The 144,179-nt window shown below is 36.3% G+C and overlaps 5 protein-coding genes, 2 non-coding genes and 3 pseudogenes across 7 annotated transcripts; 3 read left to right on the forward strand and 7 right to left on the reverse strand.

The window, feature by feature from the left end:
• Nucleotides 1–3,074: 3,074 nt before the first annotated feature.
• On the reverse strand, nucleotides 3,075–17,656 carry LOC116420484 (annotated as a pseudogene).
• A 31,570-nt stretch (nucleotides 17,657–49,226) lies between these two features.
• Nucleotides 49,227–50,684, forward strand: LOC105749530 (E3 ubiquitin-protein ligase TRIM39-like). Its single transcript, XM_012543147.2, has 2 exons — nucleotides 49,227–49,524; nucleotides 50,131–50,684. Exons 1-2 carry the CDS (start codon nucleotides 49,227–49,229, stop codon nucleotides 50,682–50,684), a joined length of 852 nt encoding a protein of 283 aa, XP_012398601.1.
• Nucleotides 50,685–59,992: 9,308 nt separating this feature from the next.
• Nucleotides 59,993–63,391, reverse strand: LOC116420488 (annotated as a pseudogene).
• Nucleotides 63,392–72,686: 9,295 nt separating this feature from the next.
• LOC105749755 (E3 ubiquitin-protein ligase TRIM39-like) lies at nucleotides 72,687–75,952 on the reverse strand. The gene is made up of 2 exons (XM_031949691.1): nucleotides 75,652–75,952; nucleotides 72,687–73,282 (listed from the first exon to the last, which is right to left on the reverse strand). The coding sequence occupies exons 1-2, from the start codon at nucleotides 75,950–75,952 to the stop codon at nucleotides 72,702–72,704; spliced, it is 882 nt and encodes a 293-aa protein (XP_031805551.1). The 3' UTR covers nucleotides 72,687–72,701.
• A 1,985-nt stretch (nucleotides 75,953–77,937) lies between these two features.
• Nucleotides 77,938–78,010, forward strand: TRNAA-AGC. Its single transcript has one exon. It is a non-coding gene; the product is annotated as a tRNA-Ala (tRNA).
• Nucleotides 78,011–85,553: 7,543 nt separating this feature from the next.
• On the forward strand, nucleotides 85,554–85,626 carry TRNAF-GAA. The gene has a single exon. It is a non-coding gene; the product is annotated as a tRNA-Phe (tRNA).
• Nucleotides 85,627–95,566: 9,940 nt separating this feature from the next.
• LOC100934499 lies at nucleotides 95,567–102,314 on the reverse strand (annotated as a pseudogene).
• Nucleotides 102,315–108,613: 6,299 nt separating this feature from the next.
• Nucleotides 108,614–116,418, reverse strand: LOC105748984 (E3 ubiquitin-protein ligase TRIM39-like). Its single transcript, XM_012543128.2, has 2 exons — nucleotides 116,382–116,418; nucleotides 108,614–109,752 (listed from the first exon to the last, which is right to left on the reverse strand). The coding sequence occupies exons 1-2, from the start codon at nucleotides 116,416–116,418 to the stop codon at nucleotides 109,151–109,153; spliced, it is 639 nt and encodes a 212-aa protein (XP_012398582.2). The 3' UTR covers nucleotides 108,614–109,150.
• Nucleotides 116,419–126,892: 10,474 nt separating this feature from the next.
• Nucleotides 126,893–128,341, reverse strand: LOC105749754 (E3 ubiquitin-protein ligase TRIM39-like). Its single transcript, XM_012544240.2, has 2 exons — nucleotides 128,044–128,341; nucleotides 126,893–127,443 (listed from the first exon to the last, which is right to left on the reverse strand). Exons 1-2 carry the CDS (start codon nucleotides 128,339–128,341, stop codon nucleotides 126,893–126,895), a joined length of 849 nt encoding a protein of 282 aa, XP_012399694.2.
• An 8,315-nt stretch (nucleotides 128,342–136,656) lies between these two features.
• Nucleotides 136,657–140,046, reverse strand: LOC100934764 (E3 ubiquitin-protein ligase TRIM39-like). The gene is made up of 2 exons (XM_003761916.2): nucleotides 139,746–140,046; nucleotides 136,657–137,394 (listed from the first exon to the last, which is right to left on the reverse strand). The coding sequence occupies exons 1-2, from the start codon at nucleotides 140,044–140,046 to the stop codon at nucleotides 136,793–136,795; spliced, it is 903 nt and encodes a 300-aa protein (XP_003761964.2). The 3' UTR covers nucleotides 136,657–136,792.
• Between the last annotated feature and the right edge of the window lie 4,133 nt (nucleotides 140,047–144,179).

Raw genomic sequence — 144,179 nt, forward strand, 5'->3', positions numbered from 1 at the left:
TACTGACTAAATAAATTAATTTAGATAATATTTCCATTTTTATTCTGTTGACTCAACCCACTTATGACCAATAAATATTTCTTCAATTATTTAGGCCCAATCCCATTTCAATAAAAAATAGATTCATATTATTCCTAGATATGTCTTGATCGACTCTCAAATAGTTTTTATCTTCTGTACTTAAATGGAATTTCTCTTTCTAGTTCTTCCTGCTAGGCTTTGTTGGTAGTATACAGAAAGAATGTTGATATTTTATAATTTTATTGTTTCAACTAATTATTTAGTTGACCTTAGTGTTTTCTAACTAAATTATCATCTCCTCTGCAAAACACACACACACACACACACACACACACACACACACACACACACCAGCAGCAGCAGCAGCAGCAGCAACAACAACAAGACAAACCTTTATCCTTTTTCTTTATGCCTTGATTAATTCCCTTGATTAATCTCTCTTGTCTTCTTACAAGAGCTAGGACTTGTAGTATTGGGTTAAATAATAGTGGTGGTGATAACTATCCTTACTTTATTGCTAAGGTTACTGGAATGTATTCTAGCTTTTCTTTATTAGATGCTTATTCTTGATTTTAAATGGTATTTATTATATTAAAGAAAGGTCCATTTATTCCTATGTTTCCTAGTGATTTTTTAAAAAACATAAGTGGGTATTGAATTATGTCAAAAAAATTTAAGTGTATATTGTTATATTCATTTGGTTTTTTATTTATATTACAAACATGAATTATTACATTTGTAGCTTTCCTTACATTGAATGAACTCTGAATTCCTGATATAAATCTAACTTGGTCATACTTTATAATCTTTCTGATACGTTGTAACCAATTTACTAATATTATGTTTTTAAATTTGCATCAGTTTTCATTAAAATATTAGTCTATAATTTTCTTTCTCTATTTTGTATTTCCTTGGTTTGTAAATTAAGACCATATTTATATTATACAAAAACATTTGAAGGGTGGCTTCATTTCCTATTATTACAAGCAATTTATGTGATACTGGAATTATGTGTTCTTTAAATATTTTATAGAATTTACTTGTAAATCCATCTATTCTTGGGAGATCATTTATGATTGGTTCAAAAAAGATTTTGAATATTGTTTTATAACGATCAGAGGTATCAAATATGAAACCCACAAATGGTTTTCAAAACTCCAGTGTGTCCCAGAACCAGATTAAAACATAATTGGGAAATGGTTAACAAAATAAATAAAAATACAAAACAACACAGATAACGTTAATTTGTAGCTTTTTTCCTTTAATATTTTTCCAATTACACTTAAAAACAATTTTTTTACCTTTTTAAAAACAATTTTGACTTCTACATTCTCTCCTACCTTCTACCCTTCCTTGAGAAGGCAAGAAATTTTTTAAAGATTATATATATGTAATCATTCAAAACATAATTCCTTATTATTCGAGTTGTGAGAGAAAACAGACCCAAAAAACTCCAAGCAAAATAAAGGGCTTTTTTTTTTTTAAAGTATACTTTGATTTTCCTTCAGAATGCATCATGTCTTTCTCTGGACGTGGATAGTATTTTTTAAAATCTTAAATTCTTCAGAATTATTAGATTTGTATTGCTGAGATTTTTGTATTGCTGAGAATAACTAAGTCAATTCTCAGTTGATCATTGTGCACAATGTTGCTATTACTGCATATAATGTTCTACTAGTTTTGCTCACTTTGTGTCAGTTCAAGTCATTTCAACTTTTTCTGAGAGCATTCTGCCCATCATTTCTTATATCAAAATAGAATTTCATCACCCATATGCCACAATTTGTTCAGCAATTCCCCAACTGATGAACACCCCATCAATTTCCTATTCTTTGCCACCACACAAAGATTTATAAGGATATTTGTATATATATTCTTTTCCTTTATTTAAATCTCGTTAGAATACAAATTTAGTTTGTATTCTATGTTGGAACCATAGTACCTTTGGGAGTAGCTCCAAATTGCTCTCCAGAATTGTTGGGACTATTCACAATTACCCCAGCACTACACCCCCTCCAATATTTGTAATTTTCATTTTTGTTCATATTAGTCAATCTGATAGGTGTAAAATGGTACCTCAGAATTATTGTAATTTGGATTTTTTAATCAGTAGTGATTTAGAGTATTTTTATATGACTATAAATAGATTTGATTTCTTTGTCTGAAAACTCTCTGTTCATATCATCTGACCATTTATCAATGGGGAGTAATTTGTATTCTTATAAATTTGACTCACTGATCTATATATTTGAGAAATATTAACTGCATGTTAATGTCCATCCTATTTCCTCTTCATGTTTCTCTCTCTCCTTTTATCCTGTCCCTTCTCAAAAGTGTTTTGCTTCTGACCATCACCTCCCTGAATCTGCCCTCCTTTCTAACAGCTCCTCTTCTCTTAACAGCCTTCTTTCTTACTTCCTTGTAAGTCAAGATAGATTTTTATAACCAACTGACATGTATGTTTTTCTCTCTTTGAGCCAATTCCAAATGAGAATAAGGGTCAAGAGTTGTTCCCCACCCCCCCACCAATTTTTCTTATACTGTAAAAGCTCTTTCTTTAGTACCTCTTTTATGTGAGAAATTTTCCCCATTTTACCCTGCCCCCTTATCTTATTCCTTAATTTTATTTTTTTTATATCATCCCATCATATCATAGTAATCATAGTCATCCCATCATAGTCAAGTCACCCCCATGCCTGCTGCTCCTCATACTCCTTCTAACTACCCTAATGATGGTAAAGTTCTTAGGAATTACAAGTATTGGGAACAGAGCCAAGATGGTGAAGAGAAGTCAGGAAGTCACCTACGTTTTCCCCAGTTTCTCTCCAAAACAATGTTATGTCAACATTTCAATGGATTCTGTAGTGATAGAATCTACAAAAAGGCAGAATGAAACAGTTTTCTAGCTTAAAATAATTTAAAAAGATTTCAAGAAATGTGTGTCTCATCTAGGGAAAAAGGAATAAAGCCCAGCACAGATGGTGTCCAGGCAAGCCAGCAGGAGGTTCTTAGTCACAGCGAGGAATAACAGATGAGACCTCCTCAGTCCTGGCTCAGCAGCCCAATTGTGAGACCTCTAGATCCCTGGCATCTGGCAGATTATCAGCCCCAGAAACCAGGCAACAGCAGGTGCACCTGGACCAGGCTACCCCAGTACAGTGAGCAAGTTTCCAGAACCTTAGGCTCCAGCACACAAACTCAGTGACCAGGTCCATGGTGCCCAACATAAGAACTTTAGGACAGTGTCCCCAGTCCCCTGGGAGCAGAGTTCAACTTTAAAGCCATGAAATAGACCAAAAAATGAGCAAGACACAAAAAAGAACTTTGACCATAGAAAACTACTATGGTAACAGGAAAAATCAAAAACCAACCCAGAAGACAACGTTATCAAAATACCAAATGTAAAACCTCAAAGGAGAATATGAATTTGTCTTGAGTCCAAAAAGCCTTCTTGGAAGAGCTCAAAAAGTAATAGTCAAATAAGAGAGGCAGAAGAAAAGTTGGCCCAAAAATGAGATACCTCTCGTATAAGAGAGAGTCAAGAGCTTAGAAAATAAGGACAAAAATTGACTGAAGAAAACAATTCCTTTAAAAAAACTACAATTGGACAAATGGAAAAGGAGGGAAAAAGGTAACTGAAGAAAACCATTAAAAAATAAAATTGGCTAAGTGGAAGCTAATGACTCTATGAAAGATCGAGAAATAGTGACATAAAATCAAAACAATGAAAAAACAGAAAAAATTTAAAATACCTCATTGGAAAAGTAACTCACTTGGAAAATAGATCCGGGAGAGAGAATTTAAGAATTATTGGAATACCTAAAAGCCATTATCAAAAAAAAAAAAAAAAAAAAAAAAGAGCTTGGATAGCATCTTTCAAGAAATTATCAAGGAAAACTGATTTTCTAGAATCACAGGATAAAATAATCGATAGCTTCTAGTGAATTGCCTCTTGAAATAGATTCGAAGGATTAAAAATTCCAAGGAATATTGTACTCAAATTCCAGAATTAGAGATAGCTGGGCACTAGGACTGAATACTACCTGGAATAGCTGGTCAGCTTTGGGCAAGTCCCTTCTCTTCTCTGAATCTTAGCTTGTCCACCCCTGAAACAAGGAAGTTTACTCTATAATCTCTATAGTCATTTCTAGCCATAAGTCAGCAAAGCAGCTGTAGTCAGCCTGTTGAATGAAGTCTGTTGCTACTGGGGCCTCTGTATCTTCTTGCTTTTGCAAGTACAGAGAGCTTTTGACTTTCCCCAAAAAACTCATTTCTGTTCCTTGTTTTCTGCAGCAGTTGTTATGCAGATGTAAGAGGCTTTGTTATCTTTTGCAGCATCCATAATGACTTAATAAAGTCTCAGGGCTTATTTTGTTCTCTTGCTGCTACTGGGGAACCTGATCTCAGTGGTTGTACCACCCTTGACATGAGTATTATCACCTCAGTATGGAGTGAGATTAGGTAAAGATTCAAGCCAAGCCCTCAATTTTAGCAGAGTGAAGAGGAAGGGGCTGTACAGTGTCCCACTATCAGCTTTGGCAGGTATGTCTGCTAATGTGTGAGTGTGCTGGAAACAAGCAGAGCTGCCGTCCTACTGAGTTTTGCTCATTATTCAAACTTTTTATTCTTCCTGTTATATCTCCTGCCTAGGGTTAAGAAGTGGATAGAAAGTACATATCTCCTCCTCTTTTAAAAGAAAAGAGGGAACCCACTGAAAAGTCTTCTATGTTTATTGGAGTAGTAGTGAAGGGTAAGAAATGCCAAGGAGAAAGCCAAAAGAGTCTTTGAATGTCTGTCTATCTCTGTCTCTCTTTGTGTGTCTCTTTATTGCTCTCTGTCTTTGTCTTTCTCTCTTTTTCTGTCTCTGTCTTCTGCCACTTAAGAAATTGTAGCATGGAAGTAGCTGTTGCACATGTATTTGATTTAATAGCTAATTGTAGCCCTGGATTTTAAGTTAAGGACTCCCTGGAAGATTATTTCTTACTTGTAGAAACCCAAGAGACACATAGACATTACTTTTAATTTTTTAATCCCTCACTTAATTTTGCTAGGGAAATTTTTTTTTAATTTTTTAAAAATTTTATCATTCTATACATGCTGAATTCCAAGTTGGCTCTCTCTCTCCTTCCAACTCCACATCAGAGAAAAACAACATTCACACACACACACACACACACACACACTCAAAGAGATAAGAAATATATAAACAATAAAATACATGCATCCATATATCAGTTCTTTTTCTGGAGGCAGATGGCATTTTTCTTCATCTTTTCCAGTTGATTTGAATGATCATATTACTCAAAATAGCTTAGTCATTCACAATTACTTGAGAACAATATTGCTATTCTTCTTCTCTAATAATTGCTATTATTTCACTCTGCTTCATTTCATGCAAGTCTTTTCAAGTTTTTCTAAACAAACCTATTCATCTTTTCTTAAAGCACAGAAGTCTTCCATTACAATCATGTGCCACAACTTAGTCAGCCATTTCTCAATTGACAGGCATTTCCTTACTTCCCTATTCTGTGCCATTACAAAGAGAGTTTGATGTGGATGTGGTCCCTTTAAGATTCCTTTCTTTCTGATTCCCAACGCTTCTTAGTTAACCTTTTGATTCACAAACCCTGGTCCCTTTGAATTCCAATAGAAGATCTAGGTCTGTCCCAGCCCCCATCCTAATCTGAGCCAACTCAGGGGGCTACACCCAAAGATCCCTCTAGATAAATCTCCCATTATAAAAGGGCCATGCTGGGACTCCCTCTTTGCAGAGGTCCCAAACATGGCAGCCTTACTCCTGGTATGTCAGGACTTTCTGTCCACTAGACCCTCTGTCCAGTGCCCTTCTTATCTCCACTTTCGCCTAGTTCCTTAACTATACTTTAACCTTCGTCCAAACCCAATAATAAACCTCTTTTATCAATCTAACTTTTCGGGCCAATAAATGCTTTTATTGGGGACTTGCGCTGCCACTAGACTTCATTTAATTCAGTATCCTTGTGCCGAATACAAAGGGGTTGCAGGGAAACTCTGTTTGACTCCTTGTACCCCAAACCTGCCACTAGACCTCAATTAAACCCTAATTTCATTTAGGTACTCCATATCTAGACCTCATCAAGCTTTTATAAATATTTTAGAACATATAGGTTCTTTTCCTTTTTCCTTGATCAAATTGGGAAATAGACTTAATAGTGATATCGCTGAGTCAAATGTTGTATTATTCTAGGTTTGCTAGGGGCCCATAAGCTTTCAGTAATCTCAAACTGGACTAATTCTTGGCAAATTCTGATTACTGCCTCCTGTTCTAAACCCTGCAAGTTCATCTCTGATTGGAGTTTGGATTTACATAAAAGTAGACTGCTGCTGGACTCAACCCTTCTCAGCCACTGGGAAACTTTTGTTCAAAGTGGGAAAACTGCAGGCTTCCATTTGATCTAGGATTCCCACCCCCATTATGTTTCTGCAAATAGGGATAGATGTGGGAAATAAAACCCTGCTTTGTGCTAGAGGTCTCAACCATGCTACTGCTATTGCTATCTTCTGAACTTCCTTCTTTTTTGATATAATGCCCAGAATTTCCATATCTAATAATGCCATTTCTCTTCACAGATTTCCTCAGTCTGCTGAGGATTTGTGACTTGGAATTGAGTAGTGGGCAACAAAACAACTGGTTTGTACCTATCCCCATTGCTCCTATGGGGTTCTGATACCTTCTCTTATCTTGCTGAACAGCCTATGACATGGTTCCGGTCCAACCATGTCCTGGTGTGCTCTTTGTCTTTCTTGCTAGGCTCAACTGGGCTAAACAGTTACTGTTGACTTTTTCTGTCTTTTCACATCAGAATTTGATTTGGTGCATCTGCTAGATTTGTTTAAAGGGGTTTGTGGAGGGAAGCTCACTGCCCTGTTTCCTATTTCTCCATCAACTTGACTTACTTTATTATTATTATTATTATCATCATCATCATCATCACTTCTGAAGTGAATAAATTCATACAGATTCGAAATGATAGGCTGATAACTTCCTGTCAGAAAAGGAATTGACTCAAATTGGGAACAACATAAACACTTTCAGAAACTGCCAATGTGAAAAATCTGTTTTGCTTGACTGTACATATTTTTTAAAATTAGATCTTTTTATTTTCAAAACATGCATGGAAAAATTTACAACATTATCTCTTGCAAAACCTTGACTTCCAATTTTTCTCCCCCTTCTCCCCATCCCCTTCCCTAGATGGCAAGTAATCCTATATATGTTAAACATGTTAAATTCAATATATGTGTATATATTTATACAAATATCTTGCCGCACAAGAAAAATCAGATCAAAAAGAAAAAAATGAGAAAGAAAACAAAATACAAGGAAACAACAACAAAAAGAGTAAAAATACTATGTTATAATCCACACTCAGTTCCCACAATCCTCTCTTTGGGTGTAGATGGCCCTCTTCAATAAAAGATCATTGGAACTGGCCTGAATCATCTCATTATTGGAAAGAGCCATGTCCATAAGAATTAATCTTTGTATAATCTTGTTTTTGCCATGTATAATAATCTCCTGGTTCTGCACATTTTGCTAAGCATCATTCATGTAAGTCTCTCCAGGCCTCTCTGAAATCATCCTGCTGATCGTTTCTTATAGAATAATAATATTCCATAACATTCATATACCATAACTTATTCAGCCATTCTCTAATTGATGAGCATCCATTCAATTTCCAGTTTCTAGCCACTACAAAAAGGGCTGCCACAAACATTTTTGCACATGTGGGTCCTTTTCCCCTTTTTATGATCTCTTTAGGATATAAGCCCAGTAGAAACACTGATGGATCAAAGGGTATGCACAGTTTGATAGCCCTTTGGGCATAGTTCCAAATGGTTCTCCAGAATGGTTGGATCACTTCACGATTCCACCAACAATGTATTAGTGTCCCAGTTTTCCTATACCTTCCAATATTCATCATTATCTTTTCCTTTGACTGTGCAATTTTACCACAAGGATTTTTCTTTTTCTTTCTGTTTTGCAGTGATTGGAATAAAGGATATCAGTAATATCAGACACAGATAGAGAACATCATTTTTAGGCTACATTCCTGACTCTTCATAAAATTTCCTTTGCCACAGAACCTCTTTACTCCAGCAGCTATAATTCTATCCCTGGAATTCACATTTTGGGAGTACCCTTGATTCCTAGAGTTTCCCTCTCTCTGGCTCCTAGAATCTTCATTTTAAGGAGAAAAGTCAGGCCAGCCATGTCTTTATTACACTTCAGCCTGCACTTCTAACACTCTAGACTTTTTTTGTAATAGCCAGTACAGAATCCTTTCATATCTTACTTCTTCTTCCCAGCTTTTCAAATTCCTTTTATATGTTATCATCCCCAATAGAATATAAACTCCTTTAGAAAAGGGACTATCTTTCTGTTTGCATTTATATTTCCAGTATTTAGCAGAGTGTGTGGTACCTAGTGAGTCCAAAAGACATGTTTAATCGTTTCATCATTGAAGCATTTTTAAAATACACCTAAGGGAACAGTAAGAAAGTCAGAAACATAGAAAAACAGACAAGTATAAAGTCAATTGTTGAATTTAAAAAGAAAATCAAGTTATGATTAATAAATATTTGAAATTTCATGAAAAACCCTTTTTTACTGTTTTACTTTCTGTAAGGAATTGTCCATTTGTGGGGTCAGAATCAAACTGGATGATCAAAGGAAGAACTGAGGCAGAGCTCCAAACCAAAAACAAACTTTATTAGAAGAGTCTGGCTCCCCTCCAACCAAGTGGACCCCAAACCTTCTTCTCACAGATGGTCACAAATGGGCAAGATCGACAATGCAGGAAATATTTCTGACTAGATGGTCATAAGATCTATGATTTGCCCTTTGGGCTATATTTGCAGAGATGGAGCATTCTGCTGATCATGAGATGGAAAACAATCCCTTAGATTGGAAAAGTGGACAGTGCATCCCCAAGAAAACTTCAATGGAAGGACTTAGGGGCTTTCCATCATGCAATATAGAATGTGGGCAAAGCAGGATAAAGATACTTAGTGTCAACATTCTATTGCTACTGTAGTTATAGAGTAGACCTCATGTCTGAGACACAATTCCTATAATATAAGCATGAGGTCTGCAAAAAGCTTCTCTATCAGAATCTGTATTTTTATACAAATTATGAATCACTTAGTCTTATACTTACTGTTGGATGATTGACTAGATAAGTGTTACTAAATGAATAATTACTAACAATTATTGCTCCCCATAAAATCATAATGGACTGATTAACACTGATTGAGTTTGAGTAGGGGTCTCCAATAAATCAGCTTTCTCACATTTTATTTGGTATTTGTTAAGGTCAGAATAGATATATTTTTAAAATGAAAAGTTAGAATAATATCTATCATGCTTTACAAAATGTTTTTTCCCCCAGCTCTGTAAAGTAGCCCTTTGTTAGTTAAATTGGTACAACAATAAAAGAATAATTTTAGTAGGATTGTCATTTTTATTCTCTAATTATTTAAATATGTTTCTACAAAAACTGCTTTGTACTTGGATTGTACAGCTTCTGGGTGTATTTTGTTGATATTAAATTTCAGTAGTTTTTTTTTTTTTAACAACTTCAGTAGTTATTTTCAACATATTTTTTTTCTTTTTGGCTTTTCCTGCTGGATTTTGTTGGTAACAGACAGGATTACCAACAGACAGATGGTTTATGTGTATTTATTTTATGTTCCACATTTTTGCCAAAGTTATTTCCATTGATTTTTCTTTATTTCTTAGGGTTTTCTAGGTAAATAAAAATATCAACTACAAAAATGTTAATTTTGCAACTCTTGGCATGTTTACTTAGTTTCTTTTCTTACTATTATAGCTAGGCATCATGTTTAATAATGTTGTTGATAATTGGCATCCTTTCTTTACATTGTTCTTATTGGAAAGGATTTTAATTTCTCCATTACATTTTTGCTCTTGTATTGAAATATATATTTTTAGCATATTAAGGAAAACTGCACTTATTCTTATGATTTCTAGAATTTTTAGGAGAAATGTTATTGGGTTCTGGATTTTGTCAAAAGAGTTCAGCATTTATTAACATAATCATATGGTTTCATTGAATGTTAGTAATGTGATTTACTACATTCATAATATCCTTATGTTGAACTAGACTTTCACACTTTCACAGAATAAACACAGCTTGATAAGTGTGTGATCTTTCTTAATATATAATTGCAGGGTTCTAGCTAATTTTTTTTTTTTGCCTTGTTACTTACTAGGCATATTGGTGAATAGTTTTCTTTTTCTTGCCTCTCCCAGTTTCAGATATTTAAAAAAAAAACTGTATCATAGCAAAACATTGGATTTTTTCTTATTGAAAAAAGCCATTATGAAATATGGGAATTAATTTTTCTTCCAAAGTTTGATAGAATTTACTTATAAATTCATATGGCCTTGAAGTTTTTTTCTTCATAGGTTCATTTATGACTTGTTCAATTTCTTTTTGGGGGTGGTGGTGAGGCAATTGGGATTAAATGACTTTAGCAGGGTCACACAACTAGTGTCAAGAGTCTAAGTCTGGATTTGAAGTCAGGTCTTCCTGAATTTAGGGTCAGTGCTCTATCTACTGTGCCACCCAGCAGCTCCACAATTTCTTTTTATAGTAGGGTATTATTTAAAATATATATATATATATATATTTATATTTATGTGTTGGAATCCTAGTGTTAACTTGAAACAAGGTACTAAGTGGAACTGAGAAACAATGCTTGTGTTCACACCTGTACTCACTGGAGTTCACATGTTTAGGAGATTTCAGGGTTTAGTATGAGATATCAGAATTCACACCTCCCTTGAAGCTCTCAGGGCCAGAGAGCACTCTGGGAGAAACGCATAATCCCTCTCTCTCAGAAGAGATCCTATATAAGAGACAAAGGCTATCTCGGGGAGTTGAGCTGAAAACACTGAGAGAAGAGTTCAGCTGAATTAGATTGGAGAAGGTAGCATCAATTCAGTTGAGGAGAAACTCTCTCCAAGGCACAACCAGATTCAGCACTCTGGGAGATTGAGAGCCAGAAGCCCTCTCTCCGAGGCAAGAGAGATTCATTCCATCTGGAAGCTGAAGAAAGCAGAAGCAAAGGACAAAGCTGCAAAAGCTTTTAGAATCAAGGAGAGAGAGAGGCCTCCATGAAACTAACCGGGCTATTTTTTTTTAAATTAGTAATATACTGAATTTTATTTCTTTGTATATCTAACAAAATATATTTTACATATACATATAAAGATGTGTAATATGTACAATTTTTATGTATTTATTTGCATAAAAATATACTTCAATATATCATGAATTCCATGGAATATAAGAAGCATTTATTTTCTCTACATTGTATAAAGGAAAACAGTATCTTGCAATTAGTAGTCTAATATGCATGTGCCTATATTTCATCTGTAAAAATTTTCCCAATACTCTACACAATTTATTGATTTCACATAAAATAAGCATGAGAAATAAAATCATCATGCCCATAATTTTTCATTTTTAATAACATGATATTCTGCTTTATGGAGTTAATAAAATAAAATTAATATTTTAAAATATATATTAATTACATAGTTGCCAGCTATAAAATAAAGGAAAATATTAATATGATTTGCTTTCTCTAAGAAGAGGTTATCTGAATTGCTGTTTATGCTATATTTTCCATAAATCATTTTTTTTATTTTTTCTAACCCTGGGAATTATTTTCTAACCGGGCTATTTTGAAGGAAGCAATAAAAGATCTGAACTTTTAACACCTGGCTGCATTTGGGTAATTATTATTTTCAACTGAAATTAAGGCTGCCTCCAGAAAACCTCCCCAAGAAACCTCTCTCCCAGAGAGAACTTTTATATTTTAAAGAAGAAAAACACTAACATTTATGGATACATATTTCATGACAAATTCTTTGGGATTGTTTTGGATCCCTCTATTGCTAAGAATATCTAAGTCATTCACAATTCTTCATTTTACAATATTGTTATCATATACAATGTTCTCTGGTTCTTTTCATTTCAATTGACATCAGTTTATATGTCTTTCCAGTTTTTTCTGAAATCATTCTGCTTGTCATTTTTTATACAACAATAATATTCCATCACAATCATATAGCCCAACTTGTTTAGCCATTCTCCAGTTGATCGACATCTCCTTCAACTTCCAAGTATTTGCTAAAACAAAAAGCTACTGTAACTATTTAAGTACACATAACTCTGTTTTTTCTTTGATAGTTTTGGAATATGGACTTAACAATGGTATTGCTGAATCAAAAAGTATGCCTTTTGAGTATAATTCCAAATTGTTCTCCAGTATAGGACCAGTTTCCAATTCCAACATTGCATCAGTGTTCTATTTTTTCCACATTCCCTTCAGCATTTGTCATTTTCCTTTTCTGTCTGATAAATGGTATTAGAGTTGTTTTAATTTTTATTTCTCTAGTGAAAAGTGATTTAGAACATTTTTATGTGATTGTTGATTGCTTTTGATTTCTTCTCCTGAAAACATTCTGTTCATATCCTTTGACCATTTATCAACCGAGGAATGGCTGTACTTTTATAAATTTAGTTGAATTCTCTGTGTTTTAAGAAATGAGGCCTTTTTCAGAGAAATTAATATAAAAACATCCCACTTTCTTGTTTTCCTTTTAATTTTGAGTGCATTATTTTGTTTGTGCAAAACTTTTAATTTCATAAAATCAAAATTATCCATTTTACTTCTGTCTCTTATTGTTTATAAACTTTTCTCTTATCTATAGATACAACAACTAAAGTTTTTCCAAGTTCTAATTTATTTTTATCATCCTTTATATCTAAATAATTTATCTATTTTGACCTTATTTTGGTATAAAATGTGAAATGTTGGTCTATGTCCAATTATTTTTTAATTCTTTAAAAGCTCTTTACTAAATATCACTATATTACATTTTGATCAGCAAATGATAAATTTCATATTTTTACAGTATTACAGTTTTGCTGTCTTTATGATCTAATACAAAAGGGCCTTGTACAACTGAGCAGTATGTCATTTTTTTCTATTGTCATTCAATAATCAGAGATCTAGGAAATTTAATTATTCTAAAGCTCCCAACAATATTTGTTAGAGTGAGTTCTTGCGGCAATAGATGGGATGTTTGGGTTTATCAAATATTAAGTTACTGTACTATATTATTTCTGTATGCTGTGCTTAATATATTCCTTTGATCAATCTCTTTCTTCCTTATCAAATTTTTTCATAATTACAGCTTTGAAGTATAGTTTAAGGTAAAGTATAATGCTAATAGACTCTTACTATTTTTACATTGATTCTTGAACTTTTATTGGTCTAGATAAATAATTTTTCCCCTTAGATTTTATTTAGGATCATTATATAAGTAGAGAGTGGAGTGATTTGTTTTCCAAATTTATCAGTGAAACTTAAAAAAAGATCACTAGAGATAAGGGAAGTCAAGTAAAGTCATTATGAGATCCTGGATTCCTTTTTATTCTTTTAAGAGTAATTTTTCTTATTTATGAAATGAGATGGGGGAATTGGTGACATAAACTCTCAACTCTTCGGCTTTGAGATTTTATAAACAGAAACCTCATTTTTTAGCCCCTTAGGACACAGAGAGGGCATAAGAAAAGAAAAAAAAATTGAGTTTTTTAAGTTTCCCATTAAATATTATCAGCATTGAACTCCAGATCTAATATTAGATTACTAAAATGCAGAAAATCTTTTAAAAGACTTAAGAAGGTTATCTGTATTTATTTGAAAAAAAATTAGGAAATGGTTTCCTTGTATACATTACAAAGATGTTGGATTTTATGTTCTCTAAGATCCCTTCAGTCCTGAATCCTATAGCCTATACTCAATACAATCTTTAAAATTTTAATAGAACCAAGGCTCTGGCAAGGAAAATTGTTTTATTGGTTTTCATCACTACAATACAGTTTGTGAGTATACATTGTGATTCTCAAAAATTGAAATTTTATTCTGGAAATTTTTTTTTTCCCTTTGAAGTTCTAGTAAGATCTCAAAGTGAATTTTTATGACTGATTTTGGCTCCCCTGAACCATCTCAAAAGAATGAAAAATATGCCAAATTTAAAAAAGGGAACAATTATCAAAAAAAGCTATATGGAATGGGAAATAGAAATCAAAGAAGCAGGAATTCTGTCATAGAAATATAGATTAAGAGGTAAAAGAATTCATCTAGTTCAATACTATTTTTCAGATATGAAGATTTCTGAAGATGCAGAGCAATAAAACCAAAGGAACAATATAAGTAACATTCTTTTGAAACTTACTACTCCAGTTCCTCCTACAATGGCAGGAAGAGTCCCTAGAAAAATGATTAGGACAACTTTCTAAATTCTCAAGAGTACCCCTGAAAAGAATACCCCTCAAGAGTACCTCTTTGAGCTCCCACCAGTATGCTTTGCAATAATTCAGACAATAGACTCAGTTCTTAGCAAATGGAATTACTCAAATAGATGGTGAGAAGAATAACAAATCATTCACTAGTTATATTCATCCCAAACCTAAAGTACACTTTTTTTTTTTTTTTTTTTTTTTTTTTAACAAATACAGCAAGTGCATGAAGATAGAGGGGGCACAGATTTAAAAGAACAATGGTAGTGAGTACATCAACAAAGCAGCTCATGTCTGGAATTTCAGGATGAATTCAATTTAGAGCATGGTGTCAATGATTGATGAGTAATTTTAATATTTAAAGTTGGGATGACTCTTTGCAGTGACAGTCATAGAATTTAATGGAGATGCCTTTTTTTTTTTTAAACAAGTGAGGAAACTGAGGGCAATGGGAATTAAGAGAGTCATTGTCCTACTGTTCCCTGGACAGATTCTAGTTTCTACATATTTTAAAGTCAGTTGTTTTTTGGAGTGTTGCTATTGTTCATCTGGTTATGCTCATGAGATTTTTAATCAGATTAAAATCTACAAATTTGTTTATGTTATGACATCGATGTGGTATAAATTAGTTTTTTGGTTGTCCTTACTTAACAGTACACTTGTTTATATATCTCTCATTTTTAAAAAAAAATCAGTTTCCTCAAAGATAATGATAAATGCTTGAGAGTATGTGGTTGAACTGAGACACTAATACATTTGTGATGGAGTTGTGAACTGATCCAACCATTCTGTAGAGCAATTTGGAACTTTGTCCAAAAGGCTATGAAATTGTGCATACCCTTTGATTCAGCTGTGTCTCTACTGCGTCTCAATACCAAAGAGATCATAAAAAGAGGAATAGGACCTATATGTGCAAAAATGTTTGTAGTAGCCCTTTTTGAGATGGCAAGGAACTAGAAACGTAGTGGATGCCCATCAATTGGGGGAATGGCTGGATAAATTATGGTAGATGAATGGTATGGAATATTATTGAGTATTTAGGAAATGCAGCAAGCTGATTTCAGGAAGGTTTGGACAGACTTATATGAACTAATGTTATGTGAAGGGAGTAGAACCAAGAGAAAATTGTACACAGCAATAAGATTATGTAATGAGCAACTCTGATGAACTTGGCTCTTTTCAACAATGAGGTGATTCAGGCCAGTTGTAATAGACTTCTGATGGAAAGTCATCTGCATCCAGAGAGAGGACTATGGTGTCTGAATGTGTATTACAACATAGTATTTGCACCTTTCTTATTGTTATTGTTATTTGGTTGCTTGTTTTTTTCTCTCATTTTTTCCCCCTTTTCATCTGATTTTTCTTGTACAGTATGATAAATGTGGAAAAATGTTTGAAAGAATTGCACATGTTTAACCTATATTGGATTACTTATAGTCTAGGAGAGGTTGAAGGTGGGGAGATAGGGAAAAAGCGTTTTACAAGAGTAGATGTTGAAAACTAGCTGTGCATGTATTTTGAAAAATAAAAAGCTATTATTAAAAAATCAACACCCTCATTTTGTTTACCAAAATACAATTTGATCATATAGTTTATTAAATCAACATTGGACCATTAACATTTCTTTTGCTGACTTCCCCCTCATGTGCAGTACATTGTCTGAATATTTCAAAATAAGTCAAACTTCTCCCTGCTCCCAAAGTGAGATAAAAGTACCAAAAAATGATCTTACATTTGAATCGGGGACTAAGTTTCTTTCTAAAAGAAATCTCCAAGCAAGTCTTATGGTCATGGTTGTGCATGTTCTGGGGTTTCTGCAGCCTCATCTGATACTGGGTCAATGGTCAGAACATTTTCATTCTTGAAGTTGAGGCCAATGGAAAATATAGGGAAGAGAGGCTCTGAAAACAAGCTGGTGAATGTATAGATGAGGCATCTAGTGTCTACATCATAAAACATTATGTTTCCTGCCTCATAATCCAAAAAGATCCCCACTTTATAGAGCTTCCTTGGTATGGGAATGCTTATCCTAGGCATGGTACATACAATATATGTTTTTGTCTTAGGCTCAAAAGCCAATGTCCAGTAGAAGGAGATGGTGAAACTTTTCCCTTTCTTTTTATAGACTTCTTACAAAGACCAACATCCCAAGCAGAACTGTTTCCAACTGTCACCTCCCAATAATGTCTCCCAGACACGAAGCTCTGAGCTGCTAGAATAGCACCACATGGATTAGATTTCTTCCAAAGCAACTTCTTCCATTTATCTTTTCTTCTTATTGTTTTCATATCTGTGGACACAACTATTCCAGGACAGGCAGTTTCAGGATCCAGAAAGATTTCCTCTAGAGAAACAGAAATATCAGCAGTTATAGGGAGTTGGTGTATAAAATCCCAAACTACAACAACCCAGTTCAATAAAAAAAAAAAAGAGTGGTTGAGATTTTTATGGATATTTAGAAAGCAATGAGTAAGAGAAACCCAACACCTCATATCAATTTAAGAACTCAGGGAGCCATTGTCCATGCACAACATTGTTTAGGAAGGTCACTGTAAAGCTGAGATATTCTGAAGGTTCAGAGATCCATCAAATAGATGGAACTAGTCCACATTCTACCGAAAGATTTTAGATTCCATGGAGTTTGGAATTTTATCTAATGTTTTAGTGCATTCAGGCTTCCTTTCTATAAAGGGCTCTTTCTGTTGGCTGAAGATGGCTTTATTGATATTAGGCACCAAAATAATGCTTTAAGGTAAAAATTTCATGTGTTTCATTGCTGTCAGTGTTCTGCAAATCCAAATAACCATTGCCTTTACTTTTGATAGCACCCTGCAGATTCTAGAAACCAAGAAATTTGAGCTGGGGAGGGGAGGAAGTACCAAGTGATTGTATTTCTAGATGACCAGATATAAACTTATTCTCCAAGTATCAGTGTCACACAGGTCACTACACTTACCAAAGAATTTTCTCCTGATCACATCTCTCAGCTTCCAGTTCCTAGTCATGTGAAGTGTGAGCAGTTTGAAGGATTGTGCTATTGTCCCCAGTTGTCGATTAGGCCGGGTATTCTTCATACACTTCTTGTGACACTTAGGACATCAAAATCTGGACTTCGAAGTCTTGATCATGAGTGCATGGATACATCCTGCACAAAAATTGTGACCACATTCTATAGATGTGGGGCATGTGAAGAAATCTAGCCAGATGGGGCACTTCAGCTCTTCCCAGAGGTTTGAAATGAGATATGAAGCCATGACTTTACAAAAAAAAAAAAAAAAAAAAAAAAAAAAAGAATCAGTCATTTCATAATATTAACTTAATACAATGATCATACTGTCTAGGGAAATCCATTTTATGAGTATAGGTGAGGATTACAAACCTAAGATTTTTCTCAGCAAACGTGAGCATAATCTTTTAGAAGGAAAATGAAAATTTAATGAAATAGAAGACTTTAAAGGATTCTTGATGAAAAGACCAGAGCTGAATAGCATAGCATCTAAATTATTGAAGGAAAAGCCAGAAAGGAAAAGGAATTATAAGTCAAACTCCAAAACTGGGAAAACTTATGACAAATAGAAAATAGAAAGCTTAGGGCTGAGGTAGAGAGTGTGGGAAAAGGTTGGCCCTAAAGTAGTCTCTCTCTCTCTCCTTCTGTCTCTCTAACTTTGTTTCTATTTCTGTTTCTCTCTTTCCTTCTTTCCCACAATAGAAGATCTCATTCACTCTGTTATCTTGTCTCATATATTCTCCCATCTGTTGCTCTCTTATTTCTATTTCCTTTTGCTTTAAACAAATGAGTTTATGCAGTGCTTCCTATGCTTGTTTATTATGTTTATTATGTCCCTGGTATTTGGTGGGAAAGGTATACCTGGTGGTATATCTATCCTTAGATATATTGTTTGGGGCATTCTTTCCTGAAGGGATAATAATTAGAAACTTAGCTTAAATCTAGAAATTATTTCCACCAGACTAACAATATATAAATGGCACAAAAGCATAATTCTATTTTGGTAACTTTTCTTTGTAAAGAGCAGAATGGCCAACCTTTGGCAGTAACCTTCTACCTCTTCTACTGGTAAGAATCATATATCTCTAGGAAAAGATTGAGCAAAGAGAGTTTGCGATATTTATTTACATCTTCCTCAAAGCCATAGTTAGATAGAATCCCGTTGGCACATATCTTTGTGGGTAACACACACAGAGTCCATACGACCTCTTCTTGTTATGTAGAGGAGGGTAAGGGTGCCCTTTAGGGCTCTATTCATATTTTCTTATGGAAGATACCTACAGGCAAACTCACTAATAAGAAAATCTATTCAGACATAATCATGAAGACCTCACTGATCCTTTTCTAGAGAAGAAAAATATGAGCAACACTCACGATTTAGAAGAACAAAAGACTTGGATTTTGTCCTCTGGACTTCACCCTCAGTTATTCAAATAACTCGGGTTAATAGGAAGGTTACCTTTGTTTTAAATTTCCTTGCAAATTGTTATTTTTTTTCCTCAATAGTATTTTGTCACTCCAAATATATGTAAAGACAGTCTTCTATTTACCTTTGTGAGACTCTGTGTTTCAAGTTTTTCTCCCTGACTTCCTTACCCCTCCACCAAGACATCAATGAGGACATATTCACAAAGTATGAACTGATTGGATCATTGAGGTTCGAGATTATTGATGAGATTAGAGGTTATTGAGGTTGTACTGATTCCTAGACCTTAGTACAATGTCTGATATTTATAAAGTATTTGATAAATACTTATTGGTTAATTGGTTCATTTTGAATCCTAAGTTTACTTACACAGTAAGTTCCAGGGGTTCTCAATTACCTCTAGTATCAATTATAAATTTCTCTTTTTGCTATTTAAAGTCCTTTATAACATGTTTCTCAATATCCCTTTGTGGATCATTTCCCACCCAGAACCACATGATTCTAAAGAAAAAGATCTTTTTTCAATTCCCCTATCCTGTAATCCATTTCTTTCTCATCTCTTAAAATGACTAATTTTTAGTCAGTTACTCTGGAGAATAATTTGGAACTACATCCAAAGGGCCATAAAACTGTATATACCCTTGAACCAGCAATACCACTACTAGGTCTGAATCTTAAAGGGATCAAAGAGAAGAGAAAAGGACCTATATGTATAAAAATATTTATAGCAGTTTTTTTTTTGTATGGTAATAAAGAACTGGAAATTGAGGGGATGCCCATCAATTGGGGAATGGCTAAACAAGTTATGGTATATGATTGTGATAGAATACTATCATGCTTTAAGAAATAAAGGAGATGGTTTCACAAAAACCTGGGAAGCCTTACATGAGTTGAGGTAAAATGAAGTGAGCAGAATGAGAAAAGCATTGTACAATACTGTAATAATGATCAACTATGAGAGTTAGCTACTGTGATGAAGAAAATGATCCAAAAACATTCCAAAACACCCATGATAAAAATGCTATTCATCTCCAAAGAGATATTTGATGAACTCTGAGTAGAGATTAAAGCATATTTTTCCTTCTTTTTTTCAAGAATAATATATTTTGGAAAACGTCAAGTGTATAATGGATACATATTGCTTGCCTTCTTAGTGGATGAAGGAGGAACAAGTGGGAAAGAATTTGAAGCTCAGTTTTAAAAAAATGAATGTTAAAAATAAAGTTGTATTACTTGTTTATCATTATGTTATTTATCATTTTGTTTTCAAAACTCTTCTAAAAGACCAATCTCTTCGTGATGGTTTTGCTGATTTTCACCAACTGTCACCTCCTTATTCACCTCTAGTGGTTCCTTAATCCTTTCAAGATAAACTAGGAATTTCTTTGTTAGATATACAGCCCTTCACAGTCTACACACACACACATACACACACAGCCATAAACACCCCTTTCCAGTCTTTTTACACTTTATACCATTCCCCCAACACATGCTCTTTTGATTCAATGGTACCCTCTTCCTCACACTAGACATGACATTTTCTGATTCCAGAAGACTGTCCTCTAAACCTGTAAGGATCTCTCACCCTGTCATCTCCTAAGGTTCCCTAACTTCCTTCCTGTACCAGCTAAATATCATGTTCTGTAGGAAGCCTTTTCCCATCTCATTTAATACTTGTCTCAATTGATTATCTCCCATTTATCTTACACAGACTTCCCTTATATGTAGTTGTTAGATAGGGAGGTCCTTGAGAGCAGGTACCCTTTTTCCTTTCTTTGTAATGCTAGGTTCTTACCAAGGTACTTAGTAGTAAGTAGCTACTTAGTAAACATTAGGGAACTGACCACCTGTCAGACAAAATTATCTTGTATTTGTTTTTCTTCTTCTTTTTGATTTAGACAGAAATACTATAATATTCTTAATAATAACCATTAAATGAGTTAATTTTTTTCTTTGTTTTCTTTTTATCTCCTAAGGAATATTTTTAACAAGAATGTGATTCAAAGTTTTCCAAATGTATCTTTTCTAATGTGTCTCAGCTTGCACTAGTAGACCTTGTGTTTATTTTTTATTGATATTTTATATACTTAAATGGGAAACTATTGATTCCCCTAAAAAAGAGTAAGTTCCTTGATAACAGGGACTGTTTTATTTGTCTTTGTATTATCATTGCCTAATTTATCATATACATATATGTATCATATATTGTTATTGAAAGATTGACGATTGTTGGATTCACCTGCTGGAGGAGAGGCGGGGAAACAGAGAATAATTGAAAGATTGACGATTGTTGGATTCACCTGCTGGAGGAGAAGGGGGAAAGATAGAGAAAAGGGTAAAGCAAAGGTGTTGTGCTTGGTGAGCAGCTCCCCATGTTCAGAGACTTGAGTGAAAGATAATGGGGGATGTCAAGAAGCTTTAAGATGTAAAATAAGAGAGAAGATGAAGCTCATATAAGGGCCTGTGTTTCATGAGTAAAATATGAAGTAAGGTTCTCTGAAGAGAGAGAGTGAAGGAAAGCTTGTGTAAACAAGAGAAGTTTAGGAACAGTCTAGGTGGAAAATGAAAAGAAAGATTGCCTTGTTGGTCCCAGGAGATAGTAGTTTTAATCAAAGTTTTGATTTCATCAAAATAGGGAGGTCTTGGTGAAGGACTTCTACAAATGAACCTTTTCAATAATTGAATCTGAGAGCTGACTAAGGGAAAGGGAGTATAAGGGTTTTGCCTTGCATCAAACAGTCAGTACAAGGAAGAGTTAGGACTTGATCAGAGAGTTCTACACTCAAAGGAGAACCCCTCTATCCACTTATTCACAATAATTCCATATTTTCTCATATTATCCCAATTGTTTTCTTTTGTTTTATAATCTTAGATTATAAATTCTTTCAAGCCAAGGTTAAGATCATAAACCAGTTCTGTCTGCTACCTCATGGATCTTTTCATGATAAGATAACAGATTTGTAGTGGGCCCAGGCAACAGGGTTGCACAGCTTCCTCCAGAAGCAAACATATGAGTTGAAACAGAGGAAGTAGAGAAGTGGTCTGGGGTTGGAGTCTGTCAGGGCGCTCTTTTAGAGGGAAAGTCCCTTTCAGGATTTAGCCTGTTAACTAAGGGCATGCCCCAAACTAGGAGGGGTCCTCCTTTTCTCTGGGTAACCCTGAGTTCCACTGAGGAACTTGTCTTTCATGTGCTCCCACAACTCTATTCCATGTTTACCATTTCTAGTGTCTTATGTATCCCTTCATTTTGTCTGTAACCTATTCCCCTAAATACTTTTTTGCCAAAGAGAATGGCCATTGGGAATTTTTCACCTGACTGAACCCTACTTTTTGGTGCCTACCATCATCTGGTGTCTACATCACTCACATCACAGTGATCCAAGACAATTGGATGGGCTTGGGATAGAAAATACCATCCCCACCCAGAGAGAAAACTATGCTAGCTGAATGAAGATGGAAGCACAGTATTTTCACCTTTTGTTCTTTTTTTTTTTCCCTGTGGTTTTCCCCTTTTGGTTTTAATTTTCCTGCACAACATGTACATATTGGGAAAGGGGATGGTAAGGGAGGGAGAGAGAAAAAACTTGGAACTCAAAATCTTACAAAAATGAATGTTGAAAACCATCTTTACATATATTTGCAAAAATAAAATACTATTGAGAAAGAAAAGAAATGGCACTGATATCTTGCTCCACCTAGGATTGCCCCAAATCTTCAGTTTTTTTTTTTTTTTAAAACAAAACAAAACAAAAAACAATCGACAATATCTATGAAGAATAATAAAAAAAGGGCAATAAAATGAGGTTTGCCTGTATAATATAGTGGAGAGAGTGCTGGACTTTCCTTACTTATGAAATGAGGGCGTTGGATTTGGTGACCTTTAAGATCCTTTCCAGCTATAAATCTAGAATCCAATGAATTAGCCTGGTGACTGACTGGACTGGAAGTCCCCAGCAGGGAAAGCCTGGGGCTTGAGTAAAAATCTTCTTGTTCTTAATTAAAAGGAATCTTTTCTCATTATTGAAGATGCCTCATAATCTTTTCTATCCCCATATTGTCACAGAATATCTCCTTGGATTCCCAAGTCTATCTGACAGAAGTGACATGACAATAATAATGCTTCCATTTAGCACCTTAAGAATCCCAAAATAATCTAGATATTTTGATCCACTAAAAAAACATTTAGGGCCACCTTCCTCTCTCTGGCCTTCTTCCTCTGGGCTCAGCTCAGCAAGAAAACAGCTTTGCCTGGTTTTTATCAAGGTCTCAAGTAGCTCCACCTCCCATTAACCCTTCTTAAGTGGTTTAACCTCTCAGAAAATGATTCCTTTTTTTCTTGATTACATCCCTAACCTGTAGGTGGCCCTTACCGGCAAACTGGGGAAATATTAGGCGTTTCCCTTGGACTTTAGACAATAAAACCTAATTCATACAAGAATGGTCTTTTTTAAAATACTGCAGAAAAACCATAGTTCTCCCTCAGGCTTATATTCCTGGGCTATAAATATAAACACCTTGGTTTTTTAACACTTCTACCTAAAATTCCCAGATTTAAAACCCTTTCCGCCCTCTTAGTAGGTACTTCTAAGGTATGGATCTAAATGGTCCTGCCAAGACTAGTTCAATTGTTTCCCCTTACTTAGCACAGTCACCAGTCATAACATTTAATAAATTTAGTAATCATTCAAAAAAGGTCTCAGTAAATTCACACCAAGTAATTGAAAAAAAGCTGTTTTTTCTTTTTTGAAACCAACGCTGGTCTAATCTTACTTTGAAAATGGATTTAAATGAAAAAATTATAAAATCATCAGTCTTATTCTTTCTTCCAAATATTGGTCAGTGAAAGTCAAAAATCGGACTCTGATGGGTCTTATCATGGACAATCCAGTTTTCAGTGTCTACCAAAGCTTTTCCTCTTCAGCTGCCTTTACAATCATTGAAACAAATTGTTTTAGAGAGAGAGAGAGAGACAAAGAGAGAGAGAGAGACGGAGAGAGAAAGAGAGAGAAAAAGAGGAAAGAAAGGAAGGAAGTTGAAAGAAAGGAATCATTTAGAGGCTTTTGTGATCAGCTAAGCATGAGGAAACATTGTTGAGTAATAATGCAGTGGGAATAAAAGATAAAAGACAAATGTGGATTCTGTTACATCCCATCTAGAACAATCTCTTCCTTTGCATAGAAAAGGAAGACTCACAGATATAAAATAACTTGACTAAGATCACACAGGTGACAAGTGAAAGAGCTAGGATTTAAACTCACACCCCACATCTACAATTCAGCACTACTCACATTCAAGATTTCTTTCTACCACCCCACAATATCTCTAAATCAGAAAAAGAGAAGTGATGAGACTTTCAGTAACTCAATGGGCATGGAGGATATTGAAGAGCTCAACCATGGTTGGCTTTCCAATTTATGCTAATTTGAAAATAAAGCCCCTCAGTCCTGGATCTACTATAATCACACAAACATGTCCAATGCATTTCATCAATCCATTTACCCAGGGAATTTGTTTTTATGTTTTTTTTAAAGGCAAACATTTATTGATGCTTAAGTCATAAAGGACATTATTTTTAATTCACTAAAAGAAACAAAAACTTAACCAACTAAATTTTTCTAATTAATGAATAAATTTTATTTAAAGAAATGAAAAAAAAAAAAAAAGAAAAAGAAAAAAGAAACAAATTGTTTTTATCTTCCCATTCTGCCAGGATGTTTGGGGTAGACATCCCTCTAATTCACCCACAGCTTTGAGACTTACCGATTATCCTCATCCTAGTTTAATCTGTGTGATGAGATAGTTTTACCAGAGTGTAGCTAATGTATTGCTACAGTTTCTTGGGGCCACGTGTGAGATGAAGGAAGCTAGACATTTAACAAAGGGGAATTTGTTATGGACAATTTAAATGAATGGACAAATAAGGTCAAGGGAGGATTCAGTGTATGTGAGGATTAGTTGAAAGGGAGGGGGGAAATACCACTTTAACCTCCCTTAATCAGCAATGACTGAGGAAAGATCAATTCTGAATATATTAAGAAATGCATGCCAATTGTCTCAAAAATAAGGACCAAAACTTCTTAAATACCTTATATGGGGTCATGTAACTGAAAATGGGGGTCAAGAAAAACTTGGCAACAATAAAAGTTATTAAATATTCTGCCAAGCTTTAATTCTTTGTGTAAAAACAAATATATACATCTTATTAATATGCAATTTTTTTTTGTCTTTAACAAATGATAAAAGCATATGTATACCAAAGAATTGTTCTAAAACAAATTTCTTTGATTTATTATCACTCACAAGTGAACAAAAAGTATATATATAAAGGGGTTAGGGATTGTACCCCAGGAACTAATTGAAGCCGGGGTGATGAATTCTAGCTATATAGTGGGGAAATAAGTCCACTGGGAGTCATGAGTAGCAGAGACATGCCATCTGGAGGTAATAATGGCAAGGGAGAGATAGTTGAGGAGCCAAACCAGTTATCAGTTACCAGTGGGGCCAGCAAGAAGACTGGAGATGCAGGAAGCTTAAAATGGAACCAGAGAAAAAAACTGCTTAGTTCCTCTGTTGCAGTGGGTCCAAAACTTTCCTTCTGCCTAGTCAATCAGTCTACTTGGCAGCTTGATGGTGAAGGTTTTATTCTGTCTTTAACAGACATAACCCCTCATCTGCCTAGGGATTCAATCCTCTGCTTATTTGCAGACATAAACTGGGGATGTGGAGTGATTAGGGGATAGTTAATCTGGAAGAGGAGGCTGAAGAAGCCATCACAGAGTTCTTCATTTCCCTTTTGACTTTGTCTGGAGCCTGCTAACCTGGAACCTCCTTAGCCTCTTTAAGGGCTACTCTCTGAGCAAAATTTGTCTCAAGGCCCTTTGACTTGAGTATGTGCTCCATAGCTTCCCTCTTATTGGGAAGTGTCAAGCAGAGTTTCCATTCTTAAGAACCCAAATGATTCTTTTAAGAATAGATCCTTGTGACAGCAATAGTTTCAAGAGACATTCTCTTCTATGGCCATGGCTCTTTTGAGGATGAAGTCACCCTACCATCCCCAGGCTTGCTCCAAGATCCATGTGGACAATCCATGGTAATGGTCTTTGTACTTCAGTCACTGAGGAAAAAAATTGCACTCCTCCCAGAAGCCCCCAAATGGTCAGAGCCACTCTAAGAGCCAGGAGTCCCTCCGCAGTCATCTCCTTGAATCAACTTCCAAAAGAAAGATTCTTCCCTGGTTCTCATTTAAGATCTTATCTAGCTCCACCTACTCAATTAACCTCATTTTAACTAGCTACTACACTGAGGAAAAGTTCTTGATTGCATCTCTAAGCTGGGGGAGTTGTCTCTTCACTGAGTTTGGCAAACCTGAAGTCCCACAAGACAATTTTCTCCGAGACTGAAACCAGTAAAACCTATTTCATATAAGAATTGCACTTCACACTGAGTATGCTGAAGGGAAAAACCAAGGTCCCTGTCCTCAGGGGAGTTTCCACCCTGGAGAGTACCACCAACTCATAAGAAATGACAAACTTCCATTTCACCTGTCCATTTTCTACCTCTGGCCCAACTGTCAAGGGGATTGACTGTCTCTGACTCTATGAACCTGCTACTACTCCACCTTCCAATATAAATTTTCAGATAATATGCCCAGAAAGTTGTAAGCCATTTATCTGAGCTCAGCATTCCTGGGGATCAAGTACCCTCTTCTGTCCTCTCTCCCATTTCCTCACTTTTAGCTAAGGGAAGTGTAATTTCACCAATATTATTTTTTGGGGAAACCCATTACATTGGAGATCTCAAGTCAAGCCTTCTTTCCTGGATTGGTCTCTCTGCATGTCAGTTGTACTTTCACTAACAAGGTTTTTTCTTTTTAGGGTTTGTTTGATTTTTTTTCCCTTGGAGGAGTGAGAACAGCTAAGATAGAGAGCACAGTACTGTATACTAAATTTTTACATAGGTAATTTTTTTTTTGAATTGAGGATTTCCTTCAGAATTATTTATATAAAGCAGAAATTGCATAAGCAAATTGTTGTCATGTGAGAATTGTCTGTCTTCAATGGGGAAATTGCCAGCTGTTTGTGTGATGCTTTATAATAAAATTTAGCAATGTACACTTTGGATAATATGTGTTTTTATCACTAAAAATGTAAGTTAAAGAACAAAATAATCCTTTCACTGTTAGTCATGATAGCTGCCATAGTTTTGTTTATCTTATTTGAAAAGTTCAGGATTTTAAAAGTTTTATTCTTATTTAATTTTGACATTACATTTAACTTATTTCTATTTATAACAAAAGTAAAACAGTGAAGTAAAATAGTGATGTTACATGAAAAGAGAATCAATATTTCTCAATATTCTATAACTATTTTTTTTTAAATTAAGAGAAATCAGTTTTCTCACTTATCCTCACTACTTTGGAGAAAAATTTTATTGTAACAAATATGCATAATAAATTACTACTACATGTAATGGTTGAATTTTTTTAAAGTATGTCTCATTCAATATTCTGAGTTTTTCATAGATGGATAGCATGTTTTACCACCAGTCCTTTAGGATCACAGATAGTCATTTTATTGATCAGAGTTCATTTAGCTTTCAAAGTTGCTATCTCCCATCTCATTTATATAATGTTGATGAAAGGGAATAAAGTTTTTTTCTGATTCTGCTTATTTCTCTCTACATTAATTTAAGAAACACTTTCCTCTTAAACAATAACAATTTTTATTGATTCTTTCTGTTTCTTACATGACCATAGTCTTCCATGTATGGTATTCCCAACTCCCAACTCTCCTCCAGAGTCATTCCATAAAACAAATAATGGTTTATTTGGCTTTTAGAGAGAGGGGAAATGAGCATAATTGATCAGTAGATTGAGAAAACCCCAAAATATGTGCAGCATAAAACATCTGTAGATCTCCCACTGCCACCAAGTTGTAGATTGGAAATGTCTTCTCAAATGTCTTCACTTGAGTCTTCCTTGATCTTTATAATTTTGTTATGTTTACTTTTGATTCTTTGGTGGGTCATGGTTCTTTACATCTGTCTTTTGGAAATAAACTTCCTCATTCTTGAATTTTCTAAACTCACATAGTTTATGGAGCAAATTCTGTCTCTCGAGTATTGACCTTCAATCTATCTTACACTGACTTCCCTCTTGTATGCAGTTCATTGCATGAATATTACAAAATAAGACAACTTCTCTCTACTCCCAAAATGAAGTTCATCATAGTACAGGAGGGGAAATGTTATGTGTGGTGGTCACAGGCTGGGTTCCTCTCTGAAGGAAGTTTCCAGGCAAATGTCATACTCATCCTCTAGGGTTTCTTCAGCCTCATTTGATACTGGGTCTATAGACAAAATATTTTCATTCTTGGAGTTGAGGTCGATAGAAAATATAGGGAAGAGAGGCTCTAAAAAGGAGCTGGTGAATGTATAGATATGGCATCTCTTGTCTACATCATAAAACACTGTATCTCCCATCTCATAATCCAGAAAGATCCCCACTTTTTAGAGTTTCTCTGTTAAGGGAATTTAAAAAGATTCCTTTTAATTAAGAATAAGATTTTTGCTCAAGCCCCAGTCTTTCCCTGCTGGGGACTTCCAGTCCAGTCAGTCACCAGGCTAGTTCATTGGATACTAGATTTATAGCTGGAAAGGATCTTAGAGGTCACCAAATTCAACCCCCTCGTTTCATAAGTAAGGAAACTGAGACTTAGAGTGGATAAGTGGCTTTCCTGACTCCAAGTCTGGCACTCTCTCCACTATACTATACAGGCAAACCTCATTTTATTACCTCTCTTTATTGTGCTTCATAGATATTGTGGATTGTTTTTTGTTTGTTTTCTTTAAAAATAAAAACAAAACTGAAGGTTTGGGGCAATCCTGGATAGAGCAAGTTATCAGTGCCATTTCTTTTCTTTCTCAATAGTATTTTATTTTTGCAAATATATGTAAAGATAGTTTTCAACATTCATTTTTGTAAGATTTTAAGTTCCAAGTTTTTTCTCTCTCCCTATCCTTTCCCAATATGTACATGTTGTGAAGGAAAATTAAAACTAAAATTTAATATCAGCTCATGTAAGGCTTCCCAGGATTTTGTGAAACCATTCCCCTTGTCATTTCCACAGGGAAAAAAAAAAAACCAAAGAATAAAAGGTGAAAATACTGTGCTTCCATCTGCATTCAGCTTGCATAGTTTTCTCTCTGGGTGGGGAATGGTATTTTCTATCCCAAGTCTATCCTATTGTCTTGGATCACTGTAAAGTGATTGATGTAGACACCAGATGATGGTAAGTACCAAAAAGTAGGGTTCAGTCAGGTGAAACATTCCCAATGACCATTCTCTTTGGAAAAGATAGATTTATTTTGGGGAATAGCTTACAGACAAAATGAAGGGACACATAAGACACCAGAAATGGTAAACATGGAACAGAGTTCTGGGAGCACATGAAAGACAAATTCCTCAGTGGAAGTCACCATTACCCAATAGAAAGGGAGCACCCCTCCTACTTTGGGGCATTAGTTAGCAGGCTAAATCCTGAAAAGGACTTTCCCTCTAAAAGAGTGCCCTGACAGACTCCAATCCCAGACTACCTCCTCTGTTTCAACTCATATGTTTGCTTCTGGAGGAAGCGGTGCAACCCTGTTGCCTGGGCCCACTACAAATCTGTTATTTTATCATGAAAAGATCCATGAGGTAGCAGACAGAACTGGTTTACCATCTTAACCTTGGCTTGAAAGAATTTATAATCCAACTGAGATGATAATAACCCAAAGAAAGCAATTGGAATAATATGAAAAAACATGGAATTCATGGAATTGAATGAGTGGATAGAGGGGTTCTCCTTTGAGTCTAGAATTCTCTGATCAAGTCCTAACTCTACCTTGTACTGACTGTCTGATCCAGGGCAAAACCCTTAACTTCCCCGTCTCTTAGTCAGCTCTCAGATTAAATGATTGAAAAGGTTCACTTCTAGAAGTCCTTCACCAAGAGCTCCCAATTTGATGAAATCAAAAATTGATTAAAACTATTATCTCCTGGGACCAACAAGGTAAGCTTTCTTTTCACTTTCCACCTAGACTGTTCTAAGCTTCTCTTGTTTACACAAGCTTTCCTTTACTCTCTCTCTTCAGAGAACCTTACTTCATATTTTACTCATGAAACACAGGCTTTTATATGAGCTTCATCTTCTCTCTTATTTTACATTATCTTTCAATCAAGTCTCTGAAGTTGGGGAATCTCCTCACCAAGCACACTTTTGCTTTACCCTTTTCTCTATCTTCTCCCCCTCCCCCTTCCAGCCGGTGAATCCAACAATCATCAATCTTTCAATAGCAGGAAGTTTCAAATGTACGATAAATTAGGCTAGGCAATGATAATACAAAGACAAATAAAACAGTCCCTGTTCTCAAAGAACTTACTCTTTTTTAGAGGCATCAATGGTTTCACATTTAAGTAAAAAATTTCAATAAAAAATAAATACAAGATTTATGGATGCAAGGTGAGATACATTAGAAAAGTAACATTTGAAAAACTTTGAATCACATACTAGTTAAAAGTATTCCTTAGGAGACAAAAAGAAAACAAACAAACAAAAATTAAACCCATATAATGGTTATTATTAAGGATATTAAAATATTTCTGTCTAAATGTAAAAGGAAAACAAATACAAGATAATTTTGTCTGGACAGGTGGTCAGTTACCTAGTGTTTTCTAAGTAGCTACTACTAAGTACCATGGTAAGAACTAGCATTACAAAGAAAGGAAAAAGGGTTCCTGCTCTCAAGGACCTTCCAATCTAACAACTACATATAATGGAAGTCTATGTAAGATAAATTGGAGATAACCAATTGAGGCAAGTCATTAGCATTAAATGAGATAGGAAAAGGCTTCCTATAGAACATGATATTTAACTGGTACAGGAAGGAAGTTAGGGAACCTAAGAGATGACAGGGTGGGAGATACTTACAAGTTTAGAGGACAGTCTTTTGGAATCAGAAGATGGTGTGTCTAGTGTGAGGAAGAGGATGCCATTGCATCAAAGAGCATATGTGTGTGTGGGATGGTATAAAGTGTAAAAAGACTGGAAAGGGATGGTTATGGCTCTGTGTGTGTGTGTGTGTGTGTGTGTGTGTGTGTGTGTAGACTGTGAAGGGCTTAGTATGGCTAACAAAGAAATTCCTAGTTTATCTTGAAAGGATTAAGGAGCCACTAGAAGTGATTCACTAGAGGTGAATAGGGAGGTGACAATTGAGGAAAATCTGCAAAACCATCAGGAAGAGATTGGTCTTTTAGAAGAGTTTTGAAAACAAAGTGATAAATAACATAATGATAAACAAGTAATAAAACTTTATTTTAAACACTTTTTAAAAACTGAGCTTCAAATTCTTTCCCTCTTATTTCTTCTTTACTCACTAAGAAGGCAAGCAATATGTACCCATTATACAAGTGAAGTTTTCTAAAATATATTATTCTGGAAAAAAAGAAGGAAAAATATGCTTTAATCTCCACTCAGAGTTCATCAGATATCTCTCTGGAGATGAATAGCATTTTTATCATGGGTGCTTTGGAATGGTTTGGGATCATTTTCTTCACCACACTAGCTAACTCTCATAGTTGATCATTATTATAGTATTGTTGTACAATGTTTTTCTGGTTCTGCTCACTTCATTTTGCATCAGCTCATGGAAGGCTTCCCAAGATTTTGTGAAACTATCCCCCTTGTCATTTCTTAAAGCATGATAGTATTCTGTCACAATCATATATCACAACTTGTTTAGCCATTCCCCAATTGATGGGTATCCCCTCAATTTCCAATTTTTTACCACCACCAAAAAAAAAAAAAAAAAAAAAAAAAAAAAAAAACTTGCTAAAAATAGTTTTGTACATACAGGTTCTTTTCTCTTCTCTTTGATCCCTTTGAGATACAGACCTAGTATTGCTGGTTCAAGTCTATATACAGTTTTTATAGCCCTTTGGATGTAGTTCTCCACAGTAGCTGAGTAAAAATTAGTCATTTTAAGAGGTGAGAGAGAAATGGATTACAGGATAAGGAAACTGAAAAAAAGAAGATCTTTTTGTTTGGACCATGTGGTGCTGGGTGGGAAATAACCTACAAAGGGATATTGGAAACATGTTGTAAAGAGCTTTAAATATCAAAAAGAGAAATTTGTAATTGATACTAGAAGTAATTGAGAACTCCTGGAACTTATTGTGTAAGTGAACTAGGATTCAAAGTGAACCAATTAACTAATAAGTATTTATCAAATACTTTATAAATATCAGACATTGTACTAAGGTCTGGGAATCAGTACAACCTCAATAACCTTTAATCTCATCAATATTCTCGAACCTCAATGATCCAGTCAGTTCATACTCTGTGAATATGTCTTCATTGATGTCTTGGGTGTAGGGGTAAGGAATTTGGGGAGAAAAACTTTGAACACAGGGTCTCACAAAAGGTGAATAGAAGACTTTCTTTACATATATTTGGAGTGACAAAATACTATTGAGGAAAAAAAAATTCACAAGGTAATTTAAAACAAAATTATCTTTCCTATTGACCTGAGTTATCTGAATAACTGAGGGTGAAGTCTTTTGTTCTTCCAAATCGTGAGTGTTGCTCATGGTTTTCTTCTCTAGAAAAGGACCAATGAGGTCTTCATGAGTATGTCTGAGTAAATTTTCTTATTAATGCGTTTGCCAGTAGATATCTTCCATAAGAAAATTTGAATAGCGCCCTAAAGGGCACCCCTGATCCTCCTCTATATAACAAGAAGAGGTGTTATGGACTGTGTATATGTTACTCACAAAGATGTGTCTACAGTAAAAGAAGATGAAAATAAATATCACAAACTCTCTTTGCTCAATCTTTTCTTAGAGATATATGATTCTTACCAGTAGAAGAGGTAAAAGGTTAGTGCCAAAGGCTGGCCATTCTGCTCTTTACCAAGAAAAGTTACCAAAATAGAATTATGCTTCTGTGCCATTATATATTGTTAGTCTGGTGGAAATAATTTTTAGATTCAAGCTAAGTTTCTAATTATTATCCCTTAAGGAAAGAATGCATCAAATAATATATCTAAGGATTGATGCCTTTCCCACTAAATACCAGGAACATAATAAACATACATATATATAGGAAGCATTGCATAAACTCATTTGTTTAAAGCAAAAGGAAATAGAAATAAGAGAGCAACAGATGTGAGAATGTATGAGACAACATAACAGAGTGAATGAGATTTTCTATTGTGGGAAAGAAGGGAAGAGAGAAACAGGGACAAAATGAGAGAGAGAGAGAGAGAGAGAGAGAGAGAGAGACTATTTTAGGGCCAACCTTTTCCCACACTCTCTCTTTCCCTCAAACTTAAGGTTTTTTGTTTTTTTTTCTATTTGTCATCACTTTCCCAGTTTTGGAGTTTGACTTATAATTCCTTTTCCTTTCTTGCTTTTCCTCCAATAATTTAGATGCTATGCTACTCAGCTCTGATCTTTTCACCAAGAATGCATGGAAGTCCTCTATTTCATTAAATATCCATTTTCCTTCTAAAAGATTATATTCAAATTTCAAACCTCTTCCTATTCAAAGGAAAACTGGATACACCAGGGTGGATAGAATAGTGGCCCTTAACAAGTGAAAATATTCAGGCCTTATTAGATATAGTACAGGAACAACTTGACCAAGAACACTTACAACCTTCTCTAAGTCCTTGGAATTCCCCTATATTTGTTGTAAAAAAGTAATCTGGAAAATGGAGGATGTTAACTGATTTAAGAAAAGTAAATGAATAGATGGGAAACTATGGGAACTCTTCAGCCTGGACTTCCATCTCCTATTCAATTGCCTAGAGAATGGCCTCTTTGTTTTTATTTTATACCTCTAGAGTAGGAGGATATGAAAAGATTTGCCTTTTCAGTATCTAGTGTTAATTTAGCTGAACCTTATAAAAGATATAAATGGGCAGTTTGCCACAGGAAATGAAAAATAGCCCTACTATATGTCAAATATATGTTTGCTGCTGCTCTTACTCCAGTAGAATTTCCAAAAGTTATGTTGTTACATTACATGGGTGATATCTTGGGGTGTGCACCTGAGGAGCAAATGTTTGAAGAATGTTTACAAAAAACCATAAAAAAACTAAGGAACTACAAATTGCATATAGCTCCAGAAAAAAATTTAAAGACACACTCCTTTTCAATATTTAGGATATGAAGTATATCCTAAGGTGCTTATAGTACAAAATCTTTCTTTAAAAACAGAGAAGTTGAATGCCTTAAATGACTTTCAGAAATTGATAGGAGATATCCAATGGATATATCCAGTTTTAGGCTTAACTACTATCAATTACAACCACTATATGACATTTTAAGAGGAGACAGTGCTTTAAACTCACCATGTCACCTTACAAAAGAAGCTCAAGAGACTGTGAAAGAAGTTGAACTGGTTTTATCCAATGTAGTTGAAAGAGTCACTCAAAAACCCTTGGAAATATCAATTTTTGCAACAAAAGAGGCACCCAAAGCAGTCCTTCATCAAGGACACTGTGTGATAGAGTGGGTGAACCTCCCAGCACAACCAGAACAAAGCCTTACACCCTACCCAGTGCTTGTGGCTAGAATTTTATTAAAGGCCACTAAGCGAGCAGTACAATTATCTGGGACAAGACCTGACGAGATATACATCTTTTATACCAATACACAAATTAATGTGTGTTGTGAGACTATCCCAGAGTGGCAAATTTTATTAGCCATGGCTCCAAATTTTATACATGGGTCTCCATTAAAGATAACCAGACTATTACATAATTGGCGATGGATTCTTGAAGAAAAAGTTTCTAAAGTTCCTCTTAAGGACCAACTATCGTCACGGATGCATCCAAACATAATATTTGTGCTGTATACTCTCATGATCTAACTATAAAGAGAGTAGTCAGAATTCCTTTTCAGTCCACTCAGCAGAATGAATTGTACGCGATCATTCTAGCTCTTACTTATTATCAGGAGACATAAATATAATATCTGATTCGGCCTATTCAGTAGGTGTGGTACAAAGAATTGCCACAGCCCAAATAAAATTTGCAGTCTGTAATATATATCAGCTCTTTAAGAAACTTCAAGAGCAAGTGAGAAAGCATCCAGGTAAGATCTATATATTACATGTCCATTTCATAGTGGACTTCCAGGTCCCATATTTGATGGCAATTCAAAGGCAGATAGCCTTCTAACTAAGTTGGTCAACACCCCTTTGTTCCAAGAAGCCCAGACATCTCATTCTAAATATCATCAGGCTGCTCAAGCTTTACGTTTACAATTTGGAATAACAAGAGAGGAAGCTAGGAGCATAGTAAAAGCCTGTATGGCTTGCCTTCCTTTCCACGCTCCTACACTACCTCCAGGGAAAAACCCTCGTGGTTTGAGACCCAATGAAACCCATTATAAGTCTTTTGGTCAGCTGTCTTTCATCCACGTTGTGGTAGACACCTTTTCGGGATTCACTTTTGCAATACTAGCAGCAAAAGAGACAGCCCAAGTGGTCACTGAATTCCTCACACAAGCATTTGCCATTATGGGTGTGCCACAAGCAATAAAAACAGACAATGGTCCTGCTTATACTTCGAAACATTTTGCACTTTTGTGCACAGTATAGATTTTACACACTACGGGCATACCTTTAATCCTCAAGGACGGCAATAGTAGAGAGGAGAAACAGAATATTAAGATGCTCCTCCAAAACAAAAGAAAGGGGGAGCCACAGGTAACCCTAGAGAACTTCTAAATCTAGCCTTTTATACTATTAACTTTAATTTTTGAAAAGATGCACTGGCCCGCAGACAGGTTTTATAACCCACCGGAAGGCCAGTGTCCAGTGGAGCAGCTCCACTATCTTTAAATAATCTCCAGGTGATGGGAGAGACCCAGAAAGTGGTGAATGGAAAGGACCAGATAGGCTAACTGCTTTGGGGAGAGGGTTTGTTTTATTCTCAGGTGGAGAAGGAATCAGATGGGGCCAACGAGCCATATTCGCCTTGTCCATCGCAGAGAGACAGAGCAGACCCTTTGAAAAGGAGAAGACCAAGAAATATCGGTGGTTCTGTTGCTGATTGTGCTCACCATTGAAAGAGCGTGGCAGTTATGGCATTTGACTCATGGACATCAAAGATTGTTGGACTTGAAAACCCTCAGGAATCATTGGATTCTCTGAGACATGATAAGATTGTTGTAGGACTTGAAAACCCTCAGGAATCAATGGATTCTCTGAGACATAGGACTTGGAAAACTCTCAGGAGCATTGGATTCTCTGAGAAATGATAAGACTGTTACAGGACTTAAAATCTGCTGGAATCATTGGATTCCTTTAGCCATAAAAAGACTTTTGCAGGACTTCAAAAACTCAGGGGACTATTGGATTCTGCCATGTGAAGCAATGGACAATAGATTGGTTTTGGACTATCTCTTGGCTGCTGAAGAAGGCGTATGTGTGACTGTTGTTTACATACCCTCCTTCTAGGACTTCTGGAGATCTTTTCCAACACCATGTTGATTTATATTGTTTGCTGTTCCGCTACTTGCGTGTACAATTCATGTTTGTTACACCACATCGAGCCTGCACTGACTGTGGGAAGAGTCATCCCTAATAGCCTCTGCATTATTGCTATGTGCTTGTGTAATACCTCCCATGTGATGGGTTTGTGATAAAAGACCCTTTTCAGCCCAGAAACCCCTAGCAACCCCTACTTCCTTTGGTGCTTTTCATCTCTTCTTCCTGAGATGTCGGGAGGGCGTGATCATCTCCTTTTTAGTGCTTTCACCTCCTTCCTGGAGAAGTTAGGGGAGGCTGTGATCACTCTCCCTTGGGGGCTCTGACCTCTGAGGAGTCAGGGATGGCATGACCACCTGTGTTCTAAAATAAAAGAAAGTGGGAGATGTAATGGGCTGAGGTTTGAGTTGATGCACTGAGGTCCCAAGTACATGAGGCTAAATAGTAATTGGGCTATTCTCTATTAATATACATGATTGGATAAAGAATGGTCCCTGCCCACTCTCTGGGCAAGTCCTGATGTGTTGTATAGGAAATGACGATTTGGGTGGGTGGAGGCAGAGAGAGACAGGAAGAGAAGCTGGGAGGGTTAGGCCTGGGTTCCCATTCTCCTGGCTGCTGGTCGTGGGTTGGGATCTGGCAGCTTCTTGGACTCAGTTGCACACATTGCTATCGCCGATTCTCTTCCACCTCTGATTTTTCTTCACTGAGAATAAAGATTGACGATTTTCCCCTAACCTGAATTCCTGACTCCGGCTGATTTTAAAAGACGTGATCTTCACATCAAAGGAATAGATTAAGCACCCTATGAAATAATTATGGCCAATAACTTTAATGTTTGATAAACCCCAAATCCCACCTTATTGGCAAAGAATCCCTCTGAGAAATATTGTTGGGAGCTTTAAATAATTAAAATTTCCTAGATCTCGATTATTGAATGACAAATAGAAAAAATGACATGCCTCCAGTTGTACAAGGCCCTTTTGTATTAGATCATAAAGATAGCAAAACTGTAAAACTGTAAAAATATGAAATTTATCACTTGATCAAAATGTAATATAATGATATTTAATAAAGAGCTATTAAAGAATTAAAAAATAATTGGACATAGACCGACATTTCACATCTTACACCAAAATAAGGTCAAAATGGATAAATGATTTAGATATAAAAGATGATAAAATTAGAACTTGGAAAAATTTAGCTGTTATATGTATAGATAAGAGAAAAGTTTATAAACAATAAGAAACAGAAGTAAAATGAATAATTTTGATTATATGAAATTAAAAGTTTTGCACAAACAAAATAAAGTACTCAAAATTTAAAGGAAAACAAGAAACTGGGTTGTTTTTATAATAATTTCTCTGAAAAAGGCCTCATTTCTTAAAACTAGAAAATTGACCTAAATTTATAAAAATAGAAAAAGGATGTGAACGGGATGTTTTCAGGAGAAGAAATCAAAGCTATCAACAATCACATAAAAATGTTCTAAATCTCTTTTCACTAGAGAAATAAAAATTAAAACAACTCTAATACCATCTATCAGACAGAAAAGGAAAATGACAAATGCTGGAGGGAATGTGGAAAAAATAGAACATTGATGCAGTGTTGGAACTGGAAACTGGTCCTATACTGGAGAACAATTTGGAACTATACTCAAAAGGCATATTTTTTGATTCAGCAATACCACTATGAAGTCCATATTCCAAAAATATCAAAGGAACAATGGACTTATTTGTACAAAAATAGTTACAGTAGTTTTTTGTTTTAGCAAATAATTGGAAGATGAAGGAGATGCTGATCAATTGGGAATGGCTAAACAAGTTGGGCTATATGATTGTGATGAAATATTATTGTTATATAAAAAATGACAAGCAGGATGATTTCAGAAAAAACTGGAAAGACTTATATAAACTGATGCCAGTTGAAGTGAGAAGAACCAGGAGAACATTGTACATGAATAACAATATTGTAAAATGAAGAATTGTGAATGACTTAGCTATTCTCAGCAATAGAATGATCCAAAACAATCCTAAAGGAATTTTCATGAAACATGTATCGATTAAAAATATATATATATATTTAAATAATCCCCTATTATAGAAAGAAGTTGTGGAGCTGCTAGATGGTACAGTAGATAGAGCACTGACCCTGAATTCAGGAAGACCTGAGTTCAAATCCAGCCTCAGACTCTTGACACTAGTTGTGTGTCCCTGCTCAAGTCATTTAACACCAATTGCCTCATCTGCCTTCCCCCCCCCCCAAAAAAAAAAGAAGAAAGAAATTAAACAAGTCATAAATGAACCTATGAAGAAAAAAACTTCAAGGCCACATGGATTTATAAATAAATTCTATCAAACTTTGGAAGGAAAATTTATTCTCGTATTTCACAATGGCTTTTTTCAATAAGAAAAAATCCAGTGTTTTGCTATGATACAATGTTTTTTAAAATATCTGAAACTGGGAGAGACAAGAAAAAGAAAACTATTCACCAATATGCCTAGCAAGTATCAAGGCAAAAAAAAAATTAGCTAGAAGCCTACAATAATATATTAAGAAAGATCACACGCTATTATCATGTTGTGTTTATCCTGAGTGAAAGGGAAAACATAAGGATATTATGAATATAGTAAATCATATTAATAACATTCAGTGAAACCATATGATATTGTATTAATAAGTGCTGAAATCTTTTGACAAAATCCAGAACCCAACAACATTTCTCCTAAAAATTCTAGAAATCATAAGAATAAGTGCAGTTTTTCTTTAACATGCTAAAAAATATACATTTCAATAGAAGAGCAAAAATGTAATGGCAAAATTAAAATCCTTTACAATAAGGACAATGTAAAGAAATGATGCCAGTTATCAACAACATTATTAAACATGACACTAGCTATAACAATAACATAAGAAAAGAAACTAAGTAAACATGCCAAGAGGATAGAAAATTAACATTTTTGTAGATGATATTTTCGTTATCTAGAAAACCTCAAGGAATAAAGAAATATCAATGGAAATAACTTTGGCAAAAATGTGGAACATAAAATAAATACATACAAATCATCTGCAGTCCTGTCTATTATCAACAAAATCTAGCAGGAAAAGCCAAATAGAAAAAAATTTGTTGAAAATAACTACTGAACTTATAAAATATTTAATAATGTATCAGCAAAATACACCCAGAAATTGTATAATCCAAATACAAATCACTTTTTGTAGAAACACATCTAAATCATTAGAGAAACATTAGTTGCCAAGGGTAAGTTTAACCTATAGAATAAAAATGACAACCCTACTAAAATTATTCTTTTATTGTTGTACCAATCTAATTAACAAAGGGCTATTTTACAGAGCTAGGGGGAAAAAGACATTTTGTGAAGCATGATAGATATTATACTAACTTTTCATTTAAAAATATATATCCCTTCTGATCTTAACAAATACCAAATAAAATGTGAGAAAGCTGATTTATTGGGGACCTCTACTCAAACTCAATCAGTATTAATCAATCCATTATGATTTTAGGGGGAGCAATAATTGTTAGTAATTATTCATTTAGTAACATTTATCTAGTCAATCATCCAATAGTAAGTTTAAGACTAAGTGATTCATAACTTGCATAAGAATACAGATTCTGATAGAGAGGCTTTTTGCAGACCTCATGCTTATATTATAGGAATTATTTGTGTATCAGACATGAAGTCTACTTCATAACTACAGTAGCAATAGAATGTTGACACTAAGTATCTTTATCCTGCTTTGCTATGCTATGCTATGTTGCATGATGGAAAGCCCCTAAGTCCTTCCCATTGAAGATTTCTTGGGGATAACAATCCACTTTTCCCATCTAAGGGATGGCTTGTCCATCTCACGATCAGCAGAATTTCCATCTCTGTGTATACAGCCCGAAGGGCGAATCATGGATCTTATGACCATCTAGTCAGAAATATTTCTTGCACTGTCCATCTTGCCTATCTGTGACCTTGCTGATACTTATATTTTAGCCTATGCATTGCATGGTAATCAATGAAATGTTGTCCTATTTTAGCACATTTGTAACCCTATAAAAATAGAGACCAGAAAGGTGATGTTGTAAAGTATGGGCTAGCTCCCTGGAGGGCCTCAGGATCAGCTAGAGTCAGGATAAATCAAAGTCCTTGGTTTTCAAGGGGAGAAGTGAAGGAAACAGCCATCCTGCTTGACAAAGATGTATACTGGATTTTGGAGTCCAGAGTCTCTAGCCTCTCTCCTCCTTGTCCTGCTGCCAAGGGACTCTGGCTTCTCTCCCACAGCCTTCCCATTCTTGCCTACAATTATCTCAACACCAAACATTCAGCAAGCACCAATGGGAGAGCCATCATATCACCATCTTATCTAAATATGTATATAGAGCCATTATCGCACATTGAATAGATAATTAGCCTGAAGTGCTCTATTGTCTGATTCAAGCATACTTTTTTGGAGTTTCAGCCCTCTACATGATACCTTACATCAAGAAGAAGATTTGAGGTCTACTTGGTTGGAAGGGAGCCAGACTCTTCTAATAAAGTATAATTTTGGCTTGGAGCTCTGTCTCAATTTCTCCTTTGGTCATCAAGGTTGATTCCCCACTGGCACAAATGGAGAATTCTTTACAGAAAGTAAAACAGTAAAAAAAAAAAAAAAAAAAAAAAAAAAAAAAAAAAAAAAAAAAAAGGATTTTTCATGAAATTGCAAATATTTATTAATCATAACTTGATTTTTAAAAAACTCAACAACTGACTTTATAACTATCTGTTTTTCTGTGTTTCTGACTTTCCTACTGTTCCCTTATGTCTATTTTTAAAATTCTTCAATGATGAAACAAATAAACACTTATGGACTTACTAGGTGCCACACACTCTGCTAAATGCTGGAAATAAAAATACAAACAGAAAGATAGTCCCTTTTCTCATGAAGTTTATATTCTGTCGGAGCATGATAACTTATAAAAGGAATCTGAATAGCTGGGGAGAAGAAGGAAGATACAAAAGGATTCCGTACTGGGTATCACAAAGAAAGTCTGGAGTGTTAGCAGTACAGGCTGAAGAGGTATAAAGACAGTGCTGGCCTGAGTTTTCTCCTTAAAAGGAATATTCTAGGAGTCAGACAGAGGGAAACTCTGTAGGAGTCAATGGTATTCCCAAAGTGTGAATTATAGCCATAGAATAGCTGCTGGAATAAAGAGGTTCTGTGGCAAAGGAAAGTTTATGAAGAGTCAGGAATGTAGCCTAAAAATGATAGTCTCTATCTGTGTCTGATCTCATTGATATCCTTTATTCCAACCACTGGAAAACAAAAAGAAAAAGAAAAATTCTTGTGGTAAATATGCACAGTCAAAGGAAAAGGTAATGATGAATGTTGGAGGAGATGTAGGAAAACTGGGACACTAATACAGTGTTGGTGGAGTTGTGAAGTGATGCAACTCTTCTGGAGACAATTTGGAACTATGCCCAAAGAGCTATAAAACTGTGCATACCCTTTGTTTATAATATCTTCTTTTTCACTATTGACTAGTTGGATTTCTCTCTGACCTTTACAACAAAAAGTTGCCACCTTCTCCAGGAAGCCAGCCTTGATCCCTCCAATTTGCTGAGATCTCACACAGCACTTTGTTTTGCCTCTCCCTTCAAGTATGTACCATGTAATATAGAATATTTTATAGTTAATCTGTGATCAAAAGGATTATAAGTAATCTATCAATTTGAGATTTAAAAATGGGAGATTATTTCATTTCATGGATAAGGAATCTGAGGCCCAGAGAATGAAAGGCTCTTGTTCAAGATCAAACAGGAGGTAAGTAGCAGGGTCAGTATTTCTTTCTTTTCCTCCCCAAGTTAACAAGTATTTAGTTAAGGGTTTCTGATGTGTTGGATACTGTGCTAAGGAATAGGGAGACAGAAGAGTCAAAAACAGCCCTTCCCCTCAAAAGCTTACTTCTTTAGGTATAGAATTTCAGGCCCTGGTTTCTGCAGAATCTCAGAATGTGTTTATGTGGTGTCCCTCTCTTCCTTGTCCCCCATGTCCTATTATCAAGGAATTATTGGAGCAATATGGAAATGGGATTGTATTGAGTATAAAGTGATAAAAAAGCCAACTGAACAATGTATCTCACTCCCAACCTGCTAGTTAATGTATGATCTGTCATTCTTAATTCCCAGAACAATCAAAAATAAAATTATGAATCTCCCCCATGCCATTCCAACCAATTCTCCCAATCAATTTACATATAATCTGGGATCAGGAGGATTGGTCTGTAGCCACTGAATAGAGAGGCTGTCAGTATCATAGGATCCTATAGTAGAAGAGATGGAACGAGAAAGGCAGACTTTGTCCTGCAGTGATGAGTCTAGGATCTTCTAATAAAAGGTCAAACAATTGAAGCAGCCTACACATGGAGACCAGCATCTTTGATAACTTTTTGCAGACTACCTCCCAATCCTCTTTGGACAGTCTTATGGAAAGGCAGGGGGTAGAGGAAGAGCAAAGGCTCGGGACACCCTGCCCCAGAAAGATATAGTTTAGGTGAGAAGCCTCTCCCTTCCCACTCACCTTTCTCCAAATGTAACTCCCTGTTGCAGATATGTGGGAAGAATCTCCTCAGGGCTTCCTTACAAATGTTCATATACACCTCTGCTTTCAGACTCCTACAGCTTTTGTCAGAAAGCTTAGCTCAGGTTCCAGTAGTTCTGTTTTTCCTTCCTGGAAGACAGGAGGAGAGATTGACCTATTCCTCCCCAAGTCCTCTGGGAGTACTTTTATCTGTTTGATTTCCCCATCACATCCAAGGCAAGGTCTTCATTATTAATATATCCCCAGCCTTGCCAATGGAGGATTCTCCTTAAATGCTTGCTGAATTGTCTCTAAAATATGTGCCTTGAATAATAATAAAAATAATAAATATGAGTATTCCTCGTTGGGCTCTTTCTTTTCCCTATACATTAGACCTATTATTATCTTACTCTTCAGTCTCAGTGTGATCTCAGCCTCTCTATCTCCTCTGCCTGAGCCTTCCCTTCTTACTCCCTAGAAGGACAGCTATGAGCGAAACTCCAGTGGCTCCCACAGCTGAACTTCCTTTCTCACTGCACTCAGCAAAGGTTTGCACCTTCACCCATTCGCCATGCCCCTTCTCTCCTCTGGGGCTCTCACACTGGAGGACTGAGAAGTCCTGTTCTGGAAGCCTCCTTCTGAGAGGGAGGCCTGTTCTGGGGCCAGAGGACAAGGCGCTTTCGTGTGGGTCCCCGACGTGAAATCCCCTTCTACTGGCATAAAGGCAAAGTGCTCCCTCCCTTGCAGGAACACCCAACTCTGAGTAGCAAGAAAGACTCGCATTCAGTCGCGGTCAGCGTTTCCACTATTTCGTACTGGAGCTATTTTGCCGGGGAGAGAATTTGTGTTTTTCTAAGTGAAGAAGTGGAGAGGGAGTGCTCGGTAACCGGCCGCCCGAGGCCCTTCCACAATCACTGCACAGTCCAAGCGGAGGATGATTGGAAAAGACGTATTTCTCTGAGTATATCTGGCGTCTGGATGGCTCTACACCTAGAAAGTTTCGGAGCCGCGAATTAGTTGCACGGTCTTAGTATCCTTTGGCCTTTGTCTTGTTGACTATATCAGCGATTCCGGGTCTCCTAAAGTCTGATCTTGGACACTTGTAGGTGAATAATACATAGCTTTTTCGTTAACAGCCAGGGGCCAATCTGTGAACTTCAGGTACTGAAGGTGATATGAAGACCTGACTTACTTTTTCCCAGACACATCTAGAGATCTTCCTGCTTAAGTCCCGCATAGGCTGCAGGCCAGAGGACAAAACTGGCGTGGAGGATGTGGCCATCGATCCGGCTACCTCTCACATGCTAAGTGAGCGCTCTACCATTTGAATTAATCCCCCCAAGGTCGAAAAGCTCTTGCTTCTTGTTCCTCTTAGGATATTATTCGTGAAATAGAGTTGGAGTTTATGGTGAAATTGAAATTTTAAGGATAATGCAACTCTATGATATCATGGGGTTGATGTTTTTGAGTCATTTCATTCAAGTCTGATTCTTCATGAGTCCATTTGGGGTTTTCTTGACAAAGATACTGAAAAGGTTTGCCATTCCTTTTTCCAGCTCATTTTTGCATTTTCTTTCACAATAAGACTAATGGAAATATGTTTTACATGATTGTACATATATAATATATATCAAATTACTGACTTTTGGAAGGGGAGGGACAGGTGAGGTAAGGAAGGGGGGAAATTAGGAACACAATTTTTTTTTTAATTGAAGGTCAAAATTTGCCTTTACATGTGATTAAAAATATTTGGGGAAAATGAAGTATCTGAGACCAGATTTGAATAACTAAAAAATAAAATAATTAAAATAATAACACATAAATAAATAATAACAAATAAAGTCATAAAATAAAAAAGGTTACCTAGGTGCAATATCTTATCCATTGCACTACTTAGTTGTTTATGTATTCCTTGAGGATATCTAGTGACTAAGAGAGTCTTTGAGGGAGAGCAGTATAGTTGATCTTCTTCAAAAATGAAGGAGGAATAACAACAGCTTTCTTAACTTACATTTCAGGTGTGAATTCCTACCTGAGACCTTTTTATTGAATGATTGACAAACATTTATGAAGTGCTTAACTGACTGGTAAGCACTGTGCTAAGTGCAAGGGAGAACAATATGAACTAGTCTGTGTTTTCAGGGACTTTAAAGTTGAGATTCATACTCATAGAGCATTTCCCCACTTTGCCAGAGTCAAGGGCCACTACTTACAACATTACAGATGTGTAATCAAGAAGGACGAAAAGGGGCAATCTATTCTTTTGAGAGTGTTAACACCTAAGTAAGACAGGGTTAACTGAGTAGGGTGGAGCTATTCAAGACCTTGGATAAAAACCAGGGCAGAATTTGTCTTCTTAGAAACTGACCTGGAGCTCCAGAGGAAGGAGAAGGCCAGAAAGAGCAGAAGGTAAGTGTTACTTCTAGAAATATTGGCTTCTTAATGGATCAAAATACCTAGATTATTTTGTGATTCTTAAGGTGCTACATGGAGGCATTATCATTGTCATGTCACTTCTCAAGGAACTTACTCTTTTTTAGGGGAATCAGTGGTTTCACATTTAAGTATATAAAATATCAATAAAAAATAAACACAAGATCTATCAGTGCAAGCTGAGACATTAGAAAAGTAACATTTGGTAAACTTTGAATCACATTCTTATTAAAATTCTTTTTTAAGAGACAAAAAGAAAACAAACAAAAAACCCATTTAATGGTTATTATTAAGGATATTAAACAAATATCCTTTCTGTCTAATTTCTATCTAAATCAAAAAGAAGAAGAAATGCAAGATAATTTTGTTTGGACAGATGGTCAGTTACCTAGTGTTTACTAAGAAAGTACTACTAAGTACCATAGTAAGAACTAGCATTACAAAGAAAGGAAAAAAGATACCTGCTCTCAAAGACCTCCCAATTTAACAACTACATATAATAGAAGTCTATGTAAGATAAATGAGAGATAACCAATTGAGACCAGGCATTAGCATTAAATGAAATAGGAAAAGGCTTCCTACAGAAGATGATATTTAGCTGGTACAGGAAGGAAATTGGGGAACCTAGGAGATGACAGGATGGGAGATCCTTACAGGTTTATAGGACAGTCTTCGGAAATCAGAAGATGGAGTGTCCAATGTGAGGAAGAACTTGTCATTGGAGCAAAGAGCATGTGTGTGTGTGTGTGTTTGGGGGGGGCAGAGATGGTGTAAGGCATAAAAAGACTGGAAAGGGCTGGTTATGGCTGTGGATCTGTCTGTGTATAAGTATAGACTGTGAAGGGCTTTGTATGGCTAACAAAGCAATTCCTAGTTTATCTCAAAAGGATTAAGGAGCCACAAATGTTTATGGAATAGAGAGGTGATAGTTTGTGAAAATCAGCAAAACCATCATGAAGAGTTTGGTCATTTAGAAGAGTTTTGAAAACCAATGATAAATAACATAATGACAAACAAGTAATAAAATTTATTTTTTAAAAACCTGTAGAGGGCTGAAACTATTGAGTCGATGCACTGAGGTTAGGACTGCCAAGCACTTGGGGCTAACTACAGATTGGACGATACTCTTTGGGCATATGCTTGGAAAATGGTCCTTTCCACTATCTGTGGCTCAATGATTGGTGTATACAGAGGATTGTAGGAGGGACTAAGGGGTGGAGTAAGACTAGCCAGGGTCATACTTGGGTGGTAGACAAGGGAGAAGGCAGTCGTGGAGATTCTGCTTCCATCCTGTTCAATTCTGCATCTAAGGGCCAAGAAGGAAGACTGAGGACTTTTGCTTATCCTGACTCCGGCTGAATCTGAGGTATCCTGGGTGCTAGCGCTGTCATCACAAAAACTGAACTTCAAATTCTTTCCCTCTTGTTCCGCCTTCATCCACTAAGAAGGAAAGAAATATGTACCCATTATATACTTGAAAGCTTCCAAAATATATTATTCTTTTTTTTTTAATTTAATAGCCTTTTATTTACAGGTTATATGCATGGGTAACTTTACAGCACAAAATATATTATTCTTGAAAAAAAAGAAGGAAAAAATATATTTTAATTTCCACTCAGTTCATCAGATATCTCTCTGGAGATGAATTGCATTTTTATCATTGGTGCTTTGGAATGGCTTGGGATTATTTTCTTCATCACAATAGCTAAGTCTCATAGTTGATCAGTATTACAGTATTGTACAATGCTTTTCTAGTTCTGCTCACTTCATTTTGCATATAAGGCTTCCTAGCTTTTTGTGAAATCATCCCCCTTGTCATTTTTTAAAGCATGATAGTATTCTATCAAAATCATATACCACAACTTGTTCAGCCATTCCCCAATTGATGGGCATCCCTTCAATTTCCAATTTGTTACCACCACCACCAAAAAAAAAAAAATAACTTGCTATAAATATTTTTGTACATATAGGTCCTTTTCTCTTCTCTTTCATCCCTTTGAGATATAGACCTAGTAGCGCTTTTGCTGCTTCAAGGGCACATACAATTTTTTAGCCCTTTGGCTATAGTTCCAAATTATTCTCCAGAGTAGCTAACTAAAAATTAGTCATTTTAAGAGGTGAGAAAGAAATGGATTACAGGACAAGGAAACTGAAAAAAGAAGATCTTTTTGTTTGGACCATATGGTGCTGGGTGGGAAATAACCTATAAAGGTATATTGGGAAACATGTTGCAAAGGACTTTAAATATCAAAAAGAAAAATTTGTAATTGGTATCAGAGGTAACTGAGAATCCCTGGAGCTTACTGTGTAAGTGAACTGGGATTCAAAGTGAACCAATTAATCTATAAATATTTATTAAACATTTTATGAATATCAGACATTGTACTAAGGTCTAGGAAGTAGTACAACCTCCATAACCTCAAATCTCATCAATAATCTCCAACCTCAATGATCTAGTCAGTTCATACTCTGTGAATATGTCCTCATTGATGTCTTGGGTGGAGGGGTAAGGAACTCAGGGAGAAAAACTTGGAACACAAGATCTCACAAACTTGAATGGAAGACTTTCTTTACATATATTTAGAGTAACAAAATACTATTGAGGAAAAAAAATAACAATTTCCAAGGTAATTTAAAACAAAGGTAACCTTCCTATTGACCTGAGTTATCTGAATAACTGAGGGTGAAGTTCAGAGGACAAAGTCCAGGTTTGTTCTTCCAAATTTTGAGTGTTGTTTATGGTTTTCATCTCTAGAAACAGACCAATGAGGTCTTCATGAATATGTCTGAGTAAATTTTCTTATCAGTGAGTTTGCCAGTAGGTATCTTCCATAAGAAAATTTGAATAGGGCCTAAGAAAATTTGAATAGGGCCCTAAAGGCCAATGGGCAACCCTGACCCTCCTCTACATAACAAGAAGAGGTTGTATGGACTGTGTGTGTGTTACCCACAAAGATATGTGTCCACATATCTCTCTAAATGTGGCTTTGAGGAAGATGTAAATAAATATTGCAAACTCTCTTTGCTCAATCTTTTCCTAGAGATATATGATTCTTACCAGTAGAAGAGGTAGAAGGTTACTGCCAAAGGTTGGCCATTCTGCTCTTTACCAAGAAAAGTTACCAAAATAGAATTATGCTTTTGTGCCATTATATATTGTTAGTCTGGTGGAAATAATTTCTAGATTTAAGCTAAGTTTCTAATTACTATCCCTTCAGGAAAGAATGCCCCAAACAATATATTTAAGGATTATTACCTTTCCCACCAAATACCAGGGACATAATAAACATAATAAACAAGCATAGGAAGCACTGCATAAATTTATTTGTTTAAAGCAAAAGGAAATAGAAATAAGAGAGCAACAAATGTGAGAATGTATGAGACAAGATAACAGACTGAATGAGATCTTCTATTGTGGGAAAGAAGAGAAGAGACAAACATAAACAGAAACAAAGTTAGAGAGGCAGAAGGAGAGAGAGAGACTACTTTAGGGCCAACCTTTTCCCACACTCTCTACCTCAGCCCTAAGCTTTCTATTTTCTATTTGTCATAAGTTTTCCCAGTTTTGGAGTTTGACTTATAATTCCTTTTCCTTTCTGGCTTTTCCTTCAATAATTTAGATGCTATGCTACTCAGCTCTGATCTTTTCATCAAGAATTCTTAGAAGTCTTCTATTTCATTAAATTTCCATTTTCCTTCTAAAAGATTATATTCAAATTTGCTGAGAAAAATCTTGGGCTTGTAATCCTTACCTATACTCATAGAATGGATTTCCCTAGACAGTATGATTATTGTATTGTTAATATGAAATGGCTGATTCTTTTCCTTTTTTTTTTTTTTGTAAAGTCATGGACTCATATCTCATTTCAAACCTCTGGGAAGAGCTGAAGTGCCCCATCTGCCTAGATTTCTTCACATGCGCCACATCTATAGAATGCGGTCACAATTTTTGTGCAGGATGTATCCATGCACTCATGATCAAGACTTCGAAGTCCAGATTTCGATGTCCTAAGTGTCACAAGAAGTGTATGAAGAATACCCGGCCTAATCGACAACTGGGGACAATAGCACAATCCTTCAAATTGCTCACACTTCACATGACTAGGAACTGGAAGCTGAGAGATGTGATCAGGAGAAAATTCTTTGGTAAGTGTAGTGATCTGTGTGATACCTATACTTGGAGAATAAGTTTATATCTGGTCATCTAGAAATACAATCACTTGGTACTTCCTCCCCTCCCCAGCTCAAATTTCTTGGTTTCTAGAATCTGCAGGGTGCTATCAAAAGTAAAGGCAATGGTTATTTGGACTTGCAGAACACTGACAGCAATGAAACACATGAAATTTTTACCTTAAAGCATTATTTTGGTGCCTAATATCAATGAAGCCATCTTCAGCCAACAGAAAGAGCCCTTTATAGAAAGGAAGCCTGAATGCACTAAAATATTAGATAAAATTCCAAACTCCATAGAATCTAAGATCTTGTGGTAGAATATGGACTATTTCCCTCTATTTGATGGATCTCTGAAACTCAAGACACCTTAGCTTTACAGTGACCTTCCTAAACAATTCTGTGTATGGACAATGGCTCCCTGAGTTCTTAAATTGATATGAGGTGTTGGGTTTCTCTTACTCATTGCTTTCTAAATATCCATAAAAATCTCAACTATTCTTTTTTTATTGAACTGGGTTGTTTTAGTTTGGGATTTTATACACCAACTCCCTATAACTGCTGATATTTCTCTTTCTCTAGAGGAAATCTTTCTGGATCCTGAAACTGCCTGTCCTGGAATCATTGTGTCCAGGGATATGAAAACAATAAGAAGAAAAGTTAAATTCAAGAAGATGCTTTGGAAGGGATCTAATCTATGCCATGCTATTCTAGCAACTCAGAGCTTCATGTCTGGGAGACATTATTGGGAGGTGACAGTGGGAAACAGTTCTGCTTGGGATGTTGGTCTTTGTAAGAAGTCTTTAAAAAAGGGAAAATTTTCACCATCTCCTTCTACTGGACATTGGCTTTTGAGCCTAAGACAAGAAACATATATTGTCTGTACCATGCCTAGGATGAGCATTCCCATACCAAGGAAGCTCTACAAGGTGGGGATTTTTTTGGATTATGAGGCAGGATACATAATGTTTTATGATGTAGACACTAGATGCCTCATCTATACATTCACCAGCTCATTTTCAGAGCCTCTCTTCCCTATATTTTCCATCGGCCTCAGCTTCAAGAATAAAAATATTTTGACCATAGACCCAGTACCAGATGAGGCTGCAGAAACCCCAGAACATGCACAACCATGACTATAACACTTGCTTGGAGATTTTTTTTACAAAGACACTCAGTCCCTGAGTGAAATATAAGATCATTTTTTGATACCTTTATCTGACTTTGGAAGCGAGGAGAAATTTGACTTATTTTGAAATATTCAGCCAATGTACTTCAGATAAGGGGGAACTCTGTAAAAAAGTGTTAATGGTCCAATGTTGATTTTATAAAATATGATCAAATTGTATTTTGGTGAACAAGATGAGGATATTGATTTTTTAATAAAACCTTTCATTTTTCAAAATCCATGCAAAGGTAGTTTTCAACATCCACCCTTGCAAAACTCTCTTTCCCTCTCTCCCCACCTTCACCCTCCCTTAGACTGCATTAATCCAATATAGATTAAACATGTGCAATTCTTTCAACATATTTCCAGATTTATCATACTGTACAAGAAAAATCAGATGAAAAGGGGGAAAAAATGAGAGAAAAAAAGCAAGCAACCAAATAACAATAACAGTAAGAAAGGTGCAAATACTATGTTGTAATATGCATTCAGTCACCATAGTGTTCTCTCTGGATGCAGATGACTCTCCATCAGAAGTCTATTGCAACTGGCCTGAGTCGCCTCATTGTTGAAAAAAGCCAAGTCCATCAGAGTTGATCATTATATAATCTTATTGCTGTGTACAATTTTCTCTTGATTCTACTCCCTTTCCTTAGCATCAGTTCATATAAGTCTCTTCAAACCTTTCTGATGTAGGAATGTAGATGTAGGAAAACTGGGACACTAATACATTGTTGGTGGAGTTGTGAAGTGATCTAACCATTTTAGAGAGCAATTTGGAACTATGCTCAAAGGGCTATAAAACTGTTCATACCCTTTGATCCAGCAGCGTTTTTACTGGGCTTATATCCTAATGAGATCATACAAAAGGAAAAAGGATCCACGTGTGCAAAAATGTTTGTGGCAGCCCATTTTGTAGTGGCTAGAAACTGGAAACTGAGTCGATGCCCATCAGGTGGAGAATGTCTTTATAAGTTATGATATACGAATGTTATGGTATATTATTTCTCTGTAAGAAACAATCAGCAGGATGATTTCAGAGAGGCCTGGAGAGACTCACATGAACTGATGCTAAGCAAAATGTGCAGAACTAGGAGATCATTGTACATGGCAATGGCAAGATTATATGATAATCAATTCTGATGGATGTGGCTCTTTTCAAAAATGAGATGATTCAGGCCAGATCTTGTGATGAACAGAGTCATCTATACCCAGAGAGAGGTCTGTGGGACCTGAGGCTAGATCACAACATAGCATTTTCACTCCTTTTGTTGTTTGCTTGCATTTTATTTTCTTTCTCATGTTTTTTCCTTTTTGATTTGCTTTTTCTTGTGCCGCAAGATATTTGTGTAAATATCCTTCTAATTCACCCACAGTTTTGAGATCTATTGATTATTCTCACCCTAGTTTAATCTGTGAGATGAGATTGTTTCACCAGAGTGTAGCTACTGCATTGCTACAGCTTCTTGCGGCCACATGTGAGTTGAAAGAAGCTAGACATTTAACAAAGGGGAATTTGTTATGGACAATTTAAATGAATGGACAAATAAGGTCAAGGGAGGATTCAGTGTATGTGAGGATTAGTTGAAAAGGAGGGGGGAAATACCACTTTAACCTTCCTTAATCAGAAATGACTGAGGAAAGATCAATTCAGAATATATTAAGAAATGCATGTCAATTGTCTCAAAAATAAGGACCAAAACTTCTTAAATGTGTTTAAAAACTTTGTATGGGGTCATGTAACTGAAAATGGAGGTCAAGAAAAATTTGGCAACAATAAAAGTTATTAAATTTTCTGCCAAGATTTAATTCTTTGTGTAAAAACAAATATATACATCCTATTAATATGCAAATTTGCTTTTGTCTTTAACAAATGGTAAAAGCATATGTATACCAAAGAATTGTCCTAAAACAAATTTCTTTATGATTTCTTATCACCCACAAGTGAACAAAAAGCATATATATAAAGGGGTTAGGGATTGTATCCCAGGAACTAATAGGAGCCGGGGTGATGAATTCTTGGTATAGGAGGGGGCATCTGAGAAGACCCAAGAAAGTCTGGGGAAACAGGTTCACTGGGAGTCATGAGTGGCAGACACATGCCATCTGGAGGTGATAATGACAAGGGAGAGGTAATTGAGGAGCCAAAATCAGTTATCAGTTAACAGTGGGGCCAGCAATAAGGACTGGAGATGCAGGAAGCTCAAAATGGAACCAGAGAAAAAACTGCTTAATCCCTCTGTTGCAGTGGGTCCAAAACGTCCCCTCTGCCTAGTCAATCAGTCTACTTGGAAGCTTGATGGTGAATATTTTATACTGTCTTTAACAGACACAACCCCTCATCTGCCTAGGGATTCAATGCTCTGCTCATTTGCAGACATAAACTAGGGATGTGGAATGATTAGGGGATAATTAATCTGGAAGAGGAGGCTGAAGAAGCCATCACAAAGTTCTTCATTTCCCTTTTTTTTTTTTCATTTCCCAGTTTTTTTTCGTTGGGTGTAGCTGCTTCTGTCCATCATTGATCAATTGAAACTGAATTAGGTCTCTTTGTGAAAAAAATCCACTTCCATCAGATTACATCTTCATACAGTATCGTTGTTGACATATATAATGATCTCTTGGTTCTGCTCATTTCACTTAGCATCAGTTCATGTAATTCTCTCCAAGCTTCTCTGTATTCATCTTGCTGGTCATTTCTTACAGAACAATAGTATTCCATAACATTCATATACACAATTTACCCAACCATTCTCAATTGTGGCATCCACTCAGTTCCAGCTTCTAACATACAAACAGGTCTGCCACAAACATTTTGGCACATACTGGTCCTTTCCTTCTTTAGTATCTCCTTGGGTTAGCCAGTAGAAACACTGCTGGATCAAAGGGTATACACAGTTTGATAACTTTTGGGGCATAATTCAGATCTCTCAGAATGGTTGGATTCTTCACAGCTCCACCAACAATGTATCAGTGTCCCAGTTTTCCTGCATCCCCTCAACACTCATCATTATTTTTCCTGTCATCTTAGCCAATCTGACAGGTGTGTAGTAGTATCTGAGTTGTCTTAATTTGCATTTCTCTGATTAATAATGATTTGAACACTCTTTCATATGAGTGGTAATGATTTCAATTTCATCATCTGAAAATTGTCTGTTCATATCCTTTGACCATTTATCAATTGGAGAAATGGCTTGATTTCTTATAAATTAGAGTCAGCTCTCTATATATTTTAAATAGGGCCTTTATCAGAACCTTTAACTGTGAAGATGTTTTTCCCAGTTTGTTGCTTCCTTCTAATCTTGTTTACATTAGTTTTGTTTTGTACAGAAGCTTTTAATTTGATGTAATCAAAATTTTCTATTTTGTGATCAATAATGGTCTCTAGTTCGTCTTTAGTCACAAATTTCTTCCTCTTCCACAAGTCTGAGAGATAAACTATCCTATGTTGCTCCAATTTCTTTATAATCTCGTTCTTTACGTCTAAATCATGGACCCATTTTGATCTTATCTTGGTATACGGTGTTAAGTGTGGGTCCATGCCTAATTTCTGCCATACTAATTTCCAGTTATCCCAGCAGTTTTTGTCAAATAATGAATTCTTATCCCAAAAGTGAGGATCTTTGGGTTTGTCAAACACTAAATTCTATAGTTGACTATTCTCTCTTGTGACCTAACTTGTTTCACTGATCAACTAATCTATTTCTTAGCCAATACAAATGGTTTTGGTGACTGCTGCTTATAATATAGTTTTAGATCAGGTACAGCTAGGCCACCTTCATTTGATTTTTTTCGTTAATTCTTTTGAGATTCTTGACCTTTTATTATTCCATATGAATTTTGTTGTTATTTTTCTAGATCATTAAAATTTTTTTCTTGGAAGTCTGATTGGTATAGCACTAAATAAATAGATTAGTTTAGGGAGTATTGTCATCTTTATTATATTTGCTCGACCTATCCAGGAGCACTTGATATTTTTCCAATTGTTTAAGTCTGACTTTATTTGTGTGGAAAGTTTTTTGTCATTTAGCTCATATAATTCCTGACTTTCCTTTGGTAGATAGATTCCCAAATATTTTATGCTGTCGACAGTTATTCTGAATGGAATTTCTCTTTGTATCTCTTGCTGTTGGATTTTGTTGGTGATGTATAAAAATGCTGAGGATTTATGGGGATTTATTTTATAACCTGCAACTTTGCTAAAGTTATGGATTATTTCTAATAGCTTTTTCGTAGAATCTCTAGGGTTCTCTAAGTATGCCATCATATCATCTGCGACTCTTATTGCCGAGGCTAGTGTTTCTAATACAGTATTGAATAATAATGGTGACAGTGGGCAACTTCATTTCCCTTTTTACTTTGTCTGGGGCCTGTTAAGCTGGAACCTTCTTAGCCTCTTTAAGGGCTACTCTCTGAGCCAAATTTGTCTGGAGGCCCTTTGACTTGAGTATATGCTCCATAGCTTCCCTCTTGTTGGGAAGTGTCAAGCAGAGTTTCTATTCTTAAGAACCCAAATGATTGTTTTTAAGTATGGATCCTTGTGACATCAATAGTTTCTTTTTTTTTTCTCTCTTTTTTTTATTATAACTTTTTAAAAAATTTATTTATTTAATAGCCTTTTATTTACAGGTTATATGCATGGGTAACTTTACAGCATTAACAATTGCCAAACCTCTTGTTCCAATTTTTCACCTCTTACCCCCCACCCCCTTCCCCAGATGGCAGGATGACCAATAGATGTTAAATATATATAATAACTTTTTATTGACAGAACCCATGCCAGGGTAATTTTTTACAACATTATCCCTTGCACTCACTTCTGTTCCGATCTTTTCCCCTCTCTACCTCCACTCCCTCCCCAAATGGCAAGCAGTCCTATATGACATCAATAGTTTCAAGAGATATTCTCTTCTATGGCCATGGCTCTTTTGAGGATGAAGCCACCCTACCATCCCTAGTCTTGCTCCAAGATCCATGTTGACAATCCATGGTAATGGTCTTTGTACTTCAGTCACTGAGGAAAGAAATTGCACTCCTCCCAGAAGCCCCCAAATGGTCAGAGCTACCCTAAGAGCCAGGAGTTCTTCCACTGTCATCTCTTTTAGTCAATTTCCAAGAAGAAAGATTCTTCCGCTGGTTTTCTTTTAAGACCTTATATAGCTCCACCTACTCAATTAATCTCATCTTAACTAGCTGCTAACACAGGGACAAAAAGTTCTTGATTGCATCTTTAAGTTGGGATATCTGATATTGGGATATTGCAGGGGGGTTTCATGTTGATAATTGTTGTAATAAAGTTAATAGCTCCCAGGATGGATGAGATCCCTGCTAGATGAAGTGAGAAAATAGCTAGATCTACCGATGCTCCTGCGTGGGTGAGATTGCCTGCTAGAGGTGGGTAGACTGTCCATCCTGTGGGAGTTGTCTTTTCACTGAATCTGGCAAACCTGAAGTCCCACAAGTCAATTTTCTTTGATACCAAAACAGTAAAATTATTTTTATAAAGAATTGTGTTTGGACTGAGTATTTGGGAAGAGTAAAGTCCTTTTAGAGAGTTTTTAGCCCTTGGGGAAAATATTAAAGTGAAAAAAGTATATATCCTAAGTTCTGCAAAGTAATTTAGAAAGGATGTGGAGGGAAGGGAAGGGGGAGAAGGGAGCGAGAGAGACACAGACACAGACACAGACACACAGAGAGACAGAGACAGACAGAGATAGGGAGGAAGGAGAGGGAGAGGAAGGAAGGAAGGAAGGAAGGAAGGAAGGAAGGAAGGAAGGAAAAAAGGAAGGAAGGAAGGAAGGAAGGAAAAAAAGGAAGGAAGGAAGGAAAAAAGGAAGGAAGGAAGGAAAAAAGGGAAGGAAGGAAGGAAGGAAGGAAGGAAGGAAGGAAGGAAGGAAAGAAGGAAGGAAAAGAAAGGAAGAAATAAGGGAGGGAAAGAAGGTGGAGGAAGGGAGGGAAATAGCTCGGGCAATAAAATTCAGGACAGCCAAGGTGTTTGTAATTTAGAAGTCATTTATTGTGTATTTACCAGCCGAGACTGAATCTCAGTAGAGTACCATTTGGAACCCAAATAGAGATAGACTTATAAGCAATTCTTGTTCTGCCTTGTGGGTACAACAGTGATTCGACTTCTTTCTCAAGAAGGGGGATGTTAGGGAGCTTACAGGATGTCTGACATTGTTAGGCAAGCATTTTGTTTGAATATTAAAAAAAAACCACTTCCCTTAATTTAGTTTAAGCAACATTTTCCTATAAGCCTGAGGCTCCTTGACCCAGGGATGAGGGGGCCAGTCTTTTGTCCATTTCAGAAGGAAGAAAGGAGGGAAGGAAGAAAGAAAAAGAAAAAAGAGAGAAAGGAAGGAAGGAAGGAATGTAAGAGCAAAGGGAAAAGGGAAGAAAAGAGGGGAGGGAGGGAGAGAGAAAGAGAGAGTGCTATCAACTCATAAGGAATGAGAAACTTCCACTTCACCTGTCCATTTTAGACCCCTGGCCCAACTGTCAGTCCATCCCTCTGACCCTGAGCCTGCTACCACTCCACCTTCCAATCCAAATTTTCAGATACCATGTCCAGGAGGATATAAGCCATTTATCTGAGGTCAGCTCCTTGGGATCACCCTCTTCTCTCCTCTCTCCCTTTTCCTCACTTTTAGATTAGGGAAATGTAATTTCACCAATATTGTTTTGAGGAGAAACCCTTCACATTGGACATCTCAAGTCAAGCCTTCTTTCCTGGCTTGGTCTCTCTTCATGTCAGTTCTTCTACTTTCACTTCCAAAGTTTTTTCTTTTTAGGGTTTGTTTGTTTGTTTTTGGTGGAGTGAGGACAGAAAAGATAAGAGAACACAGTACTGTATACTAAATTTTTACATAGGTGTTTATGTGAACTGAGGATTTCCTTCAGAATTATTTATATAAAGCAAAATTTGCATAAGCAAATTATCTGTCCTCAATGGGGAAATTACCAACTGTTTGCGTGATGCTTTGAAATAAAATTTAGCAATGTACACTTTGGATAATATGTGTTTTATCACTAAAAATCTAAGTTAAAGAAGAAAGTAAACCTGTCTCTGTTAGTCCTGACGGCTGCCATAGTTTTGTTTGTCTTATTTGAAAAGTTCAAAGATTTTAAAAGTTTTATTCTTATTTAATTTTCACATTACATTTTACTTATTTCTATTTATAATAAAAGTCATACAGTGAAGTAAAACCAATACAGTGATGTTACATGAAAGGGAATCAATATTTCTCAACATTCTTCTATCACTATTTTTTTTATCTTGTAAGACAACTTTATTCAATTTTAAGAATTGGGAAAATTTCATTTATTTATTTATTTATTTTTAATAGCTTTTTATTTACAAGTTATATGCATGGGTAATTTTATAGCATTGACAGTTGCCAAATCTTTTGTTCCAATTTTTCCCCTCCTTCCCCCTCCCCCCCCCCCATGGCAGGATGACCAATACATGTTAAATATGTTAAAGTATAAATTAAATACAAAATAAGTATACATGTCCAAACCGTTATTTTACTATACAAAAAGAATTGGACTCTGAAATATTGTACAATTAGCCTGTGAAGCAAATCAAAAATGCAGGTGGGCAAAAATATAGGGATTGGGAATTCAATGTAATAGTTCAGAGTCATCTCCCAAAGTTCTTTTGCTGGGTGTAGCTGGTTCAGTTGAATACTGCTCCATTGGAACTGATTTGGTTCATCTCTTTGCTGAAGATGGCCAAGTCCATCAGAATTGATCATCATATAATATTGTTGTTGAAGTATATAATGATCTCCTGGTGCTGCTCGTTTCACTCAGCATCACTTCATGTAAGTCTCTCCAGGCCTTTCTGAAATAATCCTGTTGGTCATTTCTTACCGAACAATAATATTCCATAATATTCATATTATCACTATTTCTTAAAATTAAGATAAATCAGTTTTCTCCCTCTTATCCTCACTGCATTGGAGAAAAGTTTTATTGTAACAAGTATGCATAATAAATTAGTACTACATGCAATGGTTGGATTTTTTTAAAATAGGCCTCATTCAATATTCTTAGCTTTTCATAGATGGATAGCATGTTTTACCACCAGTCCTTTAGGATCCCAAATAGTCACTTTATTGATCAGAATTCATTTGGCTTTCAAAGTTGCTATCTCCCCACACCCCCACCTCTAGTGTTTTAGTGCATAAATTCTTTCCCTAGTTACAGTCATTTCATTTTAAATCACTTGATAAGAATCTTCAAAATTGTTTATTTATATAATGTTGATGAAAAGGAATAAACTTTTTTTTTGATTCTGCTTATTTCTCTCTACATTAATTTAAGAAACACTTTCCTCTTAAACAGTAACAATTTTTATTGATTCTTTCTGTTTCTTACATGACCATAGTCTCCCCACCTCCCAACTCTCCTCCAGAGTCATTCCATAAAACAAATAGTGGTTTGTTTGGCTTTTAGAGAAGGGGGAAATCAGCATAATTGATCAATAGATCGAGAAAGCCCCAAAACATGTGCAGCATAAAACATCTGTGAATCTCCCACAACTGCCACCAAGTTGTAGATTGGAAATGTTTTCTCATATGTTTACTTGAAGTTTGCTCGTCTTTATAATTTATTATTTTTACCCGTTCTTTGGTGGGTCCTTTCCATCTCTCCCTTTTGGAAATGGCCCCTCATTCTTCAATTTTCTAAATTCCACATAGTTTATGGAGCAAATTCTGTCTCCATGTTGGATTCAAACTATCTTATGGATTTCCCTTTTGGATTCCATTTGCAGGAAATTCTTAAGAAAAAGTTCTCCCTGCTCCCAAAATAAGGTTCCTTCGCCCAATATAGTAAAGGGGGCAAAGTCATGCATGGTGGTCGGCTGGGTTCCTTTGAAGAGGGTATCCTCTAAGGGTTTCCCAACCTCCTCTAATACGGGTCTAGAATTTTTTATTCGGGTTGAACAATACAAAATATAAGGGTGAGAAGGTCTAAAAAAGGGCTGGTGAATGTATAGATATATCTCCTGTCAATCATAAAACACTATTCTCCCATCTCAAATCCGAAGATCCCCCTTTGAGAGTTTCCCTGTTATGGAACTTTGGTCCCTAGGTATGGGTACAGGCTAGATAACAAAAGCCAGTATCCAGTAGAAGAACATGGTATAACTCTTCCCTTTCTTTTTAAGAGTTCTCCAAAGACCTATATACCAAAGCAGAACTGTTTCCTTGTCACCTCTAATGTCTCCCCAGACTTGGCTCTGAGTTGCTAGAACAAGGACCAACATCGTCACATTCTTCCATCACAAATCAACTTCTTCCAGGCATTGTTTCCCTCTCGTGTTTTTCCTATCTGTGGATAAGATGTTCCAGGATGGCAGTTTTAGGATCCAAGGTGATTTCCTCTAAAAACAGAAATATCAACAGTTTTAATTAATAAAAAGTCCTCAAAGCAGGGGTCATTAAAAAGAAATCCAGATCTTGATGGATCTAAAAAGGCAATTAATAGAAAAAAACCTCTCAGGATTTAGGGACTGGGGGCTCATTGTCCATTCCACACAGCAATATTTAGGAAGTCACTACAAACCCCAAAGGGTCCTGAAAGTTGCAGAAGTCCACCAAGTAGATGAAGCTAGGTCCATATTCACCAAGGAACTTAATTAAATTCCATAAATTTAAATTTATCTGTTATGGGGCAATCAAACTTTATCTCCCTGACAGATTCTTTCTTTTGGCCAAAAGATGTCTCCAGTGTAGTTAGAACACTATAATGTCTTGAGATGGAAATTTCCTTGTGTTTCCTACAGTTAGTAAATGTTCTCAGAATCCAAACAACCCTTTAACTTTTGGTAGCACTGCCTGGATTCCATAAACCAAGGAAACTGGAAGGGGTAAGGGAAGAGTCTGGCACTATATAAAAGGTTCCCTCACCCCTCACCTCACTGGAGAGAGATAAAGAAATCAAATTTATATCTCTAAATTTCAGGCTACTCATCACACGTCACTTTGAGCAATCTGAAAACTTCAGCCACCTTCTTCTGGCCTTTTGCCCAAATGTTTCTGTTCTTACACATTATGGCACTAAAGATCCACTGGCCTATTCCAACCAAGATACCTTTAATCATACTATATCTAGTCTTACCTTCACTTTTGTGGAATTGAAAGTTAATATCCCACTCTATTTTGTATTATTTTTAATCATATATTAATGATCAATCTACTATGTATTAGTTGGTTCCCTCATTATGTGATCAAAGCTTCTCTTAATCTATAACTCTGGTTGTCTCTTATGAAATTTGAAAATGGATATTTCATGATTGTTTCTAATCAAAATCAACATTTCTGAATCAAATTCAAACTAGATTGTATAGGTTCTATTAGTCAAATCTAGAAGAATTTAACTTTCCTCTTCTTAGGGACTAAAGTTCAGTCACAAAAAATCTAACCTGTGAGCCTTTGCTGACCCAGAGGGAATAGGACTCAATCTGGTGGTAGGATGTTTGTCTACCCTAGGACTTTTGAAAGGATGTTAGGGGTCCACCTGACATAAGCAGTACCAGTCAATCAGAAGTTAAATAGTTCTCTATAGTCACTGGGTAAATAGTATAATAGAGTTGTTCTGTCAGATTCCTCCTTAATTACTGAAGATTATTGGATCCAATTTAATGGTATTTGTTAATTGTACTAATAAATTATTATGGTCAGAATTTTGTACCTTAGTTTCCCTTTGATATAACACTCTATCTTATGATAAGCTCCACTTGAGTGTTCCCCTCCCCACCAAGGAACTCTGATCTTTCAGTATAAACAAAACAACATTACTTTATAAGAAAAAAGATCCCATTCCATTCTATTTCCTCCAGCAGATTTCTCCCCTCTATCATTCTCACTCTCCCAATAATCTTCAATTTCTCTCAGTCTATTGACTGATTTCCTGATTCCTACAATCATGCCTTCCTCATCCACAAAAATCCCTTGGTCTTCCATCCTTGGTAGATTGCATTCTATATTTCTCTTCCCTTTTATGGCTAAACTTCTTTTGAAGTCTAACTACAATCAGTACTTTCACTTCCTTTCCTCTCATTCTCTTCTCATTTTTTTGCAGTATAGTTTCTGACTTCATTATTCAACAGGAACTGATTTCTCCAAAGTTAGCAATGATTTTTTAATTGCCAAATCAAAAGATTCCTCCCCCCCTCATTTTCATCTTCCCTGACTTTCTTAGACACTGGTGACTTCCCTCTTCTTCTGGATATTCTCTAATCTCCAGGGTTTTTTGTAACATTTGCACTCTCTTTCTACTTGCCAAACCACTCTATCTTTCCAGGGCCTCAGCTCTGTTTGTAGCGGCTAGAAGCTGGAAAATGAATGGATGCCCATCAATTGGAGAATGGTTGAGTAAATTGTGGTATATGAATGTTATGGAATATTATTGTTCTGTAAGAAACGACCAGCAGGATGAATACAGAGAGAATTAGCAAGACTTACATGAACTGATGCTGAGTGAAATGAGCAGAACCAGGAGATCATTATATACCTCAACAACGACACTTTTTGAGGATGTATTCTGATGGAAGTGGATTTCTTCGACAAAGAGAAGATCTAGCTCAGTTTCAATTGATCCAAGGATGGACAGAAACAGCTAGACTCAAAGAAAGAACACTAGGAAATGAATGTAAACTGCTTGTGTTTTTGTTCTTCTTCCCGGGTTATTTATACCTTCTGAATCCAATTCTCCCTGAGCAACAAGAGAACTGTTTGGTTCTGCACACATATATTGTATCTAAGATCTACTGTAACCTATTTAACATGTATAGGACTGCTTGCCATCTGGGGGAGGGGGTGGAGGGAGGGAGGGGAAAAATCGGAACAGAAGTGAGTGCAAAGGATAATGTTGTAAAAAATTACCCTGGCATGGGTTCTGTCAATAAAAAGTTATTTAAAAAAAAATCTTTCCAGGGCTTCTTCTATCCTTCCTTATAGTTATCTGCACAGTTTCCTCCAACAGATGGTGAGTACCATGAGGGTAAGTACTGTTGTTGTTGTTGCCTCTATATCACCGGTGCTTCACATAGTCAGATCCATAAAAGGTGCTTTTTACAAACGGTTTTCTACTTAACTTGACTTGCATAGGGAAGCTCAGAACTTTAAAAAGAAGATAATGTCTCCTGCATAAAAGGAGTCTCAATACAGAAGCAGAAAAAAAAATGCCTGAAGGGATTTTGAGGCAGTACCTGAAAATTCCATTTCATTGGAATAATTTATATTAATTTATAATAATTTATAACTTGGGCTGCGTGGTGAAAAGGGGCAATTAATGGATTATATTTCCAAATAACCAGACAGAAAACCCACTCATTCACCAAGTTATCAGATCAGTAATCTTACCATAGAATTTTGTCTTCATCAGTTTTCTCTGATTCAGGCTTCTTCTCAAGGGAGTTTGGAGCAATTTGAAGGATTGTACTACTTTGCACAGTTGTTGATTAGGCCAGAGATCTTTCAACACAGAAACTGTCCGACACTCAGGACATGGAAAGCTATAGCCACCAGACAATTGAATGTGCTTGAGGATACAGTCTTCGCAGAAATTGTGACCACAGGCTATTGACATGGAATTTGTGAGCAACTCTAGGCAGATAGAGCAGTTGAGCTCTTCTGAAATACTTGAAATAAGACATGAGGCCATGATTCTTAAAAAAAAGAAAGAGAAAAGAACAATAGGTTATTTCACAACACTAAGTTAAGTCTTTACTGAGCAAGATAAATTCAGTGCATTGATACAAGAGAGCAACAAACTCGAAGACTTTTCTGAGTGCAACTGAAAATTCAAGGAAAGAATTTACCCCTGAGTTTGTATCATAGGCAGTTGAAGAGCCAGACAAAATGATTTATTTAATAGAGTATTACACATATAGTCAAAAACATATGGATCAAATTCTATCTCAAGATACTTATTAGCTATGTGTGCCTGGAAAAGTCAATTCAACTATGACTAAAATTCCCTCTTCTGTTAAAAAAAAAAGGGGGGGGGTAATTACTACTATATGCCCATTCCACCAGGCTATTGTGAAGATAAAATTAGATTATGTATGTAAAGACCTTTGTATACTTTTAAAAATTGAATACATAACTTTCATTTTTGGCACAGAATTCATTAAAAATATAAAATAATAGTAGTAAAATAACACATAATGAAGCAGCTATTACTCAACTGTACTGCTGTCCCTCAAAGTCTCTCTCAATTACTAGATATCCCCAAGGAATATATAAACAGCTAAGTAGTGCAATGGATAAGTACCTAGGTACTGCACCTAGGTAACTTTATTTTATTTTATGACTATTTGTTATTATTTATTTTTTGTTATAATTTTAATTATTTTATTGTTTTAGTTATTCAAATCAGGTCTCAGATACTTTATTTTCCCCCATATTTTTAATCACATGTAAAGATAAATTTTGACCTTCGATTAAATTTTTTTTTTTGCATTCCCAATTTCCCCCCTTCCTTACCTCCCCTTTTCCTCCCCTTCCAAAAGTCAGTAATTTGATATATATATTATATGTACAATCATGTAAAATATATTTCCATCAATCTTATTATGAAAGAAAATGCAAAAAATGAGCTGGAAAAGAAAATGGCAAACCTTTTCAGTATCTTTGTCAGGAAAACACCAAATGAGCTCAGGAAGAATCAGACTTGAATGAAATGACTCAAAAACAACAACCCCATGATATCACAGAACATCTCTTCAGAATCCCTAAATCCCTAGATGCAGAAGCAACAGACCTCTGGCTGGGGAATGCTAGATCACAGCCCTGCAAGTCCTGACTAGGAGGGTCTCAGGCAGAGCATCCTTTCCATGGGTGAAATTCCAATTTGGGTTTTGATCTATGAAGACTTAAATAGCCCAGGGAACATAGATGGCTAAATGGCAGCAATACTGACTTCACTTTCTTGAGAGAATCCAGAAGCGAGGCCAGTCCTGCCAGTTTGTCAAGAGTTAAGCTTTACTCCTGGAGTGGCTAGTTCCAGTATATAGATAATGGTGGATTTGGCCAGAATCCATCCAGAAAGGTCTTCTTTTAACTACATTTGTTCCCTGGGTTGTTTAGCAGCTGCAAAATAGGGGTGAATAATAGTTCACTGTACTGTAATTACCCCATGGACATGGAGGGAAACTGAGGGTCAAGGCCTACAGAATCTTATCTTTATACCTATATCTTTCAGCCTAACTGCAGAGATTCTCACCCAGGAATATAAGGGGAAGAAGGGCAGGGAGGGAGAAGGAAAAGAATAAGCCTTTCTCAAGGACCTCCTGCATGATAGGCCTGAACAGAGCTAAGTACTTTACAAAAATAATCTCATTTGTTTCCCAGCCCTCAAGGTTGGTGCTATCATTTACCCTATTTTAGAATCCAAGAACCTGAAATCAAAAGTGAGTTACCAAGATTTCAGATCAAATTTGCACTCAGGTGAAGAAAACCCCAAAGTGGGACAGGAAGAGTTGGTATTGACTGAGGGGAAAAAAAAAAAAAAAAAAACAAAAAAACCTGAACAGCTGTTTCTACCTTTAGATCAAGCAGTGTATCCATTCTCCACCTATTTATCTCTGGCACCAGGGGCCAGAAGGAAAAAGATACAAAGGGATGATATGGATTAAATCCCCCTGCTATCTTCACATGATGTCCAGGAAGAGAAATTAAACCTTTCCTTCAAGGACTTATTTAACTCCTTTCTCACACAAAGGGAAAGACTGGGGCTTGAGCAAAAAAAAAATTTTTTTAATAGCTTTTTATTTACAAGTTATATGCATGGGTAATTTTACAGCATTGACAATTGCCAAACCTTTTGTTCCAATTTTTCCCCTCTTTCCCCTAACCCCTTCCCCTACATGGCAGGGTGATCAATACATGTTAAATATGTTAAAGTATAAATTAAATACAAAATAAGTATACATGACCAAATCACTATTTTGCTGTACAAAAAGAATCAAATTCTGAAATATTGTACAATTAGCCTGTGAAGAAAATAAAAAATGCAGGTGAGTAAAAATATAAGGATTGGGAATTCAATGTAATGGTTCTTAATCATCTCCCAGAGTTCTTTCGCTGGGCTTAGCTGGTTCAGTTCATTATTGCTCCATTGGAACTGATTTGGTTCATCTCATTATTGAAGAGGGCCAGGTCCATCAGAACTGATCATCATATAGTACTGTTATTGAAGTATACAATGATCTCCTTGTCCTGCTCATTTCACTCAGCATCAGTTCGTGTAAGTCTCTCCAGGCCTTTCTGAAATCATCCTGCTGGTCATTTCTTACAGAACAATAATATTCCATAATATTCATATACCACAATTTATTCAGCCATTCTCCAGTTGATGGGCATCCACTCAGTTTCCAGTTTCTACAAAGAGGGCTGCAACGAACATTCTTGCACATACAGGTCCCTTTCCCTTCTTTAAGATCTTTTTGGGATATAAGCCCAGTAAAAAACACTGCTGGATCAAAGGGTAAGCACTGTTTGATAACTTTTTGAGCATAGTTCCAAATTGTTGAGCAAAAATCTTGTTTTTAATTAAAAGGAATCTTTTCTCATTAATGAAGATGCCTCATAATCTTTTCTTACCCCCATATTGTCACAGAATACCTCCTTGGATTCCCAAGTCCCTACCTTACAGAAGCGACATGACAATAATAATGCTTCCATGTAGCACCTGAAGAATCACAAAATAATCTAGGTATTTTGATCCACTAAGAAGCCAACATTTCTAGAAGTAACACTTACCTTCTGCTCTCTTTGGCCTTCTCCTTCCTCTGGAGCTCCAGGTCAGTTTCTAAGAAGACAGATTCTGCCCTGGTTTTTATCCAAGGTCTTGAATAGCTCCACCCTACTCAGTTAACCCTGTTTTAACTATGTGCTAATACTCTCAAAAGAATAGATTGCCCCTTTTCATCAGTCTTGATTACATCTGTAATGTTGTAAGTATTGACCCTTGACTCTGGCAAACTGGGGAAGCCCCATTAGGCAGTTTCCTTTGGACTTTGAGACAATAAAACCTATTTCATACAAGAATGGTACATGGCACAGAGAATACTGCAGAGAAAAACCATAGTGTCTGCCCTCGGGGAGCTTATATTCCCCTGGAGCTATATAATATGAACACCTTTGTTGTTGTTGACACTTCTATCCTGAAAGTTCCCAAACTTTAAAACCCTTTCCTGTCCTCCTCTATACTAGGTCATTCCTCTATGAGTATGGATCTCAACTTTAATATCCCTGAAAACACAGACTAGTTCACATTGTTCCCCCTTGCACTCACAGTGCTTACCAGTCAGTAAGCACTTAATAAATGTTTGTCAGTCATTCAATAAAAAGGTCTCAGGTAGGAATTCACACCTGAAATGGAAGTTGAAGAAAGCTGTTGTTCCTCCTTCATTTTTGAAGAAGAACAATACCATACTGGTCTGAGATCTTGACATCCATGGGAACTGAATTTAAGTGAGGCAAAATTGCATAAAATCATCAGTCTTATTCTTTCTTCCAGACTCATTGAAGTTGAGTAGAAAGTCAAAAATCAGGACTACTGATGGTCCTTATGTAGTGGACAATCTCAATGTTTTCAGTGTCTGACCAAGCTGTTAGCACCTGCTTCAGCTGCCTTTACAATCATTGAAACAAATTGTTTTTTATCTTCTCATTCTGCCAGGAGGTTTGGGATAGACATCCCTGTAACTCACCCACAGTTTTGAGACCTATTGAATATCCTCATCCTAGTTTAATCTGTGTGATGAGATAGTTTTACCAAAGTGTAGCTAATGCATCACTACAGTTTCTTGGGGCCACATGTGAGCTGAAGGAAGCTAGACATTTAACAAATAGGCATTTATTATGGACACTTTAAGTGAATGGACAAATAAGGTCAAGGGAGGATTCAGTGTATGTGAGGATTAGTTGAAGGGGGGAGGGATAACATTTCAACCTCCTTAAATCAGAAATGACTGAGGAAAAATCACTTCTGAATATATTAAGAAATTCATAGCAATTGTCTCAAAAATAAGGACCAAAACTTCTTAAATGTGTCTCAAAACCTTGTATGGGATCATGTAACTGAAAATGGGGGTCAAGGAAAACTTGGCAACAATAAAAGTTATTAAATATTCTGCCAAGATTTAATTATTTGTGTAAAAACAAAATATACATCTTATTAATATGCAAATTTGCTTTTGTCTTTAACAGATAGTAAAAGCATATGTATACCAAAGAATTTCTTTATGATTTCTTATCACCCACAAGTGAACAAAAAGTATATATACAAAGGGGTTAGGGATTGTGCCCCAGGAACTAATTGGAGCCGGGGTGATGAATTCTTGGTATAGGAGGGGGCATCTAAGAAGACCCAACAAAGTCTGGGGAAACAGACCCACTGAGAGTCATGAGTGGCAGAGACATGCCATCTGGAGGTGATAATGGCAAGGGAGAGGTAATTGAGGAGCCATAATCAGTTATCAGTTACCAGTGGGGCCAGCAAGAAGGACTGGAGATGCAGGAAGCTCAAAATAGAACCAGAGAAAAAACTGCTTAATCCCTCTTTTGCAGTGGGTTCAAAACTTCCCCTCTGCCTAGTCAATCAGTCTACTTGGCAGCTTGATGGTGAATATTTTATACTGTCTTTAACAGACACAACCCCTCATCTGCCTAGGGATTCAATCCTCTGCTTATTTGCAGACATAAACTGGGGATGTGGAGTGATTAGGAGATAGTTAATCTGGAAGAGGAGGCTGAAGAAGCCATCACAAAGTTCTTCGTTTCCCTTTTGACTTTGTCTGGGGCCTGCTAAACTGGAACCTCTTTAGCCTCTTTAAGGGCTACTCTCTGAGCCAAATTTGTCTCGAGGCCCTTTACTTGATTATATGCTCCATAGCTTCCCTCTTGTTGGGAAATGTCACACAGAGTTTCCATTCTTAAGAACCCAAATGATTGTTTTTAAGTATGGATCCTTGTGACATCAATAGTTTCAAGAGACATTCTCTTCTATGGCCATGGCTTTTTTGAGGATGAAGGTACCCTAACACCCCCAGGTTTACTCCAAGATCCAGGTTGACAATCCATGGTAATGGTCTTTGTACTTCAGTCACTGAGGAAAGAAATTGCACTCCTCCCAGAAATCCCCAAATGGTCAGAGCCACCCTAAGGGCCAGGAGTCCTTCCACTGTCATCTCTTTGAGTCAATTTCCAAGAAGAAAGATTCTTCCCTGGTTTTCATTTAAGACGCTATGTAGTTCCATCTACTCAACCTCCATCTTTTTTTTTTTTTTTTAATAGCTTTTTATTTACAAGTTATATGCATGGGTAATTTTACAGCATTGACAATTGCCAAAGCTTTTGTTCCAATTTTTCCCCTCCTTCCCCTGACCCCTTCTCTCAGATGGCAGGTTCATCAATACATGTTAAATATGTTAAAGTATAAATTAAATACAATATAAGTATACATGTCCAAACAGTTATTTTGCTGTACAAAAAGAGTCAGACTTTGAAATAGTGTACAATTAACCTGTGAAGGAAATAAAAAAAATGCAGGCGGACAAAAATAGAGGGCTTGGGAATTCTATGTAATGGTTTTTAGTCATCTCCCAGAGTTCTTTCGCTGGGCATAGCTGGTTCAGTTCATTACTGCTCCTTTGGAACTGATTTGGTTCATCTCATTGCTGAGGATGGCCAAGTCCAACAGAATTGGTCATCATATGGTATTGTTGTTGAAGTATATAATGATCTCCTGGTCCTGCTCGTTTCACTCAGCATCACTTCATGTAAGTCTCTCCAGGCCTTTCTGAAATCATCCTGTTGGTCATTTCTTAACGAAAAATAATATTCCATAATATTCATATACCACAATTTATTCAGCCATTTTCTAATTTCCAGTTTCTTCCCACTACAAAGAGGGCTGCCACAAATATTCTTGTACATACAGAATTAACCTCATCTTAACTAGCTGCTAACACACTGGCAAAAAGAAATTCTTGATTGCATTTCTAAGCTGTGGGAGTTAGGGTTAGGGTCTCTTCATTAATTCTGGCAAACCTGAAGTCCCACAAGTCAATTTTCTTTGATACCAAAACCAGTAAAACTTATTTCATACAAGAATTGTGCTTGGCACTGAGTATGCAGAAGAGAAAAACCAAAGTCCCTGCCTTCAGGGCAGTTTCTAGTGCCCTGGGGACAAATAAGCATACCTACAAGTAAACAGAAAGTATATATCCTAAGTTCTGCAAAGTAATTTAGAGAGAGAATGTGGAGGGAAGGGAAGGGGGAAAAGGGAGAGAGAGAGAGAGAGAGAGAGAGAGAGAGAGAGAGAGAGAGAGAGAGAGAGAGACAGGAACAGGGAGGAAGGTAAGGGAGAGGGATGTAATGTTCTCATCTCTAAAGTATAATGTTCTCTGGGAGCAGATTTCTTGGGGGGCTTTGGGAGGCATCCTGTTTCAGTTCATCGTAATAATTACCCCAAATGCAGCCAGGAGTTGAAGTCCAGTCCTTTATTGTCTATTTCAAAGCCCAGTTAGCTTTCTTAGAGGCCTGTCTCTCCTTGGTTCGGAGAGCTCTTGCTGCTAGTCCTTTGTCTCTTCCAACTTCAGCCTCTAGCTTTCTCTGAATCCAAAGTCTCCAGCCAGCACAAAGGTGGAATATGGAATGAATCTGTCTTGCCTCCAAGAGTGGGCTTGTCCTTTAGTGGGCTTGTCCTTCTGACTTGTGAATCTCCCAACTGAATCCTGACTTGTGAATCTTCCAGAGTGCCTATCAATTCCAGTGACTTAGCACCTTGTAAGAATCATAACAGAGGGAGAAGAAGAAAGAAAGAAAGAAAGAAAGAAAGAAAGAAAGAAAGAAAGAAAGAAAGAAAGAAAGAAAGAAAGAAAGAAAGAAAGAAAGGAAGGAAGAAAAAGAAAGAAAAAAAGAAAGAGAGAGAGAGGGAGGGAGGGAGGGGGAGAGAGAAGGAGGGAGGGAAGGAAGAAGGGAGAGAAAGAGAGAGAGAGAGAGAGAGAGAGAGAGAGAGAGAAGAAAGGAAGAAAGAAAGAAAGAAAAGAGTAAGAAAAAGAAAAATAAAGGAAGGAAGGAAGAAAAAAGAAAGAAAAAGAAAAAAGAGAGAAAGGAAGGAAGGAAGTATAAGAGCAAGGGGAAAAGGGAAGAAAAGAAGGGAGGGAGAGAGAAAGAGAGAGTGCTACTAACTTATAATGAATGAGAAACTTCCATTTCACCTGTCCATTTTCGACCCCTGACCCAACTGTCAGTCCATCCCTCTGACCCTGAGCCTGCCACTCCACCTTCCAATACAAATTTTCAGATACCATACCCAGGAGGATATAAGCCATTTATCTGAGCTCAGCTCCTTGGGATCAAGTATCCTCTTCTCTCTCCCTTTTCCTCACTTTTAGCTAAGGGAAGTGCAATTTCACCAATATTGTTTTGGGGAGAAACCCTTCACATTGGACATCTCAAGTCAAGCCTTCTTTCCTGGCTTGGTCTCTCTTCATGTCAGTTCTACTTTCTCTTTCAAGGTTTTTTTCTTTTTAGGGTTTGTTTGTTTCTTTTTCCCTTGGTGGAGTGAGAACAGAGAAGATGAGAGCACAGTACTGTATATTAAATTTTTACATAGGTATTTTTTTTGAACTGAGTATTTCCTTCAGAATTATTTAGCAAAATTTGCATAAGCAAATTGTCTGTCCTCAATGGGGAAATTACCAACTGTTTGTATGATGCTTTGAAATAAAATTTAGCAACGTACACTTTGGATAATATGTTTTTATTGCTAAAAATGTAAGTAAAAGAAGAAAATAAACCCCTCACTGTTAGTCATGATGGCTGCCATAGTTTTGTTTATCTTATTTGAAAAGTTCAAAGGATTTTAAAAGTTTTATTCTTATTTAATTTTCACATTACATTTAACTTATTTCTATTTATAACAAAAGTCAAACAGTGAAGTAAAATTAATACAGTGATGTTACATGAAAGGGGAATCAATATTTCTCAACATTTCCCTATCACTATTTTTAAAAATTAAGTAAATCAGTTTTCTCACTCTTATCCTCACTGCATTAGAGAAAATTTTTATTGTAACAAATATGTATAAATTACTACTACATTCAATAACTGAATTTTTAAAAAGTATGCGTCATTCAATATTCTGAGCTTTTCAGAGATGGATAGCATGTTTTACCACCACTCCTTTAGGATCCCAGATAGTCACTTTGCTTTCAAAGTTGCTATCTCCCCACACCCCCACCTCCACTGTTTTAGTGTATAAATTCTTTCCCTAGCTACAATCATTTCATTTTAAATCACTTTATAAGAATCTTCAAAATTGTTTATTTATATAATGTTGATGAAAAGGAATAAACTTTTTGTTGATTCTGCTTATTTCTCTCTACATTAATTTAAGAAACTTTCCTCTTAAACAGTAACAATTTTTATTGATTCTTTCTGTTTCTTACATGACCATAGTCTCCCATGTATGGTATCCCCACCTCCCAACTCTCCTCCAGAGTCATTCCATAAAACAAATAGTGGTTTGTTTGGCTTTTAGAGAGGGGGAAAATCAGCATAATTGATCAATAGATTAAGAAAGCCCCAAAACATGTGCAGCATAAAACATCTGTGGATTTCCCACAACTGCCACCAAGTTGTAGATTGGAAATGTTTTCTCATATGTCTTCACTTGAGTCTTGCTCGATCTTTATAATTTTGTTATGTTTACTTTTGATTCTTTGGTGGGTCCTTTCCATCTCTCTTTTGGAAATAGGCTTCCTCATTCTTCAATTTTCTAAATTCACATAGTTTATGGAGCAAATTCTGTCTCTCATGTATGGACCTTCAATCTATCTTATGCTGATTTCCCTCTTATATGGAGTTCATTGCAGGAATATTACAAAATAAGAAAAGTTCTCCCTGCTCCCAAAATGAAGTTCATCGCAATATAGTAGGGGCAAAGTCATGCATGGTGGTCACAGGCTGGGTTCCTTTCTGAAGGAAGTATCCTCTAGGGTTTCTTTAGCCTCATCTAATACTGGGTCTATAGACAAAATATTTTCATTCTTGGAGTTGAGGCCGATACAAAATATAGGGATGAGAGGCTCTAAAAAGGAGCTGGTGAATGTATAGATATGGCATCTCCTGTCTACATCATAAAACACTATATCTCCCATCTCATAATCCAGAAAGATCCCCACTTTGTAGAGTTTCCCTGTTATGGGAACTTTGGTCCTAGGTATGGTACAGGCTAGATAACAACTTTCTATCAGTCTCAAAAGCCAGTATCCAGTAGAAGAACATGGTATAACTCTTCCCTTTCTTTTTACAGAGTTCTCACAAAGACCTATATACCAAGCAGAACTGTTTCCTACTGTCACCTCCCAATAATGTCTCCCAGACTTGAAGCTCTGAGTTGCTAGAACAAGACAACATCTATCACATTCTTCCACATCACAATGCAACTTCTTCCAGGCATTGTTTCCTCTCATTGTTTTCCTATCTGTGGATAAGATGATTCCAGGATGGGCAGTTTTAGGATCCAGAGTGATTTCCTCTAAAGAAACAGAAATATCAACAGTTTTAAGCAATTATTACATAAAAGTCCTCAAGCAGGGGTCATTAAAAAGAGAATGACTCAGATCTTGATGGATACTAAGAAGGCAATTAATAGAAGAAAACCAACATCTCAGATGGCTTTAGGGACTCAGGGGCTCATTGTCCATTCACAGCAATATTTAGGAGAGTCACTACAAGCCCCAAGGGTCCCTGAAAAGTTGCAGAGATCCACCAAGTAGATGAAGCTAGGTCCATATTCTACCACAGGAACTTAATTAAATTCCATAGAATTTAGAATTTATCTGTTATAGGGCAATCAGGCTTCATCTCCCTGACGGATTCTTTCTGTTGGCTAAAGATGTCACAGTGAGATTAGACACCATAATGTCTTAAGATGTAAATCTCATGTGTTTCACTACAGTCAGTAAATGTTCTCAGAATCCAAACAACCACTGCTTGTACTTTTGGTAGCACTGCCTGGATTCCAAAAACTAAAGAATTGGAAGGGAGTGGGGGAAGAGTCTGGCACTATACTAAAAGAGATATATCCCACTCACCCCTCACTTCACTGGAGAGAGATAAAGAAATCAAATTTATATCTCTAAATTTCAGGCTACTCATCACATGTCACTTTGAGCAATCTGAAAACTTCAGCCACCTTCTTCTGGCCTTTTGCCCAGATGCTTCTGTTCTTACACATTATGGCACTAAAGATCCACCGGCCTATTCCAACCAAGATACCTTTAATCATACTATATCTAGTTTTACCTTCACTTTTGTGGAATTGAAAGTTAATATCCCACTCCATTTTGTATTATTTTTAATTATTATTAATGATCAATCTACTATGTATTAGTTGGTTCCCTCATTATGTGATCAAAGCTCCTCTTAACCTGTAACTCTGGTTGTCTCTTATGAAATTTGAAAATGGATATTTCATGATTAATTATAGATTGAGAATTGTTTCTAATCAAAATCAACATTTCTGAATCAAATTCAAACTTGATTGTATAAGTTCTATTAGTCAAATCTGGAAGAGGTTAATTTTCTTCTTCTTATGAACTAAAATCCAGCCACAAAAATTCTAACCTGTGAGCCTTTGCTGACCCAGAGGGGATAGGACTCAATATGGTGGTAAGATGTTTGTCTACCACAGGACTTTTGAAACCATGTTAGGAGTTCATCTGACATAAGCAGCACCAGTTAATCAGAAGTTAAATACATCTCTATAGTCACTGGGTAAATAGTATAAAAGAGTTGTCAGATTCCTCAAATACTGAAGAGTATTGGATCCAACTTAATGGTATTTCTTAATCATACACTAATACACTAATCATGGTCAGAATTTTGTGCCTTAGTTTCCCTTTGTCCCAACACTCTTCCTTATGATAAGCTCCACCTGGGTGTTCCCCTCCCCACCAAGGAACTCTGATCTTTCAGTATAAACAAAACAGCATTCCATTCTATTTCTTCCAGCAGATTCCCTCCCATCATTCTCACTCTCCCAATAATCTTCGATTTCTCTCAGTCTATTGACTGATTTCCTGATTCCTACAATCATTCCTTCCTCATCCACAAAAATCCCTTGGTCTTCCATCCTTGGTAGATTGCATTCTATAATTCTCTTCCCTTTTATGGCTAAACTTCTTTTGAAGTCTAACTACAACCAGTACTTTCACTTCCTTTCCTCTCATTCTCTTCTAAATTCTTTGCAGTATAGTTTCTGACTTCATTATTCAACAGGAACTGATTTCTCCAAAGTTACCAATGATTTTTTTAATTGTCAAATCAAAAGATTCCTCCCCCTCTCATTTTCATCTTCCCTGACTTTCTCAAGACACTGGTGACTTCCCTCTTCTTCTGGATATTCTCTAATCTCCAGGGTTTTTTGTAACATTTGCACTCTCTTTCTACTTGCCTAACCACTCTTTCCATCTTTCCAGGGCCTCTTCTATCCTTCCTTATAGTTATCTGCAGTTTCCTCCAAAAAATGGTGAGTATCATGAGGGTAAGTATTGTTGTTGTTGCCGCTATATCACCAGTGCTTCACATAGTCAGATCCACAAAAGGTGCTTTTTACAAACGGTTTTCTACTTGACTTGACTTGCATAGGGAAGCTCAGAACTTTAAAAAGAAGATAATGTCTCCTGCATAAAAGGAGTCTCAATACAGAAGCAGAAAAAAAAATGCCTGAAGGGATTTTGAGGCAGTACCTGAAAATTCCATTTCATTGGAATAATTTATATTAATTTATAATAATTTATAACTTGGGCTGCATGGGGAAAGGGGGCAATTAATGGATTATATTTCCAAATAACCAGACAGAAAACCCACTCATTCACCAAGTTATCAGATCAGTACACTTACCATAGAATTTTGTCTTCATCAGTTTTCTCTGATTCAGGCTTCTTCTCAAGGGAGTTTGGAGCAATTTGAAGGACTGTACTACTTTGCACAGCTGTTGATTAGGCCAGAGGTCTTTCAATACAGAAACTGTCCGACACTCAGGACATGGAAAGCTATAGCCACCAGACAATTGAATGTGCTTGAGGATACAGTCTTCGCAGAAATTGTGACCACAGGCTATTGACATGGAATTTGTGAGCAACTCTAGGCAGATAGAGCAGTTGAGCTCTTCTGAAATACTTGAAATAAGACATGAGGCCATGATTCTTAAAAAAAGAAAGAGAAAAGAACAATAGATTATTTCACAACACTAAGTTAAGTCTTTACTGAGCAAGACAAATTCAGTGCCTTGATACAAGAGAGCAACAAACTCAAGACTTTTCTGAGAGCAATTGAAAATTCAAGGAAAGAATTTACCCCTGAGTTTGTATCATAGGCAGTTGAAGAGCCAGACAAAATGATTTATTTAATAAAGTATTAGGCATATAGTCAAAAACATATAGATCAAACTGCTTGGAAAAGCCACTTCAACTATGACTAAAATTCCCTCATCTGTTAAAAAAAAAAAGGGGGGGGGGCAGTATTACTACTAATATGCCCATTCCACCAGGCTATTGTGAAGATAAAATTAGATTATGTATGTAAAGACCTTTGTATACTTTTAAAAATTGAATACATAACTTTCATTTTTGGCACAGAATTCATTAAAAATATACAATAACAGTAGTAAAATAACACATAATGAAGCAGCTACTACTCAACTGTACTGCTGTCCCTCAAAGTCTCTCTCAATTACTAGATATCCCCAAGGAATACATAAACAGCTAAGTAGTGCAATGGATAAGGTACTGCACCTAGGTAACTTTATTTTATTTTATGACTTTATTTGTTATTATTTATTTTTTGTTATAATTTTAATTATTTTATTGTTTTAGTTACTCAAATCAGGTCTCAGATACTTTATTTTCCCCCATATTTTTAATCACATGTAAAGGCAAATTTTGACCTTCAATTTAAAAAAAATTTTTTTGCGTTCCAAATTTCCCCTCTTCCTTCCCTTCCCTTTCCCTCCCCATCCAAAAGTCAGTATTTTGGTATATATATTATATGTACAATCATGTAAAACATGTTTCCATTAATCTTATTGTGAAAGAAAATGCAAAAATGAGCTGGAAAAAGGAAATGGCAAACTTTTTCAGTATCTTTGTCAAGAAAACCCCAAATGGGCTCATGAAGAGTCAGACTTGAATGAAATGACTCAAAAACAACAACCCCATATTATAGAACATCTCTTCGGAATGCCTAAATCCATGCCTGACAAAAGTGATATGATAATGATAACACTTTACTATAGCACATTAAAGTTTGCAAAATACATTAAATAATTCAGTTATTTTGATTTACTAAAAAGGTAATGTTTTCAGAAATAGCACTAACCTTTCTGATGTCTCTGATTTCAGTCTTTCCCTATGTCTGGAGCTCCTCCTCAGTTTCCCAATTTCCAAGACTAAAGAGTCTAAGATGATTCTTACTTAAGACCTTATGTAGCTCCACCCTACTCAATTAGCCCCACCTTAAGGAGTTGCTAACTTATTCTCAAAGAATTTCTTGATTACATCTCGAAACTGTGTGAGGTGTCTCTTCCCTGATTCTAGCAAACTTGAAGTCCACAAGGCAGTTTTCTTTGAATTTTTAATGGAACCTATTTCATACAATGTGCTTAGCACTGAGTATGCTGAGGAGAAAAACCAAAGTCCTTGCCCTCAGAATTTATATTCTCCTGGAGACAAATAGGATAACTGTAAGCGAACACAAATTTATGCACACAGAGAGAGAGCAATCAAGCACTACCAACTCATAATGATAAGCTTCCTCTTCCACTGGTCATTTTCCACCTCCTAGCCCAGCTGTCAGTGCACTTCTCTGGTCCTCAGCTTGCTGCCAGTCCACTTTCCAATGAAGTTCTAATCCAAATCTAAATGCCATTCTAAGGAGCTGAGCTCATCTAAACTTCGCGTTCTTGGGACCAGGAAGCCTCCTCTTCACTCTATACCAAGTACCCTCTCCTCTCCTCTCTCTCAGTTTGGTAGTTTTGTTTCATTCTCTCCCTCCAGTTCTACTATTTAACGATTTTTAGTTTTTGTTTTTTGCTGTATTTTCCTTCAAATTTCAATTTTACTATAGGCTCTAATGCCATTTAACCAATAATGTGGTAAGAGGACTAAGAAGTACCATCTTATTCATATCGGGGGATTAGCTCAAATGGTAGAGCGCTCGCTTAGCATGCGAGAGGTAGCGGGATCGATGCCCGCATCCTCCACACCAGTTTTTGTCCTCTAACCTGCATCCTGTGCCAGACTTCAGCCAGAATTTCACTATATGTGTCTGGGACAAAATAAGTCAGGTCTTCCTGTCACTTTCTGTACCTCAAGTTCATAGATTGGCCCCTGTCTGTTAAAGTTCATGACTGTCTCCTTTTCTTTACCAGCCATTGTCAGATGAAGATGGGCATTATTCACCTACCAGTGTCCAAGATCGGATTTTAGGAGACACGGAATCGCTAGTATAGGCCAACAAGACAAAGCCAAAGGACACTAAGACCGTGCAGCTAATTTGCAGCTTGGAAACTTTTTCTAGGTGTAGAGCGATCCGGATGCCAGATACAGTCAGAGAAATCTGTCTTCTCCCATCATCCTGTGCTTGGACTGTGCAGTCATTGTGGAAGGGCCTCGGGCGGCCGGTTACCCAGCACTCCCTCTCCACTTCTTCACTTAGAAAAGCACAAGTTCTCTCCTCAGCAAAATAGCTCCAGTACGAAATAGTGGAAACGCTGACCGAGACCGAATGCGAGTCTTTCCCGCTACCCAGATCTGGGTGTTCCTGCAAGGGAGGGAGCACTTTGCCCTTGTGCCAGTGGAAGGAGATTTCACGTCGGGGACTCACACAAAAGCGCCTTGTCCTCTGGCCCAGAGGGCCTCTCCAGGGGAGAGAAGGGGCATGGTGGGAATGGGGTGAAGGTGGAAACCTTTGCTGCGTGTAGTGAGAAAGGAAGTTCAGCTGTGGGAGCCACTGGAGTTTCGTTCATAGCTGTCCTTCTAGGCATTAAGAAGGGAAGGCTCAGGCAGAGGAGACAGAGAAGCTGAGATCACACTGAGACTGAAGAGTAAGATAATAGGTCTAATCTATAGGGAAAAGTGATAGCCTAACAAGGAATATTCATTCATTATTTTTATTATTATTCAAGGCACATATTTTAGGGGCAATTCAACAAGCATTTAACGAGAATTCTCCATTGCCAAGGGTGGGGATAATATTAATAATGAAGACCTTGCCTTGGATGTGATGGGGAAATGAAATAGATAAAAATACTCCCCGAGTATTGGGGGAGGAAAAGGATAATCTTCCCTCCTGTCTTTTGGGGAAGGAAAAACGGGACTACTGGAACCTGAGCTAAGCTTTCTGACAAAAGCTGTAGCAGCCTGAAAGCAGAGGTATATGGACATTTGTAAGAAGGCCCTGAGGAGACTCTTCCCAGATACCTGCAACTGGTATTTGGAGAAAGGTGAGTGGAAAGGGAGAGACTTCTTACCTAAACTATCTCTTTGTGGGACGGGATAGCCCGAATCTTTGCTCTTCATCTACCCCTAGCCTTCCTATAAGACTGTCCAGAGAGGACTAGGAGGTAGTCTGCAAAAAGCTACCAAGATTCTGGGCTGCATGTGTAGGTTGTTTCAATTGTTTGTCTTCTTAGCAAAAGATCCTAGACTCATGATTGCAGGACAAAGTCTGCCTTCCTTGTTCCATCTCTTCTTCTATTATAGGATCCTATGATACTAACCCAAACTTGAGTGCCCTCTCTATTCAGTGGCTATAGATCAATCCTCCTGACCCCAGATTATATGTAAATTGATTGGGAGAATTGATTAGAACGAGGTGGGGAGAACTAAAATATTTATTTTTGATTGTTCTGGAATTAAGAATGGCACAACATCCATCAACTAGCAGGTTGGGAACATGAGATACATTGTTTTATACTCAATTCAATCCCATTTCTCTATTGCTCCAATAATTCTTTAATAGGATGTGGGGGACAAGGTGAGGAGGGACACCACATAAACACATCTCTGTGGTTAGATTCTATGTTGGGTAGAAACCAGGGACTGAAATGCTATCGGTAAAGAAGTAAGCTTTTGAGGGGAAGGGCTGTCTGTGACCCTTCTTTGTCTCTCTTAGTACAGTAACTAACACATCAGAAACCCTTAACTGTTATGGGCCAGAACTTGAAACAAGGTGCTAACTCACTGGAATTGATAGAAACAATGTTTATGTATTTGGTTCACACCTTTGGATTTCACACCTTTGGGAGAGTTCACATTAGCTTGCACATTAGAATTCATACCTCTCACACCTTTAGAGTTTACACCTTTACGAGATCATATCTAAGGAGCTTTCAGGCAGCCGGTTACCCAGCACTCCCTCTCCACTTCTTCACTTAGAAAAACACAAGTTCTCTCCCCAGCAAAATAGCTCCAGTACGAAATAGTGGAAACGCTGACCGCGACCGAATGCGAGTCTTTCCCGCTATCCAGAGTTGGGTGTTCCTGCAAGGGAGGGAACACTTTGCCCTTGTGCCAGTGGAAGGAGATTTCACGTCGGGGACTCACACAAAAGCGCCTTGTCCTCTGGCCCAGAACAGGCCTCCCTCTCAGAAGGAGGCTTCCAGAACAGGACTTCTCAGTCCTCCAGTGTGAGAGCCCCAGAGGAGAGAAGGGGCATGGCGAATGGGTGAAGGTGCAAACCTTTGCTGAGTGCAGTGAGAAAGGAAGTTCAGCTGTGGGAGCCACTGGAGTTTCGCTCATAGCTGTCCTTCTAGGGAGTAAGAAGGGAAGGCTCAGGCAGAGGAGATAGAGAGACTGAGATCACACTGAGACTGAAGAGTAAGATAATAATAGGTCTAATGTATAGGGAAAAGAAAGAGCCCAACGAGGAATACTCATATTTATTATTTTTATTATTATTCAAGGCACATATTTTAGGGGCAATTCAGCAAGCATTTAAGGAGAATCCTCCATTGGCAAGGCTGGGGATATATTAATAATGAAGACCTTGCCTTGGATGTGATCGGAAAATCAAACAGATAAAAATACTCCTAGAGTACTTGGGGAGGAAGAGGGTAACCTCCCCTCCTGTCTTCTGGGAAAGAAAAACGGGACTACTGGAACCTGAGCTAAGCTTTTCAGAGAAAAGTTGTAGGAGTCTGAAAGCAGAGGTGTATATGAACATTTGTAAGAGGGCCTTTAGGAGACTCTTCCTAGATAACTGCAACAGGGAGTCACATTTGGAAAAAAGTGAGTGGGAAGGGAGAGGCTTCTCACCTAAACTATCTCTTTGTGGGGCAGGGTAGCCGGAGCCTTTGCTATTCATCTACCCCTTACCTTCCTTGACTGTCCACAGAAGATTGGGAAGTAGTCTGCAAAAAGTTATCAAAGATTCTGGTCTCCATGTGTAGGTTGCTTCAATTGTTTGTCCTCTTAGCAGAAGATCCTAGACTTATCATTGGAGGACAAAGTCTGCCTTTCTTGTTCCATCTCTTCTTCTACTATAGGATCCCACGATACTAACAGCCAAACTTGAGTGCCCTCTCTATTCAGTGTACATGTACTTAATGTTTACTACTCCGTATAGTTCTACAAGCTTAATACCTATTCTACAAGATTGACACCTATGATGGTGTACTTATAATAGACTTATATAAGAGCAAACAAGGACTGGAAGAGATTCATTCTATCTCCTACCACTGTGATGGTTGGCCTGTCCTCCTTCAATTCTCCACTGAGACAAGAGACATTCCACATTTGATCAGATTTGATCAGACAGAAGGAGAAGTGATTCTCCTTCATCTCTCCACTGAAACTAAGTCCACTCTGAAGGCCTTCCAAAAAGCTAGCCAGGCCCCAAGTGAAGGAGACAGACTGTGAAGGATAACAAAAATTTGGACTTTATCTCTGGCTATTCTTGTGGTAATTACTCAACTGAAAGGAAGGCTGGTCCAAAGACCTCCAGAAAGCTAACCAGAACACTACAAAGAATGACAGAACATCCATTAAGTAGCAGATTGGGAACATGAGATACATTGTTCAGTTGGCTTCTTTATCCTTTTATACTCAATATAATCCCATTTTCATATTGCTCCAATAATTCCTTGATAATAGGACTTGCGGGACAAGGGAGGGAGGGATACCACATAAACACATTTTTGTGGTTAGATTCTGGGTTGGGCAGAAACCAGGGACTGAACTTCTACACCTAAAGAAGTAAGCTTTTGAGGGGAAGGGCTGTCTTTGATTCTTCTTTGTCTTCCTATTCCTTAGAACAGTATCCAACACATCAGAAATCCTTAACTAAATACTTGTTAACTTGGGGAGAAAAAGAAAGAAATATTGACCCTGCTACTTACCTCCTGTTTGATCTTGAACAAGATCCTTTCATTCTCTGGGCCTCAGATTCCTTATCCATGAAATGAAATAATCTCCTATCTTTAAATCTAAAATTGATAGGTTACTTATAGTCCTATTGATCACAGATTAACTATAAAATATTCTATATTACATAATAAATATTTGAAGGGAGGGGCAAAACAAAGTGCTGTGTGAGATCTCAGCAAATTGAAGGGATCAAGACTGGCTTCCTAGAGAAGGTGGCAACTTTAGAATTGTGTTGTAAGGGTCAGAGAGAAATCCAACTAGTCAATAGTGAAAAAGAAGATATTATAAAAATAGAGAAAACCATGTGAGAAGCTACCAACCCCATATCGCCTACCATTCCTCTCTTCCTTTCTGCTTCATTTCTCCTGCTCTTTCCTCCTGACTGTCTTCCTTTTCTACTCCATCCCTCCTAAATAATCCTACAAGAATTTTCAAAACCTTTCTCAGAGTCATTCTTTGTGGAATTAAAATATTAGAGAAATCCACTTTTCAAAGTGTCCATTTTCCATTTTTAGAAAAAGTTTTGTTGTTGAACTCTTCCCCCCCCCCCCCATTCCATCATTGTCACTTCTCAAAGATTTCTCACAAATACATAGAACCCTCCAAAGTGAATCAAGCAAAAAACATCAATTCACTGGCCATGTCTGAAAACTTGTGCTTCCTTATATTCATTTTCTCTGCTGAAAGATATAGTAGATGTGCCTCACCTTCAAGTTATTCATTCATTGTTATTTTTTTCACTGCATTGGTCAGAGTTCTGAATTGTTCCAATATTGTTTTTTATTACATTGTCAATAGTGACAGATAAATTATCCCGCTGAATTTCTTCCTTCTTCATCAGTCCATACAAGTTTTCCTGAAGTTTGCCTCAAGTCTTCATAATTGCTTCCTGTGGCTCATTAATAATCTATTATCATTATATCAAAATGTGTTCTCCACTTCCTAACCCATAGACCCAGAATTTTCTTTCACTTTTTCCTTTCCTATAGCACAGTAAAATTACTAGACATCAACTTTGTTTCTGCTTCTTTACTGTCATAAAAACTGTTGCTACACGTAAGTTGGGTTTTTATGAAGCTTTTCTTTTTGTCGATGACCTCCTTTCTCTCTCCTTTTTTTTGAAGAATTGGAGAGTTGTGTATATTAGAAGATTATATATCAGACTTGATTGACGTCTTAAACAGCTTCCTCCTCTTCAACCTACTCCCACCAAACATACTTTTGTTTTTTATTCTTCCTCATGAAAATGGAAAGGTTAATTCTCCAGTTGATAAATGGTCAAAGGATATGAACAGACCATTTTCAGATGAAGTTAAAAGTATTTCTAATCATATGAAAAGGTGCTCTAAATTACTATGGATCAGAGAAATGCAAATTAAGACAACTCTGTGATACCACTACACTTCTGTCAAATTGTCTAAGATGAGAAGAAAAGACTAGGAAGGATGTTGGAGGGGATGCAGGAAAAGTGGGACGTTAATACATTTTTAGTGGAATTGTAAATGGATCCAGCCATTCTGGGAAGCAATTTGGAACTGTGTTCAAAAAGTCATCATACTCCTTTGAGCCAGAAGTATATTTCTTGGGCCTATATCCCAAAGAGATCTTAAAGGAAGGAAGGGAACCCACATGTGCAAAAATGTTTGTGGTGGCCCTTTTTCTTGTGGCAAGAAACTGGAAACTGAGTGGATGCCCATCAGTTGGAGAATGGCTGAATAAGTTATGGTATATGAATGTTATGGAATATTATTGTTCTATAAGAAATGATCAGGAGGATGATTTTAGAGAAGCCTGGAGAGGCTTACATGAACTGATGCTGAGGAAAATGAGCAGAACCAGGAAATCATTATACGTTCCAACATCAATATTATAGATGATCAATTCTGATGAATGTGACTGCTTCCAACAATAAGATGATTGATGCCAGTTCCAATGGTCATAAGAGGAAAAGTGCCCTCTACACCCAGAGAGAGGACTGTGGCAAATTAATGTGGATCACAACAACATTCTCACTCTTTTTGTTGTTGTTTGCTTACATTTTGTTTTCTTACTCATTTACTTTCTTTTTTTATCAGATTTTTCTTGAGCAGTAAGAGAATTGTATAAATATGTTTATACATATTGGATTTAACATATATTTTAACATGTTTAACATATATTGGATTGCTTGCCCTCTAGGAGAATGGGTGGAGGGAAGGAGGAGAAAATCTGAACCACAAGGCTATACAAGGATCAATGTTGTCAAATTATAAGTGCATATGTTTTGAAAATAAAAAACTTTACAAAAAAAAAAAAGAAAGAAAAAAGGAAAATGGAAAAGCTATATTGGAAAAATGATGGTAATGTGAAAATAAAGCATATCAATTAAAAAGTTTTTTAAAGTTCTTCTATAAACATGTTGGAAAACAAAATTTTTATTTATTTATTTGACTTCTTTGATGTATGGCTAGCACTGGTTGCAATGGTATCACTTCAATATTGACTCAATTGGCAATCACTAAAAACGCAGACCGTCTTATGCTTCAACTCGTTCTATCTACATCTACCTTATTCTATAGTTGTGCAGATTTTTTTTCTTTACCCCTAATGTAAGAGCTTAAATTCAAATTATGGAAGTTTGTCTTATTAGACCCAAAAATCAGCTGGTGGAAATATTTGGAGATCCAGATCAATATTGTCAATTCAGCATTCTTGCTAGAATCCTCTCGTTGTAATTTTTACAAATATGTCGTCTATGGTTTCTTTCCATTTATTGGGGAGGGGCGGGGGATGTTTATCAAGACAAAGGCAAGAAGAATCTATTAAGTATTTCACACCTAGGTGATTTTGTTCAAGAAATTCATATTCTTTAGAATTGAGTATCTGAGCCAGTCCCGAAAGCAGCAGTACTCAGTTCCAACACTTAACTCCACCTCGCTCAGGTAAGAATTGCTCAGAGAGAGAGAAGACATAGGATTACTCTAGCACTACAACCTTCCCAAATTGAGAAAATCCACTTTTCTCCCTCTTTGTAGAGGTGTGGGACTGAATCTCTTCTCCCAAGTCTTTTTTTTTTTTTTTTTTTCTTGTTTCAAAGAAAAGTTCTCTGGACATGATTAATTTAGCTGTATTCGAAAATGAAATGATTTAAAAAAAAAAAAAAAAAGCATAGCATTTTCCTCCCCAAAGATTGTATGCCAGATGCCTATGTTTCCTGTTCACGATAAATCGCCTTTTTTAAAAAAAGTTATGCATTTTTCTAGATGAATAATATTATTTGAGCCTTTACAACAAACCGAGTCCCAGAGTTCCCTTAACCCAAAAAATAAACCCTTTCATTCAGAAATTCTTCACATGTAGCATATAGAAAATATGCTTGGAAAAATTCCTAAAACAGGTGCCGAAATAGCTCAGTTGGGAGAGCGTTAGACTGAAGATCTAAAGGTCCCTGGTTCGATCCCGGGTTTCGGCATCTATGTTGGTATGAGGTCCTATTTCTGTTTTCATCTCTATCGTCTCTTTGGTATTGCAAGTGTTTCAGAGAGGCTGGACTGCCCTTGCTCCCAAGGTGGTAGAGTGGGCTTTGAGGCAGGCGCACAAATAGAAACTAAAGTGTCATTTTCACCTCAGACAGGTAGAATAGGAAACTCAGTTTCTTATCTTTTCGAGATCATGTGGTCCATGGATTGGAATGAGGAGAGATATAAAGCAGGCAGACTCATCAGAAGGTTACTGCAGTAATCAGAAATAAAGTAAGGACAAATGCATTCATATGAAAAGAGAGGGGGCAAAAATGAAAGGTTTTGTAGAGGTGAAATCCACAGACCTTGGCAGCAGACAGCATATGAGGAATCAGGGATGACTGACAAGGATAATGAGGGTCTGTCAGCTGTGTAACAGGGAAAGCTTTATATCTGAGCGATGTCTTGAAGATTAAAAACAAAAAAACTTAGCAATTGATTGAATATATGGGATATTGAGGAAGAAGCAAATGTTGCAAACCTGAGTGACTGGAAGGATGGTGGAACCCTTTGAAGCTTTCAGCTAAGGAAAATGTGAAATTCTGGGATTGATTCAGATAATTTTCCTCCCAGTTTCTCTGGAGTCCTGAAGGTTGAGATAGCAGCTTTCCTTCTTTCTCCTGGCCTCTAGCCTAACCTGAGTTTATTAAGAGTTCCATAGTCCAGAAAGCCTTCATGCCCAACCTCACCCATCCATGGATTCTTCCAAGTACTGAGGGCTATTCTGACCCGTGACACCCTTATTCAGAAACTATACAGTCACTAGGAAGCCAGAGGTCCTAAAAAGTCAGTGTGCCCCAGGTTAAAACCTCTATTTCCAACCTTCAGTCTGGAAGTCCCATCTCTTACTGTATTTTCTCTGCCCAGATAAGAAGAAAATCTGAGATCTCTAAATTAGATTGAATTTAGAGAAATGAAAATCACTTAGAGTTTACACCTCATACTCATTAGATTGATTGGCAAAGACAATAAAACCAGAAAATGACAGTTGTTAGAGGACTTCAGGGAAACAGAAACATTAATGTACTGTTGGAGTTGTGAATTGGTTCATCCGTTCTGGAAATCAACTTGGAACCATGCACTTCAAATTATAAAACCACGCATATTCATTTTCAGTCCAGATACTAGGTCTATATTCCCAAAGAAATAAAACAATGAGGAAAATTATTAATATGTACCAAAATATTAAAAACAACTCTCTTTTGTGTGTGTGGTTGCAAAGAACTGGAAATTTAAAAGGTGTCTCTCTACTATGGAATGATTAAGCAAATAATGATGTGTAGAAAAATACTAGAGGGGGTCATCATTTCCTTTTCTGGCTCATTTTACACATAAGGAAACTGAGGCAAATAAAGTTGAGTGACTTGCCCAGGATCTTATACTTTGTAAATGTCTGAAGCCAGATTTCAATTCAGGATCTCCTGATTCCAACTAAATGCTCTGTTTGCATGAATATTAAACAATCAGTTGTTTCTCTAGGCTATTTGAGCCGGTTGTGGCTCAAATAAAAAATCACAGAGAGAAATTTGAAAACTTCTAAGTTGAACCAGAAAAACAGTTTATTAAATAATAACAATCTTATAAAGAAAAGCACCTTTAAAGTGTTTTAAGAACTCTAATATATTAAACCATCCACTGATTCTAGGACCAGTGAGGAAGCTAACCACATATATACATTTTTGGACACAGACAATGTTGGAATTAATTTGGCTTGATTACACATATTTGTTACAAGTATTCGTTTTTTTTTTTAACTGGGAAAAGAGAAAGGAAATGTTTATTAATTGTAAAAATAAAATAAGAGTTAAAATGAAATTAAAAATTTAAAAATTCTCACAGGCAACATGGAAATTTGTTCTGCTTAATTATGTGTATTTGTTACAAGAACTTTTATTTGGGGAAGATATAGGAAGACAATATGGGAAGAGATATATAGCAAGGAAAATAAAAATAAGAAGAGGAAAAAAAGGAAAGAAAAATGGATCATTGAAACATCATTTTTCAATTGAGAGGAAAGAACAAAAGGAAATTCGGGGGGGGGGGGGGGGGGAAAGGAAGCCCAGACAATCAAAACAGCTTTGGAAACTACAGGTTAATTAAAGACTTCAAAAGGAAAGGAAAGTATATGTAATAGTATTTTTTTATGTATAATCTTTTTTGTTCTAAAACATGTAAATGCTCATTCTATGTGGTTTTTAGTTCAGAATGATTTTGTTTTTAATTAAAAAAACTCTTTTTTTTTCCTGTTCTCTAACAGGCAAAAAAATAATTTGTGAGAGTTGGAGAAAAGAATACTTAGATATTTAAATTAGTCATTCATGGGAGAATCCACACAGCAGAACAGAAAGGAAGACTGCCTTAAAGTCAGAATAGATCAGGATTAAAATCCCAACTCTGATAACTGTGACTATGTAGAAATTTCTAGATAAGCTCTGCTAAGTTCTCTCACTAATAGATATTAATACAGACCCTGCAATGACCTACTGTTTGATGTAATGAATCTTTTGATCTTTGAAACTCATAAAGATCTTTGAAACTCCTCAGTAAGGAGATTGACCAAGGGAATCCTGCTCAATTGAGTACCACTTGATGAAATTATAGGATGTAAATAGGTAGGCTAAAGAGACAATGAGGTGGCTGAAGTTTTGCCTCTTTGAAATAGCTCTAATCTGCACCTTGGTGTAGATATAGGGCATTTTCACAGTTTGTAAAGGGAGTGCAATGAAGTGTTTATACGTATTTTTACCTTTAAGTGTAAAAAAATACACAGTTGATGAAATTATGAGATAGTTAGCGATGATTCTTCTAAAAGACTAGCAATACCTCTGGTGACTTTTGAAAAGCCAGCTAGTTAGCTCTTCAAGGTAGTAGAGAAAAAGCATATCCCTAATAATCAAGGAAGTCTGCTTTTGATGAAGTCCTGAATAGTCCTGAGAGAAACTAAAGAATTGATCCTCAAGGCAGGTAGGAAGACGGCACTGATAGAGATCACTTTAGCTCTATGGTCCCACTCTCTGGGGAGATGCTCTTGTCTGTAATCCAAGTTATGTCAAACCCTCCCTCTGTAGAGGAATTGAGCAGTATCACCTTGCCACACCCTGTTAGAAATCCTAGTCACATTCCTGAAATTAAATTTTTCCTATAAAATCTACTTATAGGTCATCCCATGATTGCTGCCCTCCTTTGGGTCAGTTCTTCCCATCACTCTGTCTTGTGGTGTCTTTCTCCTTACCCCATCCTACCCCCATGCTACATGATATTTCCCCTAACTCCACTATACTTCCCAACCCCACTTCTCATCCTTACAGCTAACTCTGTTAGGATGTTAAGTCCCTTTCAGGATTTAGCCTGCCAGCTGAGGGAATGCCCCAAATTTGTGAGGTGCTCCCTTTCTACTGGATAATTGTGAAGTCTACTGAGGAACTTTCATATGCTCTCCCAACTCTATTTCATATTTATTATTCCTGGTGTCTATTTGTATTTCTTCATTTTATCTGTAACCTCTTCCCTAAATAAATCTACCCTTCTGCCAAAGAGAATGGCCACTGTGAATACTTCATATGACCAAACCCCAACTTTTGGTGCCTACCATCATCTGGTGTCTACATCACTTACATGATGTTGGTCGTCAGACCACATCATTTTGATAGTGGAACAACTATGGAGGGAGCAAATAGTCCCTGTGAGGAAATGGCTCTTTGCCTTTTTCTTTGAAGCAAAAATGACTTGAAGAACAGTAGCTTGCTGGGGAGGAGATGCTTCACTCAGCACAGAATAAATCTAGAACGAGAACCCAACAGTCTCAGAATTGAGCTACAGAGAGAAGCAGGGCTAGGAAGCCCAAATAAGTGTTGTGACCTACCTTGCAGAGATTCTCTCCCTGCCTTTCCTTCCTTTCTCCCATTTCCCATCTCACCCTTAATCACACTAACAAAAAGAAAAGAGGAAGGAAAAGTTTTTGCAGTAATGGAGATTTGATGTATACTCCAAGTATGGGCTTGCCCTTTCCATTGATATTCTGTATTTTGTGGGGAAAATACACTCCAAGTGTATGAATGGATGTTTTCTGTCTACAGTTCATGCTATACCACATGAATAAATCACATTGGTTGAGAAAATTGTGTCAATTAACTAATTATTGAAGTTAAGTAATTGAAACTCTGAGGTTTGTGAGCTAGGATTTTGGAAGTGCAAAGTCACAGAGTATCCACCCTGAAATCTTCTGTGACCTCAAATTCATGAATTTGAATTTCAGGATACTCTGGAGGAAGTGTTTTCTATTAAAAAAAAAAAAAAAAAAAAAAAAAAAAAAAAAAGCAGCATAACCTATCAGTTGTGGGTTGGGAAGACCAGAGAACAACTTCTGTCTTTAACATTTTCTAACTGTGTGACACTGAATAAGAGAGAACAAATTCTGTCTCTAACATTTTCTAACTGTGTGACACTGAATAAGAGTGAACCTCTTAGTGTCTTAGTTTCCTCAAATGTAAAATTAAAAGGTTAGATTTGATGGTGCCTAAAGTCCTTTCTAGCTCTGAATCAATGACTCAAAAAAAAAAAAAAAAAAAAAAAAAACCAACAACTGAAAAATCAGCTTCTGGGGTGGTAGAAATGTAGTGGTAAAGGCAGAGAATGCTAAAAAACAAAGCTTTTAAAAGCATCTACAAATATTAGCTTAAATTGTGTTCCAAGTGAAATCTTTGTCCAATAGCATAATTTAACATACTACTAGAATAACTAGATCATAACATGATATGGTGTAATGATATAGCATGATATGGTGTAATATTCTTCTCTAAATTGTAATATTCTCTGGGAGCAGGTTTCTTGGGGGGCTTCTGGAGGCAGTCTTCATTTCAGTTCAGTATAATCACCCCAAATGCAGCCAGGAGTTAAAAGTCCAAATCTTTTATTGTCTCTTTCCAAGTCTTGTCTCCTTCCTTGAGCCCAGTTAGCTTTCTTAGAGGCCTTCTGTAGTCTTGGTTCGGAGAGCTTAAGCTGCCTTCTCTGGCTTGTGAATCTGCTCTACTGAATCCTGGCTGAGGCTCCAAGACATTCTAATGGGCTTGTGTGTCTAGCTCTGAGAGCTTCTTGCTTATATGCTGTACACTGAGTATACCCCAATCATTATATCACTAGAAAACCATTATTTGTTGTAGGATTAAACCAATGCTAAACTAGATTTAACCATTGTCTACTCAATTCCACTTAATACCTTGTTTCAAGTTCTGGGCCATAACATCACCTCGTAGGATCAGATCAATCATACTGGACTATGCTAAATTAGATAATTATTGTCTCTATCAATTCCACTGACTTAGCACCTTGTAAGAATTTTAACAATATGGCGATATAGTTCCTGTTTGGATGTGATCTATCAATGAATTTTTTTTTTCAATTTTTTTTCAAGGCAATTGGGGTTAAGTGATTCACCAGGACAGGCCATTTAGCCCTCCTCAAGAGAGAATTCTATAAATTGGAAATATGAGAGTTACAAAAGTTAGATAAAAGGATAACTCACAGATTTTCTTAAGAGAAGCAAATAAAAGAAATGGTCTTATCCTGTGTTCCAAAACAAGAAAGATATTTTCTGGAATATTTATCATTTTGCCTTTCAGAATATATGACAAATCATTATTTGCCATATATTCAATCTGTACTACTAAAACACATTGCAGAAGAATAAGAAAAAAAAAATAAAAATCTTCTAAGGACCTGATAAGACCTTCTAAATTAAGTAAAAATCTATTTTTTCTCTATTAAAGCTTTTTATTTTTCAAAACATACGCATGGATAATTCTTCAACATTAACCTTTGCAACACCTTGTATTCCAATTCCCTCCTCTCCTTCTCACACTCCCTCCCAGTAGCAAACAATCAATTATATGTTAAACATTGTACAAATATATGTTAAATCCAATATATGCATACATATTTACATAATTATCTTGCTGCACAAGAAAAATCAAATCAAACCAGAAAAAAAAAATGAAGAAAATAAAATGCAAAAAAACAACAACAAAAAGAGTGAAAATGCTATGTTGTGAACCACATTCAATTACCACAGTCCTCTCTCTGGGTGCAGATTGCTCTCTTCATCACAAGATCATTGGAACTGGTTTGAATCATCTCATTGTTGAAGAGATCCATGTCCATCAGAATTGATCATTGTATAATCTTGTCGCTGCGTATAATGATCTCCTGGTTCTGCTCATTTCACTTAGTATCATTCATGTAAGTATCTCCAGGCCTCTCAAATCATCCTGGTTATCTTTTCTTACAGAACAATAATATTCCATAACATTCATATACCATAACTTATTTAATTATTCTCCAACTGATGGGCATACATTCAGTCTTAATCTACAAATCATTGTGCAGAAAATGTTTATATTTTCCCAATTATATATAAAAACAATTTTTAACACTTGACTTTTAAATTTTTCAGTTCCAAATTATCTGCTTCTTTCCCTCCTTTTTCTCTTCCTTGAGGAGACAAGCAATAGATTATACAGGTACACAGATACATATGTATACATGCACAACACATTTCTAGATTACCCATGCTATCCAAGAAAACACAAACCCTCCACAAACCCCACTAAACCCCCCCCCAAAAAAAAAAACACAACAAGAAATCAAAGTTTAAAAATAAAAAAACATTTAGATCTGTAGAGGGCCGCAGATATTGGGGAACTCTGGAGAAGTATACTTGAAACAAGGTGTTAACTCAGTGGAATTGATGAGATGATGGTTCTCTAATTTACATATACTTAATACTTAGCATGGTGATGTAATGGTTCTCTAGTTCACACATAGATAATTATTGTCTTTATCAATTCCACTGACTTAGCAATCCACAGATACACAGTATACTGTAATGATGTAATTGTAATAGGGTATTTAAACTAGGGACAAAGTCAGACTCAGAGGGAAACTGGTTGAAATTGGTAGATTGGCAGACTGCTGAAGGAGACTGGTCAGACTAGGACAGACACAGACTGTGTAAGGGACAATAAAGACTTTGGATTCTATTCTTGTCCATTCTAATGGTGTCTATCCTGCTGAGACCAAGGCCCTTCCAGAGGACCTCCAGAAAGCTAGCCCAAACATTATATCAATCTGCATTCTAACTGTATTAGTTCTATCTCTAAAGATGCATAACTATTGTCATCATGGTCCTTTGGAATTGTCTTGAATCATTGTCTTCATCAGAGTAGCTCAGTCTTTTACAGTTGGTCATTGTACAATACTGTTGTTACTTGTACAGTGTTCTGATTCTGCTCTTTTCACTTTGCATCAATTCATATAAGGCTTCTCAGGTTTTTCTGAAACTATCCCTATTGTCATTTCTTATAGCATAATAATATTCTGTCACAATCATATTTCACAACTTGTTCAGCCATTCCCTAATTGGTAGATATCCTCTCAATTCCAATTCTTTCTCACCACAAAAAGAGCTGTTATAAATATTTTTGTACATATAGATCCTTTTCCTTCTTTTAAATATCTCTTTGGAACATAGGCCTAGTAGTGATATTGCTGGGTCAAAGGGTATTCACAATTTTATTGCCCTTTGTGCATAGTTCTAAATTTCTGACCAGAATGATTGGATCCATTCAAGACTCTACCAGTAGTGCTTTAGTGTTCTAATTTGTCCACTTCCCCACCAACATTTGTCATTTTTCTTTTCTTTCATATTAGTCAATTTGATGGGTATGGGATGGTACCTCAGAGTTGTTTTAATTTGCAAAATGTTTGTTAATTTTTAAAAATAATAATCCATAGTCTTTGGCCTCTTTCATTCTTTCTTTTTGAACCATAATTTCCAATATATTTGGTGGTGTCTATGAAAAGTAGTCTAGAAATTGACTGCAAAAATTATATTGTAAAATATGATCATCTATCAAGAAATGAAAGCTGCCAAAGGCTTATATGGCTTTCACTTATATAAGAGAAAAAAATTGAGTTATTAACCACTGCATTTAGTGATCAGATTTAATAGAAACATTTCATTAATAAATATTTAAACTACCATTTGGAGGGCTATTGTTCCACAGAGATTTGCTTTTTGCCAATCAAGCATTGCAATTTGACACAATAAATTTGGTTCTTATATATTCATTTGAAAATCTATTGAGAAAATTCTAGAACTTATTTCAAACTATATTTTACATTAAAGCTAAAAATTTAGGCATAGCATGTTTATAAAATACACACTTTGTAGTACATAAATCATGAATGCTTAGTTCATTTAGTTTTAGATACTTAGAATTTAAATCACAAGCATTCAAACAATTGAGAATAAACTAAATTCTCTCCTGCCATGTATACAAAAAATGTGTCTTCTAACATTAGCACATCATTTATTTTGCTTTAATCATCAATTAGTAGTTTTTTAAATTGTGGGTCTAGTAAGTTTATAGTTAAGCTTTATGAATAACTTAATTCTTCTATAAATTTGAAACCCATTTTGCTTCTATAATCTCATGAATACTTTTATCACAAAGAACATTATTTGGAGGCTGGGCATTGTGATTACGCAATACCACCACACCAAAAAAATTACTCCCCAAATAAAGGAAATAACAAAACAAGCATACAAAGTATTGACTTGTTAGAAGAAACTTACAAAATCATCACCCAGACAGAAGGAAGATTAAATATGAGACTAAGATGTCATACTATTAAAACAACACTAGTCTGATATACTTAAACAGGCTATTGACCCTCAAAATGAAATTGGATTAGGTTCTGATACAGACATGGGCCATCACAATTTACAATGAGAAATGGAAGTTTAATTAAAGTAAAACAATTGCCATAGTAAGAAGGCAAAAAAAAAAAATTCAGGAATTTCTTTAACCAGCAAATATTCTTGTTAATTGCCAAGATGTAATAGTCAAGCACAAGGCAATTTAAAAGTATAAACTACACAGATAATTTCACAGTTCTATGGAAGGACACATTGATATGCTAATATTGGGTTTTTTCTCTTTTTTATTCTATCTGTGAAGGGGAAAAAGAATGTGGGAAATATGGTGTCAACACACAACATATCAATAAAATTTATTTTAAGGAGCAATCCCTGATCCTTAATCTCCACCATACCCTTCACTTTTACTTTTAGGGATAAGTGACAAAATCAAGAAGATGTGATTATAGAAGTGTTGAAGGAATAAAGCTTACTTACTATGTTTTTTTTTGAAGAGTGACCCCTCTCTTTAGGACATTCATTTCTAAAACAATAAAAGGACTAAATAAATGATATGAGATTTGCATTTTAAAATAGAAAGGAACCTTAGAATATATCATTTATCTAATGTTTCAAAGATTAAGTACGATTCCTAGTTTATCCCTTATAACAAACCTTATTGTTTTTGAGATCTTATGGGTCATTTAATCCAATAATCATTTAGAGAGGGATCAATTAAGGCTAAGAGGAAACAGGTTACCTTTGGTCACAATAAATCTTTATGGGAGTCTAAGCTGGTTTGTTAGGGTATAAAATACTCACAGTTTAGTATTTAAAAAGCCTAAAAACACAGGGCAATGTGAAGATCAAGTTTCACATTACAACAGTTAGTGGTGCAGAATATAATTTAGGAATTAACAGGCAAAAAGTAGTACCAAAGCACTGATTTTAGTCAAGCAATCCTGACTGGTCAGTTATTTTTTTGATCTTATAATATTAATAATACCACTGCTAAGTATCTCCCTAATAAATGCCCTGGACATGGACCCTAAAACACAAACAGAATCCTTGTGAGACAAAAAAAAGTACACCCTTCAAAGCAGACAGCATCAGAAGAGAATGCCGTTTTGAGAACGCCAGAGGCAAACAGACTATGATGCCACTTTTATTGACAAAAATAATCCAGCAAATGATATTCACAGACGGCAACCACGATGACCACCCTTCCTACGAGAGCACTGTCAAGGGAGATTGGAGTGACATTCTCAATCTGCTCGATCTTCATTCCAGAACGCTCTCTGTGGGCTGACTGTGCCAGGGCCGGGTGCTTTAGTCCTATTTCCCCCCTGTGGCCCGAAGTTTGATGTGAAAGGCAGCGATGACTAATTCTTTACATTTCTGGGCAACGTCCTGAGCAGCCAACATAGCATTATAGGGAGAAGATTCATCTCTGTCAGCCTTGAACTTTATCCCATCAGACACTGGAAAGATGGTTTCTTTGTCAGAGAAATCAGTCATATGGATAAAGGCATCGTTGAAGGAAACAAAGAAAACACAGATGCCAAACACATTCTCTCTCTCTGCAACCTGAAGTCCATGGCTGATGATCTGCTCTTCCTTCTTTTCCTTCCTCTTTCCAAGTGCAATCTCTGGTACTCCATTTGGGCTCCCAACACTGGAAAGGTAAGATTCATTTTTAAAGGCACTAAAATATTATTGAAAGAGCTGTGAGTTACTTCCACAACTCTAGAAATAATTTTTATTTAAAGGAGGAAAAGTCACTAAATGCTTCATACTCTTTGATGTAGCAATCTTATTGTGGGTGTATATTTCCATGGAGGTCAAAGACAGAAAGTTCCTACACATGTCAAAATATTCAAAACAAAATGAGCGCCTATGAATAACAAAGACAACAACAAAAAAGAAAATAAGATAGGTGCCAGATCTCCAAGGAATGATTGAACAAATTGTGGAATATGAATATAAAGAGGTATAGTTTGAAAGCTAATTAAAAATTAGAGCAATTAGTGGAAAGTTATTTTGCTTAATTATAAACCAATGCATCTGACAATCTAAGTGTTGTGAGTGAATATTTACAAAAATATTAATTGCCCAGATAAGAAGAAATAGAATGCTTAAATAAAGCTATCTTGGAACAGAAACTGAACAAACCATAAATGAAATCCCTAAGTATAAATCCTCAAGAGCAATTGGATTCATAAAGTAAATTCTACTAAACATTTAGAGAAAAATTCATTCCAATATTATATAAACTATTTAGGAAAACAGGCAGAGGAGTCTTACTAGTTTCCCTTTTATGACACAATTATTGTGTTGATACTTAAACCAGTAAAAGTGAGAACAGAGAAATAAAACTATAGACCAACTTCCCTGATGAATATTTGTGCAAAAATTTCAAATAAGCCACCAACAAAGAGATCATTGTAATATGTCACAAAGATCATATATTATTACCAGGTGGGGTATATACCAGGAATGCAGGGCTGGTGTAATATTGTAGAGGGCCAGGAGGTTAAGACCCATTCCAGGTTTTGAGTCTTACAGTAACTTGGCTCACCAAAACTCCCTTATTGAAATAGCAGAGACTCCTTGTCAATATAATAAATGAATAATCTAGTGACTGAAGCATAATGCAAACACTACTCTTTGGATTAAAAGTTAAACCTTTGAATTTAGGATGGGAAAGAATATCCACAGGGAGACTAAAGGTATTTGGGAGAAAGATACATGAGATAAGAGTGTAGTAAACTTTACTCTAATGTGTATCTCAACTATTTACATCTCTATCTAACTAACCAACATCTGGGGCTTAAGGGGTTTAATCATTTATATCATAGCAAAATTTTGTTAGGCTAGGAATTTTAAGAGTGTACTTTGTATTAAACCTATGAGTATTTGAAGTATATATATTTGTGTCTCTGATCAATAAACTTCAAAGAGTCCATAACTCAGACTTCTCTGCCTGGCTCCGGTATGTCACATCCTTCATCATTACAGGAGCTGGACTCTAACAGTGGCGCCCGAACAGGGAAGGAATATATAAAGACTTTCCGTGGAAGGGTGCCTACTTAGACACGCGTGTACAATTCGGGTAAGTGGGGAATTAAATAACAAAAAGTAAGGATGAAGTTGGAAAAAAGGTGATCACCAACAGGCACTTTATCACTGGAAATTATTTGGCACTAGAAATAGTTTATCACCAAGTTGACACAGGGTAAAGATATCAAATATCAAATATCAGATATCATATAAAATATATATAATAAGATAAAATTTATAAGATTGATTATTGTTCAGCTGTACACAATACAGTATACATATTGAATTTGGAATAAGGCAAAATCAATCAGATAACAGGGACTGAAAATAGTATCTGAAATTATTAATTAATTAAAAGGAAAAGGACTGGGAAATCTTCCAATTTTTGTATTCTCTCTTTTGTGTATTTCTCCAACCCTCAGAGACAGTTCCCTTAAATCCTTAAAGGAAATTCTCTTATCAGTACCTTGGAGGAAGACAGGAGGGCAGAAACTGTGAAATCTGCTGGAGGAGAAGTAGCACCTTCTCCCCTCCCCTAGGCTTCCTATTCAAATCTCTGTCATAGACACGGACCTGAAGAAAAGTTAAATTCTTATACCTAGGGAACTAGTTCAGGAAACACTTTTAAAAAGTTAAAAGAAAGAGAAAGGGCTATTCCTTTCAAAATATAGTCTTTTAGCTCCTGATCTAAATAATCCAGTTTAAAAGACCCTAGCCAGTTTTTTATCAATAAAGGGAGGCAATTTAAAACTCCATTGAAACAACCTGCCTCTAAAAATGCTAATACTAATTTAAGGGGACATTAGCTGTGGAAAAATCAAAACACCTTACTTCTACCTTTCAAGGGACTGTTTAAAAATCAGAAAAACTTAACATGAAATATATTTTCTTCCCACTAGAGACCCACTCGAGTCCACTTCCTTCTGATATGCTAGGTCTTATTTTAGGATGCAGTTTGCAAACATTGCCAAGGTTTAAGGTTATTTTGAATTTTTAAGAAAATATGTATTCTTTGCTATACCACTTCTCATCATCAATTTTTCTTAAATACATAAAGGGAGAAAAATAGCACAGTATCATTAATACCTTACCAAAAAAATAGGAGAAGCACAAAAATAAAAATTTTAAAATATGTATATAAAAAATAAAAAATTTGGGTGGTAAAGGTTTTGGGGAACACAGGAAAGGAGGTATTTTGGATGCAAGCTATCACTGATTTTAGGCCAGTTCTAAAAAGGAAACTGGAAGGGATAATTTGGTTATTCCAAATGATTATCAGGAATTAGTGAGGGATATTAATTGAATAAAACTGCATTTGAAATTGGAAACACACGAATTGACAAAATTATTTCCGATTTTACAAAGATATGCTAATCCAAATTCTAAAAGAAATTTTACCAAGTGAACTGGGATCATTTGCAAGCAGTTGGAGAAGCAATAAATTCTTGTTACTTGGACAGCATGGGTGTATTTGCTAACCAGGCTCAGAAGAGCTTTTCTGTTTGCCCTCAGATGGTGGTGATATTGATTCAAGGAGCTTTAATGATTGGCAAGTTCTATTGAATAGGTACCTAGGTCCAATTGACTATATTTTTAGCTACTAATTTTACAATTGTTGTGACCAAATTACAAATGACCAAATACAATGTTGTGACCAAACATCAAAGGATATTTCCATAATTGACTAACAAAAATTAGCCTCTTTATATGTGTATTTCATCTCTTTGGATTATAGATTGGGCCTTAAATCCCCTGGAAAAATGGGTTTGAGAGGAGAGGCTTGAAAAAAGCCCTAAACTTAAGATGACACAGCAATACCAAACCTTTTTTGCTTATCCACAAAGACCCTTGTCTCTTTTTCTGTAAAAATCCTCCTTAGCATAAAAATCGCAATGAAAACTTATTCAAGATCTGTCTCCCTACCCTTGTCTTTGAACACTATTACTAAATATATTTTTTAATATTTCATTTGAAAATATACAGTAGGAGTTATATGTAATTATTACACACGGTATACCACTCAAGATCTTTTTAATATTTTTCAGATAACGAATTTTCTGTTTTTTGAAACAGCCCAAGACCTGAATGTTCTGCTGGTTAAAAGAAGATTTCTTAACAGTAATTTTTGTATGCAAGTGTGTAAAAGAATGGTTGATGCTTGCACAAGTGATAATAATGATAATATAGTTTATGTTTTTCAAGTTTATACAAAGTTGGGACAATTCTCTTCCAAGTCATTTTTGTTTGTGTCTATGTTTGTTTCTGCACAGAATGTCCATGTCATATGTGTGTGATCTAGGTTTTGGAAAGTCATAGGCAACTAGCCAGAAAAAAACCTCTGTGCTGTACTTTGTATGCTGAAAAATTTCCTGAAAATGGGTTTAATCTTTTTTCTGTGAATTTAAAATCTCTGGCCAAAGGTTGAAAAAATGCACAGAAAAAGTGATTAGAAAATAAAATTAAAATAATATCTTACAGATTCTCAAAAGTTTTGTGAGCAAAATGCCTTAGTAAAAGTCTCAAAATTTTGAGAAAATTGATTATGGAATTTGGAAATTAGTCAAAAACAACAATTAGGAAAATAGCAGTTTTTACTAACTTTTCTTTGAATCTTATCTTGTCTGGAGTAATCTCCCACTCCAGGTGGGAGTGAGATTCTGGAGGGACTGCTGATGGGATTGTTGTCATTCTTATCATTATTTCCTAACTTCTCTCATATGTTAAGAGTATTGTAGAAAAAGCCTTAATAGCAGTAGACTCAAAAGCTTGCAAAAAATTCCCGCCCAACCAAGCTTGGAGGAATGCAGATGGGGGGGTCAAACTTCACCATTCTCAGAATCCTGTCTCCAGCCACCTCAGCTTCATCAGCTTCTGTCCAGCAATTGCTTGAGAAGAATCTGGGTGCCCCTGGTGGCATTCAGCATGGCAGCATGGAGTGTGTAAGACACTCAACATCTTTTTTTTTTGGTAAATTCACCATTCTTTATTTGAATTACAGAAATGGACTAGCTACGTAATCTCTGGCAAATTAATTTATATCTGACCAATTTTCTGATTTGTAAAGACAACTAATGTTGATTGTTGCTTAACAAAAAACAAATGATATATGAATGTTAAATTGCTTCATATTTTGATAACTCTATGGGTTTTTAGATGTGACCAATATGCAATGCTAATGTTGAGAGATATAATTTTGGGATGTGTGTAAATTACATTAAGCAAATTCAATTAGGCCCCACTAGGCCTAGGAAGATAATGTATAGAATCTCTTTCTCTTTCCTTTTTCCTTCCCTGATCTGAAGAAGGGATAAAAGGAAGAGAAAGAAAATATGCATAATGCAATATAATTTGTTATTTGAGATATGATAAAAGTGGTTTAAAGGAACTTTAATAAAAGCCCATTATAAGAATATATAAATTATAATCTATTTGCATTAAATTTAGGAAAACAGAAAAGCAGTTCACAGCTTAAAAACTTTAAAACTGTCAAAAAAATCAGCCTGCTTTTGAGTTATCTAGAATCAGACTTCACAGGGGCCAGACACAAAAATTACATCTTAACTTTCCTGGCTCACCAAAGAAAAATGATTTGTGTAAAACTGGAAAATATTCAAAATGGATATTCAGTTTGTCCAGAACATTTGATTGATATTTAGGAAATTGCATGAATTAAAGTTATATAAATCTCAAAAATCTGCTTTAGTGCAACAAAAATATATGTATGCATATATATGTATGTGTGTGTACAGGTGTGTATCTACATATGTATACATACATTGCCTTGTTTTCTCTCTAAACAAAAAAGTAAAATTATTTAAGCAATGAAAATCATCTCTGAGAACTTCTAAGCTCAGCAGTTTGGAGACAGAATAGATGTGGCAATTATTAAGAAGGTGAAAATTCTATTAGCCTTGTTCATCCTATCTCAAATTATTTTGCAAATGTAAATTAAGATATTAAGTATGTTTCACTGATGCTGGAAAATTAATAGAAAAATTACAACAAAAATTCTCTAAGTTCATTTAATGAACAATCCTTTACACCCAGATTAGTTTAACATATGAAACAAGTTAAACAATCTTTTATGGGTTTAAGTTTGGTAAATTTTTGGTGAATTCTGGTAAAAGAGATAATTTATCTAGCCTTAAGTTGCAGTTAGTAGAATTTGATATGGGATATGAAACCTTTTGGGACAGCAACTGCTATATTATTTCTGAGTTTTGAATTTGATTGCCTTATCATTAAGATAGTAACCTCCCACTTGAGAGAAATTTCATAAGCTATTCAGAGAAATATGACCCTGAACAAATAGGAGTCTAATAGGATAAGAGTTGGGAGCTTTTGCTCAAAGTGAGCTCTTTCTGACTCAATTTCCCAATTCTGTTTCTTTGTTTCATACTTGATCATTCCTGAGTCTGATAAAGTAGTACTATTAGAATTGGATCTCAATCTAAACTAAAGAAGTTTTATTTTGTCATGTGTGTGCTCTCAGGCTGAGGCCTGAACAATCAGTTTTGATGGTATTATCATACCTCCATATTTTCCTTTTATAACAAATTCCTATGATAAGAGTAAATGGTCAACACAAATTCAAATATATAATATTTTGTTGTTTTCAATATGAAAATATGTAGTCAATATATCCTAAATAATTTGATGAATGAGTACTTAGCCTAGTCATCCAGTTGTTATAGATACATATAAATGTTTGGTGAAATAAATTCTTTATGAGTTTCCAAAATAATGTAAGAACAATTAACATGATTATCCATAAGAATGAACTGTTGAAACTGAATGAACATTTGAAACTAAAACAGAAACATCTTTAAGATTGGTATATACTGTAATGTCCTGTAATACAAATATATTTCATTACCTGAACATTGCTGCTCAATATACATTGGTCTCTTTACATCTTATAGAAGTCCTTGTGGACTTGTCTTTTTATCTCAGGTCATCCTAACCTGTATTTGTTAGAATTGTTTTGTATTCTAATTTTGGTCAGTTACAGCTGCATTGGCCAGCTTCAAGGAACTTGCCACCTCCTCCATAAAAAGATGGGACCCTGCAAGTGATTCAAATCTATGCCCATTCTCAGCAGGAAGCAGTTTCAGAAGATGAGATCATCCCCCTGGCATCCAGAGGATTTGGAGTCCCATTTGTTTAAAGGGGGGAATTGGAACTGACTGGTGAATGGACCTCAAATTATCCAGTCTCTGGATGAGTCTCCTGTTACAATGTATTTGCGACTTAGAAAGGCACAAATTTTCACATTTCAGATATGGGATTCCATGATGTTTTTCAAACCCCTCAGAGATATACTGTACAACATATTTTAAAATAATCACAGATATTCCTAACTGTAAATGCTGTTTTAAGGAATGGCATTAGAATCCAGATCATGAATGTGTTAGAAGGATATATTGTAAAATGTTACAATTGTATTTTATTCCAATGTCTTATTTCTATTCAAATGTTTGTCAAATTCCATACCTATGATTGTTATTATGAAACATCCATCCTATGTGATAATGTCTAATAAGATTAATCACAATTGATATAAATCAGCAGGTGAACAGGTTTGAGACGACATCAAAGAAAATTAGAAAATAGTAATAGTAGAAGAGATTTGTGGGATTACTCCCACTGATGGAATTCTAGCAGATATATTAACTATTGCAACACTTGCTGTTTCAGCTACAGCTCTTACAAAAACTCTTCAGACCACTCAGTTTGCACATAAATCAGCAAAAAGTGCATTACAAACTTTTTAGAACAAATTAATATAGATTATGAGTTAAAACAAGAATTAAACTTAGTGGAACAATCATTAATATAGTTAGGGAATCATGTGAATAATTTTGAATCTCCATTACAGCTAACTTTTTAGAAAAAAATATGGCAAGAAGCAATGTCCATGGAATTGATCCTGATAGTGTAGCTAACCAAATAGTTGAATGGTTAAAAAAGTTATATGCATGGGTAATTTTACAGCATTGACAATTGCCAAACCTTTTGTTCCAGTTTTTCCCCTTCTTCCCTCCACCCTCTCCCCCAGATGGCAGGTTGACCAATACATGTTAAATACTACATAAGGTCTTAAATGAGAATAAGGAAAGAATCTTTCTTCTTGGAAATTGACTCAAAGAGATGTCAGTGGAGGAACTCCTGGCTCTTAGGGGTTTCTGAGAGGAATGTGATTTCTTTCCTCAGTGACTGAAGTACAAAGACCATTACTATGGATTTTCAACATGGATCTTGGAGCAAGCCTGGGGGTGATAAGGTGGCTTCATCCTCAAAAGAGTCATGGCCATAGAAGAAAATGTCTCTTGAAACTATTGATGTCACAAGGATCCATACTTATCCGTATATTGTAAAATGTTACAATTGTATTTTATTCCAATGTCTTATTTCTATTCAAATGTTTGTCAAATTCCATACCTATGGTTGTTATTATGAAACATCCATCCTATGTGATAATGTTTTTTTTTATTATTATTATAGTAACTTTTTATTGACAGAATCCATGCCAGGGTAATTTTTTTACAACATTATCCCTTGCACTCACTTCTGTTCCGATTTTTCCCTCCCACCCTCCACCCCCCCCCTAGATGGCAAGAAGCCCTATACATGTTAAATAAATTACAGTATATCCTAGAAACAATATATGTGTGCAGATCCAAACAGTTTTCTTGTTGCACAGGGAAAATTGGATTCAGAAGTTAAAAATAACCCAGGAAGAAAAACAAAAATGCAAACAGTTTACATTCATTTCCCAGTGTTTTTTCTTTGGGTGTAGCTGCTTCTGTCCATCATTGATCAATTGAAACTGAATTAGGTCTTTTTCAAAGAAATCCACTTCCATCAGATTACATCTTCATACAGTATCGTTGTTGAAGTGTATAATGATCTCTTGGTTCTGCTCATTTCACTTAGCATCAGTTAATGTAATTCTTTCCAAGCCTTTCTGAAATCATCCTGTTGGTAATTTCTTACAGAACAGTAATATTCCATAATATTCATATACCACAATTTATTCAGCCATTCTCCAACTGATGGACATCCATTCAGTTTCCAGTTTCTAGCCACTACAAAAAGGGCTGCCACAAACATTAGTGCACATACAGGTCCCTTTCCCTTCTTTATAATCTCTTTGGGATATAAGCCCAGTAGTAACACTGTCTGGATCAAAGGGTATGCAGTTTGATAACTTTTTGGGCATAACTCGATTGCTCTCAGAATGGTTGGATTCGTTCACAGCTCCACCAACAATGTATCAGTGTCCCAGTTTTCCTGCATCCCCTCAACACTCATCATTATTTTTTTCCTGTCATCTTAGCCAATCTGAGACGGGTGTAGTGGTAGTATCTCAGAGTTGTCTTAATTTGCATTTCTCTGATTAATAATGATTTGGAAGACTCTTTCATATGAGTGGTAATAATTTCAATTTCATCGTCTGAAAATTGTCTGTTCATATCCTTTGACCATTTATCAATTGGAGAATGGCTTGGTTTCTTATAAATTAGAGTCAATTCTCTATATATTTTGGAAATGAGGCCTTTATCAGAACCTTTAACTGTGATGATGTTTTCCCAGTTTGTTGTTTCCCTTCTAATCTTGTTTACATTAGTTTTGTTTGTACAGAAGCTTTTTAATTTGATGTAATCAAAATTTTCTATTTTGTGATCAATAATGGTCTATAGTTTTTTAGTCACAAATTTCTTCCTCTTCCACAAGTCTGAGAGATAAACTATCCTATGTTCCTCCAATTTGTTTATAATCTTGCTCTTTATGTCTAAATCATGGACCCATTTTGATCTTATCTTGGTATATGGTGTTAAGTGTGGGTCCATGCCTAATTTCTACCATACTAATTTCCAGTTATCCCAGCAGTTTTTGTCAAATAATGAATTCTTATCCCAAAAGTGAGGATCTTTGGGTTTGTCAAACACTAAATTGCTATAGTTGACTATTCTGTCTTGTGAACCTAACCTGTTCCACTGATCAACTAATCTATTTCTTAGCCAATACCAAATGGTTTTGGTGACTGCTGCTTTATAATATAGTTTTAGATCAGGTACAGCTAGGCCACCTTCATTTGATTTTTTTTCATTAATTCTTTTGAGATTCTTGACCTTTTATTATTCCATATGAATTTTGTTATTTTTTCTAGATCATTAAAATATTTTCTTGGAAGTCTGATTGGTATAGCACTAAATAAATAGATTAGTTTAGGGAGTATTGTCATCTTTATTATATTCACTCGACCTATCCAGGAACACTTAATATTTTTCCAATTGTTTAAGTCTGACTTTATTTGTGTGGAAAGTTTTTTGTAATTTTGCTCATATAATTCCTGACTTTCCTTTGGTAGATAGATTCCCAAATATTTTATGCTGTCGACAGTTATTCTGAATGGAATTTCTCTTTGTATCGCTTGCTGTTGGATTTTGTTGATGTATAAAAATGCTGAGGATTTATGGGGATTTATTTTATAACCTGCAACTTTGCTAAAGTTATGGATTATTTCTAATAGCTTTTTCGTAGAATCTCTAGGGTTCTCTAAGTATACCATCATATCATCTGCAAAGAATGATAGTTTGGTTTCCTCACTGCCTATTCTGATTCCTTTAATCTCTTTCTCACTCTTATTGCCCGAGGCTAGTGTTTCTAATACAATATTGAATAATAATGGTGACAGTGGGCAACCTTGCTTCTATGTGATAATGTTTAATAAGATTAATCATAATTGGTAATTAAGAATCATTTGGGTTCTTAAGAATGGAAACTCTGCTTGACACTTCCCAACAAGAGGGAAATTATGGAGCACATACTCAAGTCAAAGGGCCTCAAGACAAATTTGGCTCAGAGAGTAGCCCTTAAAAAGGCTAAGGAGGTTCCAACCTAGCAGGCCCCAAAGTCAAAGAGGAAATGAAGAACTCTGTGATGGCTTCTTCAGTCTCCTTTTCCAGACCGACTATCCCCTAATCACTCCATGGCATCATTGCACATCCCCAGCTTATGTCTGCAAATGAACAGAGGATTGAATCCCTAGGCAGATTTGGGGTTGTGTCTGTTAAAACCTTCACCATCAAGCTGCCAATTAGACTGATTAGGCAGAGGAGAGTTTTGGACCCACTGTAACAGAGAAAGCAAGCAGTTTTTTCTCTGATTCCATTTCAAGATGGAGAAGCCTCTTGCCTAAAGTCCTTCTTGGAAGGAATTTGTGGTCAAAGAATTGAAGTACATTTTTTAATACAAAATTGAAGGAAGTTGAATTAACATTTTTTAGAATGAAGAAATCATTAATGTTAATTCTAATAAGATTCTTTTATGTGAAATTAGGATATTGTATATTCTATATGAGTTTCAATTAGTTGTATTGAATCATCTTAAAGTTATACCCATTATTTAAAGGAACTCTTTTCAATATATAATAGTTTTTGCCTTTGGCCCTTTGAACATGTTTCTGTTATGAACAATATGCAATTTAGAATTTTTCTATGTATTGAGCATTTTAAAAGCAAAATGATTTATTGTAATATTGAATTTAAAACCATCTACTTAGATATGAAAGATAAGCTGTGAACCTTCTAGGATGATCCTGTGCTGGTTACAATTTTTGCTAATAATTTAAGATGGCATTTTGCCAGCATTCTTTGCATTTTCCACTCTTCCACTAAACATAGTAACCAAAGTCCAAAAAATGGATGCTTTCCCCCCATTCTCTGGTTTGTAATTGTACCTGAAGAATGATGGAGGACTGAAAATACTTTGGGGGCATGAATGCTATTAATTGGAGACTGATGACAAATTATGCCTCACTGCAGAGATTCTCACCCAGGAATACAAGAGGAAAGAGGGCAGGGAGGGGGAAGGAAAAGAATAAGCCTTTCTCAAGGACCTTCTATATGATAGGCCTGAATAGCACTAAGCACTTTAAAAATATATTCTCTATTTGTTTCTCAGCCCTCAAGGTTGGTGCTATTATTTACCCCATTTTAGCATCCAAGAACCTGAAATCAAAAGTGATTTACCAAGGTCTGAGATCAAATTTGAACTCGAGTGAAAAAAAAACCCCAAGGGGGGCAGGAAGGATTGGTCTTTACTAAGGGAAAAAAAAACTGAACAGCTGTTTCTGACTTTAGGTCAAGCATTGTACCCATTCTCCACCTAGATATCTCTGGTCCCAGGGCCCAGAAGCAAAAAGCACATACAAAGGGATGATGTGGATTAAATCTCATCCCTGGTTTAGGGATGAGTACCTTAACATAATGTCCAGGAAGAGAAATGCAACCTATCCTTCAACGTCCTAGTTAGCTCCTGTCTCACATATACATAGGTGTTGTGCTTGTTTTATTCATGAAAGACAATTATGTCATAGATTTCGAGTAGTTTTATATCAGGACTACATGGATACTTGCTGCACTTGTCAGTACACGTTTGGCTTACAAAAAAACCCATTTCTCCAGTGAAACCCATTTACCCAAAGATCCTGTCCACAAGGTAGAGTCCTAGACCCTGAAGAAGATTGTTAACTAAAAATGGCTAAGTTTTACAGGGGCAAGCTTCAGCTTGGAGAATGGACAGCCCACAATGATGAGGATTGAGAGAAGTATCTTTGGAAGGAACTTTCCCCCAAACTGTTTGCAGATGAAGGAGATTTTTCCAGGGTGCAAGTCGCAGGGTAGAAATCCTGTAGGGATCCTTCTTCTCCAATGTGCTCAGTTCGTATTTTACCATTTAGTCTGTAGTCATATCTACCTTCCCTTTGTTTCGGTAGTTTTGTTTCATTCCCTTCCTCCAACTCTACCACTTTATCGATGCTTAGTTTTTCTTTCTTGTTGCATTTTCCTTCGAATTTCAATTTCACCATGGACTCCAACGCCAAGTCGTGAGAGGAACAAGAATCAAGAACTTTTCCACCTGGGGGGATTAGCTCAATTGGTAGAGCACTCGATTAGCATGGGAGAGGTAGCGGGACCCATGCCTGCATCCTCCATGGTAGTTTTGTCCTCTGGCCTGCAGGCTATGCAGGACTTAAATGGGAATATCTCTAAATGTGTCTGGGAAAAAGTAAGTCAAGTCTTCATATCACCTTCAGTACCTGAAGTTCACAGATTGGCCCCTAGATTTCTGATTCTGCTTATTTCTCTCTACATTAATTTAGGAAACTCTTTCCTTTTAAACAATAATTTTTATTGATTCTGTTTCTTACATGACCATAGTCTTCCATGTATGGTATCCCCCCTCCCAACTCTCCTTCAGAGTCATTCCATAAAACAAATAATGGTTTATTTGGCTTTTAGAGAGGGGGAAATCAGCATAATTGATCAATAGATTGAAAAAGCCCCAAAACATGTGCAGCATAAAACATCTGTGGATCTCCCACTGCCACCAAGTTGTAGATTGGAAATGTTTTCTCATATGTCTTCACTTGAGTCTTGTTCGATCTTTATGATTTTGTAATGTCTACTTTTGATTCTTTGGTGGGTTCTTTCCATCTGTCTTTTGGAAATAAACTTCCTCATTCTTGAATTTTCTAAACTCACATTGTTTATGGAGCAAATTCTGTCTCTTGAGTATTGACCTTCAATCTATCTTATACTGACCTCCCTCTTGTATGCAGTTCCTTGCATGAATATTACAAAATAACAAAACTCCCTGTTCCCAAAATGAAGTTCATCACAATATAGAAGGGAAAAAGTCATGTATGGTAGTCACAGGCTGGGCTCCTCTCTGAAGGAAGTTTCCAGGCAAATGTCATACTCATCCTCTAGGGTTTCTTCATCCTCATCTGATATTGGGTCTATCGACAAAATATTTTCATTCTTAGAGTTGAGGCCGATAGAAAATATAGGGATGAGAGGCTCTAAAAAGGAGCTGGTGAATGTATAGATATGACATCTCCTGTCTACATCATAAAACACTATATCTCCCATGTCATAATCCAGAAAGATCCCCACTTTGTAGAGTTTCCCTGTTAAGGGAATTCTGGTCCTAGGTATAGTACAGATTAGATAATAACTTTGTCTCAGACTCAAAAGCCAGTATCCAGTAGAACAACATGGTGCAACTATTCCCTTTCTTTTTACAGAGTTCTCACAAAGACCAACATCCCAAGCAGAACTGTTTCCCACTGTCACTTCCCAATAATGTCTCCCAGACTTGAAGCTCTGAGTTGCTAGAACAGGACTACTTTGATCAGATTGTTCCACATCACAATACAACTTCTTCCATGCATCGTTTCCTCTCATTGTTTTCCTATCTGCGGATAAGATGATTCCAGGATGGGCAGTTTTAGGATCCAGAGTGATTTGCTCTAAAGAAACAGAAATATCAACAGTTTTAAGCATTTATTACATAAAAGTCCCCAAGCAGGGGTCATTAAAAAGAGAATGGCTCAGATCTTGATGGAAACTAAGAAGGCAATTAATAGAAGAAACCCAACATCTCAAATGGCTTTAGGGACTCAGGGGCTCATTGTCCATCCACAGCAATATTTAGGAGAGTCACTACAAGCCCCAAGTATCCCTGAAAAGGTGAAGAGGTCCACCAAGTAGATGAAGATAAGTTCTTGTGGTAGAATATGGACCTAATTAAATTCCATAGAGTTTGGAGTTTATCTAATGTTTCAGGGCAATCAGGCTTCATCTCCATGAAGGGTTCTTTCTGTGGACTAAAAATGTTTCACTGAGATGAGACACCATAATGTCTTGAGATGCAAATTTCATGTGTTTCACTACAGTCAGTAAATGTTCTCAGAATCCAAACAGCCACTGCTTGCACTTTGTTGGCACTGTCTGGATTCCAAAAACCAAAGAATTGGAAGGGGGTAAGGGGAAGAGTCTGGGAAGGGGGTAAGGGGAAGAGTCTGGGATGACACTAAAAGATACCCCACTCACCCCTCACCTCACTGGAGAGAGTGATAAAGAAATCAAATTTACATCTCTAAATTTCAGGCTATTCATCACATGTCACTGAGCAATCTGAAAACTCAAGCCACTTTCTTCTGGCCTTTTGCCAGAAGATGCTTTTGTTCTTAGACACTCTATGGCACTAAAGATCCACTGGCCTATTCTAACCAAGATACCTTTAATTGTACTATATCTAATAGTCTTACCTTCACTTTTGTGAAATTGAAAATAGATATTCCACTCTATTTTGTATTATTTTCGATTTCTTATATATTAATGATCATTACATATTAGTTGGTTTCCTCCTCTTAGCCTGTAACTTTGGTTGTCTCTTATGAAATTTGAAAATGGATATTTCGTGATTAATTATAGATTAAGAATTGTTTCTAATCAGAATCAACATTTCTGAATCAAATTCAAACTTGATTGTATAAGTTCTATTAGTCAAATCTGGAAGAGGTTAATTTTCTTCTTCTTATGAACTAAAATCCAGCCACAAAAATTCTAACCTGTGAGCCTTTGCTGACCCAGAGGGGATAGGACTCAATATGGTGGTAAGATGTTTGTCTACCACAGGACTTTTGAAACCATGTTAGGAGTTCATCTGACATAAGCAGCACCAGTTAATCAGAAGTTAAATATATCTCTATAGTCACTGGGTAAATAGTATAAAAGAGTTGTCAGATTCCTCAAATACTGAAGAGTATTGGATCCAACTTAATGGTATTTCTTAATCATACACTAATACACTAATCATGGTCAGAATTTTGTGCCTTAGTTTCCCTTTGTCCCAATACTCTTCCTTATGATAAGCTCCACCTGGGTGTTCCCCTCCCCACCAAGGAGCTCTGATCTCTTAGTATAAACAAAACACCATTACTTTATAAGACAAAAGATCCCATTCCATTCTATTTCCTCCAGCAAATTTCCCCCCTCTATCATTCTCACTCTCATGATAATCTTCAGTTTCTCTCAGTCTATGGACTGATTTCTTGATTCCTACAACCTTGGCCTCCTCATCCACAAAATTCCTTGATCTTCCTTGCTAGATTGCATTCTATATTTCTCTTCCCTTTTTTGGCATTTTAGTCATAAAATGCTTTTGAAGTCTAACTACAATCAGTAACTTCACTTCCTTTCCTTTCCTTCTTTTCAATTCTTTGCATTGTAGTTTCTGACCTCATTATTCAACAGGAACTGATTTCTCCAAAGTTACCAATGATTTTTTAATTGTCAAATCAAAAGATTCTCCCTCGGCCATTTACATCTTCCCTGACTTTCTTAGACACTACTGTCTACCCTCCTTTTCTAGATATTCTTTAATCTCCAGGTTTTTGTAACATTTGCACTCCCTTCCTACCTGCCTAACTACTCTCTCCATCTTTCCCAGGGTCTCTTCAATCCTTCTTTACAGTTATCTGCAGCATTTCGCCGAACAGATGGTGAGTTCCATGAGACTAAGTACTATTGTTATTGTTGCCTTTATATCACCAGTACTTCACACAGTTCCATAAAAAGGTTTTTTTTTTTTTTACAAATGGTTTTGTACTTGATTTACATAGGGAAGCTCAGAATTTCCTGCATAAAAGGAGTCTCCATACAAAAGCAGAAAAAAAATGCCTGAAGGGATTTTTAGGCAGTACCTGAAAATTCCATTTCATTGGAATAGCTTGGGCTGCGGGGGAAAGGGGCAATTAATGGATTATATTTCCAAATAACCAGAGAGAAAACCCACTCATTCACCAAGTTATCAGATCAGTACACTTACCATAGAATTTTGTCTTCATCAGTTTTCTCAGATTCAGGCTTCTTCTCAAAGGGGGATGGACCAATTTGAAGGATTGTACTACTTTGCACAGTTGTTGATTAGGCCAGAGATTCTTCAACTCAGAAACTCTCCGACACTCAGGACATGGAAAGCTATAGCCACCAGACAATTGAATGTGCTTGAGGATACAGTCTTTGCAGAAATTGTGACCACAGGCTATTGACATGGAATTTGTGAGCAACTCTAGGCAGATAGAACATTTGAGCTCTTCTGAAATACTTGAAATAAAACATGAGGCCATGATTCTTAAAAAGGAAAGAGAAGAGAACAATTGGTTATTTACACAACAATAAGTTAAGGCTTTACTGAGCAAGACAAATTCATTCCATTGATACAAGGGAGAACAACAAACTCAAGACTTCTCTCAGAGCAATTGAAAATTCAAGGAAAGAAGCTACCCCTGAGTTTGTATCATAGAACCACTCAAAATGATTTATTCAACAGAGTATTAGACATATAGACAAAAAGATCTGGATCAAATACTATCTAGGATACTTATTAGTTGTGTGTGTCTGGAAAAGTCATAATCTCTCTAAGACTAAAATTCCCTCATCTGTCAAAAAAAGAAAAGGAGAGGGAGATGGGCTATTACTACTATATGCCCATTTCTCCAGGCTGTTGTGAAGATAAAATTAGATGATATTTTAATGAATTTTGCATACTTTTTAAAAAATGGATACATAACTTTCATTTTTGGCACAGAATTGGTTTAAAATATACAATAATCATAAAATTACACATAATGAAGCAGCTACTACTCAATTCTACTGCTCTCCCTCAAAGTCTCTTTCAGTCACTAGATATCACTAGATATACCCAAGGAATACATTAAACAACTAAGTAGTGCAATAGATAAGGTACTGCACCTTTTTTATTTTATGTAATGTGATGTAATGTAAATGTAATGTTATGTAATGTAAAAAAGGTAACCTTTTTTATTTTATGACTATTTGTTTTTATTTATATGTTATTTTAATTATTTTATTTTTTAATTATTCAAATCTGGCCTCAGATATTTATTTTCCCCCATATTTTTAATCACATGTAAAGACAAATTTTGACCTTCAATTAAAAATTTTTTTTGCATTCTCAATTTCCCCCCTTCTTACCTCCCCTTTTCCTCCCCTTCCAAAAGTCAGTAATTTGATATATTATATACCCAATATAATATATAAAAGAATATTATATATTAAATATATATTTGATATATATGTGATACATAATATATGTACAATCATGATATTATATTATATATGTACAATCATGTAAAACATGTTTCCATTAGTCTTATTGTAAAAGAAAATACAAAAATGAGCTGGGAAAAGGAAATGGCAAACCTTTTCAGTATCTTTGTCAAGAAAACCCCAAATGGGCTCATGAAGAGTCAGACTTGAATGAAGTGACTCAAAAACAACAACCCCATGATATCATAGAACATTTCTTCGGAATGCCTAAATCCATGCCTGACAAAAGTGATATGACAATAATAACACTTTCCTATACCACATTAAAGTTTGCAAAATACATTAAATAATCCAGTTATTTTGATTTACTAAAAAGTCAACATTTTCAGAAATAGCCCTAACCTTTCTAAAACCTCTGATTTCAGTCTTTCCCTATGTCTGGAGCTCCTCCTCAGTTTCCCAATTTCCAAGACTAAAGAGTCTATGATGATTCTTATTTTAAGATCTTATGTAGCTCCGCCCTACTCAATTGGCCCACCTTAAGTAGTTGCTAACTTATTCTCAAAGAATTTCTTGATTACATCTCTAAACTGTGGGAGGTGTCTCTTCTTGATTCCAGCAAACCTGAAGTCCACAAGGCAGTTTTCTTTGAATTTTTAATGAAATCTATTTCATACAATGTGCTTAGTACTGAGTATGCTGAGGAGAAAAACCAAAGTCCTTGCCCTCAGAACTTATATTCTCCTGGAGACAAATAGGATAATTGTAAGCGAACACAAATTTATGGAGAGAGAGAGAGAGAGAGAGAGAGAGAGAGAGAGAGAAGAGAGATGAAGTACTACCAACTCATAACGATAAGCTTCCTCTTCAACTAGTCATTTTCCACCTCCTAGCCCAGCTCCCAGTGCAGCTCTCTGATCCACAGCTTGCTGCTAGTCCACTTTCCAATCCAGTTCCAACCCAACTCTAAATACCATGCAAAGGAACTGAGCTCATCTAAATTTAGCATTCTTGGGCATCAAGAAGCCTTCTCTTCACTCTGTACCAAGTACCCTCTCCTCTCCTCTCAGTTTTCCACCGCTAGATGAGAGAAGGGTCATTTCATCAAGAGCTATATTGCCACTAGAACCTAGTACAATACAAAGAGATATATAGACTAGAAGGGGAGAGAAGAAAGAATACATCAGCAATTGGGGAAGAAGCAACATTGAAGCTCTCTTGCTGGGGAATCCCGGATTCAGGATCACAACCCTGCAAGTCCCGACCAGGATAGTTCCAGGCACAGCATCCTCTCCATGGGTGAAATTCCAATTTGGGTATTGATCTATGAAGACTTAAATAACACAGGGAACAAAGGTGGCTAAATGGCAGCAATACTGACTTCACTTTCTTGAGAGAATCCAGAAAGGGGACCAGTCCTGCCAGTCTGTCAAGAGTTAAGCTTTACTCCTGGAGTGGCTAGTTCCGTTATATAAATAATGGTGCATTTGGCCAGAATTCACCCAGAAAGGTGTTATTCAGCAGCTGCAAAATAGGGATGAATAATAGTTCATTGTACTGCAATTACCCCATGGACAGGGAGGGAAACTGAGGGCCAAGGACTATAGAATCTTTTCCTTATACCTATATCTTTCAGCCTCACTGCAGAGATTCTCACCCAGGAATACAAGAGGAAGGAGGGCAAGGAGGTAGAAGGAAAAGAATAAACCTTTCTCAAGGACCTCCCACATGAGAGGCCTGAACAGCACTAGGCACTTTACAAAAATAATTTCATTTGTTTGCCAGCCCTCAAGGTTGGTGCTATCATTTACCCCATTTTAGAATCTAAGAACCTGAAATCGAAAGTGATTTATCAAAGATCCAAGATCAAATCTGAACTCGGGTAAAGAAAATCCAAAGGGGGCTGGAAGAGTTGGTCTTGACTGAGGAAAAAAAAAAAAAAACTAAACAGCTGTTTCTGACTTAAGGTCAAGCATTGTACCCATTCTCCAACTACATATCTCTGGCACCACGGGCCAGAAGCAAAAAGATACAAAGATGATGTGGATTAAATCTCCCTGGTACCTTAACATGATATCCAGGAAGAGAAATTAAACCTTTCCTTCAAGGACCTAGTTAGCTCCTGTCTCACACATACAAATGGAAAGACTGGGGCTTGAGCAAAAATCTTCTTGTTCTTAATTAAAAGGAACCTTTCCTCATTATTGAAGATGCCCTCATAATCTTTTCTTACCCCCATATTGTCACAGAATCCAATCTCCCAAGTCCCAAATGACAGAAATGACATGACAATAATAATACTTCCATGTAGCACCTCAAGAGTCACAAAATAATCTAGGTATTTTGATCCTCTAAGAAGCCAACATTTCTAGAAGTAACGCTTACCTTCTGCTCTCTCTCTGGCCTTCTGCTCTCTCTGGCCTTCTCCTTCCTCTGGAGCTCCAGGTCAGTTTCTAAGAAGACATATTCTGACCTGGTTTTTATCCAAGGTCTTAAGTAGCTCCACCCTACTCAGTTAACACTGTCTTAATTAGGTGTTAACACTCTCAAAAGAATAGATTGCCTTTTTTCATCTTTCTTGATTACATCTGTAATGCTGTAGGTAGTAGCCCTTGACTCTGGCAAACTGGGAAAGTCCCATTAGGCCATTTCCTTTGAGATTTTGAGACAATAAAACATATTTCATACAAGAATGGTACTTGGCACTGAGAATACTGGAGAGAAAAACATAGTGTCTGCCCTCGGGGAGCTTATATTCCCCTGGAGCTATATAACATGAACACCTTTGTTGTTGTTGTTGACACTTCTAGCCTAAAAATTCCCAGACTTGAAAGCCCTTTCCTTGCCACCTCTATACTAAGTAATTCCTCTATCTGTATGGATCTCAGTTTTAAAGTCCCTGAAAACACAGACTAGTTCACATTGTTCCCCCTTGCACTTAGCATAGTGCTTACCAGTCAGCAAGCACTTAGTAAATGTTAGTGAATCATTCAATAAAGGGGTCTCAGGTAGGAATTCACACCTGAAATGGAAGTTGAAGAAAGCTGTTCCTCCGTCATTTTTGAAGAACAACTGTATTGCTCTCCCTCAAAGTCTCTCTTAGTCCGTAGATATCCCCAAGGAATACATAAACAGTTAAGTAGTGCAATGGATAAGGTACTGCACCTAGGTAACCTTTTTTATTTTATGACTTTATTTGTTATTTATATTTTAATTATTTTATTTTTTAGTTATTCAAATCTGGCCTCAGATACTTTATTTTCCCCCATATTTTTAATCACATGTTAAAACAAATTTTGAACTTCAATTAAAAAAAAATTTTTTTTGCGTCCCTTCCTGCCTCCCTTCCTTCCCCTTCCCTCCCCTTCCAAAAGTCAGTAATTTGATATATGTTATGTATGTACAATCATGTAAAACATATTTCCATTAATCTTATTGTGAAAGAAAATGCAAAAATGATCTGGAAAAGAAAATAGCAAACTTTTCAGTATCTTTATCAAGAAAACCTCAGATGGGCTCATGAAGAGTCAGACTTAAATGAAATGACTCAAAAACAACAGCCCCATGATATCATAGAGTATCTCTTCGAAATCCCTAGCTCCTTGCCTGATGAAAGTGATATGACAATGATAACACTTTCCTATAATATTTTGAAGAGTTCAATGATCTGCATCCAAGTTACAATCAAACCTTGGTTTTTTTTTTATGAGTTTAAGACTATTGCCACTAGAAAGGGCTTGTCAGGGAGTGAACTGCTCAGTTGTTTTACTCTGATATTCCAAGTCAGGGCTTCTTAAGCTTTTTCCATTCCAGATCTCTTTTTTACCAGAGAAATTTTTTCTCCACCTGATCTCAAATCTGGGCGGAGGTGCTTCTGGAAGTATTTAGTGAAGCATATATAATATTCCATTCTCATAGAACCCCCTCTTTTCTTTTTTTTTTCTTTTTTCTTCCTTCCCTTCCTCAATGGTATTTTAACTTTGCAAATATAAAGAGAATTTTCAATATTCACCTTTATAAGATTTCATCTCCCTATTCCTTTCCTTCCTCCCTCCCCAAGAAAGAAATCAGGTTAAACATGTGTGATCATCTTAAACATATTTCCATATTTGCCATGTTGTGCAAGAAAAATCAGACCAAAAGGGAAAAAGCAAAAGCAAACAAAGAAACAAAAAAGGTGAAAATATAGTGGTCTGATCCACATTCGGCCTCGCTGGATGCCCCGAAACACCTTCAACGCCTAGTTTATTGGAATTGTCCTAAATCACTGCACTGCTGAGAAAAGATAACCCCTCACAGCCCACCATCACACCATTCTGCTGATTCTGCACTATAATGTTCTCTTGAGAACTCCAACTTTTCAAAGAAAGGAAAGAAATGTATCCATTTCCTTTTCATAAAGTGACACTAGATTGTAGATGAATTTACAAACAAAGGGTTTCACTTTCTTGAGTGAATCCAGAAGGGGAGCCAGTCCTGCCAGTCTGTCAAGAGTTAAGGTTTACTCCTGGAATGGATAGTTCCAACATATAAATAATGCTGGATTTGGCCAGAATTCACCCAGAAAGGCCTGAAAAGCACTAAGCACTTTTCAAAAATAATCTCATTTGTTTCTCAGTCCTCGAGGTTAGTGTGAATATTTCCCCCATTTTAGAATGCAAGAACCTGAAATCAAAAGTGATTTACCAAGATCTAAGATCAAATTTGAACTCAGGTGAAGAAAACTCCAAGGGGGACAGGAAGGGTTGGTCTTGACTGAGGGCGGGGGGGGGGGGGGGGGGAGAACACTGAACAGCTGTTTCTGACTTTAGGTTAAACAGTGTACCCATTCTCCACCTAGATATGTCTGGCCCCAGGGGCCAGAAGCAACAAGATACAAAGGGATGATGTGGATTAAATCTCCCTGGTACCTTAACATGATGTCCCGGAAGAGAAATGCGATCTTCAAGCTTCAGCTTGAAGAATGGACAGCCCACAATGATGAGGATTGAGAGAAGTTATCTTTGGAAGGAACTTTCCCCCAAACTGTTTGCGGATGAAGGAGATTTTTCCAGGGTGCGAGTCTCAGGGTAGAAATCCTGTAGGGATCCTTCTTCTCGATAATGCTCAGTTCGTTCCCTTTGTTTCGGTAGTTTTGTTTCATTCCCTCCCTCCAGCTCTACTACTTAACGATGCTTAGTTTTTCTTTCTTGTTGTATTTTCCTTCGAATTTCAATTTCACCATGGACTCCAAGGCCATTTAACCAATAAAGTCGTAAGAGGAACAAGAATCAAGAACTTTTCGACCTGGGGGGATTAGCTCAAATAGTAGAGCGCTCCATTAGCGTAGAGAGGTAACGGGATCCATGCCCGCATCCTCCACGCCAGTTTTTTCCTCTGGCCTGCAGGCTATGCATAGCTTAAATGGGAATATCTCTAAATGCGTCTGGGAAAAAGGAAGTCAGGTCTTCATATCACCTTCACTACCTGAAGTTCACAGATTGGCCTCTGGCTGTTAATGAGACCAAGCCAGTGTCAGATAAAGATGTGCATTATTCACCTTATAAGTGTCTTGGATATAATTCAGCAAGACAAGGTCAAAGGACACTAAGACTGTGCAGCTAATTCGCGGCTTGGAAACTTTTTCTAGGTGTAGAGCGATCTGGACGCCAGATACAGTCAGAGAAATCCGTCTTCTTCCATCATCCTCCGCTTGTACTGTGCAATGATCGTGGAAGGGCCTCGGGCCGCCGGCTACACAGCGCTTCTCTCCACTTAGAAAAGCACAAGTTCTCTCCTCAGCAAAATAGCTCCAGTACGAAATAGTGGAAACGCTGACCACGACCGAATGCGAGTCTTTCCCGCTACTCAGAGTTGGGTGTTCCTTCAAGGGAGGGAGGAGATTTCACGTCGGGGACTCACAAAAGCGCCTTGTCCTCTGGCCCAGAACAGGCCTCCCTCTCAGAAGGAGGGTTTCAGAAAAGGACTTCTCAGTCCTCCAGTGTGAGAGCCCCAGGGGAGAGAAGGGGCATGGTGGGAATGGGGTGAAAGTGGAAACCTTTGCTGAGTGCAGTGAGAAAGGAAGTTCAGCTGTGGGAGCCACTGGAGTTTCGCTCATAGCTGTCCTTCTAGGGAGTAAGAAGGGAAGGCTCAGGCAGAGGAGATAGAGAGGCTGAGATCACACTGAAACTGAAGAGTAAGATAATAGGTCTAATCTATAAGGAAAAGAGAGCACAACGAGGAATATTCATTTATTATTTTTATTATTATTCAAGGCACATATTTTAGAGACAATTCAACAAGCATTTAACGAGAATCCTCCATTGGCAAGGCTGGGGATATATTAATAATGAAGACCTTGCCTTGGATGTGATGGGGAAATCAAACAGATAAAAGTACTCCCAGAGGACTTGGGGAGGAATAGGATAATTTCCCCTCCTGTCTTCCAGGAAGGGAAAAACAGGACTACTGGAACCTGAGCTAAGCTTTCTGACAAAAACTGTAGGAGTCTGAAAGCAGAGGTGTATATGGACATTTGTAAGAAGGCCCTAAGAAGGCTCTTCCCACATATCTTCAACAGGGAGTTACATTTGGAGAAAGGTGAGTGGGAAGGGAGAGGCTTCTCACATAAACTATCTCTTTGTTGTTATGGGCCAGAACTTGAAACAAGGTGCTAAGTCACCAGAATTGATAGAGACAATGCTTATGTACTTAGTTCACACCGTTAGAGTTCACACCTTTAAGAGAGTTCACACATTAGAGTTCACACCTTTAGAAAGCATATATAAGCTAGGAGCCTCAACTAGGATTGACTTTGGGAGATTCACAAGTCAGAAGCCCACAAGCCCACTTTCGGAGGAGATTCATTCCAACTTCCACCATTGTGCTGGCTGCAGGCTTTGGATTCAGAAGGAGCTAGAGACAGAAGCTGGAAGAGACAAAGGACTAGCTGTAAGCGCTCTAGGAACTAAGGAGAGAGATAGGCCTCTAAGAAAGCTAACTGGGCTATTTTGAAGGAAACAATAAAGAATCTGAACTTTTAGGTCCTGGCTGCATTTGGGGTTATTACTCTGAATTGAAAGGAAGAATGCCTCCAGAAGTACCCCAAGAAACTTGCTCACCAGAGAACATTATATTTTAGAGAAAAGAATATCGCACTTTGTGGGGAAGAGTGCCCCAAGTCTTTGTTCTTCACCCCCTGCCTTCCCCTAAGACTGTCCAGAGAGGACTGGGAGGTAGTCTGAAAAAGGCTATCAAAGATTCTGTTCTCCATGTGTAGGTTGCTTCAATTGTTTGTCCTCTTAGCAGAAGATCCTAGACTCATCATTGCAGGACAAAGTTTGCTTTTCTTGTTCCATCTCTTCTTCTATTATAGGATCCTATGATACTAACCCGCAAACTTGAGTGCCCTCTCTATTCAGTGGCTATAGATCAATCCTCCTGATCCCAGATTATATGTAAATTGATTGGAAGAATTGATTGAAATGGGGTAGGGGAGATTCATAATTTTATTTTTGATTGTTCTGGGAATTAAGAATGACAGATCATACATTAACTAGCAGGAGCTAGTGAGATGCATTGTTCAATTGGCTTTTTTTTAATCACTTTATACTCAATACAATCCCATTTCCATATTGCTTCAATAATTCCTTGATAATAGGATATGGGAGACAAGGTGAGGAAGGACACCACATCAACACATTCTGAAGTTACATTTTGTATTCTGCAGAAACCAGGGCCTGAAATTCTATACCTAAAGAAGTAAGCTTTTGAGGGGAAGGGCTATTTTTAACTCTTCTTTGTCTCCCTGTTCTTTAGCACAGTATCCAACACATCAGAAACCCTAACTAAATACTTGTTAACTTGGGGAGGAACAGAAAGAAATAGTGACCCTGCTACTTACCTCCTGTTTAATCTTGAACAAGATCCTTTCATTCTCTGGGCCTCAGATTCCTTATCCATGAAATGAAATAATCTCCCATTTTAAATCTCAAATTGATAGGTTACTTATAATCCTATTGATCACAGATTAACTATAAAATATTCTATATTACATGGTACATACTTGAAGGGAGAGGCAAAACAAAGTACTGTATGAAGTCTCAGCAAATTGGAGGGAACAAGGCTGGCTTCCTGGAGAAGGTGGCAAATTTAGAGTTGTGTTGTAAAGGTCAGAGAGAAATCCAACTAGCCAATAGTGAAAAAAGCCAATTTTAAAAATACACATAAGGGAACAGCAGGAAAGTCAAACATAGAAAAACAGACAGTTATAAAGTCAAATTGAATTTTAAATTGTTGATTTTAATCAATTGTTGAACTAAAAAGAAAATCAAGTTATGATTAATAAATATTTACCATTTCATGAAAAATCCTTTTTTTTAAATAGCTTTTTATTAACAAGTTATATACATGAGTAATTTTACAGCACTGACAATTGCCAAACCTTTTGTTCCAATTTTTCCCCTCCTTCCCCTCATCCCCTCCCCCCAATGGCAGGTTGACCAATACATGTTAAATATGTTAAAGTATAAATTAAATATAATATATTTATATATAATATATATATAAATGTATATATAATATACATGTCCTAACAGTTATTTTGCTGTACAAAAAGAATTGGACTTTGAAATAGTGTACAATTAACTTGTGAAGGAAATCAAAAATGCAGGCGGACAAAAATAGAGGGATTGGGAATTCTATGTAATGGTTCATAGTCATCTCCCAGAGTTCATTTGCTGCATATAGCTGGTTCAATTCATTACTGCTTTATTGGAACTGATCTGGTTCATCTCATTGCTGAAGATGATCCATCTTCAGAATTGATCATCGATCCGTCCATCAGAATTGATCATCATATTGTATTGTTGTTGAAGTATATAATGATCTCCTGGCTCTGCTTGTTTCACTCAGCTTCAGTTCATGTAAGTCACTCCAGGCCTTTCTGAAATCCTCCTGCTGGTCATTTCTTACAGAACAATAATATTCCATAACATTCATATACCATAATTTATTCAACCATTCTCCAATTGATGGGCATCCACTCAGTTTTCAGTTTCTGGCCACTACAAAGAGACCTGCCACAAACATTCGTGCACATACAGCTCTCTTTCCCTTCTTTAAGATTTCTTTGGGATATAAGCCCAGTAAAAACACTGCTGGGTCAAAGGGTATGCACAGTTTAATAACTTTTTGAGCATAGTTCCAAATAGCTCTCCAGAATGGCTGGATGCATTCACAATTCCAACAATAATGTATCAGTGTCCCTGTTTTCCCACATCCCCTCCAATATTCTGCATTATCTTTCCCTGTCATTCTAGCCAATCTGACAGGTATGTAGTGGTATCTCAAAGTTGTCTTAGAAAAATCCTTTTTTTACTGTTTTACTTTCTGTAAAGAATTGTCCATTTGTGTGTGGGGAATCAACCTGGATGATCAAAGGAGAAATTGAGACAGAGCTCCAAGCCAAAATCGTACTTTATTAGAAGAGTCTGGCTCCCCTCCAACCAAGTGGACCCCAAACCTTTTTCTCTTATCTAAGGTATCATGTAGAGGGCTGAAACTCCAAAAAGGTAGGCTTGAATCAGACAACTGAGCACTTAAGGCTAATATATATTCCATGTGAGACAATGACAATGTATATAGATACATATTTAGATAAGATGATGATGTGATGACTCTCATCATTGGTGCTTGCTGAATATTTGGTGTTGAGATAATTGTAGGCAAGAATTGGAAGGCAGAGGAGAGAAGCCAGAATCACTTGGTAGCAGGACAAGGAAGAGAGAAGCTGGAGACTCTGGACTCCAAAATCCAGGCTACATCTTTGTTAAGCAGTGGGGCAGCTTGCCTGTCTCCTTCACTTCTCCCCTTAAAAACCAAGGACTTTGATTTATCCTGACTCTAGCTGACCCTGAGGCCCTCCAGGAAGCTAGCCCTTATTTTATTTATTTATTTTTTTTTAAATTGCCTTTTATTTACAGGTTATATGTATGGGTAACTTTACAGCATTGACAACTGCCAAACCTCTTGTTCCAATTTTTCCCTTCCTTCTCCCCACCCCCTCCCCCAGATGGCTTGATGACCAGTAGATGTTAAATATATTAAAATATAAATTAGATACACAATAAGTATACATGACCAAACCATTATTTTGCTGTACAAAAAGAATCAGACTCTGAAATATTGTACAATTAGCCTGTGAAGGAAATCCAAAATGCAGGTGGGCAAAAATAGAGGGATTGGGAATTCAATGTAATGGTTTTCAGTCATCTCCCAGAATTCTTTCACTGGGTGTAACTGGTTCAGTTCATTACTGCTCCATTGGAACCGATTTGGTTCATCTCATTGCTGAGGATAGTCAGGTCCATCAGAATTGGTCATCATATAGTATTTTTGTTGAAGTATATAATGATCTCTTGGCCCTGCTCTTTTCACTCAGCATCAGTTTGTGTAAGTCTCTCCAGGCCTTTCTGAAATCATCCTGTTGGTCATTTCTTACAGAACAATAATATTCCATAATATTCATATACCACAATTTATTCAGCCATTCTCCAATTGATGGGCATCCACTCAGTTTCCAGTTTCTGGCCACTACAAAGAGGGCTGCCACAAACATTCATGCACATACAGGTCCTTTTCCCTTCTTTATGATCTCTTTGGGATATAAGCCCAGTAGTAACACTGCTGGATCAAAGGGTATGCACAGTTTGATAACTTTTTGAGCATAGTTCCAAATTGCTCTCCAGAATGGTAGGATATATTCACAGTTCCACCAACAATGTATTAGTGTCCCTGTTTTCCCACATCCCCTCCAACATTCCTCATTATCTTTCCCTGTCATTCTAGCCAGTCTGACAGGTGTATAGTGGTATCTCAGAGTTGTCTTAATTTGCATTTCTCTGATTAATAATGACTTGGAGCATCTTTTCATATGACTAAACATAGTTTCAATTTCTTCATCTGAGAATTGTCTGTTCATATCCTTTGACCATTTATCATTTGGAGAATTAGTCCTTACTTTATAATATCACCTTCTTTCTGGACTCTTTTTATAGGTTTACAAAAGTGCTAAAATAGGACATTTCATTGATTACCATGCAATGCATAGGCTAAAATATAAGTATCAGCAGGGTCACAGATGGGCAAGATGGACAGTACAGGAAATATTTCTGACTAGATGGTCATAAGATGGATGATTTGCCCTTTGGGCTAAGTATGCAGAGATGGAGCATTCTGCTGATCATGAGATGGACAAGCCATCCCTTAGATTGGAAAAGTGGAAAGTGCATCCCAAAAAAAACTTCAGTGGCAAGGAAAATTGTTTTATTAGTTTCCATCACTACAATACTGTTTATGAGGATACAGTGTGATTTCCAAAGACTGAAATTTTATTCTGGAAAAAAAAGGATCTTTTTCCCTTTGAACTTCTAGTAAGATGTCAGAGTTAATTTTTATGACCTAATTTTGGCTCCCCTGAACCATCTCAAAAGAGTTACAAATATGCCAAATTTTAAAAGGAGAACAATTATCAAAAAGAGCCCCTTATGGAATGGGAAATAGACAGAAATCAAAGAAGCAGGAATTCTGTCATAGAAACATAGATTAAGAGGTAAAAGAATTCACCTAGTTCAATCCTACTTTTCAGATAATATTTCTGAAGTGATGCAGAATAACAAAATAAAACTAAAGAATATAAGTAACATGCTTTTGAAACTTAATACTCCAGTTCTTCATACAATGGCAGGGAGAGTCCCTGGAAAAATGATTGGGACAACTTTCTAAGTTCTCAAGAGTACCCCTGAAGAGCTATGCTCTTTGACCTCCCAACAGTATGCTTCCCAATAACATTCAGAGAATACACTCAGTTCTTAGCAAGTTGAATTACTCAAATAGATGGTGAGAAGAATAACAAATCATTTCCTAGTTATGTTCACCCCAAACCTAGAGTACAGTTTTTTACAGATACAGAAAAGGAACGAGGATAGAGGGGGCACAGATTTGAAAGAACAATGGTAGTGAGTACATCTAAAGCACCTCACATCTGGAATTTCAGGATAAATTCAATTTAGAGCATGGTGTCAATGACTGATGAGTAATTTTGCTATTTAAAGTTGGGGTGACTCTTTGCCGTGACAGTCATAGAATTTAATTGAGATGCCTGTTTTTTTATTTATTTATTTATTTTTAACAAGTGAGGAAATTTAGGCAATGGGGATTAAGAGAGTCATTATTCCTATTGTTCCATGGACAGATTCTAGTTTCTACACCTTTTAAAATCCATAGTTTTTTGGAGTGTTGCTATTGTTCCTCTGGTTATGTTCATGAGATTTTTAATCAGATTAAAATCTACAAATTTGTTTGTTATGACATTGGTTTTGTGGTATAAATTATTTTTTGATTGTCCCTACTTAACTGTATATTTGTTTATATATGTCTCATTAAAAAAAAAATCAGGTTTCTGAAAGATAATGATAAATGTTTGAGGGTATGTGTTTAAACTGGGACACCAATACCTTTTTGGTGGAGTTACAAACTGATCCAACCATTCTGTAGAACAATTTGGAACTTTGTCCAAAAGACTATGAAATTGTGCATACCCTGTGGATCCAGCAGTGTCTTTACTGGGTCTGTATACCAAAGAGATCAGACAAAGGGGCAAAGGACTCACATGTACAAATATTTTTGTAGTAGCCTTTTTTGAGATGGCAAGGAACTGGAAACTTAGTGGATGCTCATCAGTTGGGAATGGCTGGATAAATTATGGTGTATGAATGGTATGGGATATTATTGAATATTTAGGAAATTCAGCAGGATAATTTCAGGAAGGTTTAGACAGACTTATATGAACTGATGCTAAGGGAAAGGAGTAGAACAAAGAGAAAATTGTACACAGCAATAAGATTATATAATGATCAACTCTGATGGACTTGGCTGTTTTCAATAATGAGGTGATTCAGGCCAGTTGCAAGAGACTTCTGATGAAGAGTCATCTGCATCCAGAGAGAGGACTATATGTATTACAACATAGTATTTTCACCTTTGTTGTTGTTATTGTTGTTTGGTTGCTTGTTTTTTTCTCTCATTTTTTTCCCTTTTTCATCTGATTTTTCTTGTACAGCATGATAAATGTAGAAATATGTTTGAAAGAATTGCACATGTTTAACCTATATTGGATTACTTGTAGTCTAGGAGAGGTTGGAGGTGAGGAGATAGGGAAAGAGGGTTTTGCAAGGGTGAATGTGGAAAATTAGCTGTGCATGTATTTTGAAAAATAAAAAGCTATTATTTAAAAAATCAATATCCTCATTTTGTTCACCAAAATACAATTTGATCATATACTTTTATTAAATCAACATTGGACCATTAACACTTCTTTGGCTGACTTCCCCGTCATGTGCAGTACATTGCCTGAATATTTCAAAATAAGACAAATTTCTCCCTGCTCCCAAAGTGATATAAAAGTACCAAAAAGTGATCTTGACATTTGAGTCAGGGACTGGGTTTCTTTCTAAAAGAAATCTCCAAGCAAGTCATAAGACCATAAGGTCATGGTTATGCATGTTCTGGGGTTTCTGCAGCCTCATCTGGTACTGGGTCAATGATCAGAACATTTTCATTCTTGAAGCCAAGGCCTATGGAAAATATAGGGAAGAGAGGCTCTGAAAACGAGCTGGTGAATATATAGATGAGGCATCTAGTGTCTACATCATAAAACATTATGTTTCCTGCCTCATAGTCCAAAAAGATCCCCACCTTGTAGAGCTTCCTTGGTATGCGAATGCTTCTCCTAGGCATGGTACAGACAATATATGTTTCTTGTCTTAGGCTCAAAAGCCAATGTCCAGTAGAAGGAGATGGTGAAACTTTTCCCTTTCTTTTTATAGACTTATTACAAAGACCAACATCCCAAGCAGAACTATTTCCCACTGTCACCTCCCAATAATGTCTCCCAGACATGAAGCTCTGAGTTGCTAGAATAGCACCACATGGATTAGATTTCTTCCAAAGCAACTTCTTCCATTTATCTTTTCTTCTTATTGTTTTCATATCTGTGGACAAAACAATTCCAGGACAGGCAGTTTCAGGATCCAGAAAGATTTCCTCTAGAGAAACAAAGAAATATCAGCAGTTATAGGGAGTTGGTGTAAAAAATCCCTAACTAGAACAACCCAGTTCAATAAAAAAAGAGTGGTTGAGATTTTTATGGATATTTAGAAAGCAATGAATAAGAAACCCAAAATCTCATATCAATTTAAGAACTCAAGGGAGCCATTGTCCATACATAGAATTGTTTAGGAAGGTCACTATAAAGCTAAGATGTCCTGAAGGTTCAGAGATCCATCAAATAGAAGGAAATAGTCCACATTCTATCAGAAGATCTTAGATTCTATGGAGTTTGGAATTTTATCTAATGTTTTAGTGCATTCAGGCTTCCTTTCTATAAAGGGCTCTTTCTGTTGGCAGAAGATGATTTCCTTGATATTAGGCACCATAATAATGCTTTAAGTTGCAAATTTCATGTGTTTCATTGCTGTTAGTGTTCTGCAAGTCCAAATAACCATTGTCTTTACTTTTGATAGCACCCTGCAGATTCTAGAAACCTGAGCTGGGGAGGGGAGGAAGTACCAAGTGATTGTATTTCTAGATGACCAGATATAAACTTATTCTCCAAGTATCAGTGTCACACAGGTCACTACACTTACCAAAGAATTTTCTCCTGATCACATCTCTCAGCTTCCAGTTCCTAGTCATGTGAAGTGTGAGCAGTTTGAAGGATTGTGCTATTGTCCCCAGTTGTCGATTAGGCCGGGTATTCTTCATACACTTCTTGTGACACTTAGGACATCGAAATCTGGACTTCGAAGTCTTGATCATGAGTGCATGGATACATCCTGCACAAAAATTGTGACCGCATTCTATAGATGTGGGGCATGTGAAGAAATCTAGGCAGATGGGGCACTTCAGCTCTTCCCAGAGGTTTGAAATAAGATATGATGCCATGACTTTACAAAAAAAAAAAAAAAAAAAGGAAAAGAATCAATCATTTCATAATATTAACTTAATACAATAATCAAGCTGTCTAGGGAAATCCATTATATGAGTATAGGTAAGGATTACAAGCCCAAGATTTTTCTCAGCAAATTTGAATATAATCTTTTAGAAGGAAAATGGAAATTTAATGAAATAGAGGACTTCCATGCATTCTTGGTGAAAAGAGCAAAGCTGAATAACATAGCATCTAAATTATTGGAGGAAAAGCAAGAAAGGAAAAGGAATTATAAGTCAAATTCCAAAACTGGGGAAACTGATAATAGAAAAAAGAAAGCATAGGGTTGAGGGAAAGAGTGTGGGAAAAGGTTGGCCCTAAAGTAGTCTCTCTCTCTCTCTCTCTCTCCTCTCTCTCTCTCTCTCTCTCTCTAACTTTGTTTCTCTTTCTGTTTCTCTCTTCTCTTCTTTCCCACGATAGAAGATCTCATTCACTCTGTTATGTTGTCTCATACATTCTCACATCTGTTGCTCTCTTATTTCTATTTCCTTTTGCTTTAAACAAATGAGTTTATGCAGTGCTTCCTAGGCTTGTTTATTATGTTTATTATGTTCCTGGTATTTGGTGGGAAAGGTAATAATCCTTAGATATATTGTTTGGGGCATTCTTTCCTTAAGGGATAGTAATTAGAAACTTAGTTTGAATCTAGAAATTATTTCCACCAGACTAACAATATATAATGGCACAAAAGCATAATTCTATTTTGGTAACTTTTCCCTGTAAAGAGCAGAATGGCAAGCCTTTGGCAGTAACCTTCTACCTCTTCTACTGGTAAGAATCATACATCTCTAGGAAAAGATTGAGCAAAGAGAGTTTGCAATATTTATTTACATCTTCCTCAAAGCCACATTTAGAGAGATCTTTGTAGGTAACACACACAATCCATACCCCCTCTTCTTGTTATGTAGAGGAGAGTCAGGGTGCCCATTGGCCTTCAGGGCCTTATTCAAATTTTCTTATGGAAGACACTTACTGGAAAAATCAGACACTCATGAAGATCTCATTCATCCTTCTCTAGAGAAGAAAATCATGAGCATTACTCACGATTTGGGAGAACAAAAGACCTGGACTTTGTCCTCTGGACTTCATCCTCATTTATTCAGACGACTGAGGTCAATAGGAAGGTTACCTTTGTTTTAAATTACCTCGTGAATTATTATTTTTTCGGGAATTATTATTTTTTTTTCTTCAATAGTATTTTGTCACTCCAAATATATGTAAAGACAGTCTTCTATTCCCCTTTGTGAGACCCTGTGTTCCAAGTTTTTCTCCCGGAATTCCTTACTCTTCCACCCAAGACATCAATGAGGACATATTCACAGAGTACGATCTGACTGGATCATTGAGTTTAATCTCTAAACTCTATCTCTAATCTCTAAACAAATTTCTCTTTTTGCTATTTAAAACCCTTTACAACATCTTTCCCGATATCCCTTTATGGGTTATTTCCCACCCAGCACCACATAGTTCAAAACCAAAGATCTTTTTTCAATTCCCCTATCCTATAATCCATTTCTTTCTCACTTCTTAAAATGACTAATTTTTAGTCAGCTACTCTGGAAAATAATTTGGAACTACATGTAAAGGGCTATAAAACCGTATATACCCTTAAAAAAGCAATACCACTACTAGGTCTGAATATCAACGGGATCAAAGAGAAGAAAAAAGGACCTATATGTACAAAATATTTATCACAGTTTTTTGTTTTTTGTTTTTGTTGTTGATGGTGGTGATGGTGGTGGTAAAGAACTAGAAATTGAGGGGATTCCCATAAGTTGGGAATGGTTAAACAAGATGTGGTATATGATTATGATAGAATACTATCATGCTTTAAGAAATGACAAAGGGGAAGGTTTCACAAAAACCTGGTTAGCCTTACATGAGCTGATGCAAAATGAAGTGAGCAAGAACCAGAAAAGCATTGTACAACAATACTGTAATAATGATCAAGTATTACAGTTAGCTAGTGTGATGAAGAAAATGATCCCAAACCATTCCAAAGCACCCATGATACAAATGCTATTACTCTCCAAAGAGATATCTGATGAACTTTGAGTAGAGATTAAAGCATATTTTTCCTTCTTTTTTTCAAGAATAATATATTTTGGAAAACTTCAAGTGTATAATGGGTACATAATGCTTGCCTTCTTAGTGGATGAAGGAAGGACAAGAGGAAAAGAATTTGAAGCTCAGTTTAAAAAAAATGAATGTTAAAAAGTTTTATTACTTGTTTATATCATTATGTTATTTATCACTTTGTTTTCAAAACTCTTCTAAAAGACCAATCTCTTCATGATGGTTTTGCTGATTTTCACCAACTGTCACCTCCCTATTCACCTCTAGTGGCTCCTTAATCCTTTCAAGATAAACTAGGAATTTCTTTGTTAGCCATACTAAGCCCTTCACAGTCTATACACACACACACACACATACACACACACACACAGAGAGAGAGAGAGCCATAACCACCCCTTTCCATTTTTACACTTTATACCATCCCCCCACCCACACACACACATGCTCTTTGATTCAATGGCACCCTCTTCTCACACTTGACACTCCATCTTCTGATTCCAGAAGACTGTCCTCTAAACCTGTAAGGATCTCCCACCCTGTCATCTCCTAGGTTCCCTAACTTCCTTCCTGTACCAGCTAAATATCATCTGTAGGAAGCCTTTTCCTATCTCATTTAATGCTGATGACTTGCCTCAATTGGTTATCTCCAATTTATCTTACATAGACTTCCATTATATGTAGTTGTTAGATTAGAAGGTCCTTGAGAGCAGGAACCCTTTTTCCTTTCTTTGTAATGCTAGTTCTTAGCATGGTACTTAGTAGTAGCCACTTAGTAAACACTAGGTAACTGACCACCTGTCTAGACAAAATTATCTTGTATTTGTTTTTCTTCTTTTTGATCTAGACAGAATACTATAATATTCTTAATAATAACCATTAAATGAGTTAATTTTTTTCTTTGTTTTCTTTTTATCTCCTAAGGAATATTTTTAACAAGAATGTGATTCAAAGTTTTCCAAATGTATCTTTTCTAATGTGTCTCAGCTTGCACTAGTGTAGACCTTGTGTTTATTTTTTATTGATATTTTATATACTTAAATGGGAAACTATTGATTCCCCTAAAAAAGAGTAAGTTCCTTGATAACAGGGACTGTTTTATTTGTCTTTGTATTATCATTGCCTAATTTATCATATACATATATGTATCATATATTGTTATTGAAAGATTGACGATTGTTGGATTCACCTGCTGGAGGAGAGGCGGGGAAACAGAGAAAAGGGTAAAGCAAAGGTGTTGTGCTTGGTGAGCAGCTCCCCATGTTCAGAGACTTGAGTGAAAGATAATGGGGGATGTCAAGAAGCTTTTAAGATGTAAAATAAGAGAGAAGATGAAGCTCATACAAGGACCTGTGTTTCATGAGTAAAATATGAAGTAAGGTTCTCTGAAAAGAGAGAGTGAACGAAAGCTTGTGTAAACAAGAGAAGTTTAGGAACAGTCTAGGTGGAAAGCGAAAAGAAAGATTGCCTTGTTGGTCCCAGGAGATAGTAGTTTTAATCAAACTTTTGATTTCATCAAAATAGGGAGGTCTTGGTGAAGGACTTCTACAAATGAACCTTTTCAATAATTGAATCTGAGAGCTGACTAAGAGACATGGAAGTTAAGGGTTTTGCCCTGGATGAAACAGTCAGTACAAGGAAGAGGTAGGACTTGATCCCAGAGTTCTAGATTCAAAGGAGAACCCCTCTCTCCACTCATTCACACTAGTTCCATATTTTCTCATATTATCCCAATTGTTTTCTTTGGGTTATTGTGTGGTTTTTCTTCTTTAAAATAATAATATGAAGGTTCTCTCTGGGAGCAGGTTTCTTGGGGAGGTTTTCTGGAGGCAGCCTTTGTTTCAGTTAAAAGTAATAATCACCCAAATGCAGCCAGCTGATAAAATGCAAATATTTATTTTCTCCCTCCAAAATAGCCTGGTTAGTTTTTCTTAGAGGTCTATCTTTCTGCTTGGTTCTGAGAGCTCTTGCAGCTTTGTCCTTTGCTTCTGCCTCTGCTTTCTTCAGCCCTCAGCCAGCACCAGGTGGAAGAGGCAATGAATCTCTCTCACACCAGAGAGAGGACTTGTGGGCTTCCTCTCAGAATGCTCCTCTCCTACCTCCTCCAAGCTCTAAGAGCTTTCTCTATATATATGATCTCCCAAAGGTCGACTCCTCCCGAGGGAGGGATTAAGGGAGGTGTGAATTTGGATATCTCATACTAAACCCTGAAATCTCCCAAACTTATGAACTCCAATGAGTACTTAAATACTTCTTGCTTATATGAGCTCTCTAAAGGTGTGAACACAAGCATTGTTTCTATCAGTTGTACTTAGTACCTTGTTTCCAGTTCTGGCCCATAACATCTCCTCCTAGGATCAGATCAATCATACTAAACCATGCTAAATTAGATAATTATTGTTTCTATCAAGTCTAATGACTTAACACTTTGTAAAGATTCCAACAAGTTATAATCTCAAGATTATAAATTCTTTGAAGCCAAGGTTAAGATCGTATACCAGTTCTATCTGCTACCTCATGGATCTTTTCATAAGATAACAGATTTGTAGTGGGCCCAGGCAACAGGGTTGCATAGCTTCCTCCAGAAGCAAACATATGAGTTGAAACAGAGGAAATAGGTAGGAGAAATAGTCTGGGGTTGGAGTCTCTCAGGGCACTCTTTTAGAGGGAAAGTCCCTTTCAGGATTTAGCCTGTTAACTAAGGGCATACCCCAAACTAGGAGGAGTGCTCCTTTTCTACTGGGTAACCCCGAGTTCCACTAAGGAACCTGTCTTTTAGATGCTCTCTCAACTCTATTCCATATTTACCATTTCTGGTGTCTTATGTATCCCTTCATTTTGTCTGTAACCTATTCCCCTAAATACCTTTCGCCAAAGAGAATGGCCATTGGGAATTTTTCACCTAACTGAAGTCTACTACTTTTTGGTGCCTACCATCATCTGGTGTCTACACCACTCACATCACAGTGATCCAAGACAACTGGATGGACTTGGGATAGAAAATACCATCCCCACCCAGGGAGAAAACTATGCAAGGTGAATGAAGATGGAAGCACAGTATTTTCACCTTTTGTTCTGTTTTTTTTTTTTTTTTTTCCCTGTGGTTTTCCCCTTTTGGTTTTAATTTTCCTGCACAACATGTACATATTGGGAAAGGGGATGGTAAGAGAGGAAGAGAGAAAAAACTTAGGAACTCAAAATCTTACAAAAATGAATGTTGAAAACTATCCTTACATATTTGCAAAAATAAAATACTATTGAGAAAGAAAAGAAATGGCACTGATAACTTGCTCCACCCAGGATTGCCAGGAATAATAAATATATTATTCTTGAAAAAAAGAAAAGGAAAACCTTTAGTTTTTTTAAAAAACAAAACAAACAAAAAATCCACAGTATCTATGAAGCACAAAAAAGAGAGGGCAATAAAATGAGGTTTGTCTATATAGTCTAGTGGAGAGAGTGCTGGATTTGGAGTCAGGAAGGCCACTGGAAGTCTCCAGCAGGTCAAGACTGGGGCTTGAGCAAAAATCTTGTTCTTAATTAAAAGGAATCTTTTCTCATTTTTGAAGATGCCCTCATAATCTTTTCTTACCCCCATATTGTCACAGAATATCTCCTTGGATTCCCAAGTCCCTACCTGACAGAAGTGACATGACAATAATAATACTTCCATGTAACATCTTAAGAATCACAAAATAATCTAGGTATTTTGATCCACTAAGAAGCCAACATTTCTGGAAGTAACACTTACCTTCTGCTCTCTCGGGCCTTCTCCTTCCTCTGGAGCTCCAGGTCAGTTTCTAAGAAGACAGATTCTGCCCTGGTTTTTATCCAAGGTCTTGAGTAGCTCCACCCTACTCAATTAACCTTGTCTTAAGTAGGTGTTAACACTCTCAGAAGAATAAATTGCCCCTTTTCATCCTTCTTGATTACATCCCTAACACTGTAGGTAGTGGCCCTTGACTCTGGCAAACTGGGGAAGTCCCATTAGGCAGTTTCCCTTGAGACTTTGAGACAATAAAACCTAATTCATACAAGAATGGTACTTGGCACTGAGAATACTGCAGAGAAAAACCATAGTGTCTGCCCTCGGGGAGCTTATATTCCCCTGGAGCTATATAATATGAACACCTTGGTTGTTGTTAACACTTCTAGCCTAAAAATTCCCAGATTTAAAAACCCTTTCCTGTCCACCTCTATACTAGGTCATTCCTCTATGAGTATGGATCTCAACTTTAATATCCCTGAAAACACAGACTAGTTCACATTGTTCCCCCTTGCACTTAGCACAGTGCTTACCAGTCAGTAAGCACTTAATAAATGTTTGTCAGTCATTCAATAATAAGGTCTCAGATAGGAATTCACACCTGAAGTGGAAAGCTGTCGTTCCTCCTTCATTTTTGAAGAAGACCAATGCTATGCTTGACTTCAATGAGAACTGGATTTAAGTGAGGCAAAGTTGCATAAAATCATCAGTCTTATTCTTTCTTCCAGAATCATTGAAGTTGAGTAGAAAGTCAAAAATCAGGACTACTGATGGTCCTTATGTAGTGGACAATCTCAATGTTTTCAGTGTCTGACCAAGCTGTTAGCACCTGCTTCAACTGCCTTTACAATCATTGAAATAAATTGTTTTTATCTTCCCATTTGCCATGATGGGAGTCTTCTATGTTTGGTGTAGACATCTCCCTAATTCCCCCAAAGATTTGAGATCTATTAATTATCCTCATCCTAATTTAATCTGTATGATGAGATCATTTTATCAGAGTGTAGCTACTGCATTGCTACAGCTTCTTGGGGCCACGTGTGAGCCGAAGGAAGCTAGACATTTAACAAATGGGTATTTGTTATGGACAATTTAAATGAATGGACAAATAAGGTCAAGGGAGGATTCAGTGTAGAGAGGGTGAAATACCCCTTCAACCTCCCTTAATCAGAAATGACTGAGAAAAGATCAGTTCTGAATATATTAAGCAATGCATACTATTTGTCTGAAAAATAAGGACCAAAACTTCTTAAATATAGCTCAAAACCTTGTATGGGGTCATGTAAAATATGAAATTTACACATGAAATGTGTAATATATGTAATATTATTTAAAATATGTGTTTTTATCATTAAAAATGTAAGTTAAAGAACAAAGTAAATCCCTCACTGTTAGTCATGATGGTTGCCATAGTTTTATCTTATTTGAAAGGTTCAGAAGATTTTAAGTTTTATTCTTATTTAATATTCACATTACATTTAAATTTTTTCTATTTTTAAAAAGAGAAAAACAGTCAAGTAAAATTAACACATTGATGTTACATGAAAGGAGAATCAATATTTCTCAACATTCTCCTATCTTTTTTAAAATTAAGAGAAATCAGTTTTCTCACTCTTATCCTCACTGCTTTAGAGAAAAATTTAATTGTAACAAATATGCATAAGAAATTGCCACTACATGCAATGGTTGAATTTTTTTAAAATACGTCTCAGTCTATATTCTGAGTTTTTCTTAGATGGATAGAATGTTTTACCACCAGTCTTTTAGGATCACAGATAGTCTTTTTATTGATCAGAGTTCATTTGGCTTTCAAAGTTGCTATCTCGCCCCCCCCCCCCATCCCCCGCCAGTGTTTTATTGTATAAATTCTTTCCCTAGTTACAGTCATTTCATTTTAAATCACTTTATAAGAATCTTCAAAATTGTTTATTTATATAATGTTGATGAAAGGGAATAAACTTTTTTTTTCTGATTCTGCTTATTTTGCTACATTAATTTCAGAAACTTTTTCCTTTTAAACAATAATAGTTTTTATTGATTCTTTCTGTTTCTTACATGATCATAGTGTCCCATGTATGGTATCTCCCCCCTCCCAACTCTCCCTCAGAGTCATTCCATAAACCAAATAATGGTTTGTTTGGCTTTTAGAGAGGGGGGAAAGCAGCATAGTTGATCAGTAGACTGAGAAAACTCCAAAATATATGCAGCATAAAACATCTGTGGATCTCCCATTGCCACCAAGTTATAGATCGGAAATGTCTTCTCTTATGTTTTCATTTGAGTCTTACTTGATCTTTATAATTTTGTTATGTTTACTTTTGATTCTTGAGTGGGTCATGGTCCTTTCCATCTGTCTTTTGGAAATAAACTTCCTCATTCTTGAATTTTTTAAACTCACATAGTTTATGGAGCAAATTCTGTCTCTTGACTATTGACCTTCAATCTATCTTATACTGACCTCCCCCTTGTATGCAGTTCCTTGCATGAATATTACAAAATAACAAAACTCCCTGCTCCCAAAATGAAGTTCATCACAACATAGAAGGAGAAAAGTCATGTATGGTAGTCACAGGCTGGGCTCCTCTCTGAAGGAAGTTTCCAGGCAAATGTCATACTCATCCTCTAGGGTTTCTTCATCCTCATCTGATATTGGGTCTATCGACAAAATATTTTCATTCTTGGAGTTGAGGCCGATAGAAAATATAGGGATGAGAGGCTCTAAAAAGGAGCTAGTGAATGTATAGATATGACATCTCCTGTCTACATCATAAAACACTATATCTCCCATGCCATAATCCAGAAAGATCCCCACTTTGTAGAGTTTCCCTGTTAAGGGAATTCTGGTCCTAGGTATGGTACAGATTAGATAATAACTTTGTCTCAGATTCAAAAGCCAGTATCCAGTAGAACAACATGATGCAACTATTCCCTTTCTTTTTACAGAGTTCTCACAAAGACCAACATCCCAAGCAGAACTGTTTCCCACTGTCACTTCCCAATAATGTCTCCCAGACTTGAAGCTCTGAGTTGCTAGAACAGGACTACTTTGATCAGATTGTTCCACATCACAATACAACTTCTTCCATGCATTGTTTCCTCTCATTGTTTTCCTATCTGCGGATAAGATGATTCCAGGATGGGCAGTTTTAGGATCCAGAGTGATTTGCTCTAAAGAAACAGAAAAATCAACAGTTTTAAGCAATTATTACATAAAAGTCCCCAAGCAGGGGTCATTAAAAAGAGAATGGCTCAGATCTTGATGGATACTAAGAAGGCAATTAATAGAAGAAACCCAACATCTCAATGGCTTTAGGGACTCAGGGGCTCATTGTCCATCCACAGCAATATTTAGGAGAGTCACTACAAGCCCCAAGTATCCCTGAAAAGGTGAAGAGGTCCACCAAGTAGATGAAGATAGGTCCATATTCTACCACAAGAACTTAATTAAATTCCATAGAGTTTGGAGTTTATCTAATGTTTCAGGGCAATCAGGCTTCATCTCTATGAAGGGTTCTTTCTGTGGGCTAAAGATGTTTCACTGAGATGAGACACCATAATGTCTTGAGATGCAAATTTCATGTGTTTCACTACAGTCAGTAAATGTTCTCAGAATCCAAACAGCCACTGCTTGCACTTTGTTGGCACTGTCTGGATTCCAAAAACCAAAGAATTGGAAGGGGGTAGGGGGAAGAGTCTGGGATGACACTAAAAGAGATACCCCACTCACCCCTCACCTCACTGGAGAGAGTGATAAAGAAATCAAATTTACATCTCTAAATTTCAGGCTACTCATCACATGTCACTGAGCAATCTGAAAACTCAAGCCACTTTCTTCCGGCCTTTTGCCAGAAGATGCTTTTGTTCTTAGACACTCTATGGCACTAAAGATCCACTGGCCTATTCTAACCAAGATACCTTTAATTGTACTATATCTAGTCTTATCTTCACTTTTGTGAAATTGAAAATAGATATTCCACGCTATTTTGTATTATTTTCAATTTCTTATATATTAATGATCATTACATATTAGTTGGTTTCCTCCTCTTAGCCTGTAACTTTGGTTGTCTCTTATGAAATTTGAAAATTGATATTTCGTGATTAATTATAGATTAAGAATTGTTTCTAATCAGAATCAACATTTCTGAATCAAATTCAAACTTGATTGTATAAGTTCTATTAGTCAAATCTGGAAGAGGTTAATTTTCTTCTTCTTATGAACTAAAATCCAGCCACAAAAATTCTAACCTGTGAGCCTTTGCTGACCCAGAGGGGATAGGACTCAATATGGTGGTAAGATGTTTGTCTACCACAGGACTTTTGAAACCATGTTAGGAGTTCATCTGACATAAGCAGCACCAGTTAATCAGAAGTTAAATACATCTCTATAGTCACTGGGTAAATAGTATAAAAGAGTTGTCAGATTCCTCAAATACTGAAGAGTATTGGATCCAACTTAATGGTATTTCTTAATCATACACTAATACACTAATCATGGTCAGAATTTTGTGCCTTAGTTTCCCTTTGTCCCAACACTCTTCCTTATGATAAGCTCCACCTGGGTGTTCCCCTCCCCACCAAGGAACTCTGATCTTTCAGTATAAACAAAACATCATTACTTTATAAGAAAAAAGATTCCATTGCATTCTATTTCCTCCAGTAGATTTCTCCCCTCTATCATTCTCACTCTCATGATAATCTTCAGTTTCTCTCAGTCTATGAACTGATTTCTTGATTCCTACAACCTTGGCCTCCTCATCCACAAAATCCCTTGGTCTTCCTTGCTAGATTGCATTCTATATTTCTCTTCCCTTTGATAGCTAAACTTCTTTTGAAGTCTAAGTACAATCAGTACCTTCACTTCCTTTCCTTTCATTCTCTTCTCAGTTCTTTGCAGTGTAGTTTCTGACTTCATTATTCAACAAGAACTGATTTCTCCAAAGTTACCAATGATGTTTTAATTGTCAAATCAAAAGATTTTCCCCCTCTCCCATTTTCATTTTGCCTGACTTTCTTAGATACTAGTGTCTAGCTTCCTTTTCTAGATAGTCTTTAATCTCCAGGTTTTTGTAATATTTGCACTGTCTTCTACCTGCCTAACCACTCTCTCCATTTTTCCTAGGGCCTCTTCTATCCTTCCTTACCGTTAACTTCACTGTTCGCCCAACAGATGGTGAATTCCATGAGACTAAGTACTGTTGTTATTGTTGTTGTTGCCGTTATATCACCAGTGCTTCACACAGTTCCATAAAAGGTGTTTTTTACAAATGGTATTCTACTTGACTTACATAGGGAAGCTCAAAACTTCAAAAAGAAGATAATGTATCCTGCATAAAAGGAGTCTCAATATAGAAGTAGAAAAAAAAAATTGCTGGAAGTGATTTTGAGACAGTACCTGAAAATAACATTTCATTGGAATAGCTTGAGCTGCGTGGGGGGAAGGAGCAATTAATGGATTATATTTCCAAATAACCAGAGAGAAAACCCACTCATTCACCAAGTTATCAGATCAGTACACTTACCATAGAATTTTGTCTTCATCAGTTTTCTCTGATTCAGGCTTCTTCTCAAGAGAGTTTGGAGCAATTTGAAGGACTGTACTACTTTGCACAGTTGTTGATTAGGCCAGAGATTCTTCAACTCAGAAACTCTCCGACACTCAGGACATGGAAAGCTATAGCTGCCAGACAATTGAATGTGCTTGAGGATACAGTCTTCACAGAAATTGTGACCACAGGCTATTGACATGGAATTTGTGAGCAACTCTAGGCAGATAGAACATTTGAGCTCTTCTGAAATACTTGAAATAAAACATGAGGCCATGATTCTTAAAAAGGAAAGAGAAGAGAATAATTGGTTATTTACATAACAATAAGTTAAGTCTTTACTGAGCAAGACAAATTCATTCCATTGATACAAGGGAGAACAACAAACTCAAGACTTCTCTCAGAGCAATTGAAAATTCAAGGAAAGAAGCTACCCCTGAGTTTGTATCATAGAACCAGACAAAATGATTTATTTAATAGAGTATTAGACATATAGACAAAAAGATCTGGATCAAATACTATCTGGGATACTTATTAGTTGTGTGTGTCTGGAAAAGTCACTTCATCTCTCTAAGACTAAAATTCCCTCATCTGTTTAAAAAAAAAAAAGGTTGTTACTACCGTATGCCTATTTCAACCAACTATTGTGAAGATAGATTATGTATGTAAAGACCTTTTTATACTTTTTTTTTAATGGATACAGAATTTTCATTTTTTGGCACAGAAGTCATTTAAAATATACAATAATAGTAAAATAACACATAAAGCAGCTGCTACTCAACTTTACTGCTCTCCCTCAAAGTTTCTCTCAATGAATAAGATATTCCCAAGGATTACATAAACAGTTAAGTAGTGCAACGGATAAGGTACTGCACCTAGGTAACATTTTTATTTTATGACTTTATTATTATTTATTTATATGCTATTATTTTAATTATTTTATTTTTTAGTTATTCAAATCATTGGCCTCAGATACTTTATTCCCCCCCCCCCATATTTTTAATCATTGTTAAGGCTAATTTTGACTTTCAATTAAAAAAAAATTCTTTTTGCGTTCCCAATTTCCCCCCTTCCTTCCCTCCCCTTTCCCTCCCCTTCCAAAAGATATTTATTATAAATGTACAATCATGTAAAACATATTTTCATTAATCTTATTGTGAAAGGAAATGCAAAAATGAGCTGGAAAAGAAAATGGCAAGCTTTTCAGTATTTTTGTCAAGAAAACCCCAAATGGGCTCACGAAGAATCAGACTTGAATGAAATGACTCAAAAACAACAGCCTCATAATATCATAGAGCATCTCTTCGGAATCCCTAAATCCTTACCTAACAAAAGTGATATGACAACGATGACACTTTCCTATAGCACAATGAAGTTTGCAAAACACACAAAATAATTATGTTACTTTGATTTACTAAAAAACCAACATTTTCAGAAGTAGCACTAACTTTTCTGATGTCTCTGATTTGAGCCTTTCCTTTCTGTTTGGAGCTCTTCCTCAGTTTCCCAATTTCCAAGACTAAAGAGTCTAAGATGATTGTTATTTTAAGATCTTATGAGAATTAGACAAATCAAACCACAAAACAAATAAGAAAGAAATTAAAGAAGTAAATATAATATTAGAAAAATTAGGTATGTTGGATCTTTGGAGAAAATTGAATGGAGATAGAAGAGAATATACTTTCTTCTCAGCAGTTCATGGAACCTATTCAAAAATTGACCATATATTAGGACATAAAGACCTCAAAATTAAATGCAAGAAAAGCAGAAATAGTAAATGCTTTCTTTTCAGATCATGATGCAATAAAAACTACATTCAACAAAAGTTAGGGAAATAGACCAAAAGTAATTGGAAACTAAACAATTTCATCTTAAAGAATGATTGGGTAAAGCAGCAAATTATAGATACAATTAATAATTTCACTCAAGATAATGACAATGATGAGACATCATACCAAAATTTGTGGGATGCAGCCAAAGCGGTAATAAGAGAATTTTATATCCTTAGAGGCTTACTTGAATAAAACAGAGAAAGAAAAGATTAATGAATTGGGCTTGCAACTAAAAAAACTAAAAAAGACCAAATTAAAAACCCCCAATCAAATACTAAATTGGAAATTCTAAAATTAAAAGGAGAATTAAAAATATTGAAAGTAAAAAACTATTGAACTAATTAATAAAACTAAGAGTTGGTTCTATGAAAAAGCCAATAAAATAGATAAGCCTTTGGTAAATCTGATTAGAAAGGAGGAGAAAATGAAATTAGTAGTCTTAAAAATGAAAGGAGAACTTTCCACCAATGAAGAGAAATTAGAGAAATAATAAGGAGTTATTTTGCTCAACTTTATGCAATAAATTTGATAACCTAAGTGAAATGGATGACTACCTCCAAAAATACAGACTTCCCAGACTAACAGAGGAAGAATAAATTGCTTGAATAGTCCCATTTCAGAAAAGAAATAGAACAGGCAATTAAACAACTCCCTAAGAAAAAATCCCAGGACCAGATGGATTTACATGTGAATTTTACCAAACATTTAAGAACAATTGGCCCCAATGCTATATAAATTATTTGATAAAATAGGGAATGAAGAGTCCTACAAATTCCTTCTATGACACAGACATGGTACTGATACCTAAACCAGGTAGGCTGAAACAGAGAAAGAAAATTATAGACCAATCTCCTAATGAATATTGATGCTAAAATCTTAAATAAGATATTAGCAAAAGACTACAGAAAATCATCTCAAGATAATACACTATGATCTAGTAGAGTTATACCAGGAATGCAGGGCTGGTTCAATATTAGGAAAACTATCAATATAATTGGCCATGTCAATAACCAAATTAACAAAAACCATATGATCATCTCAATAGATGCAGAAAGCATTTGATAAAATCCAACATCCATTCCTATTAAAACACTTGAGAGTATAAGGAATAAATGGACTTTCCTTAAAATAATCAGCAGCATCTATTTAAAACCATCAGTAAGCATCATATGTAATGGAGACAAACTGCAACCATTCCCAATAAGATCTGGAGTGAAACAAGGTTGCCCACTATCACCGTTACTATTTAATATTGTATTAGAAACGCTAGCTATAGCAATAAGAGCTGAGAAAGAGATTAAAGGAATAAGAATAGGCAATGAGGAAGCCAAATTATCACTCTTTGCCGATGACATGATAGTATGCTAGAGAACCCCAGAGATTCTGCTAAAAGTTATAGAAATAATCCACAACTTTGCAAAGTTGCTGGTTATAAAATAAACCCATAAGTCATCAGCATTCTTATATATCACTAACAAAATCCAACAGTCAGAGTTACAAAGAAATTCCATTTAAAGTAACTACTGATAATATAAAATATTTAGGAATCTATCTGCCAAGGAAAATCAGAAACTTTATGAGCAAAATTACAGACCACTTTTCACAAATTAAGTCTGATCTAACCAATTGGAAAAATATTAAATGCTCTTGGATAGGGCGAGCAAATATAATAAAGATGACAATATTACCTAAACTAATCTATTTATTTAGCGCTATACCAATCAGACTCCCAAAAACTATTTTAATGACCTGAAAAAATAACAACAAAGTTCATATGGAAAAACAAAAGGTCAAAATTTCAAGGGAATTAATGAAAAAAATCAAATGATGGTGGCTTAGCTGTACCAGATCTAAAACTATACTATAGAGCAGCAGTTACCAAAACTATTTGGTATTGGCTAAGGAATAGATTAGTTGATCAGTGGAATAGTAGGTTCAAGGATAAAACAGTCAACAAATATAGCAACCTAGTCTTGACAAACCCAAAGATCCCAGCTTTTGGGATAAGAACTTGCTGTTTGATAAAAATTGCTGGGAAAATGGAAACTAATATGGCAGAAACTAGGCATTGATCCATACTCTAACGCCGTACACCAAGATAAGGTCAAAATGGGTTCATGACCTAGGCATAAAGAATGAATTATTAATAAATTAGAGGAACATGGATAGTTTACCTCTCAGACCTGTGGAAGGGAAGGTTTTATGACCAAAAGCAGAACCAAAGCAGATCATTACTGATCACAAAATAGAAAATTTCGATTATACCAAACTGAAAAGTTTTGTACAAACAAAACTAATGCAGACAAGATTAGAAGGAAGCAATAAACTGGGAAAATATTTTTACAGTCAAAGGTTCTGATAAAGGCCTCATTTCCAAAATATATAGAGAATTAACTCTAATTTATAAAAATCAAGCCATTCTCCAATTGAAAAATGGTCAAAGGATATGAACAGACAATTCTCAGATGAAGAAATTGAAACTATTTCTAGTCTATGAAAAGATGCTCCAAGTCATTATTAATCAGAAAGTCAAATTAAGACAACTCTAAGATACCACACACACCTGTCAGATTGGCTA

This window comes from Sarcophilus harrisii, chromosome 1 (assembly GCF_902635505.1).
Source record: "Sarcophilus harrisii chromosome 1, mSarHar1.11, whole genome shotgun sequence".
Classification (NCBI taxonomy): domain Eukaryota; kingdom Metazoa; phylum Chordata; class Mammalia; order Dasyuromorphia; family Dasyuridae; genus Sarcophilus; species Sarcophilus harrisii.

Bases quoted from the DNA above. Each gene is read 5' to 3' on its own strand.
- LOC105749530 (XM_012543147.2), top strand. From the start codon at position 49,227: ATGGACTCATATCTCATTTCAAACCTCTGGGAAGAGCTGAAGTGCCCC. The intron at 49,525-50,130 runs GTAAGTGTAGTG...CTCTTTCTCTAG, and splicing joins GATCAGGAGAAAATTCTTTG to AGGAAATCTTTCTGGATCCT.
- LOC105749755 (XM_031949691.1), bottom strand. From the start codon at position 75,952: ATGGCCTCATGTCTTATTTCAAGTATTTCAGAAGAGCTCAACTGCTCT. The intron at 73,283-75,651 runs GTAAGTGTACTG...CTGTTTCTTTAG, and splicing joins GATGAAGACAAAATTCTATG to AGGAAATCACTCTGGATCCT.
- LOC105748984 (XM_012543128.2), bottom strand. From the start codon at position 116,418: ATGACGGAGGAACAGCTTTCTTCAACTTCCATTTCAG. The intron at 109,753-116,381 runs GTGTGAATTCCT...CTGTTTCTTTAG, and splicing joins TTCTTCAACTTCCATTTCAG to AGCAAATCACTCTGGATCCT.
- LOC105749754 (XM_012544240.2), bottom strand. From the start codon at position 128,341: ATGGCATCATATCTTATTTCAAACCTCTGGGAAGAGCTGAAGTGCCCC. The intron at 127,444-128,043 runs GTAAGTGTAGTG...TTGTTTCTCTAG, and splicing joins GATCAGGAGAAAATTCTTTG to AGGAAATCTTTCTGGATCCT.
- LOC100934764 (XM_003761916.2), bottom strand. From the start codon at position 140,046: ATGGCCTCATGTTTTATTTCAAGTATTTCAGAAGAGCTCAAATGTTCT. The intron at 137,395-139,745 runs GTAAGTGTACTG...CTGTTTCTTTAG, and splicing joins GATGAAGACAAAATTCTATG to AGCAAATCACTCTGGATCCT.